Source organism: Natator depressus, chromosome 2 (genome assembly GCF_965152275.1).
Source record: "Natator depressus isolate rNatDep1 chromosome 2, rNatDep2.hap1, whole genome shotgun sequence".
NCBI lineage: Eukaryota > Metazoa > Chordata > Testudines > Cheloniidae > Natator > Natator depressus.
The window spans coordinates 135,142,267-135,286,445 of NC_134235.1; positions in this window are offsets into that span (position 1 = coordinate 135,142,267).

A 144,179-nucleotide genomic window follows, 5' to 3' on the forward strand; every position below is an offset into this window, starting at 1 on the left:
CATGTCTTACAGCTGGACAGTTTCATGTTTATTGATTCTTGGAGAAGTGGTCGCTGCCTGCCTTTGCTCTCACTTATTCCAGAATCATAGAGATTTCTAGGGGTCCCACTGCTGTGGCCCCAGGACTGTGGGAGCTCTCATGGGGGCTCATGGCAGGGACAGAGCTTCTCCAGACTTGGGACCACAATGGGGAGGGGGCAAAAGGGAGCAAACAGGTTGCTGGGCCGCAGTGGGGGGCAGAATGAGGGGGACCCTGGGTGGAACAGGGGCAGAGCCCAGGGAAGGGGCAGAAAGGGGTGGGGATGTGGGCAGGGCTGCAGGCGGAAGTGGAGGAATGGGGGCGGGACCACAGGTGGAAGGGGTGCGGGGAGGGGCCCCACACTTGCTCTGGCCTGCGGCCCCAGGAATCCTTCATCTGCCTCTGGGAAGAGAGTATCTTTAGGCCCAGCACTGAACAAAGCAATGGTACATAAACCTGCATCACCTCAAGAGTAAACCTGGAAGACATTGTGCACAATTTCCTCTCTGCTTTCCTCTTGCCCCAGTTGGCAAGATGTGGTGTGGGGAATGAGCCTCAGCTCTGCACAGTCTTTCCCATTTAGCTGCTCGAAGCGGTGGAGGAAAGATGCAGTGTGCCTGCTTTTTCCTGTACAACCATACCTAATGTCTGGGTAGCTTGTGGGTACAGGGGTGTTGTTCTTATTCCCCCATACTGGTCTGTAGTTCAAGTCACAATCTAAATGTTAGTATTTTGTAAAGATAGACCTGACCTACAAGATTTCAGAGTCTGAGGACGTTCACAGTTGAGGTTTTGGTAGATGATCTGCATATGACAATTGGTTAAGGCAGTGGTTTTCCACCTTTTTTCATTTGTGGACCCCTAAAAATTTTTAATGGAGGTATGAACCCCTTTGTGAATTTTAGACTTAGTCTGTGGATCCTAAGGGGTCCACGGACCACAGTTTGAAAACCACTGGGTTAGGGAGAGGTACTTAATGAACTTTACAGCACACAATTGCTGTGTTAAAACATATATCATAGAAAGCCAATGTGAATAAATGAACTCTAACATTACTTTTATTTAGTGCCATAGGAGTTGCTGTTAACTCTGAAGTCAACATTAATAATATTTAGCATTCCCATTAATGGGCTAAAAGAGGACACAAACCACACCTTAATTATAGAATCAGAAATTTAGGGCTGGAAGGGATCTCAAAAAGTCATCAAATCCAGCCACCTGCGCAGAGGTAGAATCATGGAGACCTAGACCATCCTTGATAGGTATTTGTCTAACCTGTTCTTAAAAGCCTCCAGGGACTCCCTCAAAGCCTATTCCAGAATTTAACCACCCTTGCAGTTGGAACGTTTGTCCTAGTATCGAATATAATTCTCCCTTGCTACAGATTAAGCCCATTACTTCTTGTCTACCTCCACTAGACATGGAGAACAATTGATCACCGTCCTTTTTATAACAGCCCTTAATATATTTGAAGACTTTTATCAGGTCGTCCCCCCCCCTCCAGACTTCTTTTCTCAAACCTAAACAGGCCCAGTATTTTCAACCTCGTCTCATAGGGTCAGGTTTCCTAAACCTTTTGGCATTTTTGTTGCTCCTAGTAGATGCTACTAAACTGGCAGTAATTGATAATGTCAGTGAGAAAAGATAAATTTTACAAAGAGAATTGAAGAAACTAGATATTTCAGCAGGAATTAAAGGATGAGATTCAACCTGGAAAATGCCCAGCTAGTACTGTGCATCGGAGGAAATATAATCCATGCCACACACACATAGTGGAAGGGAAAAAGCAAATGTTAATGGTCTACTGCAGTGGTGATAGTTAACAGTAAATTTGATATAGCTTGCAGTATGGCATAGCTGAAAAAAGTCTCTTCTTCTTCATGCTAAGGTCCCTAGATCCATCACCAGACCAGTCAGTTTCTGGCAGCAGTAATTACTGTGGTTTATCATGTCCACAATACCCTCCTTCTGCCAGTGGTGCGCGTCCTCAACAGGGCCACTTGCACTGACTTAAGTGGGGCAATGGGGGGAGGGGGCTGACAGCCTGAGCTGTCAGCTCTTTGTGGGGTTATAGTTGGAGCCTTGCTGCTGGGCGCTGACAGCCCAGGCTGTCCACTCCGCACAGAGCTCACATTGCCTGTCAGCACTGCACAGGGATTACAGTTGAGAGCTCCATGCAGAGCCAACAGCCCCGGCTGTCAACACCCAGCAGCTGGGCTCACTGCTGTGATTTCTGCGAGGTACTGACAGGCGATGTAACACAGGGTCTACACAGACATTATCTACATTGACCTAAGTGCTGTGCCTCTTGTGGAGATGGAGTTATTAGGTCGGTGTAGTGGGGGACTTAAATTGGTGGGAGCAATCCTGTAGCATAGACATATACAGAGTTAAGTTGACGTAAGCTGCCTTATGTCAACCTAACTCTGTAGTGTAGACCTGCCTGAGAATCACACTATTTTAAGGTCTCTTTGAGTCTCTATCCCTTCCCTAATTCCCTTGATGCTCCTGGGGTAAACACTGGGATAAATTTAAAGTTTATGAGTACCCCTGTAACAATGTATGGTGTGTATGATTTTTGGAAAAAAATCTTTAAGGTGATGTTGTAATGATGCTTCTCAGATATTACCAGAGAATAAACAAAGTTTGGCACAGCAGAAAAAACCATTACAAACCTGGTCTGTTTGTACAAGAGGGAAACTGAGGTACACCACCTCATAAATGAACAGTGGAATAATTCACTAGCCTGCCTATAGAACAAAACAAGGAAAGTATGGAGGTAATTCTTCTGTCTTTCCTGCAATCAGGAAGGAGATTTGTAAAAGGAAGGGGTATTTTAAGCAATAATCTATCCCCACCCGGGGGATAGGAAATGTTTCTTTTGTTTTTCATAGACTCTACAAGCAAACTGGTGCCAGTGGAATAACCCAGAGAACTGTGGGTCTACTGTCACAACAAAGATTGTGTTGTGTGTTTGTGTTGTTTGTCTTGTTGTACTGTTGTTTTGGTGGATATTGTACAAGGAGGGTTAACGCATATAGCTGCAAAGGTCATCACATGGTATGACCTGCCTGGAGAGCATGATCTACCCAAGGGGGGCAAATCAAGTGATGTACCGGATTCCAGAGGAATGCTATCTATTCCCAGCTCCTAAATGGGGGGCACTTACCTAGTCTTTGACCAATTGGGGCCCAGCCTGCTGCTATCGTGTACAAAGGATGGAGGGCAAGAGTGGGTTCATTGCACACAAATAAAAAGGTACAAAGAGGGAATTGGGAAAGGGGACACATAAATTCTGTCATGCGTGTATTACAGTTTAACCCACAAAGGCGAAAGGAAGGAAATTTCCTTGGCCCTGGATGGAACGAGCATTGCTGCTAATCACAATTGTTACAGTTATAAATTCTACTCAAATCCCACGATGTGAAGTGTCAAAAGGAGGAAACACATGGACTGCTACATCCACAACTTGTGGTAATGAAGCTAATGAGGACTATAAGAATTTCCCCTTAGAAAGATGTACCACTAACCCTCCAACAGGAATTTGGCAGTGCCAGTGTATGGTTTATGGATTTGATGGGGGAATCCCAACCCAGTGGAAAATATCAAATTTATCAGGAAATATTCCATGGTACACCCTGGGCACTGCCATGATTAATGATAGTGGGAGATACAGTTACCCAGCCATGCGCTTTGTCACAGAGGGTCCAAAGAATATAATCCTCTAGTCTCCTGGGGTGTATGAACCCTCTTGGGAAAATACAGCCCCACAGTTCGGGTGTGACATTACCATGTGTAACCATGTGTAATGGTACTTCCATGGAGGATGATCCCCGAAGGGGTGATGGTTATGTACATATTGCACTGGGCGTAAAAGCCCCTTTGGGAGATTGGGTGTATAATGAGTTAACCATTTTGCAGAATGTAACCCTACACGTAATATGGATACCAAGCTGAACAAATCCTTATCTAAACTGACCACAGCCTGGAGCCATAAATACTTCCAGACGGGCAAATGCATGGGAGCCACTGTGGGAGCGGGTGGAACCAGAGCTTTTCAGTGTGTCTTTCCAGTTCATAACATGGGTGGTACACCCGAAAAAAGGTGGGTGGACCGGGTACACCCCAACTGCAGTACCTACATAGAAGGGCTGAAGCAACAATTTAATTGGTGGGTGAGGGGACATACATGGAATCATCACTGGAAAAGGGATTTGTGGACAGCAGGTGTACGAAATCTGGGGGACCATTGATAACTAAGTAACTGATAAACCAGAATATAAAATTGCATCAGCAAATCAATAAGCTACTGGCACAGCAACTGTCTGCAATTGCAATGGGGTGGGAAAGGACAGCAAAAGTGAACCTGTGGCTAACAAAATGCTCAACCCTGGGCTCAAAATGCTCAACTAGCACCTGTGTAATAGTTACCATGATACGGTGGGAAGGGAATGCAACTAAGGTGGTCCCCATAAGTCCTTTGGGAATAATGAGAAAGGGAGGAGCTCGCTGGGAACCACTGGGAGATAGATGGGGAGGATGGAATGGTGTAAAATGGACAATAATTCAGTTAAGTAATTGTTTGTCCGTCCTCAATGGCCAAGCAGAGGCAGAATGAATGGCCTGTTGCAAATGGGGGACATTTGGGGTGATATGTTTTCTGGGAATGTACACAACACTTGGGGACACCATTGCACCAGCATCTGGCACAGTTACACACATCTACACACTACCATCAGGACTATGGTGCACACATGGATCTGTGGAACTCATTGCTGTGCACAATTGAACCAGTGCATACTACCCAATTCCATACCAAGTGGTGGAGCTGGTCTGGACAATACCCCATTTTTCTGTGACTATCCAGTGGACTCATGATATGGACAAAAGCTCACTGCAACTGCCACCAACTGGACATATTTAAAATATATTCTTCAAAATGGTGTTAAAATTTGTAACCCTGTCAAAGGAGGAGAAGCAGTGTTTTTGGTGGTAGCCAGGATTTTGGACTACACTGCAGTGATCAAGACTCTCAGTGTTGCTGTGGATTATCATGGCGGCTGGTGTATTGTTAATTATACTTGTGTTATGTTGCATATGGAAACAGTCAGGAGGGGCACAACCCTCTAAAGAATTTGTCCACTAATGATAACCCATAAGTAATGTAGTAATCCCTCCCACCCCTAATGTAGTAGACAACCTGGACCCAACCTTCTTGGGCCCACTATAATGGGAAATCGGGAACACTAATTGGAATAGGTGTAACATGCCCATAGGAGAGAAGATGCAGGGCATTGTACTGCATAAGGGGCAGTGGGACAGATGCCTGGCCCTATCAGGAGATGTGTCACCCTATGTCCTATGCTTTTCCAGGGATACCTGGGCAGGAGGATCCCAAAAGAAAAAGAAAAGGGTGGAGTGTTAGAATATAGATATTCAGGCCTGCCTGTAAATGCCTAGACTTTAAGAACTTAGGTGTATTTTTATCACTTAGTTAGTTATAGAGGTATAAAACAAAGAATCAAAATCACAAGTCCACCTGTGTATGGGCCTTCTCTCATCAGGATAGTCTGAGGCCTTGTTCTTAGGCTAAGGCCTTTGGCTAAACAGCAGGGACAGCCATAATCTGGGAAGCGTACAGTCACATCCTCACATCCCAAACCAGTCACATTGAAATAAGGTGGTATTGGGCTGTTAGGAAGATGATCCTGTCCTGATAGTGCCCATCACCACCAGATAAAGAAACAGATCTTAAGATGGTTAAAGAAAACTTAGTTTGATAGCATCCTGTCTGTCAAGAGATCACTTATCAATGGTTGTGGTTGTGAAACCCTCATTTCTGTATTATTTTATCTTTATGGCCCCCACTTTTTCTATTGTTAATCTGTCTGGTTCTCTAATTGTTTCTGTCTTCTGTGTAATTAATTTTGCTAGGTGTAAATTAATTAGGGTAGTGGGACATAATTGGTTAGAGAATTATGTTACAATATGTAAGGATTGGTTAGCTAAATTTCAGTAAAATGATTGGTTGAGTTATCACTGAGAATATTACTATATAAACAGGAAGTGGGGGGATTGAAATCATGTTTGCTAAGGGGGGGAATGGGAAAAGGAAATAGGAAATGGGAAACAGGGACACAGGCAAGGCTCTGCAGCATCAGAGCTGGGGAGGGGGACACGGGGTAAATGCTCTGTGGCATCAGAGCTGGGAATGGAACACTGGGGAACAGACTCTATTGGCGTATAGAGATAAGCCTGGCTGGTGTGAAGGGCTTTGGAATATGCTTGCTTGGAAACTAACTCCAATAAACCTTGCATTGTTTGCACTTTGGACTTCTGGTCGTCTGCTGCTTTCTGTCTACGTGAGAAGAACCAGGGGAGAGGGTGAAGGGAAAGCCCTCGAACAGAAAATAATATTCAACACTCACTTAAAAAGTGCAGTACACTCCCCATCACCACCCCTTGTGCTGGCTCAATTGAGCTAAGGATGTGACCACTCCTCATCCCTCTCCACTAATTTCTCACTCATGTGGGTTGGAGGGAATGTAGTGGCCCCATAAAGGCTACTGTTCCTCCTGTGTAAAGAGCACTGATTTGGTTAGGCAGTTGGAGGGAGTGGGTAGAAGGCTGTTTACGCCTCCACATCTCCATGAACAGCATCATAAGGTCCAGTTACAGTCTGCCCTAAAGAAAGGAAATGATGTCATAAGCAAGAACAGAATACAGTTCCAGGGTGATACATTTGAACACTTTTCTTACGGGTGAACTCAATCCCAGTGGAACTGAGGAAACAAATAGTACTGGCTAGAGCTAGGCATAGTGTGATCAAGAATTGTGAAAGCTGCCCATATGCCTCTGCCAATATGTCTCAATCTTGGTTTGTGAGATTTTTGTAATGGAAATGCTTGGACTATTCCTTATATTGTTTTGTGTTATGTGTACCCTTCTACAGTGAAATGAATTATCTCATTTTCTTGCATGACCCTGGCAAGATTTGAAGTTTGGTTTCCAAAGAGGAAACATTAGGGTACTAATGTGGGCCTCATCCTACTTCGGCCAGTGGGCCTTTTGCCATTCAGCACCCTGGGAGCAGGATGAGGCAGGACATCTACTCTTGCATTTTCCAATATACCTAGTAAGTGAAATAACTAAGTGGTTGTTTTGGGGAAATACGTCATCACCTGATAAAAATCCTGTTGCTGATTACTATGGATGTGGGCATTTATCTCCTGTTGACAGCTTTGGAGGAAAGGGAGATAAGTGAAGCTATTGAAATTGTAAAGAGACCTTTCAGCTTTAATGACTCTGACAGCTATCCTTTTACCTCCATACAGTATGTTTGCCATCATGATAATTAGATTTTTGCTAGCCTATTTTGATTCCTGTATTTATAATGTAGTCTTCCTGCAATATTTGTAGATTTCATCTGGCTTTCTCAAGATAACATTAACTATAAACCTGAGAAAATGTCAGTAAATTGTAGTCCACATTTTCTGACAAGGAGCCTCTCTTTCTTTCATGTTTACAACAAACAACCATGATTTGGCAGACTAGAACAAAACTGAGCTTGTTCTTTTCAGCTGAAAGAAACATTCTTCTTTCTGTATATCCCTTTGGGATTCACCCAGTTAAAACACTTGAGAATAGACCACTATGTCAATTACATAGATTCATATATATGACAGGAAGCCACAAAATGTCATTTTGAATTTGAAAAATGAACATGTATTTGTAGTCTAACTGGAATGAACCACTCACATACAGCAGACAAGCAAAGAATAGGAATTTGTAATTTGAGTGACAACTTCAAATAAAATGTAGCTGACTGCAAAATCATGTTTGGGGCTATTCTACATGGGTCACCTGGAAATGCCAAAGGGCTAGCGGTTTAGGACAAGACTGTGACATGGGTTGGACACTCATTCAAGTGAGTAAGAAGGAAACCCTCTTTATAATCTTATGTGCATTACCCGGACCTTGTGGTCTAGGTGCACGTGAGAAAACCTAATTCCCTGGAGCATGTAGGTGGGGAGGTAGTGGGAATGGGTAAATTCATGGCTCTACTCTCACTTCCATTTAAACACTAGTTGCCAATGTAGTTGAGTCAACACGAGGAATATCACAATCTCCTGCTGTAACCAGAAATTATCACACAGTCAGATCAAGGAGGACGTGGGAGAGAAATTGAGGATCAAAGGTATGTGCTCCCACCAGCAATACAGTTGGCCTTTGCTTCTGAGAAGACAGTGAAGCAGGAAAGTATCAAAGTCATAGAATCATAGAATCATAGAAGATTAGGGTTGGAGGAGAACTCAGGAGGTCATCTAGTCCAAACCCCTGGTCAAAGCAGGACCAATCCCAACTAAATCATCCCAGCCAGGGCTTTGTCAAGCCAGGCCTTAAAAATTTCTAAGGATGGGATTCCACCATCTCCCATTCCAGTGCGTCACACCTAGTGAAATAGTGTTTCCTAATAACCAATCTAGACCTCCCCCACTGCAACTAGAGTTCATAGCTCTTTGTTCTGTCATCTGCCATCACCGAGAACAACAAAGCTCCATCCTCTTTGGAACCCCCCTTCAGGTAGTTGAAGACTGCTATCAAATCCCCCATCACTCTTCTCTTCTACAGATTAAACAAGCCCAGTTCCCTCAGCCTCTCCTCCTAAATCATGTGCCCCAACCCCCTAATCATTTCTGTTTCCCTCTGCTGGTCTCTCTCCAATTTGTCAACATCCTTTCTGTAGCAGGGGGCCCAAAACTGGACACAATACTCCAGATGTGGCCTCACCAGTGCCGAATAAGAGGGGAATAATCACTTCCCCCAGTCTGCTGGCAATGCTCCTACTAATGCAGCCCACTATGCCATTAACCTTCTTGGCAACAAGGGCACACTGCTGACTCATATCTAGCTTCTCATCCACTGTAATTCCCAGGTCCTTTTCTGCAGAACTGCTGCTTAGCCACTCGGTCCCCAGCCTGTAGCAGTGCATGGGATTCTTCTGTCCTAAGTGCAGGACTCACATCAGAAGTACACACATCAGATTTCTTTTGTCCCAATTTGTCTAGGTCACTCTGGACCCTATCCCTACCCTCCAGCGTATCTACCTCTCCCCACAGCTTAGTGTCATCTGCGAACTTGCTGAGGGTGCAATCTATCCCATCATCCAGATCATTAATAAAGATCTTACATGAAGTTCCAAAAGATACATACAATTTGGTGGTAAACTGATCCTACACAATTTGCCTTGGAAGAAGCTGTGCTCTGTACATCAGAGTGGACACTGGGGAAAGAAAGAACCAGATAGAGAAACATTTGGAACTCCCCCTGAAGTTGGTGGGAGTTTTTAATGCAAATTAATTGCAAACTCAAGCCTGCAAAGTGGCAAGTGGTCAGTTGTACATCAGTTTCTGTGACAGCAATCAAGCATATAACCCACAGTTACCATAGTTAAATCTATACAGCATGCGTGTACATTCCTCAGATATTGTTTGCTTGTAATCAGATATAAATTAATCCCAGCATGGGGAAGAAGTGTATACAACACAACACATAAAATAAACTATGCACTTACCTGGACATATTGACAACCAGTCAAAATGATTTTATTTTTGTTCTTTCAAGTGTGGCAAAAAAAAAAAAGAAGCCAACCAAGAAGATGTGCTCATTTGTTCTGACAGAAACAGTCCTTACTGTGACAGGTATAGTGGGAACTAAAGATACACAAGATAGATAGATACATCATCTTCTTGGCAAAGGCTGTAATGTAATGTAAATTAGCCCCTTCAAGTACAATCATGATCATCCAGGGCTTTATTTTTCCTATTAGCACTGTACAAGCAAAAAAAAAAAATTCATTTATTCTATAATGTATTATAATCTGGAGAAATATTTCAGAGATATGGGGCACAGCCACAAAATTTAGATCTTGACTTAGATCTTCCTCAAAGACGGGGAAGTATATAGCTCTGGCAATTGGGTGAAGCCTCCATCTCTAATTTCAAAACTAATCTTAGGCTATGTCTACACTGTGTATCTCACAGTGGCAACAGCTGTACCACTGCAGCTGTGCCATTGTAAGGTCTCCCGTGTAGCTTTGTCTTCCGTGTAAGGTCTCCCGTGTAGCTTTTTTATTAGCTTTGTCTATGCAACAGTGTCTCTCTAATGCAGTGGTTCTCAAACTTTTGTACTGGTGACCCCTTTCACATAGCAAGTCTCTGAGTGTGACCCCCCCTCCCCAATAAGGAGAGAGCTCTCCTGCCAGCATAATTAAGCCACCCTTAATGAGTGGCAGTAGCTATGTTGGAGGAAGAGCATCTCCCAGCAACATAGCGCTGTGCATACTGGCACTTTTGTCAATGAAACTTATGTCCATCAAGGGCATGTATTTTTTTCACACTCCGACTGACAAAAGTTTTACCAACAAAGTGCTACTGTAGACATAGCCTTAGAGTATCTTCACTATTTGTCTTTTACCAAGACTAGCCATTGCTAAATTCACCCAGGATCAATTTGAGTTATCACTTCTAATCCCCAAAGATCTTATAAATAACATCCTATACATAACATATTTTAGGAGAAAGTTTCATGCACCTTTAGCTTTACTGTCATAAATAGTTTTTATTAGCTTTGTCTGTGCAACAGTGTCTATCTAATGCAGTGGTTCTCAAACTTTTGTACTGGTGACCCCTTTCGCATAGCAAGTCTCTGAGTGTGACCCCCCCCCATAAATTTTAAAAAAGTTTTTATATATTTAACACCATTATAAATGCTGGAGGCAAAGCAGGGTTTAGGGTGGAGGCTGACAGCTTGTGACCCCACCATGTAATAACCTTGCGACCCCCTGAGGCGTCCCAACCCCCATTTTGAGAACCCCTGCTCTAATGCTCTTAGCTGTCTATTATTTTCTGTAGTCCATACTCAGTCCTTACTCCAGCAAAACTGTCATTGAAGTTAGTGAATAAGGAATACGTAAACATAGAATTTGGGTTCATACCAGGTCTGATCCAACACTGAGGTCCATATTTCTGCACCTGCCAAGAAACAAATGTGGGATACAGTGAATGATGAGTACATACAAATTAACCATGCTGGAAACATAAAATGTTGTGATGAAAATCCATTGCTTTAGCACAAATAACTCCCCTCCCCCTCCCTCGTGATGTGTGAGGGGGTTCTTGGCTCCTTACTGAAAATTAGTGGGGGGTTTTGATTGGCCCTCTCCCAGTACTAAAAGAAAGGGTAAGGGCCAAAGAGAAATCAGGATCCTGAGACTGACAGTCCCCATGGACAATGGAGAGAGGCCAACCCTCCAGCTCAGCCCAACTGACAGGGCAGGCAGGCCGATAAGGGAGTCAAGAGCCTGGAGGCCTGTCTTCCAGGTGAACTGCAGCTGCCTGAGCCAGAGTAGGGCAGAGCTAAGGAGAGAGCAGCAGCAGCCAGCCCAGAGGGGCCACAGAAGCATCCCAGAGGAGCCAGAGCTGGGTTAGAGCCAGAGCAGCAGCATCGAGCGAGAGGAGCCAGAGTTGGAGAACTAAAGCTGGAGCAGCCCCAAGCCAGGAGTGGGAGCAGCACAGACCAGCTGCACTGACGGTGAGTCAGGGCTGAGGTACAGTGGGGAGCCGTGGGACCAAAGCCAGGATAGCAGACGCTGGCTGTGCCACAAGTAACTCTACAGCCAAGTGTGGTGAGCAGCAGAGGAAAGCGAGATGGGGACCCTGGACAGAGGTTCCGATGCAGGGAGATGTCTCCAGATAAGAGGGCCATGAAGACTGGACCTGTGGGGGGGGGGGGGAGGAAGGAGGGAACACAACCCTGATGGGAGGGCCAGTGCTGGGGAGAAGGGTCCCTGCCACCTAGAGCCTGAGGGTGTTTGGTCATCATCAGAGCAGGTGTTTTACCCATGGTATCACTGGAGCGCAGCCAAGGCCTGGGAGGGAGACCTGGGGCATGTGAGGAACAGACTGTGAACTTTTCTTATGTTCCAGATGACAGCTGTTTATGGTGTTGCCCGTGCCCATAGGGTGGGCCCCTTGTTCCTTTAACCCATGGGTGGCAGGTATCGAACGCCAGGGGAGGCTAAGCCTTCCCTAACCCAGGCCATGGCCATGCCCACCTTCCCCCCCAAGGCTTGGGCTGGTGGCTGGGGTGGAGCAGTCCGGGGCACCTCAGGTCAGCCCATGGGTTGGGCCAGCCAGAATGGCTTGTGTGGCTGGGGCCGGCAGGTGCGGCTGCGGTGAGCTGGCTGGGGCTCCTTTGGCCACGCAGGAGCCAACCCAGCTCTTCCAGCTGGGATGGGGAGGTGTGGGACTCCTCCAGCCATCGGGTAAGAACTCGGATCCTTTCACTATCCAGTTCCACCAGGGTAGTGCAGAAGCCAGGAAAGTTCCCCACAATTGCAGGACCATTCCCCTGCTTACAGATGTCAATAACTTTAAGCAATAAAAAGGAGCGGGGCAACAAATTGGTTTGGAAAGTAGGTTACACAGAGACCAAAATGGGTATGAAACGCTTTCATTACAACACAGACAGAACTTGGATATAGAAAAGAAGATAAAATGTTTCAAATAGTACTGAGAAGCAGCTGTCCTTAATGATTTTGAAAATAAAATAAAATGAAAATAATAGAATATTGCAACAATTATATTATGACATGTCAGTAGTAGCACATTTTATTACAGTTATTGAAATAATGTAAAATAATATAAAAATAAAAACATTTTCTAAAATTGACATTTTTGGAAATTCCATTTCATGGAAAATTTTGAACATAGTTGTTTTCATTCCAATTCAAAATGAAAACAAATTTTGAAATGTTGAAATGTCACACAAAATGGAAATTCCATGTTTTGAGCAGCTCTACTTTCCTTAGATCTTACTGGGAGCTGGATCAGTCCCATTGGGCCAGATATTGAAATCTTTACTCATGCTAAGTAGCACCTTATACCATGATCAGCCCTTTCGTTTCAGTAGAACTGCTTGCATAGCAAAGTATTACTCAGTGTGAGGACTCACTACTCTGGCTCATAGTTATTTCTTTATATAACAATACTAAAATGGACCATCTCCCACCAAAAAGTAGTCCCTCAAAATAAAAAAGTAAATATCATAATATTATTATATAAATAACATATTAATCATAAAGAGGCTTTACTTTTAACTGTAAACAGTTACATGCAGATACATTTTATTAAAGCTAATGTAAAAAATTATATAAATACAGGTTAAGCAAAGCGTGTCTGTACATCTGGGTATAGTGCTTAAATTATCCAAAAGAACAAAGGTTGGTTTAAAAGTCAAACTATACATATAGTACATAATCAGCAAAAACCCACATTTAGATTAATAAATCTAATGATACAGTTCAGATATTAGTATCCAAATATTCGGGTACATCACTCATGAAAAGTTATACAGACAGCTGGTTGTGGAAAGCAAATATAGCAATGAGTGAAGATTGTCCGTACTAGAGTTTGACCTAAACCAAATTACAGATCCAAACAACCCTGAATTTTGAGGATGTTCCACTCTAGAGACCCTCTCTGCTGTTCAGATCCAAATATCACAGAAGAGCAAATGTTTTGATTTGGGCCCAAGTCCTGCAAATTAAAATGCATGGACATTCGTTGCTCTTGCACCAAGACACATTTACTGCAGTGGGGTTCCACATGGGTGCAGGGATCTGTACATGCATTGTAACTTGGTTAGGATCCTTAATGACTAATTAAGCATTCCTCCCTAATGGCATTCTCTGTTAGTGCGCCCAGCCAGTCCACTCTCTCCCCGCCCTCCTACAAATTGCCCAAAGGGTGGGCGTGGAGCTTCTTCCACCCCGTGCTATTTCTGTGGTGCCAGGGAAGTGGGATGCAATGCCACGGAGCCACTATTCCATCATTCCACACCCATCCTGACCTCACACCTGCATCCCCTCTGGACACAGGAGTGAAAAGGGCAATCTTTGTCTTCCTTCAATGCAACAAGCTTTTCTTATTTTTGTTCTTGAGTGCTGTGTCTAGCCAGGTTATCTCCTCTGCTAACATAGCTAACATAATGTACCAGTGATATTAAAATGATCTTCACACCTCTGCCTCAGCAATCTGTTAATATATTAGTCGGTTAATCTAGGAGACCTATTGTCTTTTTTTTTCTCATCTTCTCCCTACCCCCTCAGGAGACCCTTTAACACTGGAGGTTCACGCTTCTGATGCTGTAAGAGGGTACAGAAGGTCAAGAAGAAAAAAGGGGAAGAATTTACAGGGATGGAAACCAATAAAGCTGGCCATAAATGTGCAGCCACTCTGTACGGAATGAAGACGAGTTCCTACTGTAATCTAGAGGGTAATTTCTTTTCTAAATGCATCTTCCATTTTATTTCTGTACCTTTGCCCTGCCTAAAACTTTCAGCTTTTCCCCCTGGCTCCATTATTTAATCTTGTCATTGCTTCATTGATCACTTGGCTCCCACAATGCAAAGAGTTTAAAACCTTCTTCTCTGCTATCTCTGATTCTTTGCCCTAGTGCCAGCTCTAAAATATAACTCTTTACACTCAAAATAAAGATGAGAAAGCTAATGGTGTTTAAAGAGTAGTATAATTTGAAGTTTGGGTTTTTTAATTCAGATTTCAACTAAAATCTCCCATCCCCACATCTTCTGCACCACTGTATCATTGGCCATTCCTTCTAATATCTAGCCTATATTTGTGAATACACAAACAACAAAAGTGATAGCAAGGACACAGTTATGATCACACTGGTGTGATCACACTGTCAATTTGACTTTAGATGAGGAGTGTATCTTAAGACCTGGATTGTGTCTTGAAGGCACAACGGGGTAGCACAGCAACAGTGATGCTTGGATGAATTCTGGCTGGCTCAGCCAAGTGGGACCCACTGTAGCTGCTGTTCCACCACCCTTAGGCAGGGTGCATCTTGTACTGCCCTCCACATCCATCCAAGTCTATTAGCCACTGCAGGGGGGTCTGAGGCCATCACCCCATCCTCAGACTACTGCCTTCTGCCTCTTTAAGGAAGCTAGCACCACTGATGATGCTAGCAGGGATGCTGATCATTGGTAAATCTGATCTTAAACATTTCTGAAAATCTGGCCTCTGTCTGCTGGTGTCTGTACGGGGATGTATGGATGGGTGTGGAGAGAGAGTGAGAAAGAAGGTTGCTTATCCCCCTTTTCCTCCTTCACACTGACACAAGCTCATCCACAGAGTAGCCTGAAGTATACATATTCCCAACCTGACCATTACACTGATTGCAATGACATATAGGCATGCAAAAGAGGAGAACCATTATGATAGCATTTGAAGAGATCAGACATGAGGGTACTAACAATTAACTTACTTATCCAACAGTATAAAATATTGCTGTTTTATTGTATAAATAACTCAATTTTTAGACGTTAGCTGCCAACATCACATTAAATAGAACCAGCAACTGTACTTGTACGAGAAAAAACATGCACTTTTTCAAGTACTGCCAAGTATATGTAAGCCCTATGGCCAGAAACTCCAGAAGACAAAGAGCTCTCTACTTCTTTTATTGGTTAGAAATAAAAAGGCTGCTGTACAGCACATCATTTGCATAAGTTACCTACCCACAATTCCTCTCGTGACACTAGGGGGAACACCATAAATGGTAGAACTATTCAGGAATCAGATTTTCATTGCATGGTGATTTCAATTATTTTACTTTCTCAAACAGAATGAAAACAAAAACAAAAAAAATAGAATTTCAGACAAAATGAAATTTAAAAAAAATGTTTTGGGTTGATCAGTTTAAAAAAAAAATTGTAATGGTTTGTCCTGGTTTTGATTTTTTAAATGCTTATATATATATATATATACACAATTTTAGGAAACATAACATTTAACATTGAAACAAAAAGACATTTTGAAATGGAAAATCTGAACATTCCTTCCAAACATATCTGAATACTCCAGTCTGATTTTTTTCTAAACAAAACTTAATCAAAATCAATCTATTTCTGCAAAATGTTTTGCTCTCAAAAATAAGCATTTTTCCAATGGAAAAACATTCCGTTTGAAAAATTCTGACCAGATCTAATAGCTATACATTAATTTATATGTTTGGTGGTAGTGAGCTCCAAAGAGGCTCAGAGGGGGGAATGAGCTCATACTTTGTGGTAAAGAATTCATTTTCAAGCAGCCAGAACGCTGCCCAAGCATTCCACATGCTCTTTGTTCCTCTCCCATGAAGACATTGCTGTGAGAGGATGACACAGAGGACTCCTCTGCGAAACATGACATTGACTGAGGACTTTTGCTGCAATAGATAGCATGGAGGACTTCACACAAGAGACAATGGAGAGGACAGCAACAAAACTAAGTGGACTATAGAGGGTACATCTACACAACAACAACAAAAATCCCAGAGTAGCAAGTCTCAGAGCCCATGTTAACTGATTTGGGCTTGTAGGGTTTGCACAGTGGGGCTAAAAATAACAGTCTTAGATGTTTGGGCTCAGGCTGGAGCCCGGGTTCTGGGACCCTCACCTCTTGTCGGGTTTCAGAGTCCTGTTGTGTGAGTCCCATGATCCTGAGTCAGTTGACCCAGGCTGAGACTTGCTGCCACACGTTGTTTTATGGAGGTGCGGTCAAGGACTGTTCCTTGTGGGACATTATCATCAGCAGATGGAAATGGAGTTACTCTGGCTAACATTCCTGTGGGTGAGGGGGGGAGGGGGGAATTACTCTTTCTTTGCATACATGTTCTATTGTTGTGTTTTCCCATATTTGAAACTTGTTCCTTCTCCCCCGTAAAGAGTTACTTGTTTGTACATTCTCCATGAGTGCTTGCAAGTGGGGATGCTCTGCCTGGTAAAGGCACCTAGGGAGGGTGCTTTTACTTTTCCCAGGTTTCTTGCGGGGAGGGGAGGAGGCTCTGGAATGGGCTTTTGTTATTTGTCAAGAGGGACCCTCCATATTTTGAATCAAGGCCTTTTTGCTGTGGAAGGGTTACATGTGGAAGGAGTGCAGCCTTCTCAAAAGAGACACCCCTCATGCAGGATGTGTGCTATGCCCAGATGTCCAACTTACAGACTCCACAATGAGGATGATGGACTGCTCCTGCAGTTCAAACATGATGAAAAAGCCCTAATAGAGGGTTATACTATTTACCCTATGGAGTGATTCTCCTTGCTTTATTCATCCACTCTTTGATGTGGCTGACTACCAGCACACCACACAATGTCGGAATGAAAACACTGAAAACTCTTTTTGATTGGTTGCACCTGAAATAGAGAAAAAACTAAAATGTCATTCAGAAAAGGTCAGAAACACCTCTTCCCTGGAGTGGATATAGATGGGGACACACACAGGGTGAGAAGCTTTTCCTTAAACGCTGTAAAAGAGGATGGATTTTGTCCATAATAGAGACTGTATGTGTGTAAGGACAGGGGGGCGAGAGAGTTTTGCCTTCAAGAATCAGCCAGGCAAGGCCCTCCTGCTTTGTTGTCAATCCTACCCACGCAGAACTGCTAAGCTTCAGTGGCTATGCTGACAGTACCACTTATGTCTGTCTAACTTATGTCACTCGGGGATGTGAATAAGCCACCCCCTGAATGATGAAAGTTAGACCAACCTAAGCACTGGTGTATATTAATTGGGATCTAACCGAAAGACAAGTAGGTGCCAGAGTGTGTCAATGAACTGCAACTGCGCCACTGTAAGCTCTCTAGTGTAGCCATACCCTTAGAAACATTCTCAAGAGCCCTCCACCTTACAATTGCTAGACAGCCACTTCCCTTACCAATAGAACTCAAGGGTTCACATTAGCCTTAACAAAAGGATGGTGTTTTCTCCTATTCTGCTGCTGAGGAGCAATGCTGCTGTTTGAATGGGAACTGCTTTTTTCACACCTGCAAATGACCTGGCTAAAGGTTTTTGTAAATGATGACGTAAATAATGTCATAATGGCCCAAATGCTCTTTTCTCACTCTGCTGAGTATAAGTGTATGAAATGAATTCCCTTTATAGAAACCAGAAGACATTACATGTGAAAGACAGAATAGGGAGAGAGAACTGAGAGAGAGCAATGGCCAGTGAATAGGGCACTGGACTTGCATTCAGGTGACCCAGATTGTATTTGCCCCTCTGCCACTGACCTGCTGTCACCACAGGCAAGTCACTTTGCCTCTGTTTCTCTCCAACTTTTGCCGTGTCTGTTTTGACTATTTAGATTTGAATCTCTTCAGGGCAGGGAATGTCTCTTACTCTGTGTTTCTATAGCACCTAGCATAGAGGGATCCAATGGGACTGGGGAACCTGTGCATTCTGTAACAGGATATGCTCAGTCAGAAACCACCTCAGCACCCTGCCTCTCCAATATCCCTCAGTATATAGTAATTGGGACCTAACTGGAAGATAGGTAGTTGACAGAGCGTGTCAATTAACTGCATAGAGCTACATCTGAAGGGCTAATTGAAGAGGAAGCAATCCCAGCAAGTGGGATTGTATAAATTGACAGGAAGGAAGGGCTGGAGGGCAGGGGAGTCTGACGCTGACAGGGCTAGACGATGCTAGTACTGGTCATTTTGGTAGAAATGAGTAGGGAAGCTAGCTAATAGCTGTAAATGTATGTAAATAATACTGCAAGCTGTGGCCTGCTAGAAGACAACAATAAAACATGGTGGGGGGGGGAAGGAGACCTGGAATTGTGATAAATTGCTGAGGCTGGAAGAGATCCTCTGGGGTCTACCCTGTGACACTTTCTTAATACAAATAATAATTCAGATGGTATCTGGTCATGTACGGGGAAATGTACTGTTGATAAATTTTGTAGTCAATTACTTGATCACACTTTGGTTTGTTATGCAATATACTCAAAAGACCAGTATCAGTCAGGTTTATTTCTAAAAAGCTATAATAGTATAGTACAGGGGAAAACGTTCAATTTGATAACAGTTTCTGGGAAGCTGTCTTATGCAGCATTGTTAAATTCATCTTATGCAGAAGTTGTGCTCCCAAAGTTACACATATCAGCTAGGAGTGTTTATAGAATGAGTTACAAGTTACAAAACTCTTCACATGCTACTAAAATCCAATCCACCAGTTAATCCTAGTGCCTTAACTTGGTGTTCTGTATCTTCCTTATCTCTGTTTGGGACACTACAATTCCTGGTACTGGTCTGCGAAGGTACTTCCCTAGCTTGTAGTGGGGCAGAAATTAACATTTTGCCTTTGAAAAGTTTCCTCTTTTGTAATGCCAAAGCTAAAATCAGCTTTGCAAAGTGTTATGGCATATTGAACATAAGTGAACAGGATTATAGACCGACATTGGCCAATTCAGGTCATGTAACTGCTAGAAGTATATATAAATATCAATATAACATTACATTGTGTGTGTGTGTGTGTGTGTGTGCATAATGTAATGTTATATCGCTACTGTATGCTTAGTGAAAATTAATACATTTAGTGTGACTAGTAATTATTGATAATGTGATGTATAGGCCTAGCATATATTAAAGTCAACAGTATTCAGTAGAAATGCGTCAATTTAGCTGGTTCGTAGCTGTTCAAAATGGAAGGTATCATGGGGGTGTAACACTGGGGATGGTGCCATCTTTCCATTATTGTTTTTCAAGCCCCTGACCATGGGGCTCAGGCTGGGAGGGGTTCTTGCACAATCAGCATCAAACTACAGATGAATAGTTTAGCTCTAATACTGACATTTCTTTGCCAGGTTCCAGGGTGCATAAAGCATCCACAATCCGTACACTGTGTGAAAAGATGAGGAAGAGCGAGAAATCAACAGGATAAAAGACAGAAAATGACAACCAGACACTGCAGACCATCAGGGAAACCTGGGAGACACCATGAAGCAGTTCAGAGTCTACCTCACACCCACACCTTGCAGAGATTGGGGTTCACTTCTCTTTTAGGGCCAGGTTGGGAATCCTTAACTCTCACTGCTGCACAGTTACTCACCCAAGTAGTACCCCTGACTCCAGTGGGACTACTTATGCTAGATAGATCTCACCACAGTGAGTAACTTCTCCACAGTCTGGCCCTTTGTCCCTCCCAAAATAGATATGGTTTGCCTACATGTTTGTGCATGTTTCCTCTGTTCTATAAAGGTCACCATGTGCCACCCTTACTCTGCCTGAGTGGTGCCTTATGCTAAAACAGGTGCTATTGATATGAATGGCACTTCATGTTGAATAAAGTACTACTCAAAGTGAGGAAGGGTGACACAATTCCTCACTTCCATGTCATAGAAAGAAAACATTAACACTTGTCTCTTTGTAGCTGAGATACTAACAACAATCAAATCACATGCCTCAGGATTTCAGCCAATCACTTACACAGGGACCAGGAAGAAACTTTTTGTCCCCAAACTGAGAATTGGCTAGCTGAATTTTGGTTTTTTTTTTCATCTTCCTCTAAAGCATCAGATACTAGCCACAGCTGGAAGCAGGTGCCAGGTGTAGATGGGATCCATGGTCTAATTCAATTCCATAAATCCTATGCTTCCGATGCTTAGCTATGTCACTCTTCTCTTGTGCTCAGTGTTAAATCAACCACCAGATTTGGGATGTCAAAGGAATTTTCCTCTTGATTGAATAGGTTGAGACCTTGGAGGTTTTTTGCCTTCCTCTGCAGCATCAAGCAGGAAATATCTGATGGAATCTCCTGGACCCATCTCACAAAAATTATCCCCTGCCATTTCAGGGGCCTCAGACGTTGGTGGCACCTGTGTCCTGCCTATTTTTCATCTGTGAAATGTGTAATAATTTAGTCTCCTCAATAATCCAACTTTAATGATATAACTGGCTCCTGATTGACTTCCTGGTGTGGATTTGTTTCAGTAAAATTAATCTGGAAAGAATATATAATGATGGGTGTTTGTGTCTATAGTTGGGCTCTGCCTGTGTTAAAAACACATTTTCAGTTTCCACAATCAAGACTTCTCAACCAGAGCTGAGATGTCATTTATCCTTTCAAGGGCTGTCTCCAAAGGGGGCTGGTGAAAGTTCCTCTCAAGTGGGGGAACAAATGGTGACTAGTCAGGGAAACAACTGGAGTGCGTGCAGGGTGAGACCATGGGGAAAGGGAAGAATGTATAACACTTAGAACTATCCAAGAGGGTGCAGCAAAGACCTATGTGTAAATCCAAGCAATAAGTCTCTGAGCTGTCAATGAGACCCTGAGGAATTTGAAAGGATGGAGGAAGCTGAATGCTGGCTTATCAGGACACAGGCAGGCACAAATATAATAAAATGGCAGTGTGGCCACAGTTTTCACTGTCTCCAGTCTGCCACTCCATAGGTCAAACAGAAGAAATGCTGACTATGTCACAAATGGGCTAATTCTGATAAAATTGCAGAATGCAGAAACCAAAGGGGCAAGCAGAGTCTAAAACATGGGTCCTTGCAGCTAATCCACATAATTGGGAGTCAGGTCCCAAGACTCTGGGGAATGGGTGCTGAGTGAACCATGGTGTCTATTAACAGGATCCCACAGAAATGAATGCTGCCCCTTATATTGAGCGGGGCTACTGGACCTCCACATAGTGTTTCCCTGAGTTCAAACATCATAGTTTTTGAAAAGCGGTGAAAAAGTATAAGGTGATCTTAGGAGACCTGCCTTTCAGAGAAATCTTAGCACATGATTGGGAGGATCAATCTGCTATCTGCCTCGCCTTGGTGCCATGGCAACACAGTCCAAAGTGGCCAAGCACAACAGTTTGTCCTGAGAGCTCCTCACATCTGGGCAGCTCACACAAGATGACTCTCAAGTCAGAGAGACTCAGATGCTCAAAGGTATTTAGATGCCTAACTCCCATTGAAATTCCAACCATGCCTTTGAAGATCTAAGCCAAAATGCTTTCTGTTCTTTAATTTTTTTTGCATGTGTAAGACTTATGGCTAGACTCACCAGAGTGGAATGAGTGGTCCTAGAGAGCTTTATTTGCATAGGCTACCCACCCACCATTCCTCTTGTGACATGTAGGTGATTATCATAACTAGACATGAAGTTGGATTCTGGGCGGTTGTGGGCTCTCAGCAAGAGAAAGAGCTCTGACTTTGTGACAAAGGAATTCTAAGCAACCAGGATTCTGGTCATGTGTCCTAAGTGCCTGTGGCTCTTCACCAATGGGGATTTTGCTGTGAAAGATGACATAGATTGAGGATTTTTTATGGCAAGTGATGACCATCAACTTTGTAGATCGAGACAACACGGAGAACAGCACGGAGCTAAAACCTTAATAAAGTTGAATCACTAAATCAACTTGTATATTGGCACTTCCAGTAAGTCCAGTCAAGAAGTTCCTTTCAAACAGGGAACAGACCTGTGGAGAGATACCTGGGCTACTGCTTCTCGCTGATCCCAAATATGAGTCGGGCTTGGTGAGTGGGGGAGGTGGTGCCACCAATGGGACAATCCCTGTGGGACAATCTCACAGGCTATACTGACTATTACAAAAGATACTGTGTGTGTGTCTAGGGGGGTATTCTTTGCATATATATTCTGTTGCTGGGTTTTCCCAAGTTTGTCATTATGTTCCCTTTCCCCAGAAATGTTTTCTGTGTGTGTACACTCTGCGGGGTCACCCACTGAACTTTCTCTAGCTTCTGGGTGGCACCTTGAGCCACATTATTTATTTGTAAAGAGGGACTCTAGACATACTGAATCCAGCCCTTTTTGCTGCTATTGCCCCCATGGCAGAAATATTACATATATTATAGAGCCCCCTCCTAGGATTCATGTGCCCTCAGCAGGGAAGTCGGGACCCTCTGGAAAGCAGTCATATTTTTGGCTGTGTGTATATTCCCTTAAGGTACCATATTGAAGTGTGAGCTTAAATAAAGAGTCAGGGTCCCGATTTCCTTCCAATCAACAAGCAAGCAACATAGTCAGAACTCCCTGTGTTTTTTGCTTAATCAGCATCATTTAAGGTACTTTAAAATAGCTTATAAATGGTTATGTACTAATTAACATGTTTAATGTTTACAATGCAAAGCTAGTTGTTAGTTAAGTCTGTGCTATCACAGAGGCCTGTTCATCAGTTTTATTGGCCTCCATTTTGATCTGTTCTTTTGTTCCATCAGCCACAGTTGTATTTATTCAAGGATGGAATATTCAAACAGTGCCCATCTTGCAAAATCAAAAAATCATTAGCTGACCTGCATACCCAGTGCCTTAAGTGCCTGGGTGAGGGGCATTTGCCAGGGAGATCACAGACTTTGATGTCTTAACCCCCTACTGCCAGTTAGAGATGTGAGGCTGGGCTCTGAACCTTTCTGATGAAAAGTCTTTGTCAGACTCTGGCAGTGTGGCCACGTCAACTCCAGGACTTCATTCAAAGTCCTAGTCCCAAGGCAAGTTGAAGTCTGGATCTGATAAGAGATTGGATATATTTAGAATTGATGAGATGGGATACATTTAAAACTGCTCTCTGGTCTTCAGCAGGGAGAGGCAGTGTGGTCTATGGATAAAATACATGGACTGGCAGTCAAGATATTTGTTTTCACTTCCTATTTCTGCCACTGTCTCTGTGTGGCCTTCAACAAAGCATTTAATATCTCCACTCCTCAGTTTTCCCACCTGTAAAATTGAGAAGATACTTACTACAGATTCTTAGATGAAAAGTACTTGATGAAAACTGAAAGTTATTATCTACCTCTTCCTTCATTAGTCATTTCCAGAGGGATTGATCCTCACCTACTGAAGGTGATTATGATCGCAGAGTTATCCAGGCTGCCATTTAAGATAGTTAAGATGACACACTGCTAATCTGAACCACTGCGGTCATGGGAGGAATAGGACAAGAGTACATATATCACATCAGTTTTGCAAAAATGAAAAATTAATTACTAGTAATTCTATTTGTTAGATTTGCCTCTGCTCCCTGGAGTGGGACATGCAGACATGCTGAGTCTCCCAGAAACTGTTTTCCTGTCCCCAGAAAACACCCAGATCCTGAGTCAGCGTCCAACCTAACCCCCTATCCCTTGGGGACTGACATTATTTGTAGCAGTCTAAAATAGCTAAAAAAAAATGGCACCAGAGCTAAACAACAGTGTAAGAGAGATGGTTAGAAGCAAAAAGACATCCTTTAAAAATTAGAGATCAAATCCTACTGAGGAAAATAGGAGCATAAACTCTGACAAACCACGTGTAAAAGTGTAATTAGGCAGGTCAAAAAAGAATTTGAGACGCAACTAGCAAAAGACAAAAAAACTAACAGCAAAAACATTTTAAAGTACATCAGAAGCAGGATGCCTGAGAGGGACCACTGGATGATTGAGGCACTAAAGGAGCACTGAAGAAAGACAAGACTGTTGCAGAGAGGCTAAATGAATTCTTTGCACCGCTCTTCACTGCAGAGGTTGTAACGGTTTCCCACACCTGCACCAATCTTTTCAAGTGACAAATCTGAGGAAATGTCCCAGATTGAGATATTGATAGGTATTGATTTAGGATGTTTAGGATGAATTAAACAGTAATAAGTCACAAGGACCATATGGTATTCACCCAGGAATTCTGAAGGAACTCAGATATGAAAATGCAGAACCTACTGACAGTGGTATGTAACCTATCAGTTAAGTCAGCCTCTGCACCAGATGACTAGAGGACAGCTAATGCTCATTTTAAAAAAAAAGGCTCCAGAGGCAATCCTGACAATTTCAGGCCAGTAAGCCTAACTTTAGTACCAAGAAAATTGATTGAAACTACAGTAAAGAACAGAATTATCAGACATATAAATGAACATGATTTGTTGGGTAAGAGTCAACATGGTTTTTTTAAAGGGAAATCATGCCTTACCCATCAAGAATTCTTTGAGGGGGCCAACAAGCATGTGGACAAAGATGATCCAGTTGATACAGTGTACTTGAACTTTCAGAAAGCCTTTGACAAGATCCTGTACAAATTAAGCAGTCTTGGGATAAGAGGAAAGGTTCTCTCATGGATCCATAACTGGTTAAAAGATAGGAAACAAAGAATAAATGGTCAGTGTTCACAATGGAGCCAAGTAAATAGTGGGGTCTCCCAAGGATCTGTCCTGGGACTTGCGCTGTTCAACATCTTCACAAATGATCCAGAAAAAGAAATAAATGATGAGGTGGCAAAGTTTTCAGAAGATGCAAAATTATTCAAGAAAGACTGCAAACAGTTACAAAAAGATCTCACAAAACTGGGTGACGGGGCAACAAAATCGCAGATGAAATTCAACATTGATAAATGCAAAGTAATGCACATTGGAAAACATAATCCCAACTGTACATACAAAATGATGGGGTCTAAACTGGCTGATACCATTCAAGAGATCTTGGTGTCATTGTGGATAGTTTTCTGAAAACATCTGTTCTATGTGCGGCGGTGACCAAAAAAGCTAACAGATTACTAGGAATCATTGGGAAAGGAATAGATACTAAGAAAGTAAATATCATAATGCCACCATCTAAATCCATTGTATGCCCACACCTTGAATACTGTGTGTAGTTCTGGTTGCCCCATCACAAAAAAAGATATTTTAGAATTTGAAAAGGTACAGAGAAGGGCAGCAAAAATTATTAGGGTATGGAACAGCTACAATATGAGAAGAGAGTAAAAAGACTGAACTGTTAATCTTGGAAAAGAGATGACTAAGAGGGGATACAGTAGAAGTCTATACAGTCATGAATCGTGTGGAGAAAGTGAATAGCCCTTCATATAACACAAGAACCAGGGTTCACCCAATGAAATTAATAGGGAGCAGGCTTAAAACAAGAAATGGAAGTGTTTCATCACACAATGCACCGTCAATCTGTGGAACTCATTTCCAGTTAGGCATGCACACAAGTGACATCCTAATTGCAGTGACTGTATGCTGATGTAACTTGGGTTAACATAAGTTTGTAGTGTAGATATGTCCTTATGTCTGTGAATTGTTTGGGAGAGGTAACAGCAAAAGTCTGAGGTGAGGCCAAGATTGACTCAGGACTTTAGGCTCCTACTTTTGTGGAGCTGGGTGTCTTACATTAAAAGCTCAGGAACAAAAAGGCACATAAAAAACCCCAATATCATTTGTTTCTTTTTTTATATTTCATGACTTGGGGATACATAACTCATGATTTTTTAATTCTTGTGCTTGTCAAGCAATCTTGGGGTTGTAGATTTGTGTTTATTGTGTTGTGAAGGTCAAAACTATAAGTAGGTCCAAAAAAGAATTAGATAAGTTCCTGGAGGATAGATCCATCAATAGCTATCAGCAAAGATGGTCAGGGATGGAACACCATGCTCTAGGTGTCTATATTCCTAGCCTCTGACTGCCAGAAGTTGGGAGTGGATGACAGGATAAATCCCGCCTGTTCTTTTTATTCCCTCTGGAGCACCTGGCACTGGCCACTGACTGAAGACAGGATACTGGTCTAGATGGACCATTGGTCTGACTCAGTATGGCCATTCTTATCGTTAGTAAAAATTACAGTAGATTTTTGCCTTTGAGAAAGATTTAATATGAGGTAGTATACTGTCCTTAGTGAATATCTGGGAACCGAGTTCTGCACACAAGCAGTGACATGCGAAAAAGCATTAAGGGCTGGATTGAGCAGCAAACTAACAGGTGAGAAAAACAATCCCCACTGGTGGATCAAATGAAAATGAAGAAGTTTTGACATCAGGCTAGGAAATCAGTCCGACTGGAAGTCACGTGATGCAACAGAATAATTTGGTTGCTATAAAAATAAAAATAAATTTAGAATTAAAAATCCCAAGTTAAAAATCACAATAAAAACGTAGGAAGTGCTATACTAAAAACACAGAGCCATTGTTAAAACTACTAACAACTAGTTACTTTAAATATTTTTAATGATTATTTGTTATTAAAATATAAATGAAATAGCACAATGACATCCATCTGCACAATGTTGACAGAGGTAAATGATGAAGTGCTCAGAGTAATAAATAAATAACATTTAGAAAATAAACAATTAGAAGGAGCAAAACTATATTTGAAATGGGTTACAAGGAAGGGAGTGCAATTCAGCAAATCACAGCAGCAGATAAGACAAATGTGGGAACTGCTAGGAGACTTTATGCAGACATATAAACTGATAAGGGAATCTTTTAAATACTCAAAATGTGTGACACACAGTTTTTAGGGGTGCATGTAAAATATTTCACGCCATCAAGTCCCCTGTAGCACCTCGGTAGGTTATATCAACTAGAGGGGCACTGCCATGTCTTGGTACTGGGTTGCCTGTGCCTTTAAGAATCAGGCCCTGGGAAGTGGGTGCTCTGACATGCTGTCCTGAGGAAGGGGAAATAAAAATCCCCCTCTGCCCCCAACCCTATTTTGGTAAAGACAGTAGGTGGCTCATCCCATCAGGGTAACTGTTACCCCCACCCTGTGCTGGGGCTTTGCCCTCTGCCACTGTCTGGTAGCGCCTCGTCCCTGGGCTTAACTCCAGCTCTTCCCTGATTTTTTCCCTCAGCCCCACTCCTTCCTCTGACTCCAGCTGGTTGACCCTCCACCGCGTGCAATTTCCATCTCCTGCTCAGACCCTGTCTATTCCCTACCCAATTTGCCTCCTTTGTCCCCCTTTAACCTTTTAAATCCCCAGCAAGGGCAGCAGCTTCAGCAGAGGTTACTGAGCATGCTCAGTATGAGCCAAGCTGTACTCCGTGCCCTGCCCACCTGCTGCCCTGCCATGGTCCTAGCATGAGGGAGAGCCTGCTGCGGCTAGGGACTCTGCGCCTGTGATCCTGGGGGTGGGGCACTGAGTAACTTGGGCTCGGGCCAACACCACTGGGCTCGAACCTGCTGGTCACGGGCGGAGCTTGATGCCACCAGGCATGATCCTGGGGGGTGGGGGGGGCAGGGCTGATGCCACTAGCCCCGATCCTGCATGGCCCCATTTTTGCACCCCCACAAGCTCTGAACCGTGAGCAGCTGCCCCTCTCGCCCTGCCCCAGTTACAGCCCTGGCTATTTGCCAAGATGGTCAAAGAGGCAACCCCATGCTCAGGGTGTCCCTAAGCTTTTCACTGCCAGAAGCTGGGACTGAATGACAGGGGATGGATCACTCATTAATTGCCCTGTTCTGTTTATTTCCTCTGAAGCATCTCCGCCACTGTAGGAAGACAGGATACTGGGCTAGGCAGACCATTGGTCTGACCCAGTATAGCCGTTCTTAAGTTCTTTTTATATTCAGTAAGTTTTGATGTTCCTAGTATTTACCTGCAGGACTTCTACTGCCCCAGTTCTCTCTTCCTTGAGGTCCATTTCCCCCCACCGCCATTTTAGTCAAGTTTCCATCAGTGAGTCACACTTGCTCCAGTGAGTCAATATGAATCAATCAGCATCTCCTATTGCTAACAGGTTGGATGAACAGCAGAGTCCTGCCCTCCAGTTACAGTGAGGAAATTGTTGATGCTGTTATAGAATCTTATCTATAAAGATTTATCTATAAATTTATAGATTATAAATTATTTATCTATAAATCTTATCTAGAAGAGGACTGAGGCACACAGGATCATTGGTAAAGACGTAGAAGGATGGCCTTACCATTTGAAGGCCTGTCCAAGAATCAATCTGTCTCCCTTCTGCTGCTCCCCTGACACCCTTTGAACAATTTTTAAAATTCCATAGGGAAAGATTGCACCCAGTGTAGTGCAGGTCAACCTGGGGGAGACAGTTCAACTAACATGGTCCATGTGATCCTGTAAATTAAAAGGACTATTCCAGGCAAACACTGCTGCTGGCACTAGCCTCTAAAGGAGACAGGGAAGAGTGGTGAGAATGGGGATGTGCCCCCTCACATGGGGAAGCACAGATGGCCAAAAACAGAGGGAAGCAGATGCTGAGTTCAAGGGTGGTGCAGCAGCTGCACTCCCCAGGTACATCCTCAAGCTGTGGAGGCATATTTTTCTTGAGACACAACTCCACGCACCAGCTTGGGCCTGGGTTCTAATCTAAAGGAACAAGAGTCCTTAATGTGTAAGGATCTATATAGTTTTCCAGTGGCTCTTGCAATTGACAAAAAGCATTGTTTTCTCACGCCAGAATTTAATTCCTGAGTGTAAATCAGAGTTTCCTTATTCCTGACCACAAACTGCTGTGAAAATGATATGCTTCCCTCTGTGAAGTCCACGTGGGAGCCACAGTCTGTTGTGAAATTCATGTTTTGAAATGACCTAAGATATTTACACAATGCTGTTGTTTATGAAAAAAGGGAAATACACAAACTTGTTTTTCCATTTCTTAGACCAGATGAGTTGTTTAAAGGAGTCTGCTTTCTGGATTTATACCACCTTCAGTCAAGGACACCATGTTCACATGGTTATATCAGTTTTATGCAGTACTTTTGTCAGTCTCTCTCAAGCAATCCATTACTACCAACACTAAAATCCATCTGGATTGATAAGAAACATTATGAAAGTATGTTCAGCAACTGAACACTGTCCAGGAACCAACAATGTAATTATACCTACTTTCCCCTGTACGTCATGGTGATAGACTGTTTCATCCGTGAGAAGATGAATAGGGAAAATGTGGGACATACTTTTTATTTATATGACAAAGATACATTTCCCTGACAGCATCACTTTCATTCTAAAGGCTTATTTTCTCCTTGCAAAAAGAATGATAGCATACACTCCCTGGCTTCACTGTACAGTTTATAGCTATATTCTTGGCCTTGGCTTCTGTCTTATTTTGAAAGACAACTATAGGCTTTAATAGGACAATGAATGTGCAACTTCTTTTTCATTTTTAGATAACTTCCACAAGAGTGACAAAGATGGAACTGAAATATTTTAAAATGCTCACATTTTACTGTTCTGTTTTATGAACGTTTCTAAACCTCAGGAGCTGTATAACACAAAAAGCAGGTATCTTATGTCTTCATTCAGTGACCCATGTTTAAGTATGAAGGAGTCACACAACCTAAGGCAAGATTCTATGCAAAGGGAGCATTGTGCCTTAAGACGCTACAGCTCTGCTCAGAGTCCTAGAGAAAAATGAGCAACCCCAGAGGAAATCTTGGAAAATCAATTCTGCAAAGGCAAAGATACCTCTCAGGATTTTGACACACAGACATGCTATTGTAGTGGTGAGCTGATGTGTGTTGATAGCCCGCCCATTCCAGATGTGGAGATGTGATGTTTCCAAGGGTACATACAGGGGAACCCCTATTCTAAAAGGATTTCTGGGTCTGCTTGCAAACTGACTGCTCACCAAAAAAAGCATCACCATGGTGCTCTAAAACAATTGACCCAACATAAGAAAAGATTTAAATGACTAGTGTATATAACATAGGATACTTTGTACTCACTCTGGTTCAAGGATAAATTTTAGCCTACCATCTTCAGAGCCAGAAGACGAACATTTCAAGACCATTGCTGATACACAGCTGTTTCAAAATATCATGTCCAGATAGTACTCTACTTTCATCATGTTTAGAAGCCTTCTAATAATAATAATGATTAATAAAAAGCAGATTATCATTGTCTTTTTTTTAAAAGATAGTTGTGCTATCTCACTGGAGTCTTGGTTTCTGCTCCTGATGTTGTTGAAGGAGTAGATTGCAGTCAAGCCTATATTCAAGATTGCATTTCTGTGGTGATCTCCTTGTTTGTAGAAATAACACCCAATTATACAATGAAATGACAGATCAATGTATAGCTTTTAGGGTTATTGTGATTCCAGACCACTTGATCATGCAAGGCAGTTAGATCATCTCCTTAAATTTCCAAAAGGGGGTGACTACCTGGACCTTGGCTCCAGGTGCCCAGGAGTAAGTGGGTTACTTGTCCTCTTACTCCCTCCCTGAAGCAGATGAGCAGAGAGGGCAGGGAATAGGTGGAACTTTGGCTCCCCCATCTACTTGCTGCCTAGAATAGCTGAACAGAAGTCATATAGGTGATTAGAAGTGTCTACCTGCTGGAGCAAGGATGAAGCAGAGTAGGAATTGTGACTTAGGGGGTGTCTCTGAATCACAAGGCCTCTCAGGCATACCCCTGGGATAGAGCTGCTTTTGCACCACCCTTTACTCAGAGCTTTGCCCAAAGTCACAGTCTGGCCCTTAGAACTTAGTTCAGACCAGCTCAACCACAGCAGGATAGAACAAGAGTATTGACAGCTGCTGTATTGGATCCAAATTTAAATTATATCCATTTGCTTCAAATTCATTCCATGCTGCTTCAAGAACTGCTGTCTTGGAGCTGATTGAAGAAAACATACACAGAAGAGGCAGAGCAGGAGAGCACAGAAACAAGGTGGAGAAGAGAAATAATTATTCAGCAACCTTTTAAAGAAAGCCAGAGTTGATAGTGCAAATGTGTAAAGCTGCTGGAAGAAGATAATGGCCAACTCTCAATCTCCACATAATTACAATGCATTGAAGAGGGAACTCTCTCTGTATCTGTCACAGCCCACTATTCTGTGGACAGCTGACCACATAGACTGGTGAAAACAAATTTCAATCAGACTTCATTTTTTTTTCTCCTATGGTGATATCGTTCCATTGAATTCTGCCTAGGAAGTATGCCCTCTGAGAAGCAAAGTAAAGAAAAGTGCCATTCATATATAAAGGCTAGTCCCAGATAGTGCAAAAATCATAGAATTGTAGAATCATAGAAGAATAGGGTTGGAAGCACTTAGAGGAGAGGAAAGTGAGCAGGAACAGTCAGTATGGATTCAGCAAGGGCAAGTCATGCCTGACTAATCTAACTGCCTTATCTCAAGTTATCTCAAGTGCTTATATACAAATGCACAAAGCCTTGGAAACAAGCAGGGAGAACTGGAGGTCCTGGTGATGTCAAGGAACTATGACGTGATTGGAATAACAGAGACTTGGTGGGATAACTCACATGACTGGAGTACAGTCATGGATGGTTATAAACTGTTCAGGAAGGACAGGCAGGGCAGAAAAGGTGGGGGAGTAGCACTGTATGTAAGGGAGCAGTATGACTGCTCAGAGCTCCGGTACGAAACTGTGGAAAAACCTGAGTGTCTCTGGATTAAGTTTAGAAGTGTGTGCAACAAGAGTGATGTAGTGGTGGGAGTCTGCTATAGACCACCGGACCAGGGGGATGAGGTGGATGAGGCTTTCTTCCGGCAACTCACGGAAGCTACTAGATCGCATGCCCTGATTCTCATGGGTGACTTTAATTTTCCTGATATCTGCTGGGAGAGCAATACAGCGGTGCATAGACAATCCAGGAAGTTTTTGGAAAGCGTAGGGGACAATTTTCTGGCGCAAGTGCTAGAGGAGCCAACTAGGGGGGGAGCTTTTCTTGACCTGCTGCTCACAAACCGGGTAGAATTAGTGGGGGAAGCAAAAGTGGATGGGAATCTGGGAGGCAGTGACCATGAGTTGGTTGAGTTCAGGATCCTGACACAGGGAAGAAAGGTAAGCAGCAGGATACGGACCCTGGACTTCAGGAAAGCAGACTTCGACTCCCTCAGGGAACGGATGGGTAGGATCCCCTGGGGGACTATCATGAAGGGGAAGGGAGTCCAGGAGAGCTGGCTGTATTTCAAGGAATCCCTGTTGAGGTTACAGGGACAAACCATCCCGATGAGTCGAAAGAATAGTAAACATGGCAAGCGACCAGCTTGGCTTAATGGTGAAATCCTAGCGGATCTTAAACATAAAAAAGAAGCTTACAAGAAGTGGAAGGTTGGACATATGACCAGGGAAGAGTATAAAAATATTGCTCGGGCATGTAGGAAAGATATAAGGAGGGCCAAATCGCACCTGGAGCTGCAGCTAGCAAGAGATGTCAAGAGTAACAAGAAGGGTTTCTTCAGGTATGTTGGCAACAAGAAGAAAGCCAAGGAAAGTGTGGGCCCCTTACTGAATGAGGGAGGCAACCTAGTGACAGAGGATGTGGAAAAAGCTAATGTACTCAATGCTTTTTTTGCCTCTGTTTTCACTAACAAGCTCAGCTCCCAGACTGCTGCGCTGGGCATCACAGAATGGGGAAGAGATGGCCAGCCCTCTGTGGAGATAGAGGTGGTTAGGGACTATTTAGAAAAGCTGGACGTGCACAAGTCCATGGGGCCGGACGAGTTACATCCGAGAGTGCTGAAGGAATTGGCGGCTGTGATTGCAGAGCCCTTGGCCATTATCTTTGAAAACTCGTGGCGAACGGGGGAAGTCCCGGATGACTGGAAAAAGGCTAATGTAGTGCCAATCTTTAAAAAAGGGAAGAAGGAGGATCCTGGGAACTACAGGCCAGTCAGCCTCACCTCAGTCCCTGGAAAAATCATGGAGCAGGTCCTCAAAGAATCAATCCTGAAGCACTTACATGAGAGGAAAGTGATCAGGAACAGTCAGCATGGATTCACCAAGGGAAGGTCATGCCTGACTAATCTAATCGCCTTTTATGATGAGATTACTGGTTCTGTGGATGAAGGGAAAGCAGTGGATGTATTGTTTCTTGACTTTAGCAAAGCTTTTGACACGGTCTCCCACAGTATTCTTGTCAGCAAGTTAAAGAAGTATGGGCTAGATGAATGCACTATAAGGTGGGTAGAAAGCTGGCTAGATTGTCGGGCTCAACGGGTAGTGATAAATGGCTCCATGTCTAGTTGGCAGCCGGTGTCAAGTGGAGTGCCCCAAGGGTCCGTCCTGGGGCTGGTTTTGTTCAATACTTTCATTAATGATCTGGAGGATGGAGTGGATTGCACCCTCAGCAAGTTTGCAGATGACACTAAACTGGGAGGAGAGGTAGATACGCTGGAGGGTAGGGATAGGATACAGAGGGACCTAAACAAATTAGAGGATTGGGCCAAAAGAAATCTGATGAGGTTCAACAAGGACAAGTGCAGAGTCCTGCACTTAGGACGGAAGAATCCCATGCACAGCTACAGACTAGGGACCGAATGGCAAGGCAGCAGTTCTGCAGAAAAGGACCTAGGGGTTACAGTGGACAAGAAGCTGGATATGAGTCAACAGTGTGCCCTTGTTGCCAAGAAGGCCAATGGCATTTTATTAGATTTATTAGATCAGATTTATTTTGGCCCAATCCTCCAATATGTCTACATCACTCTGGACCCTGTCCCTACCCATATGCTTATCTACCTCTCGTCCCAGTTTAGTGTCATCTGCAAACTTGCTGAGGGTGCAATCCACGCCATCCTCCAGATCATTAGTGAAAGTATTGAACCACTGCTCTCTTCTTCCATACCACCTATTCCCAGGAGCAGGGGGGGTGAGGTATGGGGAACTGTAAGCAGGCATTGAACGCAGACTCCAGGCAAGGAGCTCTTACTCCCACTTGCTCGCTTGTGCAAGTGCCCAGTCTAAATCACAAGCTAATCCTCATCTATGTATGCATGTGTTCTCCATGTACACACTTTCAGTCCCATTGCCAACACAGCTGAGTCTCTTGAGCACTTTATAGTTTTTAATTACAGCTGTTAAACCACTTTCATAATGGCTGACTTGTTGTTTAAAAAAATGTCATAAGTAACATTGTGTAACTTCACAGCACAAAGGACATTTTACATGTCACAAAAGTGTTTCCAACTGAGTAATTGTTTATGACCCTGTACTGAGAGGCATATAAAAACTCAGGTTTCTTTAATATCCTCTTTGCAAATAAAGTCGCTGTCATTCAGTACTACCCTTTTCTGCTTGGCTACATTTGCTTATGTTCTTGGGTTTAAGGCGCAAAAGCAATGTTATTTTAAAATTCATATTATGTTTCCACAGAGACAGAAGGGGAAGGGAGAGGGGAACCAGCTATATATATATCATGAATTTCTAACTTCAGCAATGATTATACGGTAAGTTCATTTAAAACTTTTCATATGTAAACATATATTTTAGCCAAAGCAATTGAAAAAATATAAAAGACCAGTTTTGCTTTCTATTACACTGGTGTAAATTCATTTTAACTGTTCTGAAGTCAGTGATGTTAATCTGGATTTACAGAAATAAGCAGAAATTGGCCCATTGTCCAGACCGTAATCTTTCTTTAAAAGACAATCTAAGTGATTGCTGTGTTGGGATATCATTCCTTACTGCACCAACTCTAAAAGGCAGTATACCTCGGATTGATGTTGCAGTGCTGGCAAATCAATATTCCCAGGGTTGTGATTTCTTTCTGGTTTTAAGTATAATCTGTTAGAGGTAGTACTTCTGGGATTCACATCTGAAAACATGTCTGTGCCGCCAAAGACGTGGGAAAGACGTTAATACTATCAAGAAACAGTACCTGTGAGTTTGTGGCCTGTATTCTAATACTGGGGGGATATTTTGGATTTTAATAGTAGTATTTGCAACATCTAAAAATACCTATAGTGTTAAGAATTAAAGCTACTCTCCCTTTTGCCTTCACACAATGTACAACCCCAATATGGGAATTTTTCTTCCTTTTTGTTTTTGTTTTCCTTCCGACTATTCTTTTTCTTTTTGTTGCTTGTCTTTGTCTATACTGTTGACTTTTCTGCTTGTTGTTTTGTCCTTGCTTTTGCCATTCTTCCTTACTTTTCAATGAGTTCATGTCGCATATTTTTTCTTTCCTGCTTCATATCCTCCATATCTTTCCTTAGTACAGTTTTATATCTCCTTGTAGGTCTTTGATTGTGTTTATATTCTATTTTTAATTTATTTTGTTTTTCCTGGCTTCTTTGTGTGTTTTGCTTTTTGTCTTTTGGTGCTTTGTTTGCACTATATTGATTTTTCCTCTCTTCTGTGTTCTTTGTTAGACGACACTGACGCTAATTCTGCCTTCAGATATATGAATGTAACCTCTGTTGACTTCATTGAGATTTGTACCCAAAGATGTCAGGGCACTATTGGGCCTATTCTCTGAATTTTTTAGTCTGCTTATTTTTTCCCTCCAATTCTTTCTTTCTTTATCTTTGTTTAATGTATTGACTCTCTGTCTTTATTGTTTTGCTGTTTATCCTTGTGAGAATTTTTTTTAAACTGTGGACTTATCTGTACACCGGAGTCCTGAGCAGGGGGCATGGCCTCAACCAGAAGAGGCAGAGCCTTTAATACCTGGGCCCTTTAAATCACCCCCGGAGCTACCAGCTGCAGAGGTGGCTGGGAGCCCTGGGGCTCAGGGGCGATTTAAAGAACCCGGGGCGCCGGCCGCCGCTACCGCAGCAGAGCTCCAGGCCCTTTAAATCACCGACTGAGTCCCAGGGGCTCCTGGCTGCCACTGCTACCCCAGGGCTTGGGTGGAGATTTAAAGGGCCTGGGGCTCCACTGCAGCAGCAGCAGTTGGGAGGTCCGGGCCCTTTAAATCACCACTGGTGCCCTGCTGCCACTACCCCGGGGCTCCAGCAGCGGGGCTCGGGTGGCGCTTTGAAGGGCCTGGGGCTCTGGCCACTGCAGGGAGCCCTGGGCACTTTAAATTGCCAGCCTGGGGAAGCCAGTCTGTCTGGCAGAGCCGTACCGGCTCTTGCCGGTACATTGTACCATACCGGACCTGCTTACTTTCACCTCTGGGTCTAGCTAGAAGTTTTACAGTGAAGTGGAGTAAAAGAGAGAGAATGAGTGAGTCTCTTTGGGGATAATACTGTTTCCTTATTCTAATAAAGTTCCTTGTTCAGTGTTGGAAGAAAGCATTTGTTTCTGTGTTAACTTATCATTGTCCCATGACAAACTTCTGTAGTTTCATTCTTATATTTTCACTGGGCTTTAAAGTGAGTTGCTGAGACATGGATCTGTGAAATATGATCAGGAGTGCACTGATAACTCCCTGCTCATTCATGACACTCATTCATCAGTGAAGTGCTGGGCACTGATTCACAAGTGGTGCCTAGTTACTTCCCACAAAGCCTCTACATCTGCTATTTCAGACAGAGCAAATGGAAGAGCATAATGACTTCCTGTGGACAAGGAATAGGTGACTAATTCTAGAAGTGTTGAGCCATCACACATTTCCTGGATTCAAAAAACCAAAATAGAAATGCATTGGGAAAGGGTGAAGCAGAACAGTGAGAAATGTCAGCAGTAGGTTCTTCTCTTTTCTTTCCCTCTTTCCTGCCAGCAATAAGACAAGCAAAGGTGGAGGAAAGTAGCAGACAGCTGTGCATATAAAGGAACTGATTATCGGATACTCCTCTCTGACACTTGTAACGAGGATGGGATAAAAAAAGGCTTAAAGACACATTTTTGCTCCCTATATTTGGGGACCCAGTATGGGCCTGCCTGGATTGTTCCCATGTAAATTAGAGCAGGGACTTGAACTCGGGTTTCCAAAATTACAAATGAGAGACTGAACCATTAGGTCCAAAGTCAATCTCTCTCACTGCTGCAATGAATATTTACATGTTTTATACAAAGTGGAACCACTTCAACAGGAGAGAGCCCCAGAACATCCCATAACCCAGTAATTAGGGCACTCATCTAGGAGTGGGGGACCTGGGTATGGAGTGTCCCTTGTCCACATTAAGCTGAGGGCAGGATTTGAACCTGGTTGAGTGCTGTAACTACTGGGCTTTTGGTAGAAGACCACCACCATCACTGCTGGTACAGTAATTCCTCACTTAACGTTGTAGTTATGTTCCTGAAAAATGCGACTTTGTGCATAACAATGTTCAGCGAATCCAATTTCCCCATAACAATGAATGTAAATGGGGGGGGGTTAGGTTCAAGGGACATTTTTTTCACCAGACAAAAGACATTATATACATATACAGTATAAGTTTTAAACAATTTTAAACAAACAGTTTAATATTGTCCACAGAAATGAATGATTGTGAAGCTTGGTTGAGGTGGTGGAGTCAGAGGGTGGGATATTTCCCAGGGGATGCCTTAATGCTAAATGATTAACTAGCACACGGCTGAGCCCTCAAGGGTTAATACACTGTTGTTAATGTAGTCTCACACTCTACAAGGCAGCATGGAATGAGGCAGGAGGGAGGAAACACAATAGACGCAGGGCAGTAGCTGCAAACACTTCCCTGCAAAAACTGAACATGATGATGAACCCACGCTATCCAGCTAGAGTGCACCACTCCCTCCTCCTGACAGCAATGCACAGCTGCACAGGTGCTGACTTTCCAAAGTGCTGCGGGGTGTGTGCATGAGAGAGAGAGAGAGAGAGAGAGAGAGAGAGAGAGACGTGCATTGCCCCTTTAAGTATGCTGAACTCACTTCAAGTACATTGCCCTTTTAAGTAGATTAGCCAGTTCAGACAGGAAGCAACAGCTTCCTGCAAGCTCCCCCCACCCACATTCTGTCCCCAGCCCTGTGACTGTCTCCTCCTCTGCTTTGTGGAGAGGGGGTATGGAGTGGGGGCGGGACAGTAACGGGGGACATCCTGATACCAGCACCCCTCTCCTCCCCTCCCCCAGCAAGCAGGAAGCTCCTGGAAGCAGCTCCAAGGCAGAGAGCAGGGCAGGAGCAGCAGGGCAGTGGGGGGAGGGCCACCTGAACTGCTGCTGGTACGCTGCAGAGCCACATACCTTATAGGGAATTTAGGGGAGCTGATTGGGGTGGGCTGCCAGCCTCCCCTGATTCTAATCCCCACGAGGAGGGGCTGCCTTTCCAGAGAATCCGGCAAGCAGTGGACAAAGCAGGCAGCTGCCAAACGACGTTATAAGGGAGCATTGCGCAACTTTAAACGAGCATGTTCTCTAATAGATCAGTGATGTGACAACCTTAACCGGGACAACGTTACGTGAGGAGTTACTGTATTCTGTGCAGGGCCTGATCTGATAGATCTATTCTAAAGTGGCCTCTGAGCACCTTTACCAGATTGGGTCGTATAGGCAAAATGGGCAGGGAATGCCTAGTTTGTGAATCCCATGGAGGCTTAGATGTGAATTAGGCACAAAGCTACTTAGTGGTGTCCAGATGGAAGCAGCTGTGTGCTTGCCTGGCAGCAGAAATTTAGGCATCATGGGGACTTTACCTTTGGAAACATAGGTACCTAAGGAATTTAGGTGCCTACAAAGTTAGGCAGCAACTGAGTCAGGTTTTAGAAGATCTCAATTTTGGATTTAGGCTTCTAAATCCCCCTTGCGACTCCGACCCACAGTAACTTTCTCAAGTCCACAGTGAGTCAGTGAGACAACAAAGGCTAGACCCCAGGTTTTATGATAGTTTGGTGCTTTAGCCTCCAGATCCCACTGCCTCCCTACAGGATTTGCCTTCTGCCCCATATGAAGGCCTAGCATATAAATTGCTAAATTCTGAACATCAAGAAACTGTTAGTGTATGGAGGAAAATTATTATCTCGAGCTGTCACAAATACAGGGTTTTAACAATCCGTGAAGCATAACCTCTAAAGCAGCACCACTACTACAAACAGAGGGATGGTCCTCTAGAGAATACGTGAAATTGGAAAAAGAGAATAGTTCTCTAGAGAATCACACACTACAACATTCAGCCGGTGTGCATGGCAAAAAGATATGAGTAAAGGTCCATTAGGTACGGATTTCATTCTATTTCTGCCATTACCTTAACAAAACTGTTTTGGCTTTTATTTGTTTCTTTATTTTTTTACATCTAGCCTGCTTTAAAAGGTTATGGATGCGCTGAATAACATTGCTGTCTAAATTTTTTCTGGAGTTGCTGGAGCACCACAGTGATGACCAGCAATAAAGGCCATTTAAATTATAGCCTAAACCCACAGAGGCAAAGTTCACATTAGTGTCAAATTGTATCCTGTGTCCTGTTAAAGAAATTGACAAGATGTCACTTGTAGGGACCCAAAACAAGGTTCTAGTGTGTACTTTATGAGAACAGTGGGAATATTAGTGGTCAGGAGTCTCTAGGACAGAGGTGGGCAAACTATGACCCGCGGACCACATCCAGCCTGCAGGACTGTCCTTCCCGGCCCTTGAGCTCCTCGCTGGGGAGGCTAGCCCCCGGCCCCTCCCCCGCTGTCCCCCCTCCCCTGCAGCCATGCCGCCGCACAGGCAGCGTGGCTGGCTCCGGCCGGACAGCGGGGCTGCGAGCTCCTGCTACTCTGAGTGGCATGGGAAGGGGGGGCAACAGCAGCGGCACAGGGGGTGTTGGATAAGGGGTAGGGGTCCCTGGGGGCAGTCAGGGGACAGGGAGCAGGGGGTGGTTGGATGGGGCGGAGGTTCTGGGTGGGCGGTCAGGGGATGGGGAATGGGGGGTTGGATGGGGCGTGGGAGTCTCGGGGGCCTGTCAGGGGGCAGGGGTGTGGATAGGCGTCGGGGGGGGGCAGTCAGGGGACAGCGAGCAGGGGGGGTTGAATAGGGGGTGGGGTCCCGGGGGGGTGGTTTGGGACAGGGGGTCCTGGGAGGGGGCTGTCAGGGGACAAGGAGAATGGGGGGTTGGAGGGTCAGAGGTTCTGACGGGGGCAGTCAGGGGGCAGGAAGTGGGAAGGGGAAGATAGGGGGCAGGGGCCAGGCTGTTTGTGGGGCACAGCCTTCCCTACCCGGTCCTCCATACAGTTTCTCACCCCAATGTGGCCCTCGGGCCAAAAAGTTTGCCCATCCCTTCTCTAGGAGATAATGGGGGATTAGTGACATGGCCTTTTTGAAGTGTGTTGGTATAATCATGTTAAAAGTGCCCATTGGAACACAACCTACTGCTGAATTGGCATCTAAACGTTGTCTTTCTTTCCTTTGAGCCATCCCACTCTACTCCCTTCATTTGCCTCTTCCTCTCTGTCTACTCCCATTCACTCTCACATCCTCCCTTTCCTTGGCCCTGATGTTTAAACATTTAATTTTACCTAAGAAACTTGTCAGTCCTGAATCAGCTGCAGCCATGGTTCCCATAAAATGACAGCATTTGTCATCAGCTAGCACATTTCATTATATTTAGGACCTACCAATGCAATTGTTATAGAACCTGGTTACAACATTACTGTGTCCTGAGCTGTTACATTGTGATTCCAATTTGTAGTGCAGGGTCATGGTCTTCTGTTATCTTTTCTTCCCATTAATCTTCCCCAATCTACTAAGATAAGGGACTTATCTTTTTGAGGTAGCGTGACCAGAACTAAATACATTAGTCCAGGTAAAAGTGTACCACTGCTTCATATAATGACATTACAATATTATTTTCTATCCCCTTCTGCAGCCATGCTAACATTATGTGATCTCAGGCTGTCCCTCCTCCAGTTCAACTGTAATTTCTGCCATGTCTTAGCCGAGTACATTTTATTGGATATTTTGTTTTTTACATCAGTCCACCTGCATTCCATGCCTAGTGGCTTTTTTCCTTGTTAGCCTCAGGCGAAAACAGAGAGAACAACAGATATCAGGAAAATAGGAAAAGACGTTTATAATGCAAAAAGTGCAAGAGTTATGCAACTCAAAGCCAGAAAGCCAAAGAGCATTACCCTATCTTCATTGTAAAGCACTGGGCCACATCCTGGGAAGCCCCCGGCATGTGTTTGCACAAGGAAGGGAGGTAATATTTAAAGTGAATCAGAATTGGGTGGAGGGGGAAACTCACTAATCTTGGTGGCTGTCTTCACAGTTCTCAGCGGTGTGTAGTGATGCAGTTTTGCCTCAATTCATAGTGACAGGGCACAGCAAAAAGAAGAGGAATGGTGTATGTGAGGGGGAAATGTAGATAAATATTTAAAGAATATATTGAATGAAAGGAAATATGGAAAGATTATGAATAAAGCTGTGTAGAAAAATCATGGAGAAGGAGCATCTGAAACATGGAATGTAAATCACAGATTCATAGACTATAAGGGGCCAATGTGATCATCTGGTCTCACCTACTGTATAACACAGGTCACAGGACTTTCATGAATTAATTCCTGTATGAACCAGAGCATATCTCAGAAAAACAGCCAATCTTGATTTATAAATTGCCAGTGCTAGAAAATCCACTGCAACCGCTGAAAAAAATGTTTCTGTGGTTAATTACTCTCACTATTTAAGAAAAGCATGCGTCGTTTCTATTCTGAATTAGTTTAAGTTCAGCTTCCAGGGACTGAATCTTGTTACTCTTTTATCTGCCAGACTGAAAACTCCTATGTTATCAAATTCTCTTCCTTATGCAGATACTTATGTATTGTAATCAAGTTACCCCTTGACCCTCTCTTGGTTAAATTAAACAGATTGAGCTCCTTGAGTCTTTCATTATAAGGTATATTTTCTAGTTCTTTAATTATTATTGTGGGTCTTCAATGAATCTTCTCCAATTTATCAACATTCTTCTTCTGAACTGTAGATACCAGAACTGGAAACAGTATTACCATACCAGTTGCACCAGTGCTGAATACAGAGGTCATATCACCTCCTTACTCATACTCGAGATTCTTCTATTTATTCATCCATTAGCGCTTTTGGCCATAATGTCACACTGAGAGTTCATGTTCAGGGGATTATCCACCATGACCCCCAGGTCCCTTTCAGAGTCATTGCTTGCCAGGGTAGAGAATTGTTTTGCAAAATTGCTTTTTTAAAAAGTGTTCTGACGCTGAGATATTGTCTGACAGGGTTCAGCCTGAAGCAAATGCTAATGCCTGAGGGTAAACCCCCCCTAAAATAGGAGTCTGTGGTAGAGGAAGACCCTTAATTTGACTCTGTTATATATGACCTAAAAAAATACTACCCCCAGCAGTAAAGGATATTCACAGTATTATTTGTTTTCTTTTCATATAACAAACTGGAGTCAAGATAGAGTGATTCCCTGTTCAAAAAATAACATTACATCCATTACACACATACAAACAAGGCCCCAAAAGCATAGCAGAAGGGCAAACACTAAATGAAGAAATAGCAAGGAAGTCTCACATGCATAGGATTATTAAAATTGAATTCCATATCACAAAGCATTTTTACTTCAGGAACCATACACTCTATAAACTACTCCTCCTGGCAGATTCAAGACGTTTCACATATCTCTGATAGAAGTAATAATTTGTTTATTAAAGTCATATTCAGAGAATGTGACAAATTGAGAAATATTTATTTCACAGATATGAGCTAAGTAATGAGAAGAAGAGAAATATGTTTGTTCATTAACTTGTAGCCTAGTTGCACATTAGAAAATAGAGTTCATTATGCTGTACATCTAGCTGAGGGTCCTAAAAAAACAAAATATAATGTAGTAGGAAATCACTGAATACAACTCCATCAGCTTTGACCATGTAGACAGTTACAAATGTTGGCAATATACAAATCTGGCAATAATCAGCATGTATTTATAGAAAAAAAGATTAATCTGTTACACACCCCAGTGGTCTGAGAATATAGGACATTCTGGAGAAGTCCACACGTATAGGGCTGGTCTACACTATCGTTTAAGTTGATGTAACTTATGTCACTCAGGAGTGTGAAAAAGACATCCCTTGAGCAACATAAGATACATTGACCAAAGTGCTGTCCACACCAGTACTATGTCGGCAGGAGACACTCTCCCATTGGAGTGATTATGCCGACAGGAGAGAGCTCTCCCATCGGCATAGTGCGTCTTCACCAGATGCACTACAGCGGCATAGCTGCATCAGTAGGCTTGTCCATAGTGTGTTGTCTAATGCATCTCTTGTAAGGAAGAAGGAAAGATGGTCTTCAGGTTGAAGAACAGGTCTGAGTGCTAATTCTACTACTGTCTCTGGACCAAATTCTTCCGTCTGCAACATGGACTTCAGTGGAGTTGTAACAAAGTGGAGAATCTGACCTCTTATTTGTGATCTTGGGTAAGTCTGTTGACTTCTCTGGGTAAAAACTTGGCTCTACTGAAGTCACACTCCCATTGAGTTTAACGGGGCCAGGATTTTCACCCTGTATTCAATTTCTGCATCTCTATAATAGAGATAATGATAATCCCCTACATCAAATGGATGGTATAATGCTTAGTTCATTAATTAGTCTTAACTGCTCTGAGGTCCTCAGGTGTTGTGGAATTATTATTATTTTATTATTTTAGTTGATAAATGTCATTGATACGAATCTATCCTAGGCATAGCGTGACATTACAAAAAATCTGCTTTCGCAGTAAACATATATAATTAACTGCTCTTCCCACTCTAAAGATATATATTCACAGCCACCAGAAAACTAATAATAAAAGAATACCCATTCCATAGAAGACATAATAAACATTAATATGAACCCTCCAGCCCTCAATCCACCTTCTTTCCAAAAGCCCAGGAACTATAGGCTTTTCACCATGTCCAGAATGTTATCAAATCTGAGAACTGAAGGGTTTCAAGGGGAACAGATTCCAAAGCTGAAGGGTCATTACAGAGAATGTCCTGTCACCAACCCCTTTTCTTTTCACTTGAAATACAGAGCAAATACAAATGTTTGGATAGAGAAAAAAGGAAAAGATTAAATATACTTTTCTTGCAATTAAATTTACAAATCCAATTCGACATGAAGTTACAACAATATAGAGTGCATTGGAACAATTCCCACCAGGATTCACATTTCCACTACTGTGAGATCTGCACATGTCTGTTATAACCATTTCTTTCCATTTGCTTTCTATTTGTCAGGAAAGTACATTATAATTATTACTGGTGCTCATAACATTTAATTTAAAGTCCCCAATGTCCCCTTAAAAGCATCTTTTGGTTGACAGCGGTTAAGTACATATCCTACTTCTGAAGATCTTCAGCTCCTGAATCAGTCTCATTAGTTACTTTTGTGCACTGGGACCTATGATGTCTTCTCAGATCCCTGTAAAGATGACTAAAGCTGGAATACTTTCAGGTGATAAGAGAAATCTAATCTGCTGCCTCTTCAGTTTTCGAACTAAAATCAGGTATTTCAACCTTTCCTTTTCTTGCAGATTTCCACTTTAAACAAAATCTCTCAATTTAAAAGTTAACACTTATACTCACTCAATACAAATGTTCAAAAGTACTTTATCAACAGTAACTAATCAATCCTTGCACTACCCCTGTGAGGTAGTTAAGTGTTATTATCCACATTGTACAGAGGAAAAAGACAAGGCTGAGGTATTATAAATAACTCGCCTAAGGCCACATGTTGAATAACTGACAGAGACAGGGTTCGTATGCAGATCTTTGGACTCTCAATTTCTGTTCTAGATTCCTTGCTTTTATAAATATATAAGTACTAATTACATTAAATGGCCATGTTTTCAGATTCAAGACTGGCCAATTATGTGGCAGATTTATTTAGGGTCATGAACTACTCATATAAAAGAAACAAGTATACTTCCTTTGTTATGTTTTTAAAATATGTATATGTGTTGATTCTGCTACTCAACAGCAATGTGTCCATGTTTCTCAGAGTGAAAGATTTTTTTCCCATACACCTCATCCCCGAGGGACCATAGTAGGGATTTATTACTGGCTAGACTTGGTCATAGACATTTCAGACTCACATTGGAATACAGTTGCCTGGCACATGATGACTAGGCTTGGCCTTGACAAATTGTTGGCTTAAAACACATGCTCACTACATGATGAGAATGAAACAGGTGTATACAAAGCATTTTAGATTGGGATAGGGATCTGCCTTGAACAAGCACTTTGCACTTATTTTCATTTTATATAAATGTTTTTATTGATGAACATTCCAGGCATCTTGAAAGACATTTCAGACACATTGGGCCATCTTAGGTGAAACAGAAACTCTCCTTGTAAAACTGGGATATGTGGTTCATTTATAACTATCATTAACTTAATTTTGATGAACTCTTGGACTCACTGAATAAAATGTTATTAAAAAATCAGAGCTTAGCCCTGCAAGGTGCTAAGCATCTCCTGGGAGGCCTAGGCACTCTCTACTTGCAATCACTTCAATGGGAGGTGAGGATACTCTTACCTCCTTGGATGTGTTTGCCACCTAATGGGATTGAGCCCAGTGCTTGGGGGAAGAGGGGGCAAGTCTGCAAGGCGTTGCAGAAATGACAAAAAATAAAATAAAACACAAGCTAGGTCACTGAGGGGTGCACGTTAAGCACTGGCTTACCAAAGCTGCTGCTTTCATATTCCTGATAGACACCCCACTTCTTTCACACCACTTTAAGCAGTGATCGAGTCCTCAGTTTGTTCATTGTGCTTTGAACACTAGTTAGTCTAGCTCTGTACTGTCTGTCAAATTCAAAGAGGAATCTGTTTCTTTTTTTGCTGTGCTACAACAAGACTGAACTTTTTATTGGTTTTTGCAGCAGGATTTTTACCTGCAGGTCCAGTTGTACTCTTCTCTTTCAAGACAACCCAGTCTCACCATCTTTCCAAATCACATAAAAATATTACACCCCAGTCTTTGGATTAGCAATTTGGTGCACAGCACATCTTGAGGGTGGAGATGGGACACAAAGGTGGATGTAAATCACCTCAGCAGCTGCTCCCAGATTCCTGGACTGCCAACTAGAGTTGTTCTAAATTGTGCCAACTGCAATCGGGTCAATTTGGCAGCTGGGGATTGATGGAGAGTAAAGATAATGCTGCCATCTACTGAGCTGACTGTCAGGGCTGCTCAAGTTCGTGCACTGAAGTGGCCATCTAGAGGTTGAACTAGAGACAATATATACTTATATTAGCCTAGGAAATGTGGCTTTTAGGGGGAATTATTGGGTTTAATTGCAGCAACATTAACAATAAAATCAAGGATGCAAAACTAGGCAAACATCTCTTCTCTCAGGCCAGTGTGAAGGGGACGCCATTTGGGGGAGACAGGGGTGAGGGTGGAGAGCAAGCCTCCCCTCACTCACCATGTATGGGCAGTTCCTGTCCTGTGGGGCTGGTCCCAGCTTCCCAATCTAGGTGTTGCAACCTGGCTCACGGGGTCATAGCACCAGTCAGGTATGGCCCAGTTGGCACTCTATTTTGATGGGGAGGTGGTGGATGAGCCTTTAGTGGGGTTGCAACCCCGTGAGCCAGATCACATGGTCTGGAGCAGGTTTCCAGGACCAGCTGTGTGGGACAGGACCCCCAACTGCAGGGTGAAAGTGGGGTGGGCTTGCTCTTCAGACCCTTCTCCCTATACACACACACACACACACTGGGCTAGGATTAGGGTTGTGGTGTTAGGGCAGAGGGTGCTGCTGTGGATGATCAGTGCCCCCTTGGCAGTTTAATACAGTGCACCCATTGAATTGGGAGGCTACATTTGCCCCTGCTTCTCCTTAAGTTCAAATGGAAGAGGCCTGTGATTTTGGAGTAGAACTTGCAGAGCAATAGCCTCACTGCCACAAATATTTAGTTTTGCCAGTGACAGTGACTTCTGTATGTACCAAGCTCTGCAGTCATGCAGACATATTGCTGGGACAGCAAAGTTTTTGACTTGGACAAGTAATGAGAAAATATTCCAGCAAAAAGTCATATATTTCACAATTTGTTAGTAAAGATAGAAAAAATGTCTGCCAGTTTCACATACTGTGTGAGAGATTTCATGATGCTCTGAAAGTTACTATTTTTCATTTGAAAACTAAAATAATGGTGTTACGAAGGGTGTTTATTTTTGTTTTGGTTCACTTTTGTTGGTTTACAGAAATTCAGTTTAATACTGCAAAATCTTCAAAATGGCACACCATGATGGAAGAAGAAATATTCCAATTAAACAATTATCAGTGGTTCGCAGGGCACATTGTGCTGGCACATGTGCTAAACAGGCATGAGATGAAAATGAACATGATTAAGGCTGAGGTTGTGTGGGTCTGTAGAGGTGCCACAGAGAAATTGGACACAGAGATTAATGGAGTAAGAATAAACCGGACTGACTAGTTCAAGTACCTTGGTGGTTGGATTACAGAAGATGGTGAGCTTGAACATGAAATGCAGTCCAGACTTGGGGAGTTCTGGAAGAGTGGTGAATAATATTTCAGGGGTTGTGTGTGACAAGTTTATGCCATGGAGACTGAAAGCCCAACTGTACAGAACAATGGTGCATCCCACAACACTGTATGGTACAGAAGTACGGGCAGTAAAGAAACAGCAAGATCAACACCTAGAGATGTTTGAGATGAGATATCTTCACACAATAAAAAGAGTTACCTGAAGGGACAGACTTAGAAATGAAAGCATTAGGATGAAAGTCAAAATCTGCGATGTGGCTGACTAAATCCAGGCAGTGTGACTTTGCAGGTTTGGACACATACAAAGGGTCAATGAAGAAGATCTGGCAGGAGAGGGTGGTAGGAAAATGACTCAGAGGAAAGCCGAGGAAGTGATGCATGGATTGCATTGAAGAAGATGGTAAGCAGGTGGACACTAGTGCCACCTTGGACAGAGGAAGATGGCATATGCTTGCTCAGTGATCCCACATAATGGGATGAGGCAAAAAAGACAGAGAAATTGTGCTGGTGCTCATTTTTATTACATGATTTTTTAGAAAAATACCATTAAGTATTATACAAAGCAGAACATTAAAATAATGATACTATATTAAGGTAAGTTTGACTTCTTTAGCAGCTATAACAGAAGAGAAGAGCAGCTTGGAGACAATAAAAGGCCACAAGAAGGAATATTTATAGTAGTAAAGACCAATTCACCCTCTGCTGAGTTTAGATTTGGCAGACATCAGCTGTGCCATTTCCATAGAAAGAGAGCCTGATTCTCACATACAAGGAGGTTCCTTTATACTACTTTGGTACACAATGTGGGTGTAATTAAACATGAAAGCAGCAAAAAGGGTCATTGGTGTAAATGAGAATCAGACTCTTGTTCATTTTAGCTACTGTGATGGGATCCCTCAGGTGCAACCTGGAACTAGGGTACTGCTGTGCCCCCTAAACTCTCCAGCCTGGGCTGTCTCTCATAATGCTTTGCTAGTGACAAGGAGCATACCCCTCCAGGTGCTGTTATCGCTCAGCACAGCAACATGTGGAGCCCCACATCCAACTAGACTGCATGAATGCTCCCAGAGTGACTCACAAATCACACAGAGAGGGGAGATTTTCTGGTGCCTTAGCCCCCAGCCTTGTATCCCAGAGCTGTACCGTCTTGCCCTGGTCAGAAGCCTGACTAGTGTGAGTTTATTACCAAGTCCACCCCTCCCTCAGTGTGGAGAGGACATACACAAGCTTTGTAAACCAAACTGAGATTTCCCAAGCACTTTGACCAAAACACACTCTTTTAGGTACAATATAAAACAGATCTATTAACTACAGAAAGATAGATTGTAAGTGATTATAAGTGATAGGCATAAAAAGTCAGAGATAGTTACCAAAGAAAATAAAAGGCAAGTGAACTGTCTAAATCTTAGACTTTATTAGACTAGGCAGTATTTGGATCAAGCAGCTTTCTCACCCCACTGGATGTTACAGTTCTTAATACACAGGCTTCTCCCTTAAGCCTGGGACCAGACTCCTCAGTTGAAGTCTTTGTCTTCCCAGTATTCTTGTTGCTGGCAGAGTAGGTGGGGTAGGAGAAAGGCCAGGACATGGTGCCACTGTCCCTGCTTTTATACCCTCAGTCCATGTGCCCGGAAAATACTAGCCCAGACATGTCCTGGTGGTCTTTGCTGAGTCACAGAATTGAGCAATCTCCCTGATGCGGTCTTGTGGAACTGTCATTGAATTGTAAATCCCTTGATTACAACTCCCCTGCTGATTAATGGTCACTTGACACCCTCCTGGGAGTCGTTCATCACCTAGCAGTAGACACTCAAACTTACAACATATTTCAGTAACAACCCATACAGCAAAATCTCATAACTTCATACACACTAACAATATACATATTTTGACAGAACAATGGGCTTCAGTAGATCATGACCTTTCATAGGATATCTTACATGTTATACTTTGTATGAAATATATCATAATGACATGACAATGGTGAATATGGGGGTTCCAAAGTGCCTCTCTGAGGTACAGAGTGCCGTAGTCACTGATCCAAAATTTGTATGTTTTTTACCAAACAGTCAACATAGCTGTTTAAACCATATAGTCACATCACACCTCTGCACATATAAAATTGGCAATTGCCCAAAGATGAAATTTGTGTACACAGTTGAGTTTTGAAAATTTCTCCCTGTTCAGAATCATTAATGGGCATTTCACCAAATGTCCTACTTGCTATCTCAGTTATTTGAGTGTGGTAAGTGTCAGAGTGCATGTTTTATGGGTATCTCTAGTAATATACCCTGTACAGCACTGACAAGATGTATGGAATGCTTACTATACTTTGCAAAAAGTCATTATACTGTAAGTGAAATACATGACTTAAAGAGTTTTACAAACACAGTAGAATTTCATGTAGTTTGAAACTGTCACAACAAATTTCTATAACAGGTTGTATTTTTAGATATGCATTGGGAGCTTTATTATGAGCTGACTGATGGGTACATGAAAGTGCATATATACCAGTCTATAGTTCCTTTCAATGTCTAACTAAACTAAAAGGAAATGAGATGCTCTAGGGTGGGAAAAAACCCTTGAAGAATTAATATACTCTCTAGTTGTTTTTGTAAGTAACATCTTTTGCAATGTTTTGTACACTAACATAGTCAGACCATTGTAAGTTTATCAACCAAGAATATACAATACCCACATCTGAGGCAATAGTTTTATATGAGTTGATCTCTTGTCAACCCTTAAAGCAAAAGTCATCCAGCATATTGGCTGTATTTTGTTTACCTTCAGATCATGGAAAATTTTGGATCCAAATCTCAATCCAAATGTGAATTTTGCCACTTGAGTCCATCTCTAGTTCTTGATGATTAGACTTTCTGAATTTGACTTTGAGTTTTGGGTTCAGACTTGAAACTCAGTGACAGGCAGCTGACAGAAGCTTTTTTATCTATTTTGGGTCAAAGCTATGCATAACCAGTGAGTTTCACATGGTTTCTACTCTAACCAAAATTCTATCTTAAGTTCGCCAAAAATGTTCATAAACATCAGTAAGCCTGGCTGACATATAAGGCTTAAACAAAATTTCCACCCAGGTAATGTTTCATTGGGTTTCAAAATGTGGGATTTTTAAGGAGCATTTTGCTTCAGCAGACATATCCCACTGGTCATCCTGCTCTGGAGGAGGGCAAATGCATAATCTTAGGGAGAAATGAAGGGTCATCTTCCCCCACAACTTTCAGCTTTTAGGGTGCAAAAATGTCTTTCTCCCATCATATTTTTGCCTGGCTGAAGAGGGGCAGGAAGGTAGCAGAAAGGGACATGGAGTATCTGAGCCTGCTGCTTTGAGCCAGTTCCCTTTCCCCTCTCCTTGCTACCTCACCACAGCTTCCTGACAGCAGAGGCTGCACTGTACTCCTTGCTGGGCTGGCAGGAGTATGCAGTGACACTTTCTGCAGTCAGTTCTGCTATTTTTTGGCCCTGGCCAGGGGTCTGGCCAAGCATAGAGGGAGCTGAGCTGGCTGGGAAGGAGTCACAGCCAGTAGCCTCCCAACCAACATTTGCTGTTGCTTTTCCTCCCATCCTCATTATCAGGGGCAGGCTATAGGAAGTTGTTACCTTCCCAATGATAAGTCTGACAGATCAGTGTCAGTGCTGACACACAGAGAAATCCTCCAAACACAGGGGAAAACAACAATAACAAAATTTAACAGTTTTGTACATATTGACATTTTACATAGATCTAGATTTGTTGTGCTTTGTAGGATCACTGTATTGAAACCCAGAATCAGGTCCTTCTTTGTTTGTGCCCTCCTCTTCTACACATAGCAGGCCCCTGTTGACAAACTGGCCGTCCCATTAACACATACACACTTTCCAGTCAAGGGAGCAAAAATGAAGATTTTCTGTGTTGTCCAAGGTCTTCTAGCAGAAGAAAAATATTGTAATTTAGAATTTGTACTGTTAAATTTTCCATCTGCCCCCACCCCCATCTCCTCATCCTTCCCTCATTTAAACTGGGACCAGCTGTCCCACTCACTGTACACTGCTGGGTTCCTTGGCTAACCATCACCTTATTTCCTTCAACACTGCTCACCTGTCCCTTTTCCTACCGACTCTGAGTCCGTCTCTCTCCTCCATTCTTTCAGTCATTGATGCTCGCCTCTCCACCTCCCTTAACTCTTATGAGCCTCTCTCCCTCCGTATGTTCCACCCAACCAAGCCCCAGCTTAGGCACGTTTGAATAAATATCATCATTTGACTGTTAGCTTGTCCTCCTCTCCCTATTTGTTGGCTGTTGTCTTTGTTGTCTTGCACCATACGCTAAGATGTAAGCTCTTTGGGACAGAGACTGTCTTTTTTAAATTAGGTGTGTACAGCACTTACAGTACAATGGCGCAATACTGTAATATAAATCATTATGCCAATTTGGGGGGCTTGTGACAAGCAATTCCCATATCAGACAGTACTACAGAGGTAGCAGTTGGGAAAATGAAATTGAAACCACCAGCCTAAACTCTGTGCCTGAGCCCTAGGGGATGCTAGTGAGGAGCAGGACAGAAAAGAGAAGGAGCTGTGAGTGGGCCAGGAGCCTGACTGACATGCCTGGAGAAGCAACCAATGCTATGATAAGTGGAACTGAAGGAAGAGGGTGGGAGTTTCAGCAGGGACCTACTTGGGAGGCTTAGAAGTGCAAGCCAGGCAAGGGTTCTGCTAATCAAACACAGGCCTCTCCATATGTAGTGCTGTCCTGTTTGCATGCTCAATGCATACTTCTTTTCTACAACACTGTCTTCTTGCTGCATCACTCCTGTAACAAAACACACCCACACACGCCCCTCAGTCTTGCGTCTCAGCATGGAGGAGCCAGTAGCACTCAAAAGACAATGTCCGTGCTTGTGCAAATGAGGCCTTCCCCTCCTCCCCCCTTCTTGGTGGTGTCTGTTTTACACAGAACTGGATAGAATGGCAGGGCTACGGTTTCCAGTGTCCTGTCTCTTTAAGGTTTGGTGCTCTGACAAAGGGCAAGAAGATGAGAGGTTTGGGGAGGAGGGTATGGTTGCAGCAGAGTTGGGGAGCACCTGGAAAGCCCTTGAGCTGTGTGCTGTTGTGACCAAGGTGTTGCTTGTTTGATTCTTGGGGAAAAAATGTTAATGATGTGTTCCAATGTAACTGCTCCCTGGTCTGGGGGGAGTCACAAGAGCAGTCGCCCTGGGGTACTCAGGTTATTAAGTGTCCCTCCTCAGCTAGCAGCTCTGCAAAAACCTTAGCTACCTCTGGCATCAAGTCTGAACCAAGGGAGAAGGAGCCTCCAGATTCCACTATCCAGGGCAGGAGGCCAGACCGCCAGCCTTACCTGTTCAGGCCTTCTTTGCACCAGAAATTCAGGGTTTGAGCAAACCAGGGAGCTGCTCTACTTTAAAGAGCGATTTGTCTGCCTTGCAGTGGAATATCACAACTGTGAGTAGAGTTAGATATGGTCTGTGTGTCCACAGATAGCTGAAGGGTCATCTTTAGTTGAAGGGGTGCATCAACACCACCATGTGCTCAATGGATGCTTTCCAATATTTATTTCATTGATCATTGTGAATTTACTTTTTTTCATAAAAAGAAAAAAGAAAAGGAGTACTTGTGGCACCTTAAAGACTAACCAGTTTATTTGAGCATGAGCTTTCGTGAGCTACAGCTCACTTCATCGGATGCATAGCATATCGTGGAAACTGCAGAAGACATTATATACACACAGAGACCATGAAAAAAAACTTCCTCCCACCCCACTCTCCTGCTGGTAACAGCTTATCTAAAGTGATCATCAAGGAGGGCCATTTCCAGCACAAATCCAGGTTTTCTCACCCTTCCCCCCCCCCCCCACAGACACACATACAAACTCACTCTCCTGCTGGTAATAGCCCATCCCTCTTTGAAACCTCTCTTTATAATGCGCATGATAATCAAGGTGGGTCATTTCCAGCACTAATCCAGGTTTTCTCACCCCCCCCCCCCCACACACACACCCCTCCAAAAACCACACACAAAAACTCACTCTCCTGCTGGCAATAGCTCATCTTACAATGTGCACAGCAATAATCCAAGTTTAACCAGAACGTCTTGGGGGGGGGGGGGTTTGTAGGAAAAAAACAAGGGGAGATAGGCTACCTTGCATAATGACTTAGCCACTCCCAGTCTCTATTCAAGCCCAAATTAATAGTATCCAATTTGCAAATGAATTCCAATTCAGCAGTTTCTCACTGGAGTCTGGATTTGAAGTTTTTTTGCTTTAAGACTTCCTGAGGAAACTACAATCCATTGGTGATCTTCCTGATAACACCATCCTGGCCACTATGGATGTAGAAGCCCTCTACACCAACATTCCACACAAAGATGGACTACAACCCATCAAGAACACTATCCCCGATAATGTCACGGCTAACCTGGTGGCTGAACTTTGTGACTTTGTCCTTACCCATAACTATTTTACATTTGGGGACAATGTATACCTTCAGATCAGCGGCACTGCTATGGGTACCCGCATGGCCCCACAGTATACCAACATTTTTATGGCTGATTTAGAACAACGCTTCCTCAGCTCTCGTCCCCTAACGCCCCTACTTTACTTGCGCTATATTGATGACATCTTCATCATCTGGACCCATGGAAAAGAAGCCCTTGAGGAATTCCACCATGATTTCAACAATTTCCATCCCACCATCAACCTCAGCCTGGTCCAGTCCACACAAGAGATCCACTTCCTGGACACTACAGTGCTAATAAACGATGGTCACATCAACACCACCCTATACCGGAAACCTACTGACCGCTATTCCTACCTACATGCCTCCAGCTTTCACCCTGACCACACCACACGATCCATCGTCTACAGCCAAGCTCTGCGATACAACCGCATTTGCTCCAACCCCTCAGACAGAGACAAACACCTACAAGATCTCTATCAAGCATTCTTACAACTACAATACCCACCTGCGGAAGTGAAGAAACAGATTGATAGAGCCAGAAGAGTTCCCAGAAGTCACCTACTACAGGACAGGCCTAACAAAAAAAATAACAGAACGCCACTAGCCGTCACCTTCAGCCCCCAACTAAAACCCCTCCAACGCATTATTAAGGATCTACAACCTATCCTGAAGGATGACCCAACACTCTCACAAATCTTGGGAGAAAGGCCAGTCCTTGCCTACAGACAGCCCCCCAACCTGAAGCGAATACTCACCAACAACCACATACCACACAACAGAACCACTAACCCAGGAACCTATCCTTGCAACAAAGCCCGTTGCCAACTGTGCCCACATATCTATTCAGGGAACACCATCACAGGGCCTAATAACATCAGCCACACTATCAGAGGCTCGTTCACCTGCACATCCACCAATGTGATATATGCCATCATGTGCCAGCAATGCCCCTCTGCCATGTACATTGGTCAAACTGGACAGTCTCTACGTAAAAGACTAAATGGACACAAATCAGATGTTAAGAATTATAACATTCATAAACCAGTCGGAGAACACTTCAATCTCTCTGGTCACGCAATCACAGACATGAGGGTCGCTATCTTAAAGCAAAAAAACTTCAAATCCAGACTCCAGCGAGAAACTGCTGAATTGGAATTCATTTGCAAATTGGATACTATTAATTTGGGCTTGAATAGAGACTGGGAGTGGCTAAGTCATTATGCAAGGTAGCCTATCTCCCCTTGTTTTTTTCCTACAAACCCCCCCCCCCAAGACGTTCTGGTTAAACTTGGATTATTGCTGTGCACATTGTAAGATGAGCTATTGCCAGCAGGAGAGTGAGTTTGTGTGTGTGGTTTTTGGAGGGGGGTGTGTGTGGGGGGGTGAGAAAACCTGGATTAGTGCTGGAAATGACCCACCTCGATTATCATGCGCATTATAAAGAGAGGTTTCAAAGAGGGATGGGCTATTACCAGCAGGAGAGTGAGTTTGTATGTGTGTCTGTGGGGGGGGGGGGGGAAGGGTGAGAAAACCTGGATTTGTGCTGGAAATGGCCCTCCTTGATGATCACTTTAGATAAGCTGTTACCAGCAGGAGAGTGGGGTGGGAGAAAGTTTTGTTTCATGGTCTCTGTGTGTATATAATGTCTTCTGCAGTTTCCACGATATGCTATGCATCCGATGAAGTGAGCTGTAGCTCACGAAAGCTCATGCTCAAATAAACTGGTTAGTCTCTAAGGTGCCACAAGTACTCCTTTTCTTTTTTCTTTTTACGAATACAGACTAACACGGCTGTTACTCTGAAACCTACTTTTTTTCAGTCGCTCTATCGAGCTACAACACAAAGTACTGTGTGCACATGCCCAGCAATCCCAATGGCATGTTTATCAATCAACACGTAAGCTTACTATAACGTGTTGTCTGAAAGGTGAGCTTTTGGGGATGGGGGGTTGGTTTGGTGCTTTTTTGGCAAGAAATGCTTTATTTCCCTGACAATGAGTTAGGGTACAAGAAGTTGAGTAAAAGCTGAGTTATGCCAGATCCAGTTTTTGGCCCTAGCCCTCAAGTTCCATTGCATAAATGGAGTACACAACCAGCTACTGCAATTAATTTCACTAAAGATCCCAAGACCCACCAAGATCTCAACCCACCCTGGTGCAAAAATCTGGATCTGGCAGTGGGATTTTGCTGGCGATTTGAGTATGGTGATTTACAATTAAAAAACTGCTTGAGTATGGATGAAATGAATTGAAAAAGTTTAGTGACTATTTTTGCTGTCTTTATGGAGGGGGCAAATATAGTTTTATACTGTAGATAGGGAAGCATTCTTTTTGCTTCTGATTTCCTTCCTCTCTGATGATGTGCTTGAAGGTAAAAGGGAGCAGCTCTCTCACATGTCTTGCAAAATTATTAACTCACAGCACACTCACCTCCTCCCCCATTTTTTTGGTATCAACAACACCCCTGACCTCTAGGAAGCAAGTACAGAATAGGAACTTGGGGAAGGGGGTGTGGAATCTAGATTGGGGTGGGTTCAGCACGCAGCTTGAGGAGAGGAAAATTTATGATGAGTTGAGGTGGATTGGATGGGGGTCATTGGGGAAGGAAAACAGGTACAGCCAGGAAAGGAAACAAGGAACTGTGGAGGGTGGGAGAGGGACCACCTTGTGTACAGATCCAGAGGAGCACAGGGTAGGGGGACTAATAGGGGGGCTCCTTGGGGTGGAAGAAGTGGGAGCTGGGAACAAACACAAGATGGGACCCTATGCATTCGTACACTGTGGGGAAAAGGAGCCAGAGACTTGTGTTGGGAGAGAGCAGGAGAGGGAGACGCAGAGCTGTAGGGAGGTGTCAAGGATTTTTACCAAACCTTCCCCAGGAAGTGGGGTGCAAGGGTTGGGAGGATATTGGGGGGAAAGACGTGTCCAAACTACGTTTCCCAGTAAACCCAGTTAAAGTTTGGTGGTGGCAGTGGAAATTTCAAGTGCAAAGGGTAAAATTAAAAAACCTTGTATTGCGGTACAAATCGTCTGTAATAACCGGCCAAACCTAAGAAGGATTGAACCTGTTTCTTTGACTTTGGGACAGACCACTTTTGGATAGCATCCACTTTGGCCTGTAGGGGGCTGATAGTTCCTTGACCCACCTGGTGTCCAAGATAAGTCACTCTGGTTAGGACTATTTGACACTTCTTAGCCTTAACAGTTAGTCCTGCCTCCCTCATGCGCTCAAGGACTTTTTGTAGATGTTCCAGATGGTCTGCCCAGGAATCTGAAAATATGGCCACATTGTCAAGGTAGGTGACTGCATATTCTCCTAATCCCACTAGGAGACCATCTACAAGTCTTTGGAAGGTGGCGGGTGCATTTCGCAGCCCGAAAGGGAGTACATTAAATTCATACAGCCTGAGATGTGTGGTGAAGGCTGACCTTTCCTTGGCAGACTCATCTAGCGGTACCTGCCTGTACCCCTTGGTTAAGTCCAAGGTAGAGATGAACTGGGCCCGTCCCAGTTTCTCTAATAGTTCATCTGTGCATGGCATTGGATAGTTGTCTGGGCGAGTTACAGCAGTTAGCTTACGGTAGTCCACGCAAAAACGTATTTCCCCATCTGGTTTGGGAACTAGAACCACTGGAGATGCCCATGCACTTTCAGAGGGGCGGATTACACCCATCTGTAACATATCGTGGATCTCCCATTCTATAGCAGTTTTAGCTTGAGGAGACACCCAGTAAGGTTGGACTTTAATTGGGTGAGCATTACCTGTGTCAATGGAGTGGTATGCCCGTTCAGTCATCCCTCGGGTGGCTGAGAACGTTGGCGCATAGCCAGTGCACAGTTCCTTGATCTGCTGTCGCTGGATACAGCCAAGGGTCATGGAGAGGTTCACCTCTTCCACACCACCAGCACTTTTCCCTTCATAGTAGACACCTTCAGGCCACTCAGCGTCATCTCCTCCCTGTGTGGCGGTTCAATGATGAGACAGAACACACCTTTATCCAAGCAAGCAGGCTGGTCAGCTGAAATGGGCTGCTGCCCCCTCAGCTTTCAACCTTCTCCTTTTATTATATTTCTCCCCCCTATGCATTACATACTCCTTCAGCAAAAAGATACAACAAAGGAATGCATGACGTTGATTAATATTCTTATTTACCAACTTTTATCTACTACAATCCTGGTTCTCAGGCCTTGAGCCCAGGCTAAGAAAGCTTCCCACGGTCACCATCTCATAATCAACTTTTCACGGTTCATATCTAGTCCTTGTCCTTGGATAGAAGCAATGTGTGCATTGCCTCTACAAAACAGCCAGAGTGTGCTCTGACTGTTTCCAGGTGGAATAACTAAACATGAACCCTTCATCCCTGGGCTGTAAACTGACAAACCTTTAATTCTCTGGAATAAAAGGGCTTTAGAGAATTAATATGGTACACCTTAGGCTTTCGGTTGGAGGTGGGGAATGCTATGAGATAATTAACAGCTCCCAGGCGCTCCTGGACCATGAATGGCCCTTCCCACGATGCTTCCATTTTATGGGCCTGGAGTGCCTTTAAGACCATGACCTGGTCCCCTACTTTGAAGGAACGCTCTCTGGCATGTTTATCATACCAGGCTTTTTGCTCTTTTTGAGCATCCTGTAAGTTTTCTTTAGCAAGGGCTAAAGAGGTTCAGAGGGTGTTTTGTAGGTTGGTGACAAAGTCCAGAATGTTAGTTCCTGGAGAAGGTGTAAATCCCTCCCATTGCTGCTTCCCCAACTGTAATGGCCCCTTAACCTCACGGCCATATACAAGTTCAAATGGGGAAAACCCTAAACTGGGATGTGGTACAGCTCTGCAGGCAAAGAGCAACTGCTGCAACACTAGTTCCCAATCATTGGAGTGCTCATTTACGAATTTACGTATCATGGCCCCCAAAGTTCCATTAAACTTCTCCACCATGCCATTTGTTTGATGGTGGTAAGGAGTGGCAACCAAATGATTTACCCCATGAGCTTCCCAGAGGTTTTCCATAGTTCCTGCCAGGAAATTAGTCCCTGCATCTGTGAGGATGTCGGAGGGCCAACCTACCCTGGCAAAAATGTCTGCTAGTGCCTGGCACACACTTTTAGCCCTGGTGTTGCTTAGAGCTACTGCTTCTGGCCATCGGGTGGCAAAATCCATGAAATTCAGTATGTACTGCTTTCCTCTGGGTGTCTTTTTCGGAAAAGGACCCAGAATATCCACAGCTACTCACTGAAATGGAACTTCAATGATGGGGAGTGGCTGGAGAGGGGCTTTGACCTGGTCTTGGGGTTTTCCCACTCCTTGGCATACTTCACAAGACCGGACATAGGTAGAAACATCCTTGCCCATTCCCTCCCAGTGGAATGACCCCCCCAACCGTCTTTGGTCCTGTTCACCCCAGCATGGCCACTAGGATGATTGTGGGCTAAGCTCAAGAGCTTGGCCCGGTATTTAGTTGGAACTACTAACTGTCTCTGAGGATGCCAGTCTTCCTGGTGTCCACCAGAAAGAGTTTCCTTGTATAAAAGTCTGTTTTCTACAACAAACCTGGATCGATTAGAAGAGCTGAGAGGCGGTGGGTTGCTCCTTGCCGCTGTCCAAGCTCTCTGGAGGCTTTCATCTGCTTCCTGTTTGATCTGAAACTGTTCCCTTGATGCTGGAGACATCAGTTCCTCACTGGATTGTGGACCTATGCTTGGTCCCTCTGGAAGCCATGTAGTGGATGGGGCTGTTTCTGTTGACTGTGAACCGCTCTCTGCTGGGACACTATGTTGGGGTTCAGGCTCCGGCTGAGTCTCTTGTGTAGGGTTATGGGCTGCTGCCGGTTCAGGTTCGGTGGGGCCCTCTGGGGTTGAGGTTGCAAGTACTGGATTTAGTGCTGGCAATGGGTCTGGTGCTGGTTGTTCCTCTGGTTCTGGGACTGGTTCCGTCTGGGTCTCTGACACTGGATCCACTACTGCTGTTGCAGACATTGGCCTGGGGTCCGGGTCCGTCACCTCTGACCGGGTCCTGATAGAAGTTTCCGGAACAGAGCTAGGCGTCACGGCTTGTTTAGCTTGGCTGCGGGTGACCATTCCCACCCTCTTGGCCCGCTTCACATGATTGGCCAAGTCTTTCCCCAACAGCATGGGAATGGGATAATCATCATAGACTGCAAAAGTCCACGTTCCTGACCAGCCCTGGTACTGGACAGGCAACTTGACTGTAGGCAAATCGAAAGAGTTGGACCTGAAAGGTTGAATCGTCACTTGGATCTCTGGATTGATTAAATTGGGGTCCACTAAGGAAGCATGGATAGCTGACACTTGTGCTCCGGTGTCCCTCCACGCGGTGACCTTCTTCCCGCCCACACTCACAGTTTCCCTCCGCTCCAAGGGTATCTGGGAGGTATCTGGGCCTGCGGACCTCTAGTGTGATCCCGGTGCAATGAACCGTAATCTGTTGGGGTTCTTGGGGCAGTTGGCCTTTACATGCCCCAGCTCGTTACATTTAAAACATCGTCCAGCTGACGGGTCACTGGGGTGAGGTGGGTTGCTGGAGAACGGGGTGGCAGGACGATAAGGTGTCTGGAGGGTTCTTTGGGAGGTAGGTGGGGCCTTGGGCGGCCCCCGGTAATAGGGTGTGGTCTGGGGTTGTCCCTTCTGGTCTCCGCTCCAACTGCGACCAGTTTTCTTCTTCTCTGCCACCTTCACCCATCTGGCTCCAATCTCTCCTGCCTCAGTTACAGTTTTGGGCTTCCCATCTAGGATGTATCTTTCTATTTCCTCAGGAACACCCTCTAAGAATTGTTCCATTTGCATTAGGAAGGGCAAATTTACTGGAGATTCAACACTTGCTCCTGATATCCAGGCATCCCAATGTTTCACAATGTGGTAGGCATGTCGGGTAAATGACACGTCTGGTTTCCATCTTAAGGCTCTGAACCTCCGACGAGAATGCTCGGGTGTTATCCCCATTCTGACTCTCGCCTTGGATATAAACAGTTCATACTTGTTCATGTGTTCTTTAGGCATTTCAGCCGCCACCTCAGCTAAGGGTCCACTGAGCTGCGGCGTCAGCTCTACCATGTATTGGTCGGTAGAGATGCTGTACCCAAGGCAGGCCTTTTCGAAGTTTTCTAAGAAGGCCTCCGTATCATCGCCTGCCTTGTAGGTGGGGAACTTTCTGGGATGGGAAGTGGTACCTGGAGAAGGATTGCTAGGGTTTGTTGGTATATTCTGCTGAGCCTTTATCTTCTCCATCTCCTCCACATGCTTCCTCTTTTTCCTTCTCCTCCAGTTCTTTGGCCCTTGCCTCCATTTCTCTCCCGTGGGCAGCCTCCTGTACCTCCTTCTCCAGCCGCATGAGTTCTATCTGTCTTTCATGTTCCTTTCGTTTTTCCTCAGCCTGAAATCTGGCTAATTCCAGCTTTTGTTGAGCCGTGGATTTTGTCATCCTAACCTCTCTGTTTTTAACTAACTTTACACCTGAGGTTTAGAAATAAACAAACAAAACTTGGCTGTAAAATTTTGCTGTGCTGGAATAGGATACCTATTCTCTGATAGTGATTGTCAACCTACAGAAAAAGACAATTCCCTTTGTCTCTGCTCTGGCCCCAAATCAAAGCAAAAAACCTCCAACTACTTGGAAACCTGCTTACCAGCAGCCCAAAGGAAAAAAAAAATTCCTTTTCAAACCTGTGCTCCTTGTAAAAAAAAAAATCAAAATCCTAAAAAAAAAAAAACCCTGCCACTTTTGTCTCCAGGCAAATGGGTAGAACACCCCCCTATTTACTTTTAGGGGGAAAAAAAACTTCTGGTTTGCAAAGACTGTGAATTTTCCCACAGGTGGTTAAGTACCCTGCCTCCAGGCAAAGAAAACCTGCAATCACAAAGATAATCCCCTTTTGTCTCTGCTCTGGCCCCAAAGCAGAGAAAAAACTAGCTGCTTTCAGTTGGACCTCCTTTCCAGCAGCCCCAAAGGAAAAACAATCCTTTTTAAAATCTGTATTTCTGGTTCAAAAAAATCTCAAATTGATCTCAAAATGATTTCAGGTTAATCCCACCACTCTGCCACCATGTCAAGGTTCCTCCCCCACTCTGAACTCTAGGGTACAGATGTGGGGACCTGCATGAAAACCTCCTAAGCTTACTTTTACCAGTTTAGGTTAAAACTTCCCAAAGGTACAAATTAATTTTACCCTTTGCCCTTGGAATTTCCACTGCCACCACCAAACTCTAACTGGGTTTACTGGGAAACGTCGTTTGGACACATCTTTCCCCCCAAAATCCTCCCAACCCTTGCACCCCACTTCCTGGGGAAGGTTTGGTAAAAATCCTCACCAATTTGCATAGGTGACCACAGACCCAAACCCTTGGATCTTAGAACAATGAAAAAGCATTCAGTTTTCTTACAAGAAGACTTTTAATAGAAGTAAAGGAATCACCTCTATAAAATCAGAAGGGTAGATACCTTACAGGGTAATTAGATTCAAAACATAGAGAATCCCTCTAGGCAAAACCTTAAGTTACAAAAGACACACAGACAGGAATAGTCATTCTATTCAGCACAACTCTTTTCTCAGCCATTTAAAGAAATCATAATCTAACACATACCTAGCTAGATTACTTACTAAAAGTTCTAAGACTCCATTCCTGGTCTATCCCCGGCAAAAGCAGCATACAGACAGACACAGACCCTTTGTTTCTCTCCCTCCTCCCAGCTTTTGAAAGTATCTTGTCTCCTCATTGGTCATTTTGGTCAGGTGCCAGCGAGGTTACCTTTAGCTTCTTAACCCTTTACAGGTGAGAGGATTTTTCCTCTGGCCAGGAGGGATTTTAAAGGGGTTTACCCTTCCCTTTATATTTATGACAGGAGGACTTGATGAATTGAGAACGAGGAGAGGCAGGGAGGATGTGGGACCTTGAGGGGAAAAGAGGGCTCCTGTGTAAGAGAAGAGGTAACTTGCAGGGTGCCAGGAGGGGGCACTGTTAATGAGTGTAAATTCATGGGGGGAACTTAGGCGCAGTGGGATATTCAGAGAGGCAGAGAGGAACAGAGCAAATATCTGTGTGATCTGGAAGGGGGATTGCTGGAGGTTTCTGGGGAATGAAGGAGGAGAAACTAGATTTGGGGGAGGAAATAGGGATGGGGAAGTGGAGGGAAGAAGATGTCTGGAGAATTATGACTCCACCGGGAGATCCTGCTTTAGTGTATATTACATTAAATTGTTATGGATTTAAACATAGTGGTCTGGATTCTGCTCTCAGTTGACAAATAAACTGGGTTATTCTGGATTTATGCTGGTGTAACTAAAAGCAGAATTTGGGCCATTATATGTTAACCTGAAGTCAATTTCAATTCCATTCAATTCCATTCAATAGTACCTTTCAAAAGTAGTTACAGTCTGCCCAGGACTGGGTTACACGCTGTTTGGGGTTTGATCTCCTGTGCCCATCTGTCAGCAGTATCCATTCCTGATACAACAGGAATATGACATTGTTAAATAGCACAATGCAATCTCTGCTGTCTCTTTATCCTTTCTTCCAGCGTTAGGATTATTGTAATACACATTTTACAGTATTATGTATGCATGCAGCATTCAGCCAAAGAATATTCAAGAAGGATACAGCTCAGTATTGATTATCCTTAAATGTTTCCCATGAACAAATATTTGTTATAATTAATACAGTAAATGGAAGGGAAAAATAATGTACTTTTAAAACAGATTTACATATAAAAGTCCTGCTAGCATTTATGGAGGTTATGTGCATGAAATCCCCTATAGGTTGATGCCAATATAGATCTCAGTGTGCATGGAGGGGGGAGAGGAGCTTATCATCTGATGTTTTATTTGGCAAGAATCCTAGCAGCCATTTCCACAATCCCCTAAAATCTAAACCATTTAAGTACCACCATATGCACAGAGAGACATTTCTGAAAAACTTTCACATAGTTACTGTTGCTAAGTAAATTACTCCCTTGGCATCCATCTATTTAGTTGTTCATCTCACTTTGTGTCTCCGAATTGACACAGTGACTTGACTGAGTTAAAAAGGAAGAGCTATGCAGCCAAAGCAACTGCTAAACACTGGGAAAGGAATGAAGAACTCCTAGGAATAAGAAATATTAGGTATCTTTTTAATTATGTTATTGTTTGTATCACAGTGTGTATTTGGGTAAAACTCCCTCCCACAGGTCACCCCATACATGGACTGGATACTTATTAAAGTTCAGTAGGAAGGAAGAGGGGAACAATCATGCTAAAAAACTTAAACCTGAGCAACGTCATATTGTAAAATCCAACATTTCTTACTCAAGCAAAACCACACCCAATTCAAAGTTTTCTTGGAGTAAGAACTGCAACTTTAGAATTTTAAAATAATGTACTAAATTCATCTTGACACTCTCTCTAGCTTTTGCTTGTGTGTACTAGCTGATTTAAAGGCATAATAAAGCAAAAAACTAGAGCAATTTTTGTTTTCCGCATTCAAGTATATGTAAAGTCCCAGCTGCAAAATTCAAACTTGAGGATTTGGGTTTGGCAACATACTGTGGTCAGTGGGATGTGGCCTAGGAAAAAAGGAAGAGTTAGTGGGAAACAGTTAACAAACAAAAATAGAGTAAAGGGGAAATTTAGCCCATTTCTTGCAGAGGAAATAATATGTAGGTTTAGTTGACTGATCTGACCTTTGTATTGCAGAATGTTACAGCCTTGGGGTCCAGTGGGACTTCAGTTATGCATAGACCTTATTCTGCCTCTGTGCACAGGAGTGAATTTCAGCCTTTGTGAATATGCTGTCCACTTTTAATGGTGACAATGAATATTTTAACAACAAACTACCAAGGAAGGAAGGAAGACTGTGCTCCTCTGGTGTGCCCAGCTAACTTACCTGCATAGTACATCTATACTACATCTCCTGTTTAAGACCAAATAAAGACCTAGAATTTGGCTCTTGGAGGACAACTGTAAACCTTATTATAAATATGTGCAATGCAATAAATTAGTGGAATAGATTTCATCTGGAACTAGTGAATAAAATTAATGTGAATTTTATAGACTTAGCCATTGTTAAGATAAAACTTTGTGAAAAGCATTAGAGCATGTTTCATAAAGTGTAAACACCTTGTTGTTCCAAATTTGATATCTCCCTTGTCTTATTATCCTGAAATATTTTCCCAAGTGCTTCCTTTTCTATAGACTACAAACACACATTAGGTGGCAAGGAGCTGTTTTAAGGAAGTTGGGGGTGGGTTCAAGATTGGGTTTATAATGGTAAGAATAACAATTAAAATAATAAAAATAACACTTAGTGGTTTTATAGCTTTTTTCATCTTTATTCCCTACCTTTCATGTGTTTTGAGGTTTCAGTATTGATATTACATTTTCTGAATTTTGAGTGCTGGATAACTTGGCCTTAAGACGATATGAATGAAAATTGTAAATGCCTTAATCTGCTGTTATTTGGCATGATGCTTTCTGCGGGTTGCCATTCTTACCAAAAGCCATCAGAAACCAGCTGTCAGAGCTTAGAATTTCTCTCCTATTTAACAACTGCTACAATCAAATTCTTACATATTGCAATGAACCAGGCAAATCCTCGATAGGTTTGCCCTGACCATTATCTTTAAGATTCATATCTCAGATGCCAGAAGTTTTTTTTTTCTTTTCTTAGTTTTGGAAAATACATTTTTTGAACCTTACAAATTAAGGATAGTTTTTCAGGTCTGCAATATCTTTACCTAAATCTCTTAATTCTGTTTTAAAAGATTGGGGGCCTGATTTACTATTGTGTTTCCTGCTAATCTAATTCCAGTGAAATCAGTGTGTAAAACCAGAGTAGTACAATGGTGAATCAGACCCCAGAAAGAATTTTGAAGCACATTTGCATAATCCAAGACATCATTAAAGACATGGACATTTCTTTGCCAATTAAAAATTCTTTATTTCCCATACAGTAGCTATGACGTTATTTGTATCCTCTACCCATACAAGTGTTACAATTACAGTGTGAAAAAATGTGTTGTTACAATACCCCTGAGTAATTTAAATGTCCATGAACTTCAGAGGGATGCAAAATGCCTTAACTTGTATAGGAGGCAAGTGGTTTTTAATCCAATATGTATTCCAAAAGGAAAGGGAGAAAGTCTCTCTAGAGGATTAACCCTGTAGCTTCCTTGGCAAGTCAAAGTATCAAATTACACATTAGAAATATTTTCAAGTGTTTCCATCTTTCTTGGCCAAATTTCTTTAATTAAAGACCCAGTTGAAGCTCTGGAGTTTTATAGATCTCTTCAGATACCTATGAGATAATTGATGGAGGGATAGGCCACAAACATATTTAAAAGATCCTTGAATGTTATCCTTTCCTTAAAAAGAGAATATTTGGGGAGTTGAGCTTCTCATTTGAATGCTTCCAGACCCATGTAGAAATGATGAATCTGAGGGGAAATGTTTCCATTGCTCCTGTTGTCCGTTGAAATTTTTGCAGGCACTTTGCAGACATAATTAAAAGACAATTTACAGCAAAAGTAATCTCTAAAAAATACTGAATTACAGCTCCCAGCAATACAGCAACTCCCTCACCCCCCAAAAAAGTTAACAGCCAGCCCACAAGCTACTGTTCAAATGACACCTGCCACATTGACAAGAGGAAAAAGCAGTCTGTTTCTAGGCAGTGTTGTAGCTCTAAGTCTCCACAGTACTCTGCATTTCTATAGCATCTTTCATCACAAAGTACTTTACAATGTATTTACTGTACACCCAGTGCCACTGACTTGCAGCGGCCTCTGGAGTACCAGCAGCAGCCATGCGCTGCACAGGCCACGGCACAGCAGAGGGGGAGTGGAATATGACCCCAAACCAAAACTCCCACTCCTGCAAAATGTATCATGGGCTCTTTAACATCCACACGAACCAGACAGGCCTTCAGTTTTTTAAGGTCTTACCTGAAAAATCCAGACAAAGTGCATGGAACTCAATGTATCCGTCTTGAGGATATGAACTAAATCAGTTCTGCCTAGATTTGAATATTTGGCTCCAAGGACATTATTTAGGGTGTTTGTGGGCCCCAATCTAGAATCAGGGCCCCATTGTGCTAGGCATAGTGGCAAACACAAACAACAAAAGGATGGTCCCTGCCCCAGAGAGATTACAATGTAAGTATAAGATGAGAGTCACCTGGTGGATATAGACAGACCTAGGAAACACAAAGTAACAGTAAGACGACTATGAACAGCATGGGACGGAGCAGTCACAGCACGCCAGCTGCCTACCCATTGTGGAATTTTTTGTAGGCATTATGGTAGAAGTGAGTTTTAAGGAGGGATTTGAATAAGGACACTGAGGTAGCATTACAGATGTTCATATGCACTCCTCCCATGCATAAGAGCTGACATGACAAAAAAAGCAATGGTGCTTGTTGGAAAATTTGTCAAATGGGCAATGGAGTCTGGCATCATTGGTGGAGTGGAGGCAGGAGTTGATGTCTTGTGTGTGTACAAGAGTTGACAGGTAGGATAGGAGTACTTCATGAAAGGCCTTAAAAGTAGTTTCCTTGATATAATGGAGTGCTGCAAAGAGGGGATGACAATGTCAAAGCAACAAGCTAAGAAAATGAGCCCTGCAGTAGCACTTTGAGCGTATATAAAATAGCATTTGTCAAGTTCAGGAAGGAATAGGTTGCGGTAGTTAAAGTGTGAGAGGATGAAGGCCTGGAGGAGAGTATTACCTGTGTGAACAGAGAGGAAAGGTCAGATCTTAGATGTGTTGTACAAGAAGAAGCAGAAAATACTATGTGGTCTCCCATCAGGAACCTCAGAACTCATGGAATCTGTGGGAGTTTTTCCATTGACTTCAGTGGACTTTGGATTGAGTCCCAGAAGAGCTTAAAAATTCCATTGCAACTGTGTGCACCTTCTGTTTTCTTTTCTCTTTAAAACACCTCCTCTACGGAGAAAATGCTTTTTTCCCCAATATTTCTCCCCCCCTCCCAATTCTTTCCATTCTGTCCCAGTTTATGTATTCTGAAAATCCCTTTCTAGTTTGGTAGGAAGGCAGTAAAACTAGGATACAGGGAAGAATGTTTACTTTCTCCATGCAAAGCAGCTTCCACATAGCAGTCATATACAGAAGTAGATGCATAATATTGGTTAACTGAACTGTTCAACAAATTTCACATTTTCAATTAAATATTTATTAATTATAATAAATTCTGTCATTATTCACCCAATGTAACAGTGTACACATAATTCATAAATGGGTTAGTGAAATCATTTATTTGATTAATTTTAGATATTTTCAAATGAAATAAGTGACTAATTCTTTCTTTGTTACTCATCCAGCTATGTTTATATAGTGCTTCACATTTTCAAAGCACTGTAAAAACATTACTAATTCTCTGAGCCTTGTAGCAGGTGGATAAGCCACTATTATCCCAGTTCTACAGAAGGGGAAAAAAGGGGCACTGAGGGTCAAAATCCAAGTTGCATAATTGGGTAGAACACCATTGACTTCTTTTTGTGTTGCACCTAATTATAGAGCAGTGATTTTTGCCCAACAGAGTTTAAAGTGCAGGCCTGCTGAAAAAGTAAACATAAAGATGTCATTGATCTGATTTTCCTCAATTTACTTCAGTGGGCTTTAGATCTGGCTATTCATAGAATTTCCTGTTAATTGCATCTCTTAATGACATTTAGATCACCCTTTCTCGTTGTGTAAGTGAAAAGTCTATCTGAGAGCCTTATACACTCCACCTGGGATCTGAAAGAAAAGTCTTTTTTCTTCCCAGCTTCTGCATAATTATCAGACCAAATTCTGTCGTCAGTTACACGTCTTTAAGCCCATTATTCAGAATGAGGTGAAATGGGGTGCATCTGTATAACTAATAAATCATTAGTTAAAAGTTTGACCTGAAATTAGAAATGAGTTAACATTTGTAGAGATGACATGTGAACCAGAATAGAATTCACTGTGCTCTCCCATAGCTGTATTAGTTCCACATTGCTAATGGGAGTAAGAAGTAGGATAATTAGCACACATTTATTTTTGTTACTAAAATATCATTCTCAGGTGTGCAGAGGTTGGAAAAAATGTTCAGAACTCGTTCCTCACATAAAAGTAGTGTTGAATATGTTCTTCCTGTAAATTAAGCTAACTTGTTATAATGTATTAATATAGTTGTAATTAACTATCAAAGTGCTTCCCTTCCTTTTCTCTTCTTTGTCAGTGTATTTGACAGTAAAAAACATTTAATAATTGGCATTGCTTTGTGATAAATAGATCTCCTCTCTTGCCACATTGGTGCTTTCTGAGTTGAAATTCCCCAATGACTATTAATCCTTTCAATATTTAATGAGAATAAGAATACGGCAAATGTGGTCTCCTTTCACTAATTACTTATGATGGCTCAGGAAAGAAAAAGATGTAACAGGTATCTTCCAAACTATTCTGCAGATCATATTTGTTCCTGCTTATTTTCATAAGATTGCATATCTTGGGAAAATATAGAACACAGGGTTGCCAAACTCAAATGCCTAATTAAAATCAATGGGGACCTTTGAAGTGTGATTAAAAATGGAGGAACCATAAACAACACAACATATCACATTGCAGCCCCATCCTCCCACTAAAATTAGTGGGAGTTCTGGGTGACCAAGGACTGCAGGATCAGGCCTATAGCGTAAAGTAATCCAAAAGAAAGCAGACCGAATGCAAGAATGTGAGAGATTCATGACAGAAACAGTCATGTGAAGAATTTGTTAATACTTGATGTCTCAACAAAATTTCAAGTTATTCTTTAGTACTTGAAATCCTTAGTGTTTGACATGTTTTTATTCAATGCAAAATATTATGGCTGAGAATATGGATGGGCCTTGCACTGATGCACAAGAGCTGGATAAGGCACAAAGAACCTCCTCTTCCTTGCAATCTCTCATGAAGATGTTGGCCACAATCAGGGTGTCTGTGCTGTCCTGAGACCTCACCTTGGTAGTGTCTGCGGGGGCTCATCACTCAAAAGCAGGAAAGGCATTGAGGAGCAGAGTCATAAACTTATCCCCCCCCCCTCTTTTCCAGAAGAGCTGGCCAGCCCTGATAGCTTTACTCTCCTGAGAGGTACAAAAGTGGGCGTGCTAGTTATGCCTCTTGAGGGGAGCTCCTGGAGGGATTGTGTATTATGGATACTGCATTGATTGCATAGGTAGATGATTTCTTACTGGTGGTAGATGAAAAATCAGGTGTCTAGGCTAACTTTATTAGATCTGTCAGCTGGCATTGATACTTTTGATCAAATAGGGCTGCTTAAGAGAGAGGCCCCATTTCTTCTTTTCAGAGCATTGTGACTAGGTGTGAAATGGGAAATGGTGGGAAACTGCTCCTCTTTGAGAGATCTCTTGCTTGTATTCCAAAGGGTTTCATCTTGGTGTCTGTCTTGTTCACTGTTTATATGGAGTCATTGGGAGGGTAAGTAAGGAGCCGTGAGCCATGATGTTTTTAATATACTGAGGCCACACAGCTTTTCATCTCCATTTCATCAATCCAGCCAGTGGTCAATGAGTGTCTGGGTGAGATTGGGGCATAGGTAAAAGCTATCTTATTCCAGACAAACCTGAAATGCTGCTAGTTGGGGGAAGCAGTCATCAAACAAACACATTGTCTTAATGAACACTTATTGATCATGCAACACAGAAAGATGATATTCCAGTTTCTGAGGAATCAGTTCTAGCAAGAAACTGAACTGGAGATCTTTGTTTCTAAAGGCAGTGGGGCTACCTAACAAGGTAAATGCCCTTTCCTAAGTCCTATTTGATTCTAATAAGCAACAGGCCAGTGCCCCCAAATTGAACATGTTCCACAGAATGTTTTCCTTTGAAAACTCCCATCTATCAGCCTGTCAACATTAAAAAGCAGTTGACTCAGGAGACCTAATTACAATACAATGAAAATATGTAATGTGGATGTGATTTAGCCATGTGGTTCAGGTCACTGGCTAAAGCCTAGATCATGACCAAAGTTGATCTTGTTTCTGGAAAACAGTTATGGTTCTGCCTACATTAGATGCGTTGACCATGTCCTCTGACATGTTGTATTGTGGTGTTGACAGGCCCTATGTATTGATTATAGCCAATCCTGCTCATTCATGTGACCAGGCTTAACCCTGTTCAGTGTTTAAACTAGAAGAGATAAAGCATGCACATAATAGACAGCCCTCCTATTAACCTATCTAATAAGCTGCTGCTGTTAGCAGCAGAGGTATTGGCATTCCTCTCTGTAACCTAAGTTTCATGATGTTACAGAAGCACAGATATTTGTAAGAGCAGTTCAGAGTGGCCAGTTTTCTCTTTTTATTTCATTCAATTTCCCAGTGGTTTGAAGTTCAAATTTCAGTGTTTTCTTTAGTCTCACTCTTCATGACAATCTTAATTGATGCAGCTTTCTACTCTGTGCATTTTTAAAGACCTTCTCAATTAAGTTGCCTAGCAGGAAAAACAATTAATTGAAGCTCTACTAAAAATACTGAAAAAGGTGTGGTTGATAAATGGGAAAAACAAAGGAGCAAAGTCTCAAAAAACCCAACAGACTTATTGGATTCTTCTAAACCTTTTTACTGAAAACTTCAAGAGGGTGTCTCTAGCTTCTTAGCAAGAGAAAAACTAAAATCAAAATTAAAATATGTTTTAATCTTATTTGTCTTCTCTTGCTGCACTAGAGTTCTTAAATATAGTGATATTGATTCAGGTATTCATAAGGTGAGATTCTTTTAAATTTTTATTTTGTTCTATACATTTTCAAGTTACTTTGGAAGTGATTTCAGAAGGGTGTTTAATGTTGAGATTTAATTATTGTCTCTTCATTCTTTTTTACAAAGTCCTTTGACTGGAATATCAAAGGAAAGCTGTCTGTCACTCTGTCCAGCTTTTTTTTAGAATAAATCACAAGTGATGACATTGTATTCCATAAATGGCAATGCAGCGTGCTAATTATAAGAATATGTTATGCCTGCACTACATTTTGAGTATGTTCAACATCATCCCATGATTTTCCTACAGATTTCCCTTTTACACAGACTCTACTTTTATAAAAAATATTGGAAATCCTGTATTGCGATACTATTCCTAAACTGAATGGGCAAAATACAGCTTTTCCAGACATCACAGTATCTCATATTTCATGGATGAAAGGAGCTGCTGCTTTTGTTTTTCAGTCATCCACCTCTACAACTTTTGTGCTGCTGACCCTCTGAAACAATGCAACATTGATTGAAAAGTAGCCATCTACACTCTCACTGTGACTGCTACTTGTATACCAGCATTGGGGGCAATAACAATAGTAGAAATTTTACAGAAAATATATTATACAAAAGCCTTAAAATAATGAAATTTCTGTTTTAGCTCCTGCACTCTTGGCTGCTTCTCCTACCAAAATGGTACGTAAGAGTGGGCATGGTAGTATTTGCCAAATTGGGAAGGTCTTTCAAAATCTGATTACTTGGCACTCCTACAGAGTCTTCTTATTATGCATTATGTATGTATAATAGTGTGCACTCTGTTGTTATAAAGTGGAAGGTGTTTAAAGGCAAAAGCCTGAAACAAAAGGTATATTTCCTGAGAACTTTTCCATTTCAGCTATATTTTCCTTTTGGACTAAAACACACTAGCTTCTCTGTGCTAGATTGACACATCAATGAACAAAGAATTTGGAACAAAAATTACTGTTTGATGTTTTAAAAATTCTGTTTTGTGTATTGTTATCTGGATTTTAACTTTTTTTCAGATCTCAGTTTGGAAGAACTCTTATTTGCATGGGAAGGGCAAGGTCAGAAACTCAGTTCTGTAAATTTTAATTAAACAGAAACAGGTGACTCAGTCCCATTGCAAATCAGTGGAGCCAAACTCTTTCTAGTCACAGTAAGTTTTCACTGACAAAGGCAAACATAACTGAGTTAGGAAACATACCTATAAAACATTACAAGGGGCATTACAAAAGACTGGAAAAGGGCAAAAAAGACTGGAAAGGAGCAAATATAGTGCCCATCTATAAAAGGGGCATTAAAAAGGGAACCTCAGAAATTACAGATCAGTCAGCTTAACTTCAGTACCCAGAAAGATAATGGAGAAAATAATTAAGCAATCAATTTGCAAACACCTACAAGATAATAAGGTGATAAGTCACAGTCAGCACGGATTTGTCAGGAACAAACTGGAGAAATGGTCAGAAGTAAATCAGATGAAATTCAATAATGACAAACGCAAAGTACTCCACTTAGGAAGGAACAATCAGTTGTACACATAGAAAATGGGAAATGACTGCATCGGAAGGAGCACTGCAGAAAGGAATCTGGGAGCCCTTGTAGTTCACAAACTAAATATGACTCAACAGTATAACACTGTTGCAAAAAAATCAAACATCATTCTGAGATGTATAAGCAGGAGTGAGTAAGCAAGACACGAGAAGTAATTCTTCTGCTGTACTCTGATGATTAGGCCTCAGCTGGAGTATTGTGTCCAGTTCTGGGCGCCCACATTTCAGAAAAGATGTGGACAAATTGGAGAAAGTCCAGAAAAGAGCAATAAAAACTATTCAAAAACATGACCTATGATGAAAGATTGAAAACTTTGGGTTTGTTTAGTCTGGACAAGAGAAGACTGAGAGTGGACATGATAATATTTTTCAAGTTCATAAATGGTTGTTACAAGAAAGAAGGAGAAAAATTGTTCTCCTTAGCCTCTGAAGATAGGACAAGAAGCAATGGGCTTAAATTGCAACAAGGGAGGTTTAGGTTGGACATTAGGAAAAACTTCCTAACTGTCAGGGTAGTTAAGCACTGGAATAAATTGTCTAGGGAGTTTTGTAGAATCTTCAGAGATTTTTAAGAGCAGGTTAGACAAACACCTGTCAGGAATGGTCTAGATAATACTTAGTCCTGCCATGAGTGCAGGGGACTGGATGACCTCTTGAGGTCCCTTCCAGTCCTATGATTCTAAACCTTCAGTATCTCTTAAAATTTCAGGGGAAACTTTTAAGGAAATAGCTGCTGTACACTAGAGTTTTATCTAAAGAAACACCATCAAGGAAATCTGCCCGTGGTCACATACACTTTCTCTTTTACAGTTGCTCAAAATTTAAGTGTATAGAGGGCATACTTCAGGTAGGGTCAAGTCCTAAAGTCCTTACTCAGTTTTAATTCAGTCCTTGAAGTTTCCTTCAGAAAAGACAGAGTAAAAACTTAGAGGATCAGAGTAGCTTTGAAATTGTAGTTCTAACCTGTTTAGGTAGTTGTAATAGAAATTTGAGCAGTTTTTTTTAAAAGGATAACTGAATTGGCAATATTATGAGTCTCACATACACTCTATAAATCTGAACTGAGTTAATGAATCCATTACATTAAAAGTAATCAAAAGTATTAGTATTGCAACACATACTCCCCACCTGACAATATGGATATCTCTGAGCTAGTTGCAGCATCCTCCTACATTTAATGTTGTTGCCAGTTCTCATGATATTTGCAGTATTACTGTCCCAGCTCCTGGAGTCTTGTGGCTACTCAGCTTCCATTTTTTTTAAAAAGTCAGTTTCTAGCCCATATGGTTACAAATAAGAGCATAAAAATGGAACCCAGGTGCAGACCCTACAAATTGGAAAACCAGAAGGCAAACACAAATAATTCAGTGTTTATTATTTATATTTTAAAATATCTCATGAGAGGTGCGGGGCAGACTCGGGATGTTTTAACATTTGGGGTTGGTCTTTAGCCATCCCTCTCATGGTCCTGATTGGTGAGAGTCTCAGCACTCAGCCGATTCCAGTAACATTGCACATACTGACATGTAGTAACAGAAATCCTATGTATTTTACATGCTAACTCCCTCACATTTTGAACTAAATTAACCAATAACAGTAAACTTTTCTTATTACTATTTATATTACTATAGTGACTAAGAACCCTAGTCATGGACCATTGGTCCCACTGTGCCAGGTTCAGTACAAACAAAGAAGAAAAAGATGGTCCCTGCCCCAAGTAGCTTAGCTTAATCAGACAAACTGCATCTTCCCCCTCCCCCCGCAACACCACACTTCTTGTAGGGGGTTCATCCCAGGGCCCATTTTATGGGCAGTTCTAAATGTTTAATTTAAAAGGATGAAGGACTTCGGAATTTGCCCAAAATGTTCTTCATGTGCTCAGGGCCTATGTACCACTTAAGCCTTTGCTGCACAGAGGTGAATTTCACCCCGTCTGCACAATGTGTTCTATTCCCCTCAGCCCAGAATGAAAGGTCCGGAGCCAGCCTTAGCAAATAGATGAAGCTTAATGAGTCCATTTGTTGTATCTCCCAACTAAAACTTTATGCTGAGATCACATCTATTGTTACAACTAACTTTCTTTGAAGTAAAGGAGTACTTGTGGCACCTTAGAGACTAACCAATCTAAGGTGCCACAAGTCCTCCTTTTCTTTTTGCGAATACAGACTAACACGGCTGCTACTCTGAAACCTTTCTTTAAAGTCAAATCAGAATCTCTCTTCAATATTTATGTAACTCACTATTGGTTGGAGCTAATCCATTGCTCTGTGGTTAACACTTGTGATATGGATGTGCATCAAGTTACCTTCATTCAAATTGTTATCTCCTGAATCAGATCTACAGCTGCAATAATCTCCTGTCACCTCTTTCATTCAGTGTCCCTCCCGCTCCATCCTGCTGTAATCCAGTTAATGCAGTCCATCGGGTTTCTGTTGTGTTGCCAGGGCACTGAGGTACAAGAGTCCTGTCCCAAGATGCTTTTTCTTCTTTATACTATGGCTTAAAGGACCCAATTTTTGAAAAAAATAAAACATGTACATTTCTTATAAAGTTTAAATAAATTATCTCACTTAATTTTATATAAGGAGAACCCGCTAACCTAGGTTGTGTTGTTCTGTAGGTTTCTGATTTATGGTTCTGGTCACAGCACTTTGTCTAGGAATAAGAGTAACAACAAAGCCCATTTGTTACTGTTAGGAAAACCCACACACCCTTAAGACCCTGCTTCTGTTGATTACTCTCCTGTAGCCATGCACAGGCTGGGCAGAAGCCACAAGCTGATGCTATTAGGATTAGCTCCTGGGCATATTTTGAGTTGGAAATTTACTAGCACCAAGGATAGCATGTTGCATAGAATGGCTGCTCCACAGCTCCATCCACTATAGTCCCTTGTCCCCCTCCACCTCCAAATCTATAGAGCTTTGACTGCAGAGTTAATAAAGATGGGCTTTTACAGGATACTAGACGGGGGAGAGCAACACCTCTGTACCACCTGCCCAAGTAGCATGTCAATTACCATTCCTTCCACAGTGTAAGAGGAGGGAAGTAAACGAACCTAAAGCAGGCACAGGTATTTCTAGTCTTTCATTTTCAAATGATGCCAAATGATACCATCATCTTTAGCAGAGAACAAACTTAAATACAAAACATTATTCTGAATGTATTGCCATTTATTTATTCAGAAAAGAGGCTCAGTGGTAGAGCAATGTTACTGCAGTTGCGTCTTAGATCCTCGTTGCTCAGCAATATTAGATTTCTCTTCTAGCTGCAGGCCAAATTATCTTCTTTCATTTTATCTAACAGGCATGTTGTAAAATCTCTTGGCAAGGTACTGTAGTGTGTGGGGTTTTTTTTTAATCATGTACATCGCTCACAGTAGTTCAGCAGAGAAATATAAGGATACCTTTATTCCTGCCCCTATAAAACTATTTCCTCCTAACCTGCATAATAGTGCTGATATCTGAGACAAAAACATCTTCTGATATCAGTTCTTTCTTATGCCAGGTTGCCCCCATAACCCAGTCCTAAATAGCAACATTTGTAATAGTTTTACAAATCCAAGTACTTACTGTTCTAGAATTGCAACACACGCAGCAGTTATTGGCTATGACAAATGAGTACTGTTTGACATAAATGACATATTTGCCTCTCTGTTTGCCTTACATAATCATATTAGATACTTAAATGTCTATTGCAAGAGAAATGTTAGAGATTGCCTTTCAGTTATAGCAACATTTTTATTGACAGTATTAAGTCACAATCAAGAATGGTGACATAAATATGACATTATTGAAAGGGAGAAGTTAATTTCTTCCCATTTATTTCTAATGTTACAATAAAGTGAAAACTTTTATTTAGATCTGGTGAAATTGCCCAATGCACAGATACTTTATGCTTTAGTGCACTGCCCATCTGCTCTCTGGTGATAAGGTTATGAATCATACCATGGGATACTCATTTAGAGGTATGCTCTCAACTCAATACATGGAGATTTATGTTCATACTCCCCAAAACATTAATTGAAATTATACACATAAATTGTCCCTCACCGAGATGAGAATATTCTGCTGGATAGGGACAGTAGTGATTAATTTAAGTGTTCATCTCAGTTAAATAGTATGGTAGACTCAAGGAGAGAGAAAACTGACACTCTCTCCATCAGTATATTGTAAGAAAGCTCTGTATTTCCAACTCCTCTATCCTTATGGATCCCATCATTCAGCCAGAGTATGTATGCATTTTTTATAAATGTCTGCATACATTTCACAATTATGATTTTAGTACCTAATAAGAAATGCACAAGTATATCTATAACACTGTTGTGATGCCTGCCTCCCTGTTTGCTGACACTCTGTAGCAACTTAAGAACTTATTACCTTTTATTTACATAGCACATTTGATCCAAAGTGCTGGGTCAGAGTAGGAGAAGAATACAGCAATAAAACAAATACAGTTCAACAAGTAAAAACAAGATCTTGGACTTAAAAGAAGAATACAGGCAGCAGATCATTAGGATTTGTTCTTCTGCTAGTTCTCCTACCATCTTGAAATCTAAAATGATAGTCTGAAAGAAAAACTTGAGAGGTAGGGAGTTTGAAAGTGTTGGGCCTAGACCAAAAAAAAAAAAATAAGCATGATGGAAATGACGATAGAATAATGAATTGCAGTAATAAAACAGAATAAATGAGAGAAATTCTGGCAATTGCATGAAATGTAAGTGTGGAAATTTTAAGGCTACACCTTAGAAGGATATAAAGCTATTGGTGTGAATTTTGAAAAGAATATAAATCAAATGCTGCATGGCTCTGAAACAACTGTAGTGCCGAAGAGAAGATTTTGAAAGACCAATGTAAACAATGTTATAGAAATTAAAAAAATTAATATCACAGATACAAGGAGTTTTGGTCTGTTAAAAGTAAGAAATGTGGATATGCCAAAAGATTAAGGCCAGGTCTACAGTGGGAAATCAGGTTAGTATAACTACATTGGTCAGAAGAAAGAAAAAAGAAAAGGAGTACTTGTGGCACCTTAGAGACTAACCAGTTTATTTGAGCATGAGCTTTCGTGAGCTACAGCTCACTTCATCGGATGCATCCGATGAAGTGAGCTGTAGCTCACGAAAGCTCATGCTCAAATAAACTGGTTAGTCTCAAAGGTGCCACAAGTACTCCTTTTCTTTTTTCTTTTTACGAATACAGACTAACACGGCTGTTACTCTGAAACCTACATTGGTCAGAGGTGTTAAAAATCTACACGCCTGAGTGATACAGTGAAACCGACCTAACCCAGTGTAGATAGGGCTCAGGAAGGTGCAATACCTATACTGACAGGAGAAGCCTTCCCATCAGCGTACGTATGTCTTCACTGAAGTGCTACAGCAGCGCGACTGCACCGGTGCAGCTGTGCCACTGCAGTGTTCTCAGTGTAGACAAGCCCTAATAGTCCAGGCCAGGCTCTTGGAATGAGCAAAAAATAGCCACAGAATTAGTTATAAGTTGCTCTGGGAGGAACTCTCTGGTGCAGAAGGACCTTCTGATGGCACAGTGGTGACATTCTGTAGCAGGTCTTTCAGCAGCCTTCATCCCTGATGCCAGAGTAAGGGGTGGGACTGGAGCTTCCCTAAACTACACAGATCCCTAACCACTGTTTTGGGCCCTTGATACTGTTTGAACCTGGTATAACTTAGTAGCCTTTAGGCTGCTTCAACTTACAGTGGGGAAGTGCTGCACCCCCAGGACTGGAGTCGTGCAAAGGTCAGCTTTAAACCATTTCTAAATCCCAACTCCCCACCTTGCACTGTGCACATCTCAACCAGAATTAAGGATCTGGTTTGGTTTCGGCAAAATTTAAGAACGTAAGTATAGGATGAGCAAAAAACTTTCTGGTCACATATAATAGAGCACAAATTTGAAAAGGTTTGCTTCCATGGCAAAATTTTCAACTAATGATGTTCATGTGGGTTAGGAATATCATAAAATTTTTTTTTCCTAAATTTACTTTATAATAATTATCAGTACAGTTCACCTTGATTTGCATTTTTTTTTCTTTCTTTCTTTCTTTTTTTTTTTTAGGTTTTAATGTCTTAGTACTCATTTTAACTAAGTATCTAGAACTTTAGGAAGTTTTCTGTTCATTTTTTTTATTTCAACTATTTCTAATGAACAATTCCACCAATTGTTTACCATATATGCCTGGGGGACAAAGATTGCTATTGCCTTTCATTTCTCGCTGAGCTATCTGTTACCCGATTGCATTCAGCAATGAGGGTTTTGTTTGCACTGGGATAATTTCACTCATATGCATAGCTATGAACCTGCCCTCAATTAGTGCTCTCTTTCCGCCATTATCTGATTATTTCATGGTTCTGTTTTGGGCCCAGAACTATTAGGCTTTATATGACTGGTTTTTTTGGCCTCAGTCATTTGGAAATGTGGGCTAAATTCCTGTTATACTGATGACTTTATGGCTCAGACTGGGATTTCTCATGCTGTCATCCTCTCTGGCAGAAGTTCAGCACTTAATGTCAAATAATTTCTTAAACTCAACACTTCAAAAGAATGAAATTGTGATAATTGAGGCATAAAGGTCCAGAGGTGCTATTCCATCCTCCATTGTAACATCCAACATCAAAGATGACCTTATCAGCTCTGCTAATATTGCTGTCATAAATGTGAGACAAATAGAAATGTGGCTGTCACATTGTGACCTAGCTTTGTTATTCAAATGCTATACATGATCCATGGTCATATGATCATTTTACATTCTAATAAATAGCATATTTTGGTTTATTGTCTCTCTCTCTCTCTCATGCTTAAAAGTGGTAATTTATACCCCGGTGACCTATACGTTTCATTGTTACAGCACCCTAATCTTTCGACATCTGGACAGAATTCTGCATGAATTAATCATGCAACTTGCGCAGAAATGTGTCACCATTGTTTTCATTGACACCCTTTTTTTAACATACCAGTCAGATTCAAGGTATTCAAGGAACCAAGTCTGACATGATATTCAAGATCCTGCTCCTAATCTGAAAGATAACCCGGGATCTTCCCCTGGTGTAAAGTGGTGTAGCTCCATTACAGTCAATGGAGCTATGCTGCTTTACACGAGCTGAGGATCTGGCATCTTCCACTGCAATTGCAACATACATTTTTTTTTACCTCCCCCTCATTAAAATAAATCCATTACATAACAACATGTATATTAAAAATAACCAACTAAAAGAAGACACTCCACTGCACACATTTCTTCTGAGGAGGAGGAGGAGGAGAGAATGAGAGAACAAATGTAACACATGTTAGATATGCTTCTTAACACATTATTGGAAAGAGCTCAGATGTGGTAGAAGAACCTATATAGAAGAGAATATGCCAAATCACATATAAATTGGAGTCTGAAATTAAGACAATTATTTGGAGTCTTATTCTGAAAGGGCAAAATCCAACATCCTATTGAAAGCATTGGTGTGAAGTCAGGGAATTTTAGACACGAAGTGAAGATGGTTCCAAAGATCTTACATTCAGGGTTGATGGTGATTTTAAAGAAGTGACAATCTTGCATTTAACTGGAGACAAAATTACATTAGCTGGCCTTTAATTTCTTATCTAGCAGCTTAAATTTGGCCTCCAGACCTCCTGGACATTCTCTGAAATCCTTCCAGTTCCATGTGCAAGACCAATTACACAGGCAGAACTGTAGGGTCTCAATGCGTGGATAAGATGATGGTGTTGGGAGGAGGGATTTTAAGCTTATTAGGAACTGGGGAACCGCTTGGGAAAGGAGGATCCTATACAGGAAGGATGGGTTCCATCTAAACAAAATGGAACCTGATTGCCGGCATGTAAAATTAAAAAGGTTGTAGAGTTTAAAAAAAAAAAAACAGGGGAAAAGCCGACAGGTGTGGAGAAGCACATGGTTCAGACAGAGACATCCCTTAGGGGACAATTTATTAAAGAAGATACTCTATATCCAAGGAGAGGCGAGGATGGAAGTTGATAAAGTACCAGTCAGAACTGAAGAGAAACAGTCAAAGAAAAAAGAGTCCCATTCAATTACATCACATGAAGGCAGACAACTTAATATTGACAAATTATATAAGTGCTTGTATACAAGTGCTAGAAGACTAAATACTAATATGAGTGAACTTGAGTGTCTGGTATTAAATGAGACTATTGATATAAAAAGCATCATAAAAACTTGGTGGAACAGTGATAATAAATAGTACCGGAATACAAATTATATAGGAATGACTGAGCAGGTCATTGGGATGAGGGAGTGGCAATATATGTGAAAGAAAGTAGAGTCAAACATAATAAAAATCTTACATGAATCAAACTACAACATGCAATCTGTATGGCTAGAAATTCCATGCTTGAATAATAAAAAATATAGCAGTAGAATTGTACTGCTGACTAGGATGGTGATTAGGAAATGCTCAGGGAGACAGAAAACCCAGTTGAAATGCCCCATTATGATTATACTCATAGGGACTGAGTATATATCACTTTAGGATGGGATGCTGAGATGAAATTTCTAGAGACCATTAATGACCGCTTTTTGGAGTAGCTAATCCTGCAACCCACAAGGGGAGAGGCAATTTTTCAATTAGACCTAAATGAAGCACAGGATCTTGTTCAAGAGGTGAATGTAGCTGAACCACTTCATAATAATGACCATAATCAAATCAAATGTAACATCTTTGTGGGGGGGGGAGAAATACCAAAGAAACTCACCACAGTAGCATTTAACTTCAAAATGGGGACCTATACAAAAATAAGAAAGCTAAGTGAACAAAAATTAAAAGGAATAGTCTCAAGAGTGAAATGCCTGCAGACTGCATGGAGACTATTTAATAACATGTCAAGGTTCAAAATAAATGTATACCCCAAATTAAAAAAAGGCAGTAAGAGGAGCAAAAAATGCCACCATGGCTAAACAACAGAGTAAAAGAGGTGGTTAGAGGCAAAAAGGCAGCCTTTAAAAATTGGAAGTCTGATCCTACTGAGGAAAATAGAAAGGAGTATAAACTTTGGCACAGCAAGTGTAAAACTATACTTAGGCAGGCCAAAAAAGAATTTGAAGAGCAACTGGCAAATGACAGAAAAACTAAGAGCCACATTTTTTGTAACTATGCCTGAAGCAGGAAGCCTGCCATCTGTGGGGCCCTGGATGATCAAGGTGTAAAAGAAGCACTCAAGGAAAACAAGGCCATTGCAGAGAAGTGAAACTCAGAGAAGCTAATTTGCATGGTCTTCTCTTCAGAGGATGTGAGGGAGATTCCCCCATCCAAGCTATTCCTTTTAGGTGACAAATCTGAGGAACTGCCCCAGATTGAGGGGTTAATGGAGGAGGTTTTGGAACAAATTGGTAATCAGTATAAGGCACCAGGACCAGATGGTGTTCACCCAAATATGAAATTGCAGAACTACTGTAATGTAACCTATCATTTAAATCAGACTTTGTACAAGATGATTGGAGGATAGCTAATGTAATGCTTATTTTTAAAAAAGGCTCCAGAGGCATTCCTGGCAATTATAGGTCGGTAAGTCTAACTTCAGTTCCAGCCAAATTGGTTGAAACTATCATAAAGAACAGAATTATCAGTCACACAGATGAACACAATATGTTGGAGAAGAGTCAACACAGCTTTCGTAAATGGAAAACATGCCTCACCAATCTACTAGATTTTGAGGGAGTCAACAAACATGTGGACAAGAGTGATCCCAGTGGAAATAGTGTACTTGGACTTTCAGAAAGCCTTTGACAAGTCCCTCACAAATGCCCTTAAGCAAAGTAAGCGGTCATGGAATAAGAGGGAAGGTCCTCTCATAGATGAGTAACTGATTAAAATATAGGATACAAATGGTAGGAATGAATATCGTGTTCACAAATGACAGAGGTAAACAGACTGAACTGACCAATTGTGGATGTGTAACTTGAAACAAAGGGGAATGCACCATGGCTGTGAACTCTTCAAAGTGCTTTCCTCTGCCCACTAGCATCACCTGTGGCTTGCTCAGGGTTAGCCTGAACCATCACTTCTTCATCCATTAGCAGATCTTGTCCAAGCACTTGGCCAACTTGGTCATACATGGTGAAGCATAGGTAGAACTGTGTATTATCTGCATCTTTCTGGCTTACTTACTTACTCTTTCTCTATTGTATAAGGCACATTTTTAAACACTGAGGGTAGTTAACCATTGGAAAAAATTACCTAGGGTTATGGTGGATTCTCGATCTGTTGAAGTCTTTAAATCAGGATTGGATATCTTTCTAAAAAAGATGCTCTAGCTCAGCCAGAAATCTTGGGCTTGATGCAGGAGTTATTTGGTGAACTTCTCTGGTCTGTGTTATGCAGGAGGAGATCAGACTAGGTGATCATAATGGCTCTTCTGGCCTTAAAGTCTGTGAGTGCACATTTTTTTAGTTTTGTCATTTAAAAATGCTAGCAGTCACCATTCAGATAGAGGGGAGAAGGCTTTGGTTATGTCCCCAGGTTCACTGGAAGCAGTGGCAGAGCTAATATCCCGCCTCCTCCCTTGGCAGCCACTAGGTGTATGTGTGGTACCTTTTCAAGCATATTATGCAATTTGACCAAAGAAGGTGTGTGACATGAATTTTCACACTGGTATGGAGAGCAAGCCCACCCCACACTCACTTGACAGGCTGAGTTTGGTTCCCCATTCCAGGCACTGTGACATGCTTCACCAGGTTACATAGTGCTGTCACTCTGTGTGCCCGATTGCAACACCACTGACTCAAATTTGGGCTGTCTGCCCCTCAGTCATGATGGAGGGGCAGTCGGGCCAACCCTGAATGGCATGCGACCCCGTATGCTCGATTGCAATGCATGGAGTAGGGAGATGGGCCCAGCCCTGCAGAACAAGAGCTGCTACTGCAAGGTGATTTTGGAGCAGACTCGCTCTCCAGCCAATCACCAGTGACCGATCAACCCGCTGGTTACAAAACTTAACTCCACCACTGACTTGCAGTGCACCCTTGCAGACTTGCCAGCACCATCAGTCATACTAGCCGGACACCCAAGTTAGTGCTGAAAGGAATGCAAGCTCTGTATTTTGACCTACATCAGTGTGGGGTGTGGGCAGTGGAAATGGTTCCTTGTGTCATGTTTTGCTTGAATGCACTGACACAGAAGCAACCAAACTTTGGCCCTTAATGTAAATATATTTGCAGTGGTTTATTATCTGAGGAAGTTATATTTTTAATTGTTAAATCATCAGAGTTTGTGCTTTTTTCTTCTTCTCTGTGCCTTGTTCTACTGCCTGTTTGCTACAGCAAGGGAACTGGCAGAACTATAGTTCCTCAACTGGATCAGAGGTCTAGGCCATACTCTAAAATAAAGCAGCTTTGGAGTATGTGTAAATAATATCATAACACACAATTCTTGGGCTAGAGTCAGAAGGCTAGAAGGAAAGACAAGACTGCAACAGGATCCCCTGGGAATGATTGTCTGACTCAGTCAGAATTCCTCTTCGGGTTTTCAGAGAGGGCATGCCAGAGGTGCAGCTCTATGAGTGAAGTGTGTCCTCCCCACAATTAATTTCAGTGGGCGTTAGGCACATAAATGCTTTTGAAAACTAGATACCTATCTATATTTTTAGGTGCCTAAATGCTTCTGAAAAATTGGCTCTTCATTCATAAAAGTGTTATTGCTTATTCCTCCACTCTTGGTAAACTTTTATTTGTACATCAAAATTCCACCGATGATATAAAAATCATTTTGAAAAATGCTTCCTCTCTGCTTAAATGTCATTGACAGTACGAGTCTGGATTTTTAGTGCCCAGAAATCAATTAAAGCCAGGAGCTTGATTTCTGTAAGCAAAAGTACTGGTCTACTAGTTCTAGATCCTGGTCTAAGTCCAAAATGGCAGATTGGGCCTCATCCTGCTCCAGCAGAAGTCAATGCATAAATTCCCATTGACTTCAACTGGAGCAGGATTGGACACAGTGGATCAGAAGCATCTTTTGACAATTCTAATGTTAAAGAGCCGGGAACTGTGTCAATATAGTTTGAAGATGTGAAAAGATTAAAATAATTTGTTTTGTGGTCATTTGTTCCAGAAGGTTGTTTTATTCAAAAAACACCTTCTCACTGGAACACAGTTTATCAATTTTTGCTCAGAAGAGAGATATTTGTATTCAGGCTGGGCCTTATCTTCCCTGTTTGTGAGCTTAATTTGCAGACACAAAATATCTTTACTCACAATGAATTGCAACCACAAATCTGAGTGATTGCACCATTAGCTAACTGATTTGCCCCCCTAATTAAGTTATTAGAAATGGAACGACTGATCTGTGCCTATAATTGAATTATAAGTACAAAAATTTAGATTCATATTGTACTCATTTGAAAATTTATCCCATTGGTAAAGTTTACCACTCAAAAAGTTCAGCCACTGCTCCTGAGACCTAATTCAATGCCACTGAAATCAAGTCAATGGAAAAACTCCCATTAATAGGCTTTGAGGTCCCCTAATGAGGTCATTTGGATTTTTGCCACTGAGTGAGAGCAGGAATAGACTGGAAGCAATGAGGAGATGAAATTCACTTCAGGCCCTGCCCCAATCCTCTTGAAGCCCACCCTCATTTTGTCCTTAAACACAACCTTAGTCACTTACTGTTTTGTTGGGGCAGGTAAATGCAGTATGATGCTCCCAGTTCCACTTGGCACGTCTCCTGGATTGCTCCCCACAAGATTACAAGATTCTGTAGAACCATGTTTCCTAGATGAAGACTGTGTGACTGCTGCCGGGATGCTGCTGTCCTTGGTTAGAAAGAAATGCCCCATGAGGGCACTGTTACATATAAATATATAATTACAAAAAATAAGTCAATATAGGATCATAGAAATGTAGGGCTGGAAGGAACCTCAAGAGGTCATCTAGTCCATCCCACTGTGCTGCAGCAGAACCAAGTATACTTAGACCATTCTGTCTAAGTATTTAAGAATTGTCTAACCTATTCTTAAATACCTCTGACTAGGATTCCACAACCTCCCTTGGCAACTTGTTCCACTACTTAACTGTCCCAATAGTTAGAAAGATTTATCTAATACCAAACCTAAATCTCCCTTGGTTCAGATTACACCAATTACTTCTTGTCCTACTGTCAGTGGACATGAAGAATAATTGATCACCAACCTCTTTATAACAGCCCTTAAAATTATGAAGACTGTTTATCATGTTCCCCTCAATCTTCTTTTTTCAAGACTAAACATGCCCAGTTTTTTAACCTTTCCTCGTAGGTCATGTTTTTGAAAATCTCTTACCATTTTTGCTGCACTCCTCTGGACTCTCTCCAGTTTGTCCACATCTTTCTTAAAGTGTAGCTCCCCAAACTGGACACTATGCTCCAGCTGGGGCTCATCAGTGCCGAGTAGAGCAGAACAGTTACCTCCCAAGTCTTGCATATGACACTACTTTTTGACACTACCCCAGAATATTTGCCTTTTTCACAGCTGAATCATAATGTTGGCTCATATTCAATTTCTAATGTGCTATAATTTCTGTATCCTTCTCCTTAGTATTACTGCTGACCCAGTTATTCCTCATTTTGTAGTAGTGCATTTTGCCTTCCTAAATATAGTTCTGATTACTATTGTGCAAAATATGAATTCTGATTACTATTGTGCAGTTTTATTACAAATAACTGGGGTACCCTCTGTGCCTACACGTATTTGGATCCACCATTGCTGACACGCCCTGTAGCAGATACAGACCAGACAGGGATAATAAGAAATACTTAATGTTAGCAATGGTACTTAGAGCTCATAAAGGTTATTCTTAATGTTAACAATGGTACTTAGAGCTCATAAAGGTTATTCTAACCCCAACCCCACCCCCAATCCAGCTGCATCCTTAGAAATCTGAGTTATCTGGTTTCTCTGAAGGGAGGGGGAAAGTAGGAGCAGTGGAAATTTACCAGTAATAGAAGAAAAAAGACCAGGTGACTAGGAGAAGTTTAAATAAAGAAATACACAGCAATGGGTGAGATGGAAAATGTGGGGCAGGGCGAGAAAGGTCATAGAACCTGGGTAAGGGTCTTCAGAAGGGAGAGAGTCCATCCATCATATAACTGTCTGCATAAGACAGAGACCACCCTGCCTTCCAGCCTGGACCCAGATGGTTCCCCAAGGACTCCCAAGGGAAGGATGAGTTAGAAACTGAGGGACATCACAATTTCAGATGTTTTTAGTTTTGTACGATCTGTATTCTCCTGTGCTTTACATGATCAGAAGAGCCTTAATATGTCAGACTCTGAGAAAAGTGTCTGTATTTGATAACCACTATGTGCCCCTGAGAAGGTTAAAGTGTAAACCAGAAGCTTCACACCTTTGGGGTAGAGGTCTGAGAAAGTGATATGTTTAAGTAACTAGAGTATCTTGAGTGCCAGCAGCCTTGGACAAGTGGGCTGGAGAGCACCACCTCTGAGAAGTGAAAGCAGACAGAGTTAGTGCCTGAGACATGTGCCAGAGAGGCCAAGGGAGGAACCAGGGCTGCAGCCTGCTGAGGCTTCAGAAGTTTAATACACTCCAGGGGATCCAGAGCACAGATGCTTGAAGTTGGATTTCCCTCACAGCAGTCTTAGTGAGTGGTCTGGAGGGTGTGCTCCATAGGATCTGTGACACTTTGCACTTGTCTTTATTGATTTCAGTCAAATTCTCCAGTATATCTTTCATTTTGAATTCTAATTCTCACTGCAAAGTGGTTGCAACCCCTCTCAGCTTTGTCATCTGCAAATTTTACAAGCATACTCTCCACTCCATTATCCAAATCATTAACAAAATATTTAATAGTCCCAGACCCAGGAGAGACCATTATGGGATCCAACTAAATATATCCTTCCAGTTTGACAGCAAACTACTGATAATTACTCTTTGAGTACTGTTTTTCCACTAGTTGTGCAGCTACCTTATAATAATTTAATCCAGACCACATTTCCTTAGGTTGTTTATAAAATCATAGAATATTAGGGCTGGAAGAGACCTCAGGAGGTCATCTAGTCAAAGCAGGACCAACACCAACTAAATCATCCCGCCCAAGACTTTGTCAACCCGGGCCTTAAAAACCTCTAAGGACGGAGATTCCACCACCTCCCTACGTAACCCATTCCAGTGCTTCACCACCCTTCTAGTGAAATAGTGTTTCCTAATATCCAACCTAGACCTCCCGCACTGCAACTTGAGACCATTACTCCTTGTTCTGTCATCTGCCACCACTGAGAACATCCTAGCTCCATCCTCTTTGGAACCACCCCCCTTCAGGTAGTTGAAGGCTGCTATCAAATCCCCCCTCACTCTTCTCTTCTGCAGACTAAAGAAGCCCAGTTCCCTCAGCCTCTCCTCCTAAGTCATGTCCCCAGCCTGCTAATCATTTCCGTTGCCCTCCCCCAGACTCTCTCCAATTTGTCCACATCCTTTCTGGACGCAGTACTCCAGATGTGGCCTCACCAGTGCCGAATAGAGGGGAATAATCACTTCGTTCGATCTGCTGGCAACGCTCCTACTAATGCTACCCAATATGCCTTTAGCCTTCTTGGCAACAAGGGCACACTGTTGACTCATATCCAGCTTCTTGTCCTCTGTAATCCCCAGGCCCTTTTCTGCAGAACTGCCGCTTAGCCAGTCGGTCCCCAGCCTGTAGCAGTGCATGGGATTCTTCTGTCCTAAGTGCAGGACTCTGCACTTGTCCTTGTTGAACTTCATCAGATTTCTTTTGGCCCAATCCTCCAATTTGTCTAGGTCACTATGGACCCTATCCCTACCCTCCAGCTTAGTGTCATCTGCGAACTTGCTGAGGGTGCAATTCATCCCATCATCCAGATCATTAATAAAGATGTTGAACAAAATCGGCCCCCAGGACCGACACCTGGGGCACTCCGCTTAATACTGGCTGCCAACTAGACATTGAGCAGTTGATCACTACCGGTTGAGCCCGACAATCTAGCCAGCTTTCTACGCACCTTGTAGTTCATTCATCCAATCCATACTTTTTTTATTTGTTGGCAAGAATACTGTGGGAGACCATATCAAAAGCTTTGCTAAAGTCAAGGTATATCACGTCCACCGCTTTCCCCATATCCACAGAGCCATGTCATCATAGAAGGCAATCAGGTTGGTCAGGCATAACTTGCCCTTGGTGAATCCATGTTGACTGTTCCTGATCACTTTCCTCTCCTAGAAGTGCTTCAGAATGGATTCCTTGAGGACCTGCTCCATGATTTTGCCGAGAATTGAAGTGAGCACATCCCTCGGCTGGCGCCACTTCCCGCAGCCCCCATTGGCCTGGAACGGTGAACTGCAGCCAGTGGGAGCTGTGATTGACCAAACCTGTGTACGCTGCAGGTAAACAAACCATCCCGGCCCGCCAGCGGATTTCTCTGATGGGCCGCGTGCCAAAGGTTGCCGATCAAATGATTAAACTGGAAAAATTCAAATGATTAAACTGGAAAAATCACTATCTAATCTATGAATTCCCTTTGCCCTCATTTGAAGCAGTATCTGAGCTTTTTGTGGAGCTAGGAAAACTTCACCACTGGAGTAAATTTTCAGATGGGTAGCTATCCTTTCTCGGCACAATCTTGTTTTACATTTTTATTCCACACATTACACACACTCTCTCTTGCAATGTCATTGATATTTTCTTTGCTATCCTTCAACTATTTAACTTGATTTCTTACTATAGCACATTAGAGAATAATGTGTTAAATTACTGTCTTATAATTATGTCTCTGTGTTGATTCAATATGTTTGGTTTTGTATTTGAGCTAGTTTAAGTATACATACTAATTATTCTAGAAAGGGCTTTCCAAGTTAATTATTTACTATTTTTAAACATTAAAATAATTAGAAATTTACATGTAAAATTAATGAATTAATTGTTCTTTTTGTGTTTGCCATCATCCTCATTTATTTCACAATTATCACTTAAATATTTAACTATTTTCATTTGTAATTATTTTTTAAATTCACACATTCGTGCTCCTTGATATTCTTGTATCTTCAGTAATTATTTACGATGATTTTACATTTGTTTTGCTTGGAATTAAGTAGATGAATCTGTATTTTTGTTGATTTATATTGTTATTGTACTATGGGCCAGGTTTTGCTTGACCCTATGGCTAGTGCTCAGGAGAAGAGGAAGGCAAAGCTATCGTTGTCCAGTTTTCACCATCCATGCCGGGGCTGGATATGGAAGCATTTCCTCTGTTCAAGGGAGAAATCATCCCAAAAAGAATAAGAAGGGGGAGAGAAGGAGCAAGGCCATGGCCTAATCTCCCTTCTACATCACACCTGTATACTGGCCAGCTCTGAAGTGGTGAATACTCTCATGTGAATATTATTTTTAAAAAATTTCAGTTGCTACTTTTTAACACTGAAGGAGCTGTATTAGAACAAGAAAAATAGAACTGTCCCTAAAGTTTCACATTAGGGCTTCTGCCTAGGACTTTCCCACACACCCCTTTTGGCTTCCTTCCTGCTACGCTTTTAAATAAACAACACACATATCCTCTTCACGCTGCACCATCCACAAAGAAAGTGTAGCATGTGCACTCCCCCCTGCACAGAGAGGAGTTTGGGGAGGGTCCTGGGCCCAGATCCTCAAAGATATTTAGGCACCTAACTCCTTTTGAAATCAAATGGCTAAATACCTTTGAGGATCTGGGGCTTGGCTGTTTCAGTCACATGCCCTGCAGGGCTCTAACTGGGAAGGGACATCGCTGCAGCAGCCCAAAAGCAGGCTGGACTATAAATCACACATGTAGCCCTAATACTTCTTTAAAATACGTTTTGCAAAAATGTTTTTTGTTTGTTTTTGGATTGTTTCTCTAGAAATCCTCAGTAATATTGTAGAAATGTACCTCTTGAGGGCTTTAAAAACTTGTGTTTCTGAGAAATAGCAATTTGTTCCATCTCTCCTCCTTTTGCCTGAGATTGAGATGTACTCATTCAGGCATCTCCAGGAGCCTTGACGATGACTCACAGTCTGAAGCTATGTCTGACTGCTGTTTGTTATGTTGTTTGTAATGTGTATCTTTGTAGTCTGTGCATTCCCTAGCTTTGTGTGTCTTTTTTGTCCTTTGAGCTTATGTATCTCACATTAGTGGATAGAACTTCAACCAATAGGGACAGTCAAGGAACTCCTAGTTACTCTTTAAGAAGAAAAGAGAAAACACATGAAGAATATACTGCACTTAATTAAACCGAGCATACTCATGGCTTATTCTGAAGCACGGCTTCAAGATATCAGAAACTGAATTGTATCATGACATGTGAAAAGAATCAAATCAACTTTTAGGGAAAAGATACTTTCATACTGTACCTACATTCTGTCAGATTCTATGGAACATACAGCTCTTTGATAAGGAAAGAAAAATCACCAACAGATGGATTAGCAGCACATAGATGATGTTCCCTTTTACAGAGAAATCTGTGTGGGTTTCCATATGTTGTTGTAAGAGAGACAGATGAGAGAATATGGGCTTTACTTAAAATTCAATTTATATGACAAGGAAGTCTTACTTATTAATATATAAGTACAGATTAAAGGTGATTCAATCTTCTACTAGTTGATAACTGAGAAAATACAGAAATGTGAAGTTGACAATTAAATATTGGACAATGGCTCTGATTAGGCATTTGTTCACCTCCTCGCTAGTTCTTCAAATCCGATTCTAAATCAGTGTCCTAAAGACTCTTAAAGGCCAAGCTACCTTTCCTACCTCAACATAGTAGACATTTTTAAGCATTCTTAATTTTTTATTCTTCCACACAACTGAGTATATTTTCTACCTGGAAAATCTCAACACTTCATTCACACTCAACACAAACATAATCATTAATATAACTGAGCATGAGTCAATATGATTAGAGTATGCTTCCAACAGAATGTGGGATACATTCATCCATAAGTTGATGCATCACAGAGTACAAGCAAACAATGATGCATCAGATATACTTTTGAGCAGAACAAATATCTTCTCTCTCAAGGAATGTTTCAATCTCTGTCTGCCAGGAGCAGGTCTTTCAGCAGACAAGTGTATATTTCTTAATAGCTCAGAAAACACAGGAGCTTAGAATTTTGATAAATGGATGCACCTGGTCACTAACCAGTATTTCTAACTGAAATGTTTGCCTTGTGAAATAAAGAATCACCCTTGCAACTTCCTATGGCAATTTTTCTCTAGTATGGTGTCCTATGTACTTAGTGTTGCTTTGTATGTGCATACTCTATCATTAGCCATTTTGACTCATCAGCAATATATATATTGTGTTCACTTGTCTGGTATCTCTAGTGTTGGAGCTATTCTTCACTCTTCAAAAATGAGCCAGGAGAGCTGGCTGTATTTTAAAGAATCCTTACTGAGGTTGCAGGAACATACCATCCAGATGTGCAGAAAGAATAGTAAACATGACAGGTGACCAGCTTGGCTTAACAGTGAAATCCTTGCTGATCTTAAACCCAAAAAAGAAGGTAAAAAAAAATGGAAGCTTGGACAAATGACCAGGGAGGAGTATAAAACTATTGCTCAGGCATGCAGGAGTGAAATCAGGAAGGCCAAATCACAATTGGAGTTGCAACTAGCAAGGGATGTTAAGAGTAACAAGAAGGGTTTTTACAGGTATGTTAGCAACAAGAAGAAGGTTAGGGAAAGTATGGGCACCTTACTGAATAGGGGAGGCAACCTAGTGACAGAGGATGTGGAAAAAGCTAAGTTACTCAATGTTTTTTTTGCCTCAGTCTTCACAAACAAGGTCAGTTCCCAGACTATAACACTGGGCAGCACAGTATTGGGAAGGAGGTGACTAGCCATCTGTGGAGAAAGAAGAGGTTCAGGACTATTTAGAAAAGCTGGACTAGCACAAGTCCATGAGGCCGGATGCACCACATCCGAGGGTGTTAAAGGAGTTGGCAGATGTGATTGCAGAGCCATTGGCCATTATCTTTGAAAACACATGGTGATCGGGGGAGGTCCTCAATGACTGGAAAAAGGCTAATGTAGTGTCCATCTTTAAAAAAGGGAAGAAGGAGGATCTGGGGAACTACAGGCCAGTCAGCCTCACCTCAGTCCCTGGAAAAAATGTGGAGCAGGTCCTCAAGGAATCAATTTTGAAGCACTTCTAGGAGAGGAAAGTGATCAGGAACAGTCAGCAGGATTCACCAAGGGCAAGACATGTCTGACTAACCTAATTGCCTCTATGATGAGATAACTGGCTCTGTGGATGAGAGGAAAGCAGTGGACATGTTATTCCTTGACTTTAGCAAAGCTTTTGATATGGTCTCCCACAGTATTCTTGTCAGCAAGTTAAAGAAGTATGGGCTGGATGAATGGACTATAAGATGGATAGAAAGCTGGCTAGATCATCGGGCTCAATGGGTAGTGATCAATGGCTCCATGTCTAGTTGGCAGCCGGTATCAAACGGAGTGCCCCAAGGATTGGTCCTGGGGCCGGTTTTGTTCAATATCTTCATTAATGATCTGGAGGATGGCATGGATTGCACCCTCAGCAAGTTTGCAGATGACACTAAACTGGGAGGAGTGGTAGATACACTGGAGGGTAGGGATAGGATACAGAGGGACCTAGACAAATTAGAGGATTGGGCCAAAAGAAATCTGATGAGGTTCAACAAGGGCAAGTGCTTGACAAAGCCCTGGCTGGGATGATTTAGTTGGGGATTGGTCCTGCTATGAGTAGGGGGTTGTACTAGATGACCTCCTGAGGTCCCTTCCAACCCTGATATTCTATGATTCTATGGTTCTCAGTACAGAGTCCTGCACTTAGGACAGAAGAATCCCATGAACTGCTAAAGACTAGGGATTTAATGGTGAGGCAGCAGTTATACAGAAAAGGACCTAGGGTTACAGTGGACAAGAAGCTGGATATGAGTCAACAGTGTGCCCTTGTTGCCAAGAAGGCAAACAGCATTTTGGGCTAAATAAGTAGGAGCATTGCCAGCAGATCGAGTATCGCGAGCAGATCATTCCCCTCTATTTGTCATTGGTGAGGCCCCATCTGGAGTACTGTGTCCAGTTTTGGGCCCCACACTACAAGAAGGATGTGGAAAAATTGGAAAGAGTCCAGCGGAGGGCAACAAAAATGATTAGGGGGATGGAGCACATGACTTATGAGGAGACGCTGAGGGAACTGGGATTATTTAGTCTGCAGAAGAGAAGAATGAGGGGGGATTTGATAGCTGCTTTCAACTACCTGAAGGGGGGCGGTTCCAAAGAGGATGGTTCTAGACTGTTCTCAGTGGTAGGAGATGACAGAACAAGGAGTAATGATCTCAAGTTGCAGTGGGGTAGGTTTAGGTTGGATATTAGGAAAATATTTTTCACTAGGAGGGTGGTGAAGCACTGGAATGGGTTACCTAGGGAAGTGGTGGAATCTCCTTCCTTAGAGGTTTTTAAGGTCAGGCTTGACAAAGCCTTGATTGGTACGATTTAGTTGGGGATTGATCCTGTTTTAAAAAGGGGGTTGGACTAGGTGACCTCCTGAGGTCCCTTCCAACACTGATATTTTATGATTCTGTGATTGATTCTATGATTCTATGATATATTTACATTGTTCAAACAAGGACAATCTGTAAAGTTTTTGTTTATTATTAAATTTAATTTAATTTGTATTGTGGTAGCATCCACGGCACCAGTCAAGGCCCAATTTTTTTAAGCCCTATAAAAACATAGGGACCCTAATCCACAAAGGCACTTAGGTGCCTAAATTCCACACTTAAGCATCTAAGTCCCTGTTTTTAGGCTATCTGTAAATCTCCCACTCAGCTGCCATCTAATCCCCCAGTCAGTGCCTAAAATCATTCAACACCTAAGTTTTTTGCAGTAAAAGTTCACTAGGCCCCTATGTTTCTGCCACAGGGCATGCACACTGCTGCCTCCCTCTAGGTGTTCAGATGCCTCTCTGCTACCAAAGTGCAAGTATAATCCATGAAGCTGGGGAAGATAGGTGTTCATCTTCTTAGCTCATGTGAAGGCTCAATTCAGCTGGAGTGCTCAGAGGCCACCTAACAACACAAAGCAGTTGGCGGTGGGGCGAGGGGGGGGGGGAATGTAGGAGGACTACCTCCCTTTTAATCTTTAGCCCATAAATTAGGGTACTCTCCTGAGACCTACAGTTCAAGTCTCCCCCTTCACCTGATGAGAAGGGGTTTGAACAGGGATCTGCCATCTCTAAGGTGAGTGCTCTAACCACTGAGCTATGGGATATTCTGATGTGGGGTTCCCATAGGCTCCACTATTGAAGTCATTCCACTTTAATTATATCATTGAGTAAATAAATACTAATTGGGTCAGAGAGTTAAAATGCTTCTAACCCAGTGATTAGTGCACACATGAAAGGTGGCAGATCCCTGTTCAAATCCCTTATCCTCATCAGGCAGAAGGGGGACTTTAACCAATTGTCTCCTACATCCAGGTGAGAATCCTAACCACTGGGCTAAAGGTTATCAGGGTGCTCCCCCTCCTCCCTCTCCCACTTCCAGCTCTTTTGTATGGAGTTATGGCAATCGTCAGCCTACACATGACTTAGGTGCAGGAAAGCCTATCTTCCTCCAATTTGTAGATAACTTTCAGATAGGCATCTCCCTGCACTCTGGACTTAGGTGCCTACCTCTGTGATGGGGTGGGGCTTAGCACACATCCCTGTCATCAGCATCTCACATCTGCTCGTTTAAATGGCTCCTCACTTAGAATGATGGCATTTGTGGATTGTATTATAAAGCACTATCTCTCCACATTCATTTTATAGGGAGCCAAGGTTCCTAACTCAGACCTTATGAATCACAATGTTGTTCCTGTGTTTTTCTAGGCATCTAAAAGCTAAGCATTGCAATGGTGAGTGTTGTAATGCCTAAGTCCATTTGTGGATCCAGGCCAGGATAAAAAGATTGTCTCTGCCCCAGTCTAGGTAATGACAAAACATAACAAGGGATAGGGAGGATGAGGTAAGTCAGTTATTATGCAATGAATGAGAGGTCTTGGCACTCTTTCTGCCTAGCCATCATCAGCTGGTAGTGCTCTTTGGACATGCTGTATTACACTTCTCACACAAGTACCCCATAGACACATGTGAGCCTACTGTAGTTAACTGGACTATACATACAATTGAGGACTGCTGTCATGAGTAAGGGTTTGCACTACTGAGTTCATAATGTACATATAGTGTGTGTTTAGTGGAAGTTATGTGTTTAGCTTTTGTGGTATTGGTTGTTATAGGGTTGGGGTTTTTTTAATTTTAAGAATTCTACTTTTTAAAATTTGAATGGAAAAGAAATACTGGAATCTGGTTCAGCTTCCCGATTTATCTTTTTTGAAATAATCTGAAAGTTAAAAACACCCAGGTCACCAGGGAAGCCCTGTAAGAACAGCTCTTAGGCTTGTGCATGTTCTTCAAAAGGAATTAAAAACACTTTTAAAACTCCCTTTGCAGCCCATTTACTGCTCCTACAGAAGATCCTCATGGGCAGCTTGTCAGCTTTTCAGTATGTTTTCCTGTTATAAAGATGAAAAATGTCAGGGATTGATAATGGGATAAACAGCTTTCATAGTGCTCTTGGTGGCTATGATCCATCCAAAGTCACTTTGTTACCATCTGGTGGGTGTTCGGTAGCCAATGTATGATGTGTCTGTAGTCTCAGTTCACTCTCTGGTGGACATCTCAAAACCCACCACTACAGTTGTCATTAACTTGCACCTTTTTTGACAATTTCAGCAGAGCAGTTAAGGACAGAAAAAATAGTCATTTCAAGATGGAAATAAATGTAAAAACAGAATCTTCTTCTTCAAGGAGATGCAGATGTGTATTCCACTTAGGTGTGTACATGCCCAGCATGCTGGAGCCGGAGGCATTTTCCTAGCAGTATCCAGAGAGTGGCGGCTCTCGTGCTTTGAAGCCGTGGCCCCCTCTCCTGGCTATGTGAGGCAGTGCTGCCCCAACTCCCCTTAGTTCCTTCTCACCGCCTGTGACTGGAGTCTGAGCTCTGTGTGGTTTTAGTCTCACAAACTGGCATTTAATCTTAGCCTAGTTTATTGAATATTGTTAGTTAGTATTCATTAGTAGCCAGTAGTTAATGCTAGTTGATAGATAGTGTTCTTGGTAATGCCCTTACCGGGATTTGAACACTGTCTTTCATGTGGAGGGGCAATCCCCAGCAGCAACCCCACACACACAGGGCTTGCTTTGTCTCAGTGAGGCCAACCTTCAAAGAAAGTTGTTCGATTTTTCAATCATTTAAAAAGAGGACTCGGGTGGCCCTGGACCTTCGCCTTAAGCAGCAAAGGCCATGTACAGCCTTGAACAGGCCATGTAGCCTGATTCGGTACCAAGGCCTTTCTCAGGTTGAAAATCGGTCTTGGGCTCAGAGAGCGCTGCTGCCTCTTCTTCTGGGGCAGTCACCTTGCTGAAGGTGGAGGAGCCATTTTCCATCATTGATGCTGAGAAAGAGTTCTCATAAGACCAACTGGGACTACTCCAGGTCGTGGGGTGACTCCTCTGCCTTCCCCAGGAAAAGCGTGGACCAGACCAGGACCGGTCCCAGCATGCAGGATGGCACAGGTACATTTGACCCTTCCCTGGTATCAAGTGGGAAGGGCAGAAACCCTGAACTGTTGACTCTGGTTCGAGCCTCCAGGAGTACATTTGACTCCAGTACCAATAAGGAAGATGCTGTTATTGACTGTGTCCACGTCAGCATACCAGGCAGCCACAGACCACCTCTGCCTTCCAGTTATGACCTCTCTGTTGGTTCAGGACTTTCCCAGGGCTGTGCTACCTATGGCCCCCCCAAAGTAACAAGCTGCTGAACCTTCACTTCTGTCAGTGCTGCATCCAGATTCTCCCCTTCCCATGGTGGGGATGGAGCCAGTACCAAAAATGAAGCGGGGGACCTCAGCACCGGGACCCTCTTCAGCCCTGCCACATTTGACGCTGCAAGTGCCCCCATGGTGGCTCTCACCACCTCCAACTTTAAAACACTCAGGAGTTACAGTACTGCTGTTTGTGCTGGGACTGACATTGCCTATGGCAGGGGTTCTCAAACTGGGGGTCAGGAACCCTCAGGGGGTTGTGAGGTTATTACATGGGGTGGGGTCACAAGCTGTCAGCCTCCACCCCAAACTTGACTTTGCCTCCAGCATTTATAGTGTTGTTAAATATGTAAAGAAGTGTTTTTAATTTAAAAGGGGAGTCGCACATAGAGGCTTGCTATGTAAAAGGGGTCACCAGTACAAAAGTTTAAGAACTACTGGCCTATGGCACTGGCATGCTCAGTACTGACTGTATTGCCTTCATCAGAGGCACCGATTCCCACCTCGTTCTGGGTGACGGATGAATCAGACTTCCTATTGGCTCCCTTGCGTGTCGCTCCGCCCTTATCACCAAGATGTCGGGGCTCTGATTCCGTGTCAGAGTCGTCATCCTCCCGCTCCACATCACCTGAGGAATTCCAGGGGCTGCCAATGGGCTCCCAGGGTTAGTGTGTGCATTGTAGCTGGAACGGAGATCCCTGACCTCTCCCCTACTGGCTACCAATACCATACCCATATCAGCTGCCTTGGACTCAGTGAGACATTCCTTGTTCACAGAGATCCCTCTCTTCATCCAGTTAGAAGCTGAAATCAGGTTGACAATGATGGCCTTGGCTCAACTGCAAGCTCAGGCATCGGTGGTCTTTGTGGAGCCACTGGAGTCCTCCCTCCTGGATACATCTTCCCAGGAGTGAGAGCCGGTTTGGGTTCAGCCAAGACCTTTGTCCTCATCACCGGATGGTACTGTGCTGCCTGGGTTTGCCCTCCCCTTCTATTCCAGAGGACTTTAAGTACCCGGACCTTTTACGTCACGTAGAAGCATTCTTGGGCATCCAGGTTGAGTTCCTCCAAGAGAACAGCCCTCCATTCCTCTGAGAGTGTCCCTCCTGATCAATTATGTGCTCTTTGAGCAAATGAGAGCCCTGTGGAGCACACCAGCCTCCCATGGAAAAGCACTGCATGCAGAGTTTTGAGGGGTTCTATTCCCACCCATCCTTGAATTCCTTGGTCATAATGGTGGTAAATGACAGGCTGGCCCACTTTTACAATGCTTGGGACTCGATTCCCTCTGCCATCTGGGTCCTAGACACTGTCAGATTGGGCTACACAATCCAGTTAGTCTCCACACTCCCTGCCAACTCCCTTTCCAGGTCAATCTTCAGGGACCACTCTCACAAGACACTGATCAGGTCAGTTCTCTGTTGAAGTTGGGAGCAGTGGAAGAAGATCTGCTGAAGCCCCTAGGATTATTTTGCTAGCTATTATATCCTATGAATCCAGCCAGCCATATCAAATAATATGTTTCTCTTTCTGAATTAATCCATTTCATTTTTATATTTTATCAGTATTAATTCCTGTGAAATTAGGATGTGTTGAGGCTTATGATATGTGTTTCCTAATAATTATACATAGAATAAGTTTTGCTGAAATGCAGAACACCCGTGCCATGGCTTTTACTCACTGTACTTCCTGATACTGAAATTCAAGGGTGGGATGAGACCGATTCTCCACCTTCATGGCCTCAACAATTTCATCAAGTACACGAGACTCCTCATGGTCACTCTATCCTCCCTGCACTGTCTCAGAATGAGCAGTTCTCTGCTCTGGTTGCTCTTCAGGACCCGTACTTTTATGTGACAATTCTACCAAGCCCCAGGAAGTTTCTGAGTTATGTGTTAGGAGAACGTTGCTTTCAGGATCTCCCATTCGGTCTCTCTTCTGCTCACCGAGTCTTCACCAAATGCATATGTATGCACAGTATGCATCCGATGAAGTGAGCTGTAGCTCACGAAAGCTTATGCTCAAATAAATTGGTTAGTCTCTAAGGTGCCACAAGTACTCCTTTTCTTTTTTCCAGTTAAGGTGAGCTATTACCAGCAGGAGAGAAAAAACAACAACCTTTTGTAGTGATAATCAAGATGGGCCATTTCCAGAAGTTGGCAAGAACATCTGAGGAACAGTAGGGGCAGGGGAATAAACATGAGGAGATAGTTTTACTATTTAAATCCTATCAGGGATTTCACACTTAGAGGAAGCACTTTTTAGTATCACCTAACAAAGTGAATGCACTTTATGTAGCATCTGGTGCATTTATGGGAGCTTTTATTTGTGTGGGGGGAATTATAAAGACAGGGACCTTGAGATGTGTTGCTTAGAATTTACTTGGTTTAATTTTTCACTTTCTACATACAGATATGCTGAACTTTTGTTTAATGTTGCTGGCAGTATACTTCCATACTGGGCCATTTCCTGAACTAAAAAATAGTAAAGTAGAACTAACACTGGAGAACAGCAGATAATGTTGCCAACTCACAATATTTACAGTTTTTCATAAAGCTCTAACTGTAGGATTTAAGAGATTACATGAGAATCTCAGCTTTTATTTTTATTTTTAAAGTAAGTTTCTAGCCCTTGTGGTTGCAGAGAAAAACTTGAAACCATGGAGTGTGACCTAAAGACTCAGAACAGTCAAAACACAGGGGGACAAATCCTGAAGTCTTCCTTAATTTTTACTTAGTCTTTATGCAAACAAGCACTGAAGCCAAAGTGAATTAGGACTGTCTACATATTGAGTGCCCCAAACTGAAAGGCACTGAACACCCTTGTTTTGAATTTATTTCAATGGGAGTTGAAAACGCTCAGCATTTTGTGAGGAGGAATCAGGACTGGGCTCTGAATAAGGATTTCATAATGTGACCAAATAGGAGTTTCACCTGACTGAGGAACTGGGATTTATACCAATGGACTCAATCCTGCAGAGTGCAAAGTGCTTAAGCATGTGAGTAGTCACACTGAACTCAATGGGATTACTATGTTCCTTCAAGTTAAGTATGTGCATATTTAATCTAAAACTTCAATAGAAATAGTCCAACAACTATTGAAAACCTAGCTAAAAACTAGCACTAAATTGTCTATTTCTATCTAAGAGATAGTGAATTACATATTTGCACATTGCCAGGCATATTAGGATTGTTTGTAATGGTTTCTTGGAGTTGCTTGTATTATGCTTGGTGACAAGGGCATGCAGCCAGGCACTATCACAAAGATGCATCAGCAAAGTATTTTATACTGGAGTACTGTATTAAAGACAATCAAAAAGAGTAACAAATAAAGCAAATGATTGCATTCACTCACTGATATGACAATGGTATAATCTAAGATTCGCTGTTTTTTCATTGCTGAAAACATCACACTGAAGGCTGTTGTTTGCGCCTTTATGTTACAGGCTGATATGACAAAAGGTATTTGGCATGATTCTACAACACCATTGTTAATGCTTTTCACCCATAGCTGTTGTTGACTTTCTTTGTTGTTACTTTGTTCTTTCACATTCTTAATTTTTAAGCTTTTTTTTTTTTAAAGCAAGTAAACATTTTAAAGCTTGGCACCATCGTCGTCCAACATAATAAATTTTCATTAACTGAAGATTACTGATAAAATAACTATTTTAAAATGTAACTACCATTTCTTTTTTAAATTTGCTTTTTCAGAACAGCAGATTGAATTAATCCATTTCTGATGTTAGCTTAATCTCCCTCCAAAATAGGATTTAGTGAAAATGCCATCCTGACTTGAATTTCAAACTCAAACTGCAGTTTATTTGAAAAACGTATGATCACTTCATCTATTTGTGAAAAGCTGTAAATCACTGTCCCAAAACCAACAGTTCAAGCCTATTGCAAATCCACTGTCTGCACAGCACCACTCTCCCTCTCTTTGGGCCCAATTCTGAAGCCTCTATTCATATGAGTAATCCTATTTATTTAAGCATATGTGCTGCAGAATACGGTGTTTAGGACCCAATTATAGAAGTGTTGTGTTCCCTAAGTAGGGGTGAGTATTCTCAATTCCTGTTAACTCTAGGGTTGCCAACTTTCTAATTGCACAAAACCGAACACCCTAGCCCCGCATCTTCCCCAAAGCCCCACCCCCCACTCACTATATTCCCCCGTTCTCGGTGGCTCTCTCTCCCCCACCCTCACTCACACACACTGGGCTGGGGCAGGGAGTTGGGGTGTGGGAGGGGGTATGGGCTCTGGGCTGGGGCCAAGGGATTCAAAATGTGGGAGGGGGCTGTGGATTAAGGCACGGGGTTGGGGTGCAGGGGGGAGCTCTGGGTCTGGGGGGGCTCAGGGCTGGAGCAGAGCGTTGGGGTTTGGGGCAGGGGCTTGGCTCCGTGGCTCCTGGTCAGCAGTTCAGTGGGAGTAAGGCAGGCTACCTGTCTCTCCTGGCACTGCACTTCACCCCAGAAGCAGCCAACAGGTCTGGCTCCTAGGCGGAGGTGCAGCAGGTGGCTCTGCATGCTGCTATCGCTCGCAGGCCAATGGGAGTGCAGAGCTGGTGCTCGGGCAGGGGGCAGCGCATGGAGTCCTCTGCCCTCCCCCTCACCTAGGAGCCAGACCTGTTGGTTGCTTCTGGGGTGCATCATGGTGCCAGGACAGGTAGGGAATAGCCTGCCTCAGCCCCACAGCACCGCTGACCGGACTTTTAACGGCCACCCGGAGCCGCCAGGGTCCCTTTTCGACAGGTGTTCCAGTCGAAAACCAGATACCTAGTCACCCTAGTTAACTCCAGTGCAAGACAAAGGCACTCAGCATGCTAGTCCCATAGTTCTGGTCTCATTGCTCCGAGACCTGCCTGGTTTCTGTGACTTTACACAAGTACACATCACTGAGTAATGGACAGCAGTGAAGCTTCAATTTAGATCATATGGCTCAAACCAGAAATTACAGACAAATTTATCAAACCTGAGCTCTTGCAATTAGACTTCTAAATTCTTATTTTAGCTCCTTTAACAAATGGCCCAATTTTCACTTTTTAAAGTCTTTTTCTAAAAAATCTATTGCTATTATAACTTTGGCTAGTCCTGTTATCCATATAAATATTGAATCCTGTTAAGTTCACAAACTTAGTAAGATTTTGTGGCAATGAGTTCCAATACTTCTGTGTGAAAAAGTATTTTCGTTTTATCTGTTTTACAACTGCCATCTTTTAATTTCGTTGCATAACTCTTTGCTTTTGTATTATGGGAAAGGATTAACAGAAGTTCCTGATCTACCTTAATTATACCCCTCAGAATTTTGTATATCTGTATCCTCTACCTTCTTATTCCTGACTAGATTAATGATGCTTGAGGCTCAAAAGGGAAGATTTGATGAAAACTCTGCAACGCAGTTCTTACAAAGTAAGTCTCCATTGTTACTTATCATCCTCTTGTAGGTGTAAATGTGGGAGGACATGATTTGACTCTTAATCATATGAACACATTTCCCACAAAATTAACACAGGTCACACTGTGGCAAACAACATTTTAAAAAAATATATATAAGCACTTAGAATTACTGAAAGAACAGGAAGTTGCCCTGTTGTCCCATAAAGTTGTTTGTTACAAAGGAATTTATGTGGTGAGGGGAGGTGAAAATAAGAGATTCCCTTGAATATAAACCTTCAGGAGCAATGATATATTTTAGACCAATGACAGAGAAGAAATGCAGTGTACTGCCACTGGGAGAGCTGGGTTTTATATCAGCTTTGTGAGTTCTGCTCTTTGGGCATCTCACAGGCAACACTATCCTACTTTAGGGAAGGTACAACTCGTTTAACTTTTAGTGCTGGATCCAAAGCACACTGAAGGCAGTCATTGACTTCAGTGGACTTGGAGAGAGTGTGCAAGTCATTTGGACCTTAGAGGACCCCTCGTGCCGGGTGATCCTTGGATGATCTTTTTTATCACTATCTGGCTTATTTTTTCCAGGATATTTTTTCCTCTAGTAGCATGAGATCCTGTTTCCAAGTTCAAAAGCAGAACACACAAAACCATTTGTCCTCCAATAGTTCTCCTTTGGAGCTTCTTCTTTACTCGCTGCTAGTCTGAAACAAATGTAAACATCCCCCTTCATTCAGAATCCTATTGTAAACCCATAGAAAGCCTCTATTCACCCTCTATTCAACTATCCAGGATAGCTCACTATCCTAGTTGTTCTATCCAAAAAGTATTGAGTAAGACCAGTGAAAAAGACTAAAGATGTCAAATGCAAGGCAATTCAATTTCAGCATTAAAACCACAAGATTAAAACCAGGGATGTCTGTTGACTCCTGGGGGTTCTTCTGCATACATTCCCCTTCTCCCTTTTCCACTGTCCCTAACCATTTCCCTCATATCATTGTGAACACCGATATCTAGATTTCTTTTGCTTTTATTAATGTGTTTCCCTGTTCCTAAAATTCTTCAGTATCTGTTCATATAACTGAACTGTTACCCTCAAAACTTATCCCTTCTTACCTTTCAGTGATGTAGAAAGCAGTGTCTGTTGCTATGGCAATGAGCAGCATACAGCATCAGCTACTGTGATTACAGGTCTACTGCTAGACTGTTTTTTCCAGTCAGTTCACAAAGATATCTTTTGTTCCTGGGTTTATTCCAAGTTCTGTTGTTAACACGTTTAACCAATTAAGTGTCGACATAAGTGCCTATCAATGCAGAAGCTACATTTCCCAAGAGGCCCCCTAAATCACCTTTTATATGTATGCGAGTGCACCACTCTATACAATATTCATGCCTGTTGAAAGGCATGGCCTTATAGGTGTTTGAGTGTGGCATGCAGAAGGGTTAACCTGTGATTTGAAATTGTATTTGGGTCTCTTCTTCCCAGGCCCACAAGCAGCCAAGTGCAGGTAGGGAGGTTGTGACAAGCTGTGAGAAGTTATTAAAAAGTGGGTAGCCCAAGGTGTTCCCTTGACAAATGTTAAAATGCCAGGTACAGTCTCCTGCATTTTAGTCTGCAGCTTAAAGTCAATGCCTGTGCAGGGGTGGGAGGAGGGAGGCTGCTGAGGAACCCCCCAGGAGGAGTTCTGAGTCAGTTCCTGGGGAGCACATGGGGAGCAGTGGGTCAGCTGCCCTGGGAGATGGTTCACAGCATATTCCTTTCCAAGCCCCTTTAGCCAAGCACTGCAGAAGTTGGGGTGGGGAAGAAGGCTCACTGCACTCATTTTCAGGGGGGAAACACTCTGAAAGTGCTGCTACAGCACCTGCACTCTCAAGCCACATTGCGGCCACACCCTTTACCAAAATCTAGCCCCCAAAAGCTTAAGCAAAAAATGAAATAAGACCAGTTGGAATTTATCTGAAATTCTGCGCTTGTGTGATACATTAATTGGTCAGACTACGAGAAAGCACTTGCCAATTCCAATAAACCGGACCTCTCTCCACAGCAAGCACCTTCATATATCTCCCCTCAGAGGCACTTGGAAACATATTCTATGTGACCACAGTCAGAAAACCAGAAACCAAAACAGGATATTCCCTCCCTGTCCCTCCACATGTGGAACAACAGCCCTCCCCTGCACACCTCCCACTCACAGCTGTACAACTCAGACTCTATCGAAAAGCACTCAGAGCAAAGAAATGAGGCTACCAGTGGTGGAAGAGACTCCTGCTGTTATGATATTGGGGTTCATTAAATAACAAACCAATAAATAAGAAAGGAATAAAATTTTAATAAAAACAAACCGGAGAGTGTCTCCAGTGACCTGTTGCACACAGCCATGTGGTGTTCCCAATCCCCACCTCCAGGGCACATTACAAATTCCTATAATACTGTCCCTTATGTGGAAGCAGCTCTAAATTATAATCTTCTAAAAATGTATTTCTACATCCCATCTTCAAGAAAAACAAATTAATTCTTATATACATATATAAAACAGCTAACAACTTTTGAATAACTCATGCATTAAATTCTCAACCCAATGTGTCACTTATAGATCCCTTTGATTACGTCAAAATGTTTCCCCACGATCTGTCTGGACTGCATAAGACCTTAGCTGTAGCTGTACTTTCATGGTTCTCTTTTGGTCCCAAGTATTAGAGGTGTGATTCCTCAGGCACACTCTATCACTTGGGTGAAGAGATGGGAGATTGTAACATGGTGTAACAGGGCGTAACAGAGCCCCCTTTGGTCCTACCTCTGCTCTGCTCCAAAAACCACTCAGAGACCTTCTGGTTTAGCAATCACCAGAGCAGTTTATTTACAGCATGCAATCCCACCACTTTCTCACGACATACAGTTTGGCTAATTAGGCTGGCAGCTGTTTCCCCTTTGCCAATCAGACACAGGTTTCTCTAGCCAGCTCCAATTTACTTCCCTTAATTCCAGCTGGTGTGACAGAGGGCTGGCTCAGAAGCTCCAGCACAGCACCCTGTCACAGAGATCATGAGCCCTTTTGTCAAAATAGTATTTCTGCTTCCATGTCTGATTTTCTTTCATCTTGTGTACGGTTTCATGGTTATGAGATTTCAGGAGGTTATCAGTAATTGGTAAATTAGATCTGATCCTTTGTCACATTAACAGCTGAGCTGGAGAAAAGCCATTCTCCAGGGGTATACTTCAGTAAACCAGTAATGCTTTAGATAAATCACCCCTCCATGTCAACTGTCTTATTCACAAGGTTCTTTACTGTCTGTTTTGACCTTTCCACAAGTCCATTTGATTGGGGGTAACTTGGATTTGTTTTGTGATGAAAATCCCAATCTATTGCAAATTGCCTAAATTCTGCACTGGAAAATTGCGGCCCATTATCACTAAAACTTCTGTTAGGGGGCTTATTCCTTCACCTGCTCACTTCCCTGTTCCTTCTCGCATGAACAGAAAGCAACAATACACGAAGTCCAAAGGTGCAAACAATTCAGTGTTTATTGGGGTGGACTTCCAGCAAGCAATGATTCCAATTTCCTTCCTTAGTGTCCCCCTTCCCAGCTCTGACACCACAGAACCTGGCCGGTGTCCCTGTTCCCATTCCCCCATTTAGCAGAACATGATTCCAATTCCCCCACCCCCATTCCCCATTCCCATTCACCCCTTTTCTTCCTGATTGACTGCAGACTATATAATAAAACTTGAGTTCTGCTTATCCATACCTTAACCAATCATTTTACTGAAATTTAACTGACCAATCCTAACATATTGTAACATGATTATTTAACCAATTATATCCCACCACCTTAATTAGTTTACACCCAGCAAAATTAATTATACAGCAGACAGAAACAATCACAGAACCAGACAGAGATTATACAGACAAACAATAGGGAAATGGGGACTACGGTGATAGAACAACAAAGAAATGAGGATTTCACATCCCAGCTATTGATAAGTGAGTTCTTGCCAGACAGAATGCTGTCAAACTAAGCCCTGGTCTACACTAGGAGTTGAGGTTGAATTTAGCGGCATTAAATTGATTTAACCCTGCACCCGTCCACACAACAAATCCCTTTTTTTCGACTTAAAGGGCTCTTAAAATCAATTTCTTTACTCCACCCCCAACAAGGGGATTAGCACTGAAATCGGCCTTGCCGGGTCGAATTTGGGGTAGTGTGGACGCAATTCGACGGTATTGGCCTCCGGGAGCTATCCCAGAGTGCTCCATTGTGACCGCTCTGGACAGCACTCTCAACTCAGATGCACTGGCCAGGTAGACAGGAAAAGGCCCGTGAACTTTTGAATCTCATTTCCTGTTTGGCCAGCGTGGCAAGCTGCAGGTGAGTGCAGAGCTCATCAGCAGAGGTGACCATAATGGAGTCCCAGAATCTCAAAAGAGCTCCAGCATGGACTGAACAGGAGATACAGGATCTGATCGCTGTATGGGGAGAGGAATCCGTGCTATCAGAACTCCGTTCCAGTTTTCGAAATGCCAAAACCTTTGTCAAATCTCCCAGAGCATGAAGGACAGAGGCCATAACAGGGACCCAAAGCAGTGCCACGTGAAACTTAAGGAGCTGAGGCAAGCCTACTAGAAAACCAGAGAGGCAAACAGCTGCTCTAAGTGCCGCTTCTATGGTGAGCTGCATGCCATTTTAGGGGGTTCAGCCACCACTACCCGAACCATGTGCTTTGACTCCGTCAATGGAGAGGGAGGCAACACAGAAACAGGTTTTGGGGACGAGAAAGATGATGATGATGAGGTTGTAGATAGCTCACAGCAAGCAAGCGGAGAAACCAGTTTTCCTGACAGCCAGGAACTGTTTCTCACACTGGACCTGGAGCCAGTACCCCCTGAACCCACCCAAGGCTGCCTCCCAGACTCGCCAGGTGGAGAAGAGACTTCTGGTGAGTGTACCTTTTTAAATAGTATACATGGTTTAAAATCAAGCGTGTTTAATGATTAATTTGCCCTGGCATTCGCGGCCAGTACAGCTACTGGAAAAGTCTGTTAATGTGTCTGGGGATGGAGCGGAAATCCTCCAGGGACATCTCCATAAAGCTCTCCTGTATGTACTCCCAAAGCCTTTGCAAAAGGTTTCTGGGGAGGGCAGCCTTATTTCGTCCACCATGGTAGGACACTTTACCACGCCAGGCCAGTAGCACATAGTTGGGAATCATAGAATCATAGAATATTAGGGTTGGAAGGGACCTCAGGAGGTCATCTAGTCCAACCCCATGCTCAAAGCAGGACCAATCCCCAACTAAATCATCCCAGCCACGGCTTTCTCAAGCCTGACTTTAAAAAACTTCTAAGGAAGGAGATTCCACCACCTCCCTAGGTAACACATTCCAGTGCTTCACCACCCTCCTAGTGAAAAAGTTTTTCCTAATATCCAACCTAAACCTCCCCCACTGCAACTTGAGACCGTTACTCCTCATTCTGTCTTCTGCTACCACTGAGAACCGTCTAGATCCATCCTTTTTGGAACCCCCTTTCAGGTAGTTGAAAGCAGCTATCAAATCCCCCCTCATTCTTCTCTTCCGCAGACTAAACAATCCCAGTTCCCTCAGCCTCTCCTCAAAAGCCATGTGATCCAGTCCCCTAATCATTTGTGTTGCCCTCCGCTGGACTCTTTCCAATCCTTCTTGTAGTGTGGGGCCCAAAACTGGACACAGTACTCCAGATGAGGCCTCACCAATGTCGAATAGAGGGGAATGATCACATCCCTCAATCTGCTGGCAATGCCCTTACTTATATATCCCAAAATGCCATTGGCCTTCTTGGCAACAAGGGCACACTGGTGACTCATATCCAGCTTCTCGTTCACTGTAACCCCTAAGTCCTTTTCTGCAGAACTGCTGCCTAGCCATTCGGTCCCTAGTCTGTAGCTGTGCATGGCATTCTTCCGTCCTAAGTGCAGGACTCTGCACTTGTCCTTGTTGAACCTCATCAGATTTCTTTTGGCCCAATCCTCTAATTTGTCTAGGGCCCTCTGTATCCTCCCTACCCTTCAGCATATCTACCTCTCCTCCCAGTTTAGTGTCATCTGCAAACTTCCTGAGGGTGCATTCCGCACCATCCTCCAGATCATTAATGAAGATATTGAACAAAACCGGCCGCAGGACCAACCCTTGGGGCACTCCACTTGATACCGGCTGCCAACTAGACATGGAGCCATTGATCACTCCCATTGAGCCCGACAATCTAGCCAGCTTTCTATCCACCTTATAGTCCATTCATCCAGCCCATAATTCTTCAACTTGTTGGCAAGAATACTGTGGGAGACCGTGTCAAAAGCTTTGCTAAAGTCAAGGAACAACATGTCCACTGCTTTCCCCTCATCCACAGAGCCAGTTGTCTCGCCATAGAAGGCCATTAGATTAGTCAGGCATGACTTGCCCTTGGTGAATCCATGCTGACTGTTCCTGATCACTTTCCTCTCCTCTAAGTGCTTCAGAATTGATTCCTTGAGGACCTGCTCCATGATTTTTCCAGGGACTGAGGTGAGGCTGACTGGCCTGTAGTTCCCCTGATCCTCCTCCCTCCCTTTTTTAAAGATGGGCACTACATTAGCCTTTTTCCAGTCATCGAGGACCTCCCCCGATCACCATGTGTTTTCAAAGATAATGGCCAATGGCTCTGCAATCACATCTGCCAACTCCTTTAGCACTCTAGGATGCAGCACATCCGGCTCCATGGACTTGTGCTCATCCAGCTTTTCTAAATAGTCCCGAACCACTTCTTTCTCCACAGGGGGCTGGTCACCTCCTCCCCATCCTGTGCTGCCCAGTGCAGTAGTCTGGGAGCTGACCTTGTTCGTGAAGACAGAGGCAAAAAAGCATTGAGTACATTAGCTTTTTCCACATCCTCTGTCACTAGGTTGCCTCCCTCATTCAGTAAGAGGCCAACACTTTCCTTGATTTTCTTCTTGTTGCTAACATACCTGAAGAAACTCTTCTTGTTATTCTTAACATCTCTTGCTAGCTTCACCTCCAGGTGTGATTTGGCCTTCCTGATTTCACTCCTGCATGCCTGAGCAATATTTTTATAATCTTCCCTGTTCATTTGTCCAATCTTCCACTTCTGGTAAGCTTCTTTTTTGTGTTTAAGATCAGCAAGCATTTCACTGTTAAGCCAAGCTGGTTGCCTGCCAAATTTACTGTTCTTTCTACGCATCGGGATGGTTTGTCCCTGTAACCTCAATAAGGATTCTTTAAAATTCTGGACTCCTTTCTCCCTCATGTTATTCTCCCAGGGGATCCTGCCCATCAGTTCCCTGAGGTTGTCAAAGTCTGCTTTTCTGAAGTCCAGGGCCCGTATTCTGCTGCTAGATTGTCTGTGCACTGCTGTATTGCTCTCCCAGCAGATATCAGGGTGATTGAAGTCTCCCATGAGAACCAGGGCCTGCGGTCTAGTAACTTCTGTTAGTTGCCTGAAGAAAGCCTCCTCCACCTCATCCCCCTGGTCCGGTGGTCTATAGCAGACTCCCACCACGACATCACCCTTGTTGCTCACACTTCTAAACTTAATCCAGAGACTCTCAAGTTTTTCTGCAGTTTCATACCAGAGCTCTGAGCAGTCATACTGCTCTCTTACATACAATGCTACTCCCCCACCTTTTCTGCCCTGCCTGTCCTTCCTGAACAGTTTATATCCATCCATGACAGTACTCCAGTCATGTGAGTTATCCCACCAAGTCTCTGTTATTCCAATCACATCATAATTCCTTGACCGTGCCAGGACTTCCAGTTCGCCCTGCTTGTTTCCCAGGCTTCTTGCATTTGTGTATAGGCACTTTAGATAACTTTCTGTTTGTCCTGCTTTCTTAGTATGAGGCAGGAGCCCTCCCCTCTCGCGCTCTCCTGCTTGTGCTTCCTCCCGGTATCCCACGTCCCCACTTACCTCAGGGCTTTGGTCTCCTTCCCCCAGTGAACCTAGTTTAAAGCCCTCCTCACTAGGTTAGCCAGCCTGCTTGTGAAGATGCTCTTCCCTCTCTTCATTAGGTGGAGCCCATCTCTGCCTAGCACTCCTCCTTCTTGGAACACCATCCCATGGTCAAAGAATCCAAAGTCTTCTCTCCGACACCACCTGCATTGCCATTTGTTGACTTCCATGATTTGACTATTCAAATCTTTGCAGAACAAAGAATTGCTGGCGTTCTTTGCTGGCATTCAAACAACATCCATTCTTTATCTCTCTGGGTTATCCTCAGGAGAGTGATATCATTCATGATCACCCGGTTGAAATAGGGTGCTTTTCTTAAGAGGACATTCAGAGGTGTCCGTTCCTGCTGGGCTGTTTGCCTGCGGCTGAACAGAAAAGTTCCCCGCTGTTAGCCAAGGGGAGGGGTGAGAGGCTAGCCACGCAGTGGGGGGAGGCAAAATGCGAACTTGGAATGAAAGCACATGTACTATGTATGTAATGTTAACATCAAGGTTTACCATGAAAGAGTGTACCCATTGTTCTATAAAATGTGTCTTTTTAAATACCACTGTCCCTTTTTTTTCTCCACCAGCTGCATGTTTCAAGGATCACAGGATCTTTTCCTTCCCAGAGGCTAGCGAAGATTAGAAGGCGAAAAAAACGCACTCACGATGAAATGTTCTCTGACCTCATGCTGTCCTCCCACACTGATGGAGCACAGACGAATGCGTGGAGACAGACAATGACAGAGTGCAGGAAAGCACAAAATGACCAGGAGGAGAGGTGGCGGGCTGAAGAGAGTAAGTGGTGGGCTGAAGAGAGGGCTGAAGCTGATAGGTGGCGGCAGCGTGATGAGAGGAGGCAGGATTCAATGCTGAGGCAGCTGGAGGATCAAACTAATATGTTCCAGCGTATGGTTGAGCTTCAGGAAAGGCAGCAGGAGCACAGACTGCCGCTACAGCCCCTGTGTAACCAACCGCCCTCCTCCCCAAGTTCCATATCCTCCTCACTCAGACGCCAAAGAATGTGGTGGGGGGTACAATACAATTGCCGGCAGGACTAAAGAGAATGACCTGGTCAAGTCACTCCTATTTTAGTCCCTGCGCCCATGTCTTCCCAGGCGCTCCTGACTGACCTTACTGAGGTGGCCAAGAGCACCTCAGACATGATAATGATGACTATCAGGCCTATTGCACCTTCTGTTGCCACAAGGCAATGAGCTGCTGCTGTGTAGCAATGCAGTACCGCGTCTGCCAGCACCCAGGAGATGTAGGGTGACAGTGAGCTGAGCAGGCTCCATGCTTGCCATGGTATGGCATCTGCACAGGTAACTCTGGAAAAAAGGTGCAGAACGATTGTCTGCCGTTGCTTGCACGGAGGGAGGGAGGGCTTGATGACATGTACCCGAACCACCTGCAACAATGTTTTTGCCTCATTAGACATTGGGATCTCAACCCAGAATTCCAATGGGTGGAGGAGACTGCGGAAACTGTGGGATAGCTACCCACAGTGCAACACTCTGGAAGTTGACGCTAGCCTTGGTACTGTGGAAGCACTCCGCCGAATTAATGCACTTAATGAACTTAGAGCATTTTGTGTGGGGACACACAGTTGACTATATAAAAATGATTTCTAAAAAACCGACTTCTATAAATTCGACCTAATTTTGTAGTGTAGACATACCCTAAGTTTCCTTTTACATCTTCTAGGCATTCCCCTTTCTCTGGAGGTGATAGGCATTATCAGGACAGGATTGTATTCCTAACAGCCCAATAGCACCTTCTTTCAATGTGACTAGGTTGGAATGTGAGGATGTGACCGGTCGCTTCCCAGCTTATGGCTGCCTCTGCTGCTTAGCCAGAGGCCTTAGCCTAAGAACAGGGCCTCAGACTGTCACAGTGAGAAAAGGCCTTATATAGGCAGACAGTGATTTTGATTCTTTCTTTCTTTTATACCTCTTTAACTAGCTAAATGATAAACATATACCTAAATTCTTAATAGGCCTGAATATCTATATCCTAACAACTTCATCTGGAATTCCATGTCTGGAGAAGATTCCCTTCATCTTGGCTATCATTGACTTACTATTAGTATTGTGCAATGTGCAAATTTCTGGGTACAGAGAATAATAACCTGTGACTATTAAATAATCCTTTGATTGCAAGGTAAATAAGTAAATTGATACCTTCTCATAGAATTATAGGACTGGAAGGGACCTCGAGAGGTCACCTAGTCCAGTCCCCTGCACTCGTAGCAGGACTAAGGATTATCTAGATCATTCCTGACAGGTATTTGTCTCATCTGCTCTTAAAAATCTCCAATGATGAAGATTCCACAACCTCCCTAGGCAATTTATTCCAGTGCTTAACCACTGTGACAGGAAGTTTTTCCTAATGTCCAACCTAAACCTCCCTTTCTGCAATTTAAGCCCATTGCTTCTTGTCCTATCCTCAGATGTTAAGAAGAACAATTTTTCTCCCTCCTCCTTGTAACAACCTCCTATGTACTAGAAAACTCAGTCTTCTCTTTTCCAAACTAAACAAACCCAATTTTTTCAATCTTCCATCATAGGTCATGTTTTCTAGACCTTTAATGATTTTTGTTGCTCTTCTCTGGACTTTCCTGAAATGAGGCACCCAGAACTGGATACAATATTGCAGTTGAGGCCTAATCAGCACAGAGTAGAGCTCATATATAGCTTGTGGTCCACCATGATCCCGAGATCCCTTTCCGCAGTACTCCTTTCTAGGCAGTCATTTTCCATTTTGTGTGTGTGCAACTGATTGTTGCCTTTATGGAACTGGATGAAATCTCAGTGGCTCTGCTTGTTGGAATGGCTTGTATTTCAAGCATGAAAAGCAGTTTCCTACCACATTAGTGATGTTGTGATTGATCCACGGCCAATACAACACCTTTCATGCTCATTGTTTGCACTTCTCAGTTCCTAAATGACCCTTGTGGATCTTATGTAGCATGTCTTTTCAGAGACTCATTGGAATTACAATCTTACTGTTTTAGAAAATCACTCCATCTAGCACAGTAAGTTCATGTCTACAGTTCCAATAGTCTCTCATACTTGGACAGCAGCTGCTTACTTCTTCAGGCCACCCTTTAATTGTCACTTCTTTAAGGATTCCCAATGATTAATCTTTCTCCGTTTCCTCTCTTATTTGCTGTGGGAATTGACTATACAGTCAAATCTACATAGACTTGCATCTATATCTCTAAAGTCTTCTCTGGTTTCATGGGAGCCACAGCTCTGGAAAGTGTATCTGCAGTAAACATGAATTTGCCAGGCATGTAGATCACAACCAAATCATATTTTTGCAGCTTTATCTTCATTCTTTGAATCCTTAAGATACAGCTATTTATCGGTTTGCTAAATAATGCTATTCGGGGCTTATGTTCTGTTTCGACTTCAACTGTCTGCCACTTTAACAAGCAAACAATATTTCTAAAAGCTCCTTTTTGATCTGTGCATATCTGTTTTCTCCCTCAGTCAGTGATTTGGATGCATATGCCATTGGTTGCCAACAATCCTCATGCTTTTCTAAAATCACTACACCTAACCCAGATTGTGAAGCATCTGCTGAAATTTTAAGAGGTCTTCTGGGTGCATAGAACTTCAACACTTGCTCGTGTATCAATTGTTGTTTTAAACCTTTGCATGATTCCTCCTGTTCTGCACCCCAATACCATTCATTTTTTATTCTCTAAGAGTTTTCTCTAAGATGCTGCTTTGGTAGATAGATTAGGTATGAATTTTCCAAGATAATTAACCATTCCCAGAAACCATTGGGCATCTTTTTTTGACTGGGAAAAATGGCTTAAAATCTTCCTCTTATCAGGTTTTACGCCTCAATTGGAAGTAAAAGTAAAAGTCAGTTCTGTAACCCTTAGAACACATTTCTCCCTATTTAGTTTGAGGCTTGCAGCTCTAGATGCATCCAGGCCTTCCCAAAGTCTATGATCATGCTCCTCTTTCATTGAGCCCTAGACGATAATGTCATCCAGTCAGGTGTCAATGCCACTAATATGTCATAGATAATATGCATGGTTGGCTTTGTGGTACACTTCTGGTGCTGAAGCTATGCCAAAGGGTAAGCGTCAAAATCTGTATCTTCCAAATGTGGTGTTAAATGTGCATAACTTTGAGCTTTCTTCAGTTAATTTTAGCTGCCAAAACCCTGAGAATGCATCCAATTTATTGAAATATTGAGCATTTGCAAACTGAGCCATAATCTCGTCTCTGGTTGATAGTTTGAAATGTTCTCTTTTTACAGTCTTATTGAGGTCTTTGGGATCTAAGCATATGCCTAGCTGGCTGTTACTTTTCTCCATAATGACTAGGGAGCTCACCCATTCTGTTGGCTTCTCATTTTTTTCTATTAATTGCATTGCTTCCATCTTCAAAAGCTCAGCCTTGAGTTTATCACATAGTGCAAATGGCACTTTTCCACATGGATAGATAACTGGAGGGACCTGCTTGTTTCTCTGGATTGTATGCTCTCCCTGCAAGCAACCCAACCCTTGAAACATGTCATATTCCTGAAAGCGTGCAGCATAGCCAGGTTCAGTATGATCTTGTAGTGAGAGCACCTGTTTTATCAGATTGAGTTTCTCACATGCAGCCAGGCCTAAAATTTTTGTCACCTCCTTTGGCACTACAATGAAAGGGAGCCTGTACATGGTGTTTTTTGGTTCATGCTAGCAATGCACCTCCCCTTCACTGGTATATTTGTTCCAGAATAACCAGTTACTTTTATTTTTGTTGGTCCCACTTTTGATCTTATTTTCAGCCTCTCATAATCTTGTTCAGACAGAATATTAGCCTGAGCTCCTGTGTCTACTTTCAGTGGAATAATTGTTCCATTCACTGTCGTGGGCAGTATCCAGTTGCTCTCGTCAGGCTTACTAGATCCCAATACGTCTATGAAAAATTCCTCAACCAGATTGTCTTTAAATTAATGCAGTTGACTTTTCTACATTTGGGATCTGCAGGATTTTTCAAAATGGTTATTTTCCCCACATTTATGACATAGTTTACCAAAGGCAACACACTGTTTGGAGCCAGGCTGTGATCCACGTCTTCCAGATGACTGACTGTACCCAGTCTTCCTTCTATCAGCGGTTTTCATAGGAAGTGGTTCCACTCTTTCATTTGACCTATTCTGCCTATATTCTTTTCTAATTGGTACATGGTTAACCCCTTCTGATGAATTTAGGTCTTTGGCTTGTGCTTTCACAGTTTCTGCTGCCCTGAATATTTGAAGAGGTTTTCCTAAAATTAAGTCTTCTTCATGGAGCAGTCTCTCTCTTAACGCATTATCTTTAATGCCACAAATGATTCTATCTCTGACCAGAGACTCTGTCAGCTCACCAAAGTCATGTTTTACTGAGTTTCCTTAATTCTGTGACATATTGCTCCATGGTGTCATCAGTTTTTTGCATGTAAAAATAATTGTGTCTCTCAAAAGTTTCATTCCTCTTTGGCATGCAGTGTTCCTCAAATTTAGTGGGTATTTTACTTAAATTCATGCTTTCGCCTTCTTCAAAATTAAAGTTGTTAAAAATATCCAATGCTTCCTCCCCAACAACATGCAAAATAATTGATGATTGCATTTTATCATTTTTTCCTCTGCCCCTATGGATGCTAAATACAATTTAAATCTCTGCATGTTTTCCAGTTCTCAGCAACATTGAGGAGGCTAGGAGGAGGCTGCAACACAGCCATTTTTGGCTTCTTCCCCTTCTTAAGGTAGTCAATTTACTATTGTGCTCGCCAAATACACGCAAAGCCTGATGCTCCATGTGCTTCTCTGGTGCCTCCCTTTGTCTCTCCTTTCAGTTGCAAACACAGGTGTTAACTTGAAAATCATTGCAGTTTCTTTCTCATTCAGCACTTCCAACACCATGTAACCATCTTGGGGTTCATTAAACAACAAACCAGTGAATGAGAAAGGAATAAAACAAACAGGAGAGCTGCTCTGGTGAAGTACTGCATGCAGCCATGCTAAATTCCCAATCCCTGCCTCCAAGTCACTTCTCCAAATTCCTATGTTCATAATACTGTCCCTTATGAGCGAGTGTATCTAAATTATAATATTAAACAAACATATCTCTGCACCTGCTGCTTGATTCACCAAGTCCACTTATTCACCCCTGCAGCTGGGAAGCCAGCAATGATAAGTTGTTTATACAAACCCTGCTCAATGCTGGGAGCTCTGGTTAGGGAGATTATGAGAATGATTTGGGGATGTGGCACCCCTTAGTGACAGGCATTCTTCTTCCAAGTTCATGTCTTTTCTTTAAAGAGAGCCTTTTTTTAGGTTTTATGGATCCCCAGGTTCTTTGACAAGAAATGACCTTGTAACCAATTAAAAAACAATTGTATAGCACAGTGCTTCCCAGCTGTGAGCCATGGCTCATGGGGAGAGCTATGACTGTTTGGGGGAAAAAAGTTTTTAATCGTTAGACCCGGTTTTCCTTTTCTTTTTTTTATGAACAAGAAGACTGTTACGCTAGACTTAAAATCATCTGCATTTTATATATGGGCCTGTGTCTTATGCTGCTGCTGCTGCCAGGCCTCAGAGCCTCTTAGTGTTATCTGCTCCTGCAGGGGGCCCTCAGCCAAGAGACTCCCTGCTCGGGGCAGCACTCAGTAGGATCTCTCTTGGCTGAAAGCCCCTCTGGAGCAGAGGGCACAGAGAGGCTCCCGGTGCTGGAAGCAGCTACAACACTAGCAGATAGGGGAAGGGGACTGAGGGAGAAACTGATGTGTCTTATCTTTATAATAGAATGATTTTTAACAAGTGCCAGATCTACACATAGCAAATGTTCAGCTGACGAAGATGATGATTTTAATAAAGCTAAACAGAAAAGGAAGAAGTGGAGACAATATGATAATAGTTACATTATGTTGGGATTTCCATGTCTCAATATTACTGCGGAAAGTGCACAGTGACAAAGTGTCACTTTTTCCAGGTGTTAGTAAATTAAGGTATGAGACCAGGGAAACTACATAGATATTTAGAAATAAAACACCCAGAATTTGTAAACAAGAGCCTCAATTTCAACTTCATAAATCAGAATTAAACCAGCAAAACACACAAAAAAGCCATGGTTAAAGAAGCAGCTGTTCCTTGAAAAGGCTGAGAAAGACCGTAGGTTGTACCCATACAAACTGCAAAATGCAACAAGCACGTCCGTGGTGAGACCCGTTTACTTCCAGCAGCAATAGACATGTAGAACTGTAATTGGGAAGAAGCAGCCTTGGCACTTAAACCATTCCTATGTCGTATAATGCAAGCCATCAACACACTGATGACCTTACAGAAAACATCCAGGAGCAGTTGGTAGAACATGATGCAAGTCAGTATTTTGCACTGCAATTTGATGAATCCACAAACATAGCCAACATGGCTCAGCTTCTGTGTTAAGTGAGATTTCTCAAAGCAGGTACAGTAGTTGAAGAACTTTTATTTAACAGGCCCATTCTTCTCACTAAAATGGTAGTCTGTGTCCAAACACCAACAATTCATATTTTCAAATTATAGTTTAAAACACCATGGATTAAAATGGATTTTATATTTTAAACAAACTGTACGTAGTTGAATAAAGCCTCACAACTGTCCAAATTATAGTGTCTCTCTTGAATCTAGTGTGCTAGGTCAGTAAAATAAAATTGTATTTGGTCGTGGGGAGCCACTAAGTTTTAAAATATTTTTAGAGGAGCAGCAGTAACTAAAAAGATTGGGAACTATGGGTTTAGCATGTCTTTCCTTCCACACTTTAGTTTAGAAGATATCTGAGGAATCTCTGTTTTTCAAGGGATTCTCAGTAGAGCCGGTGGAAATTTTAAAATATACTTATTGAAAAATGTATTTGAAAATCTGAAATTTGTTAAATAAATAATTCATAAATGTTTGGCATTATCAGCCGAGCTCTACATATGTAAATGTTTTTAAAAATTATTCCTAAAATAATTTATTCAAAAATATCAGGACATTCATTTAAGAGATTATTTGGCCATTATTATTAATCCAGCTCTAGTTCCCAACATGGGGGGCTGCCACGAGAGACAAACTGTAGAAGAGAATGCTGCAAAGACTGGCCACAAATTATTCCAGAAACTTGGTCTGAATTCTGCTAGTTTGCATTCTTGTTCAGAAGATCAATGACAAGAGCAGGAATTGATTGAAATTGTCTACTTTATATAGCTCCTCTTCCAGCAGCAGTGAAGTTTCTTTGCCAGCAGTGATCCCTCTGTCTCCTTAAGAAACAGCATGCACTGATATTATTGTATGCTTTAAACTAGATTGTGGATTACATCAATACTAATTATTCCTAGTTTAATTGCTGGCTTTCATCCTCCCTCCCAGCATGCTGTGCAGTAACAGTATTCAGATGAACATCATCTCTAGAACATGGAAGTTTAGGGATTATTACAGCATACAAAAGGTCATTGATATTTCTAGCACACTGATTTCAATCCTGTTTTGTAGTGAAGTTAAACTGCTAGCATTCATTTTGACTGGCCTCTGACACTCTTAGTCACAATCAAATTCCCGCTGCTACCTGCACTGCACTACAAAGCTCTTTTCTTCTGTTCTGTATTTAGTGCTGCTTTTTAAGGCCAATCCATGGAAGAGGAAGCACCGAGAATTATAAAATGTGAGCCCTACCTAGAACTGCTCAAAACAGCTACTTTAAAACATTTATGGGTTTGGGGTTTTTTTTTGTACTTTTGTCATTTTTGGGTGTCAACAACATACTCAGCATGATATGTATGTGTGCACAGGAAGATAATATATAAACGAGGATAATCTGCAAGTGGAAAAGTGCATCAGTACAAGTGTTAGAATGTAATTACATTTTTAGATTTAAAATGACAAAATGTCCAAGGCTCTAGGCCCCATAACAACACATTAATTATACAATATAATGAAACCCCAGGAGCTTCCTTTCTTATTCTCCTGATTAAACAGCTATTGCCCAATCTGGGAGCAGAAATGACACAAGGGTCCATTGGTGTCACTCCACTAAAGCTATGATTGCTGTTCTGGCCCTCTTCTTTGATGGCTGCACATCTCCAGCAGGAGTCATACTGCCATCGCAGAGTCAACCTGCATCTGTTAAAGTCCCCCTTTAGAAACATAGGCTATGGCTACACTAGAGAGCTTACAGTGGCACTGCTGTAAACTCTCTAGTGTAGCCGCTCTAAGCCAACAAGAGAGCGCTCTACAATCGACTTAATTAATCCACCCTGAATGAGTGGCGGTAGCTATGCCGGTGGGAGAAGCTGTCCACACTGGCGCTTAGATAAGTATAATTTATGTTGCTGGGGCTGGGGGTGGCTTCTTCAGACCCCTGAATGACATAAGTTATACTGACAAAAATGGTAGTGTAGACAAAGCCATAGGTACAGCTAGGCAATTGGCTACCTGCCATCAGTGGAGGTGCTAATACTCTGGACAGTGGCTCTTTCCTTCCACCTGTGCTTGCCCTTCACAATGCTGCACAAGGGCTATGAAAAACTTCAGCCTCTCCTGCATCCAAAGGGGCAGAAATATTCCCAAAGGAGGTAGGGAAGGGGTGAGACATTAGTTAGTGTGTTATCTTCATTAAAATTAACAGAGATTTTTTTTTATTTCAATATTTTATTTTGTCTAATACAGGGTTTCCCAAACTTGGTTCGTGGCTTGTTCAGGGTAAGCTTTAGTTACCTGAGCATCCACAGATACGGCCACTAGCAGCTTCCAGTGGCCGCAGTTTGCCGTTCCCGGCCAATGGGAGCTGCGGGAAGCGGTGGCCCTGCCTGCACCGCTTCCTGCAGCTTCTGTTGGCTGGGAATCATGAACTGTGGCCGCTGGGAGCTGTGAGCGGCCATACCTGTGGATGCTCACATAAACAAAGCATCTTGCAGCCCTCCCGGGGCTTACCCTGAGCAAGCCGCGAACCAAGTTTGGGAACCCCTGGCCTAATAGGACACTACTATGTACCCCTGATAAAACATTGGGTACTCCAATGATAGAAGCGGGCCCAGCTAGCTATTCTGTCTGAATGCAATTTGGGTGGTTCAGAGAGAAAGAGGCTAGCCATTCTGTGGGTGGTGCCACATGTAATGTAAATACTCCATCACATCTCTCCCCATTAAATTTCATTGGGGGTTTGCTAGAGGTCTGCTGGCTGTTTTGGCATAAATGGAAATATCTGTTGATTATCAGTCTATCAGATATTTGTTAGTGGGGGAGGAAAATAGAGCTGTTGTTCTGAGGATTTCCCTTTCCAAACTACAGCTAGCTGAACCCTCTGGAGAGAAATAAGAGCAATGTTTTAAAAAGCACTAATTTATCTAATGATGATGCTTTATCACTTCAAGATGAAAAAATGTGTAATGCAAATGGCTTTCTGCAGGGAGGCATGGTTACATGGAACACATATGAGGGCCTCAGAGACAAGCATGCTCCAAATGGGTGCCTCAGGCACTCTTAACTTCTTTGACTAAAAATAGAACATCAGAAAAATTACCCCCGCACAAATATTATACATTGTTTCAACATGTTTGGTATGTTTGGCTGTTTTCTCGTTATTTAATTTAGCAGGCTCATCTCCACAGCCCGATGCTGTAGGCTTGTTTTTCCATCTGCAACCCCTGGCCCCGCTTTCTCTCACATATAACTCAAGTGCCTGACGTAAGATAATGATAATTCTCCTTAAAAAATAAAACAAAATCACCGGCAATCTGGGGCTACGACAGATGAAAAAATAAGCAAAAGTTATTATAAAACCCTGCAGTTTTCTTGACATCTTGCCACTTAATTTTACAATGTACGATTTCATCAGGTGGCATTTTATGTCTACAATCACTGAGGCAGTATATCCTGAGAGTACACAGCATACACAGCTCTTAGTATGAGCTACTGTATTGCCAGACCCACAATACAGAGTAAATAAGTCTGATTGCTAAAGCAGGACCTCCTACCTCTACAAAATTTTTAACATCCTGTTCAACTCATTGGCTGCTCCTTGCACTGCACGAGGAACTTCCTACTAATCTGTCTTGTAGCTAATGCAAGCAAGAAGAGTGACCAAACTACACAATAAGTTAAATGGATGATCAAATAATAGCCAGCTCCTGCTGGTTGATTTCATTTTGAGATCTGTTCAGTTATTTTGTTCTCTACTCTAAAAATACCGAAGGATGTCCTTTCTGATAGCTACATAAAGCGCTCAACTAGGAAAAGAACCCAGAGTTCTTTACAGAGTGCACAAAAGCATGTTCTGATTCCTAATCAGTTTGGATGGGATTTTCCATGGGCAGGTGCTGAGCAACATAATATCACATCACCAACAGAAACAATTAGGATTGGGGTTAAGAGAAGCCTCTTTCCTTAGATGAAGGCAGTGGACAATGACCGGTACCACTAACAGAAGTGGGGTGATATATCTAGATAACTGGGAGATTTGTGCCAATTGGAATGGGCATTCTTGGCAAAGGAATGCAATTACTTTTCTCTAGAATAGTGCTAGAAAAACCGAAACAAACCTACTTACCTCTAGAGAAGGTCAGGAATTTTCCATCAGCATGATTTTCCAGTGGAAAATGCAGTTTCCATAAAATCAATATTTTCTGTGGGAAAATCTCAATTTTTCTGAAAAGCTTTTGATTTTCCATCATGAAATCAGAATGAAATATTATGCTTTGGGTTGGTTTTCCTGAATCAGAATATTTCATTTGTCAAATTGACCTGAAATATTTAATTCTGAATCATTTCAATATTACAGCACATATCAGCACGCTGTCTTCTGGAAGTTCTAGTATGAGCACCCATTCTCTCCTCTGGACTGAACTCCTTGGAAAAGTATATCTTCTGTAATGTATAGCAGATTTCCTTCTGACCAGGCTCTGAGTGGTTCATCATGGGAGCTGAGTGACTGGTGCATCATGAGAGGTGTAGTCTGGCCAGGGATCTTAGCCGTAAGGGACAGTGTGGGAGTCAGGCTCCCAAACGACCATTCCCATGAGGCAATGTGCCACAATGAGAAAAAACAGTTTCATGGTGGGTCAGTTTGATAAATTGAAATGAAACATTTTGATTTTTTGAATGTCAAAATGTTTAGTTTGGATGAAAAACGTAGAAAAAAATATTTCAACTTCTTTCTTTTAATTTTTGCTCCAGGCAAAAATTCTAAATTTCAACTTTTCATCCCAATTTGGGATGAAAACAAAAATTGAAATGTCAGAATTTTCAACAGAACAGAAATTCCAGATTTCACCCTGCTCTAGTTATATCCAAATCCAGATTCTATCAATCTGCCATAACAACAGTTTAGAAAAATTGAAGCCCAGAGTGCAACCCACCTGAATCAAATTATTCTACTGGGAGAATCCCAGCTATGCGTTAGGATGTAGTCTTTTGAGCTTCTCAGTCTTTACACTACAATAGTAAGAGTGACTTTTTAAAAAAGAATGTAAGTGCAGAACAAGCTGGCCAAAATGTAGAAGGACCAATCCTATTAAAGATAACTATGCCAAAAAAAAAAAAAGAAGAACCTGACCCCACTGGCTTGCACTGAACCTCTGATATGGAGGGGAAACTATTCTTTGAGTCACAACACAAATGGATGCAGAATTTTCCAATTTGAACTGCATTTTGCAGGTGATCTGAGGGGCAGTTATGGCTTCCCTTTGTGCAGAAATTAATATAACTTTAAAAATACCTGTAATAATTTTCAGAAGAATCCTGTGAGAGGAGAGACCTGAATATAATGATCTGGAAGACAGACAGAATGGTTGGTCATACCAGGGAAATATCACCACTGAACTAAAGATAGAAACAATAAGAGATCTGACAATTATGTCTAGGAATTCTCCTACCCCTGAAGTGTGGGAAGGTGATAATATGGTATGCTTTTTTAATAATACTCTTCAAAATATTAAACAATACCAGACCTTGAGCTACAAACAACCCATTGCTTATTATGTTCAAAGACTTTTAACAATTACATTCCCAAACAATGGGCCTAATTGAATTCAGTGAGTTTTAGATGAGACATAGTGTCTGTTTTCTTCATTATGACTTTGATTTTCAATTGAGCATAAGGAAGTTAAGCAACCTAATTCCACTGAATTTCAAACTTGCTTAGGCTTCTTTTGAAAATTCCAGTCTACATGGACAAAGGACGCCTTTTATAAATGACCCAAAGGAGAGGCAGTTAGGACTCCTTGGTCCATATCTTTGAAGAGGACTCCACTTATCTTCTAAATTTGCATTTGCAGTTTTGCATGCACATGCACATGCAACACAACTACATAAATTGTGTAGGTAGAAGCATGTGGCTTCCTAAGTCAGTAAATATTGCCATGCACATAATTGCATAGCAAATGTAAAGATCACCTTTGAAACTTGAGTATTTAGTCATTTGATTTTCTGTTTTGCCCTCCTGCAAACCCCAGTTTGATTGGAAAGACTGTTAAAAAGGATGACGTAGGCTGGGTCCCAGATTTGCTGAATGTGTGTGGACTGAAAACAATTGTTTGTTGTTTTGCTCCCATTTACACAAGCAGAGTGGTGAATAATCAGATGCATAAACTGGGTGGATTTCTGGCCTGAGAAGGATCATCTAAAGCATAAGATTGTTCCAGACAAGCTGACTACAGAGCCAAGACCCAAAAAATCATAGTGCAGTCAATGTTTGAGAAACATTTGTCTGTGAAATATTTTGAATGTGTTCTATTTGTTTTCACATTTCTTCCTGAAGGCAGACTTATATCGTGAGGTGTTTATTTTGGTGCATCATTTTAATCTTTCAGAAATAGGATGTCCCAGTTTAATTTTGGTCACTTTCCAAATGATATGTTCCTTTAGTATCATCTTGTTCCTGTGTATTTAAAATTTCTAGAGCTTTCTGTATTCCTCTCCAAGTATAATCTTAATCTTAATGACGAATGAAGAGAATATATTGTGAGGAGCAGTGGCTGCAAATTATGGTTACTTAAATAATTGGAAAAGTTTCATTACTTATTATATGTGATGGGCACCTCAGGTTGTAATTTCAGGTTTTAGGGTCTGAAAAATTCCCATTGACTTCAGTAGGCTTTCAATCAGGCCAGTAATATACCTTTATGGGTAGAATGTTCATTTGTGCTGCTATTTGTTTTCTTTGCCACCTGATCCAAGTTGTTTGCTTGTAGGAAAAGAGATCTTACATTCTTTAGAGAGCAGTTTCATGTGATATGAGCTTACACCATTGTGATAATGGTTCATGTTAATTATTTTAATGTACCAAGGGTGAAGTAGTTTGATAGAGAGCTGGTTAGCTATTTAAAAAGTTGTATTCTCACATTTTTGCTATTACAGTAGAGTGAATACATTTAACCAAACTTAAACATAATTTAGTTACATGTATCCATACCTTTTTGTATTTCTTTTCCAATATTTCTTGTCTTTATCAATAATTTGCATCCCTAAGTACCCTATCTTTTCTGTCTTTTATTATTATTATTTTTGTTCTATTTTAAATAAAATAAAATTATATACCATAAATATAAATACAAGACTTAAAGGCCCAGTTCTCCTACCCTTTTCATGTGAAACAGAATCTTACTCTGTGAATAGTGGATTGAAATCCAGGGCCAGCCTCATAGCTGATGTAAATTGGCATACCTGTTTGCCGCAGCTGAGAAGCTGGCACTAGAGAAATGAGTACAATAAGGTGCTACTTAACTCAGAAAGGGTGGCAGAATTGGGTTCTAAATAAAGGCATTTGAGCATTACATGGAGTTAGAGGAATGTCATGAAGTATGTTCTTATTGCACAGTGGAAAATAGTGGGAGTTGCCATTTTGTTCAGCAGCTGAGCTTCTTATAGTTTATGCAAATAGTTTCTGGGAAAATCTGGAGGGAATTATCATTTCGTGAGTAAATTGAGGGAACAGGTGGTTATAATTGCAAATGTCTATGTTCCAGTTTTTTTTTTCACAGTTCCACTAAAGAAACACAGCTCCTTTTCACTATTGGTTTGCATGAGCAAAAGGGAGTTTTCTTTGGGTATGGGGAAAGAACATTATTCTTTTCCTAGATGGTAAATCACATCTTTTATGGAAATTCTCTCCTAAGACAGTGGAGATAAAAACAAATACTTATTGATCTAAATTATTGATCTAAATTACAAATATGGAGGGACAAAAATAATGGTGGTAGATGTACTTTGTTTTTAGTCTAAATATGAATGAATGGTCATATGCTGACCTCTTTTATGTTACACTCAGATTGACATAAAGCAGTGGTGGGCAACCTGCGTTCCCTGGGCAGCACGCAGCTCATCAGAGTAATCCGCTGGCAGGCGGCCAGACAGTTTGTTTACATTTGCACGGTTGTCTGCAGCTCCCAGTGGCCGTGGTTCGCCGTTCCCAGCCAATGGGAGCTGCAGGCGGCCATGAACATGTAAACAAACTGTCTGGGCCACCAGCAGATTACCCTGATCAGCCGCATGCAGCCCGCGGGCCGCAGGTTGACCACCACTGACATAAAGTAATGACATTTACTATTAATAGCTCCACCTTGTGACCCTAGATTTCAATTGGCGCTTTGTTGTGTGTTAATTTCTTATTATCTTTCAGAGTATTTAAACTGGTCACTAGGTAGGGTGAGGAAAAATGTCTGTGTGGTGGATTATTGCACCATTGGCCTGTTTTATGTGAGTTTTTATATTTCCTTAATAGAGACCACCAACACAGATTAAATACAGAAAAGATGGCCTCATCTGTTCCAATTTCTGTTCCTACAATGTCTGTTGATTTTTGCTATCAGACCTAGCAGCTGTAGATGAATCAGTGGAATGGTGGAATGTGGGAGGTATATTTGAGATTTAATGACAATCATGAGACTAATATTCTGAAAAAGGACTTTGGGGTGCCACTAAAGCAGGACTGAAGGACAAGTGAATTTAGAAAGCACCCCATAGGAAATGCACTAGAAAAAAGAAAGAAATCTTAAGTTGGAAGAGAAAATGAGTTGTTATAAATGCAGCATAAAATGTAGAACATCAGTATTGAAGAAAATTGTGATGAACTAATGGAGGCTCAGGATAAATTAAAATCTTTGTAACTGAAAAGATGGACCTCACCACACCTTTAAGTGGGTGGGAGGTTGTCCAGCTGGCTGAGGGAAAAGGAACAGTGGTCTATGGGTGGGAGAGAAAGGTCAGAAGCTGCTGCAAAAGGGGGGAATGGGTCAGTGTGTTGATGCTAACTCATCCCTGGGGACCAGAAGGGCAGAAGGGTTGAAAAGGGGAAAGCCCAGGTGGGAGAAGCCCTTGTCCACGGAGCAGGCAAAATAGCAGCAGGGAATGGAGGACTCCGGCACACCAGGCGACATGGCTCCATGTGGATGCAGGACAGTGAGAGCCAGGAGAAGGGGGCAATCTCCCCCTTCCCCCACTCTGGGCAGGGTCAGGCAGAGTCAGGAGAATGGTAACAGAAGTGGAAGGGGAGTTAGTTAGTGAAATAGCTCAGTGTCAGATACAATCACCAGAGAGGAGAAGGGGCAGAGGGAAAGGGAGGGGGAGAGGGAGGCGAGGGAGTGTAGCCGCTCACCGTCACAACCAGGCTATGAGTAGAGGCCTAGTGGACTGCCCTAATTTGTATATATATCCAGGACAAAGAAGTTGGAAATGTGAGTGTAATTTTGTGTGTTGAATTGTTTTATTTAGTATACAGTGTCTGTTCTCTTGTATTGTTCAGGACTATATATTGTGTATAAATGTTTAGCTTTATTCGTTAGGGGGTTTAATGATCTTTTCTAAACAATAATAAATCATATTAAAATGAGAAGTTTTCTGTGTTATATGACCTATCAGTGGAATATTACAGTGATAAATATTAGTTCATCATTCCCTCAGGGTGTTAGGACTTATTCTAGCACACTCAGGGCCTTACATCTTTTGTAATCACTTATATCTGTGCAAAATGGGTGGAATCAATAGCAAATCAGAATATAGCATTTTACAATCACTTGGCACAGTCCACTGCCTCATGCACATGACTACATGTGACATGAGGCAGTGAAGAATCATGTCCTTAATATGCTTGTAACGATTATGAAGCATACCAACCCTGGTTCCTGAAAAGCAGGCTCCTGGGAACAGTGTTCCGTACAAGAGGATTTATCCCCTTTCAATATTACAAAATGTTTTGCCAAGATTTTGGTATAAAGTCTGGAAGATTCCAATAAGATGAACTGACCAGACTTACTATACCGTATATTGAAAATTGTGTATAGTTATATGTGACTCCACAAAGTGGCGCGTTCTAGGGCACAGAACTGGGCATCAGCAGAGCTGAGTTCTATTCCCAGCTCTACTACTAACCTTTTCTGTGACTTTACACAAGTCACTACAACCTCTGTACCTCTGTTTCACCTCCCATCCTTTGTGTGTCTTGTCTTTTTAGACTGTTCAGCATCTAGCACAATGCGGGGCCCTGACCTTGGTTTGGATCCCTAGGTGGTATTGTAATACAAATAATAATAATAAAAACTTAATCATGTAGATGTTGGAGATGGTGTCAGGAGGATTGTTCCTTTTTTTCTTTTTTTTAACATGGTTATGGTCTAGTTTGCACCTAGTTCTGAGTGGCTGGTGGAGACTGCATAATTTAGCAATGGACTCTAGCTCCTCAATTTGGGGTACAATTAATGGCCATTGGTGCTTTGGCTGAAACTATTTGGTATACAGAGATGTCAGCCTGCTTAGTACCAAGGAAAACATACCATTAAAACATATAAACCTTTCTAAAGATACAGAAAAGAAAGGAAAACAATTAAAGCATTTGAAATATAAAGTATTAAATGACTTTGCTCCTTCCCCTTCTCTCGTCTTTCAGTCAGCCAGCGTTGCAGTAGCCAGCTTTCCCCCCAGTTGACGCTCAGACAGAGCAGTGTTATGTTTCTAGGTGACAAATCATTTCAAAGTGACCAATCAATCATAGCCCCAGCTGCTTTTCGCATGGGCCAATCAGCGACCAGGGAATGCACATTTAAACACCCTTCCCGAGAGGAAGCCATGCTGGCTTGGATGTCTCAAGTGCAATAGGGGGAATCATAGAATCATAGAATATCAGGGTTGGAAGGGACCTCAGGAGGTCATCTAGTCCAACCCCCTGCTCAAAGCAGGACCAATCCCCAATTAAATCATCCCAGCCAGGGCTTTGTCAAGCCTGAACTTAAAAACTTCTAAGGAAGGAGATTCTATCACCTCCCTAGGTAATGCATTCCAGTGTTTCACCACCCTCCTAGTGAAAAAGTTTTTCCGAATATCCAACCTAAACCTCCCCCACTGCAACTTGAGACCATTACTCCTTGTCCTGTCCTCTTCTACCACTGAGAATAGTCTAGAACCATCCTCTCTGGAACCACCTCTCAGGTAGTTGAAAGCAGCTATCAAATCCCCCCTCATTCTTCTCTTCTGCAGACTAAACAATCCCAGTTCCCTCAGCCTCTCCTCATAAGTCATGTGTTCCAGACCCCTAATCATTTTTGCTGCCCTTCGCTGGACTCTCTCCAATTTATCCACATCCTTCTTGTAGTGTGGGGCCCAAAACTGGACACAGTACTCCAGATGAGGCCTCACCAATGTCGAATAGAGGGGAACGATCATGTCCCTCGATCTGCTCTCTATGCCCCTACTTATACATCCCAAAATGCCATTGGCCTTCTTGGCAACAAGGGCACACTGCTGACTCATATCCAGCTTCTCGTCCACTGTAACCCCTAGGTCCTTTTCCGCAGAACTGCTGCCTAGCCATTCGTTCCCTAGTCTGTAGTGGTGCATTGGGTTCTTCCGTCCTAAGTGCAGGACCCTGCACTTATCCTTATTGAACCTCATCAGGTTTCTTTTGGCCCAATCCTCCAATTTGTCTAGGTCCCTCTGTATCCTATCCCTGCCCTCCAGCGTATCTACCACTCCTCCCAGTTTAGTATCATCTGCAAATTTGCTGAGAGTGCAATCCACACCATCCTCCAGATCGTTTATGAAGATATTAAACAAAACCGGCCCCAGAACCGACCCCTGGGGCACTCCACTTGACACCGGCTGCCAACTAGACATGGAGCCATTGATCACTACCTGTTGAGCCCGACAATCTAGCCAGCTTTCTACCCACCTTATAGTGCATTCATCCATCCCATACTTTAACTTGCTGACAAGAATACTGTGGGAGACCGTGTCAAAAGCTTTGCTAAAGTCAAGAAACAATACATCCACTGCTTTCCCTTCATCCACAGAACCAGTAATCTCATCATAGAAGGTGATTAGATTAGTCAGGCATGACCTACCCTTGGTGAATCCATGCTGACTGTTCCTGATCACTTTCCTCTCATGTAAGTGCTTCAGAATTGATTCCTTGAGGACCTGCTCCATGATTTTTCCGGGGACTGAGGTGAGGCTGACTGGCCTGTAGTTCGCAGGATCCTCCTTCTTCCCTTTTTTAAAGATTGGCACTACATTAGCCTTTTTCCAGTCATCTGGGACTTCCCCCATTCGCCATGAGTTTTCAAAGATAATGGCCAATGGCTCTGCAATCACATCCGCCAATTTCTTTAGCACTCTCAGATGCAACTCGTCCGGCCCCATGGACTTGTGCACGTCCAGCTTTTCTAAATAGTCCCTAACCACCTCTTTCTCCACAGAGGGCTGGCCATCTACTCCCCATGTTGTGATGCCCAGCGCAGCAGTCTGGGAGCTGTCCTTGTTAGTGAAAACAGAGGCAAAAAAAGCATTGAGCACATTAGCAGGAGGCAGGATGTTCTGTTGCACACCAATCGGAGACCAGGGAGGTGTGATAAGCAAGTGGGAGAGAGTTTCAGTGTGTCTCTTTGGAGCAGTTGGCTACACTGTGTCTCTGATAAGGTTGTTGGAGGGGTTCCCCTCCTCCTACCAGGACATCATTGAGCCAGGTTTGGCTCCAATGTCACAGACATGGCTAAAGATAGCTGCCTTGACAGGTGCTGGAGGGAGGGTAAGTTATAGAGGGTCCTAGGCGGTGTAGAAGCCAGGGGTGGGAGTCTGGATATGGGCAGGGTGTGTGTGTGGGTTCTGTAGGCTGGCTGCCTATGAGGTGCTAGGGTTCTGAACTGTATGATGAGCTGAGGATGTGTGTCTAGGATGTACAGGGTTCTTTTAGGGGGCGGAGGGGAGGGGACAGAGAGTGGATGGGTTGGCGGAGGCACATGGATTGTGAGGGGCACTGGAGTTCTGAGGAGTGCTCAGGGGTGGGTGGGTGTGAATGGGGTTCTTGTGGGGATGAGGGCTGCATTGAGGGTGGGTGTGACTTGGGGTCTGGGGATGGTAATGGGGATATACAGAGGTCTGGGTTCTGGTGGTTGTGACTCTGGTGGGGGTGTATGGGGTGTAGGTGGGTGTAACTTGGGGGTGTATGGAGGACTGGGTCCTGGTAGGTGGTAATAGGGGTGTGGAGATGGATATTTTAGGGTAGGGGTGGTGTGACTGGTTGGCTTGGGGTCATATTTTGGGGATCCGTGGGGTGTGTTTTGCGATATGGGGCATAAGACACTTGCTGCCTAAGTCCAGGCTGACTGGTCCCCTCTGCTGCTGCCCTGTTCTCCCCTGGGGGAAGCATGTCCTTGGAATCAGGGAGCATGGTGCTCCTCCCCCATATGGGGTGCACGCTGAGATGGGCCCTCAAGGGGCTGGGCTTCACTGAGCCCTTTAAACAGGGTGCAGGTGGCAGCAGCTCTGGTTGCTGCTGGGGACTGAAGCGGGTGGCTGCCCCAGGCATGGCTCTGTTACCCCCATCCCCTGCTCTCCCCTAGACAAGAACATGTCTTGAGGAGCTAAGGTGAGTGCTGCATTAGGGGGCTGTATTGTGAGCTGGTGCGGTGAATATTCGAGTGTCTGTCTGCTGAGACCATTTGCTTGACTGTGTGCTTGTTTGTTTGAATAGTGTGACTGTTTGACCGTGTGGGTGTTTGATTGAAAAGTGTGAATTGGAAGTGCTTTTTTCCGGGTGGGCCTTGAGTGGTTGATTGGAGGGAAGGCTTTGAGCCAGGCCACCTGCTTCAAACCAGCAGCCTTATAAAAAGGCAGCCAGTTGTGAACTGAGTGAACAGAGAACAGAGGACAGGCAAACAGAGGGAGGGTGCCTGGGAACCCTCCTATGGAGAGTTCACACAGAGTGTAGTTTGTCTTTCAGGCTCCTGTGAGCAGCATCTGAGGAGCCTCTTAGAAGGAAGACATGGATAGTGAGTGATCAGCTATTGTGACCTGCTCAGAATGTGCCATGTTTGTCTTTCTCCCAGAGGACAGACGCGACTTCATCTGTATGAAGTGCAAGCTGGTCTGCATATTGGAAAAGATGGTTAGAGGACTAGAGTACCACATATCAACCCTGTGTTGCGTCAGAGAAAACGAAGATTTTCTGGATAGAAGTCAGTGTTTGGTTCTGGAAACAGAGAGTGCAGAGCAGAGTGGGGAAGAATATTGGCAGCATGTGACCTCCAGAGGAAGACAGAGGAGAACCTATGTACCCCCAATGCAGATAGAGGTGCATAGCTGTTTTCAGGCTCTCTGCACAGGTACTACCATGGAGAAGGATTTGGAAGAGCCCCCTGAGGGAAGAAGAAAAGGACTACTTGTGGCACCTTAGAGACTAACCAATTTATTTGAGCATAAGCTTCCGTGAGCTACAGCTCACTTCATCGGATGCATACTGTGGAAAGTGTAGAAGATCTTATTATATACACACAAAGCATGAAAAAATACCTCCTCCCACCCCACTCTCCTGCTGGTAATAGCTTATCTAAAGTGATCACTCTCCTTACAATGTGTATGATAATCAAGTTGGGCCATTTCCAGCACAAATCCAGGTTTTCTCACCCCCCCTCCCCACACAAACTCACTCTCCTGCTGATAATAGCTTATCTAAAGTGACCACTCTCCTTACAATGTGTATGATAATCAAGGTGGGTCATTTCCAACACAAATCCAGGTTTTCTCACACCCCCCCCCACACACACACAAACTCACTCTCCTGCTGGTAATAGCTTATCAAAAGTGACCACTGTCCTTACATTGTGTATGATAATCAAGGTGGGCCATTTCCAGCACAAATCCAGGGTTCAACAAGAACGTCTGGGGGGTGGGGGGCGGGGTAGGAAAAAACAAGGGGAAATAGGCTACCTTGCATAATGACTAAGCCACTCCCAGTCTCTATTCAAGCCTAAGTTAATTGTATCCAATTTGCACATGAATTCCAATTCAGCAATTTCTCGCTGGAGTCTGGATTTGAAGTTTTTTTGTTGTAAAATAGCGACTTTCATGTCTGTAATCGCAAACTACCCTGAGGGAAGGTATCAGAAGGAGACCCCATCGGCCGGAAGGCATGGGATGCATTGTCCTAGGGATGGGGGTTCCATGACTACCACTCCCAAGAGGAGGAGATGGGTGGTGGTGGTCGGGGACTCCCTCCTAAGGCAGACGGAGTCATCCATCTGCTGATCAGACCGGGAGACTCGAGAAGTGTGCTATTTGCCTGGAGCTAGAATCCAGGTTGTGGGGGAGTGTTTGCTCAAGACCTCAGACTGCTCACCTTCCTACTCCACGTGGGAACCAATGATACTGCCAGGAATGACCTTGAATGGATCACTGCAGACTATGTGGCTCTGGGAAGAAGGATAAAGGAGTTTGAGGCGCAAGTCGTGTTCTCGTCCATCTTCCCTGTTGAAGGAAAAGGCCCAGGTAGGGACCGTTGAATCGTGGAGGTGAATGCGTGGTTATGAGGTGATGTCGGAGAGAGGGTTTTGGATTTTTTGACCATGGGATTTTGTTCCTGGAAGAAGAATTTCTAGGAAGAAATGGGATAGACCTAATGAAGAGAGGGAAGAGCATCTTCGCAGGCAGTCTTGCTAACCTAGTGAGGAGAGCTTTAAACTAGGTTTGCCGGGGGATGGTGACCTAAACCCAGAGGTAAGTGGGTGAGTGGGATACCAGGAGGAAACACAAAGAAGAGGGAAGCCTCCTGATTCATTCTGAGAAAGCAGGGCAATCAGCTAGTTATCTTAGGTGCATGTACACGAACGCAAGAAGCCTGGGAAACAAGCAGGAAGAATTGGAAGTCCTGGAACAATCAAGGAATTATGATGTGACTGGAAAAACAGAAACTTGGTGGGGCAGTTCACATGACTGACGCACTGTCATGGATGGGTATAAACTGTTCAGGAAGGACAGATACGGGAGGAAAGGTGGAAGAGTTGCATTGTATGTAAGAGAGTGGTATGATTGCTCAGAGCTCCAGTTTGAAACTGGAGAAAAGCCTGACAGTCTTTGGGTTAAGTTTAGAGGTGAGACTAACAAGGGTGATGTCATGGTGGGCGTGTGCTATAGACCACTGGATCAGAAGGATGCGGTAGATGAGGCTTTCTTCAGACAACTAACTGAAGTCTCCAGATCACAGGCCCTGGTTCTAATGGGAGACTTCAATCACCCTGACACCTGCTGGGAGAGCAATACAGCAATGCACAGACAATCCAGGAAGTTTTTGGAAAGTGATGGGGACAACTTCCTGGTACAAGTTCTGGAGCAACTGACTAGGGACCATGCTCCTCTTGAACTGCTGCTTACAAACAGGGAAGAATTGGTAGGGGAAGTGGAAGTGGGTGGCAACCTAGGCAGCCGTGACCATGAGATGGTTGAGTTCAGCATCCTCCCAAAAGGAAGTAGAGTAACAAAATACAGATTTCAGAAAAGCAGACTTAGTCTCCCTTAGGGAACTGATGGGCAGGATCCCCTAGGAAGCTAATATGATGGGGAAAGGAGTTCAGGAGAGGTGGCTGTATTTTAAAGAAGCCTTACTGAGGGTGCAGGAACAAACCATTGGGAAGTGCAGAAAGAACAGCAAATATGGCAGGTGACCAGTTTGGCTTAACAGTGAAATCTTCAATGAGCTTAAACTAAAAAAGGAAGCTTACAAGAAGTGGAAATTTGGACAGATGACTAGGAAGGAGTATAAAAATAGAGCATGCTAGAGCATGCAGGGGTGTAATCAGGAAGGCCAAGGCACAATTGGAGTTGCAGCTAGCAAGGGATGTGAAGCGTAACAAGAAGGGTTTCTACAGGTATGTTAGCAACAAGAAGAAGGTGAGGGAAAGTGTGGGACCCTTACTGAATGGGGGAGGCAACATAGTGACAGATGATTTGGAAAAATCTGAAGTACTCAATGCTTTTTTTGCCTCGGTCTTCTTAGACAAAGTCAGTTCCCAGACTGCTGCACTGGGCAACACAGTATGGGGAGGAGGTGAGCAGCCCTCAGTGGTGAAAGAACAGGTTAAGGACTATTTAGAAAAGATGGCTGTGCAGAAGTCCATGGGTCCAAATCTAATGCATCCAAGGGAGCTGAGGGAGTTGGCTGTTGTGATTGCAGAGCCATTGGCCATTATATTTGAAAATTCCTGGCGACTGGGGGAGGTCCCGGACAATTGGAAAAAGGCAAATATAGTGCCCATATTTTAAAAAGTGAAGAAAGAGAACCCAGAGAACTACAGACTGATCAGCCTCACTTCAGTCCCTGGAAAAATCATGGAGCAGGTCCTCAAGGAATCCATATTGAAGTACTTGGAGGAGAGGAAGGTGATCAGGAACAGTCAAAATGGATTCACCAAGGGCAAGTCATGCCAGACCAACCTGATTGATTTTTATGGTGAGATAACTGGCTCTGTGGATATGGGGAAAGCAGTGGATTTGATATATCTTGACTTTAGCAAAGCTTTTGATACGATCTCCCACAGTATTCTTGCCAACAAATAAAAAAGTATGGATTGGATGAATGGACTATAAGGTGGATAGAAAGCTAGCTAGATTGTCAGGCTCAACAGGTAGTGATCAACGACTCGATGTCTAGTTGGCAGCCGGTATCAAGCTAAGTGCTGCAGGGGTCAGTCCTATGGCCAGTTTTGTTCAACATCTTTATTGATGATCTGGATGATGGGATTAATTGCACTCTCAGCAAGTTTGCAGATGACACTAAGCTGCGGGGAGAGGTAGATATGCTGGAGGGTAGGGATAGGGTCCAGAGTGACGTAGACAAATTGGAGGATTGGGCCAAAGAAATCTGATGTGGTTCAACAAGGACAAGTGCAGAGTCTTACTCTTACAAAGGAAGAATCCCATGCAGCACTACAGGCTGGGGACCGACTGCCTAAGCAGAAGTTCTTCAGAAAAGGACCTAGGGATTACAGTGGATGAGAAGCTTGATATGAGTCAGCAGTGTGCCTCGTCTCCAAGAAGGCCAACGGCATATTGGGTTGTATTAGTAGGAGCATTGCCAGCAGTTCGAGGGAAGTAATTATTCACCTCTATTCGGCCCTGGTGAGGCCACACCTGGAGTATTGCGTCCAGTTTTGGGTCCCCCCACTACAGAAGGGATGTGGACAAATTGGAGAGAGTCCAGCGGCTGGCAACAAAAATGATAAGGAGATGGGGTGTCCAGAGCTGGGTGCCCAGCCAGCAGCTGCAGCCTCCTGCTTTCCGGCTGCCCAGCTCTGAATGCAGAGCAGAGAGTGGCAGCTGCTGGCCTGACACCTGGCTCTGAAGGGAGTAAGAAAATATGGTTGCTCGTCAAAGTTGATGGCTCTTCACAGTTTCTTCACAGTTAAATTATATGGGAAAAAGTCCCGTGGCCTCTGCAAGCAGTTGCTCATGACAGGTGGTCATTCTTCAGAGGTGGTCGCTAAGGCAGGTTTTACTGCACGTGTATTTACATCTTGATTTTTGCTTCCAGTCAAATGCTGGTTTTGTGCTTTATCATCAGTTCTTTATTTTTGGTGTTTTTGTATTAATTGGCAGTTGGTTTAGTTAAGAGCCAAGTTGCTTTTATTACTCTAACAAAGACTGTGGCTCATGTGGGTGCACAACAGTCACATGAAGAGTAACTCCCCCCCCCCCGAAAGAAACAGCTTTAAAAATGTTTTGAATTTTCAGATTATATGTATTTGAGTGGGTTTTGATTTGCCTGGAAGGGAAATATAGGCTTGATTGGCTAGGGGGAAAAGGTGTACTTAGTTTTGATCTGCACTTGTTTATTTTGCTTTAAATAGTAGTCTGTGAGAGTTGTTTTGTTTTCTCTGAGTGTGCAGAGGGCTAATTTTAAAATATATTACAGTAAATTCTCTGAGTTAAAGTAAGTAGCTATTAGTATTATTTAACCAGAATTTTTTTCCACCAGTTTGCATTTATTTATTGTTAATATTATTAGTATTTTATTTATTGGCTTAGTTTTTTTTCCCTATTGATTTTCTGTGAATAAATGTTGCACCAAAGCTGCCACAGATGAAGTTTAAAATAACATAAAATCCATATCATATCACTTGGTTTGGATTTTAATCAGGCCACAACTTTATTATATAGATGCCTAGGACTACCCAGAAGATAATATAGCCTCTCCTTCATTCTTCTATCAACATTGCTAATACCTAGATCAAAATGCCATTTTTTAGTGCCAGTGTAGTACTGCATGACAGAGCTCATCTGTAGAACAAGGCAGCATTCTACAGTGCTTAGGACTGAAACTTTTAGTTGTTTGTGCAAAGGGCAGCAGCCAGAATGGGACAAGTAGGAGTTTGATAGAATTATTCTATTTCACATTTATCTAACTCATACCTAAAAAGAGATCTTGTCTGGGGAGGAGAGATGCAGAATAAGAAAGGCTGATGAGAAAATGTATTTCCCTTTAATAAAAAGGACAGAAGTAATGGGATACAGAGGCATTAAGAGCCTAAATCCCATCAGTATTCCATGGGATTAAGCTCCTAAATGCTGAAGCCCTTTTGAAAATGAGATTTAGGCTCCCAAATCAGTAAGCTTTTGCAACGCTGAGCACCATGTACATTATTTATAGTATATGGAGAAATCAAAATAAAAAGGCTCACTTCTTCAGTTTATTGAGGGATTATATCCATGCATATAACAGCAAAAGAAATGATAATTTCTACAGCAGCCATCGGGATTCCACCACAGGAACTGTCATGGCAGATAATTACTTGGCACCTGTTGAAAAGTCACATGACCTCCAGAGCATGCCTCAATGGACCACAGTTTTAAAGGTATTGAGGCGTTATGGTGCTCAGCATTGCAAAACCTTACTGATTTGGGAGCCTAAATCTCATTTTCAAAAGGGCTTTAGCATTTAGGAGCTTAATCCCATGGGATACTGATGGGATTTAGGCTCTTAAGTGCCTAAATCCCTTTTGAAAATGAGATGTAGGCTCCTAAATCAGTGAGATGCTGCAACACTGAGCACCATAACGCCTCAATACCTTTTAAAAATCTGGGCGTGTACATATAGTTCTCAACATGTCTCCACAAGGTGAACTCTTCATGCAGTCAGAAGAGAGTGCCCATCAGTTAGCTGTACAGTCAGTGCTATTAAAATCTCAGAACCCTTTTCCTTCAAAGGATGCTAATAAATTCTGTTGATTTCAATGGGAGTTATACTCCAAGAAGCAAATAAGTCCCATGTGATTACTACACCACAGTATTTACCATCACAGCATTTTTTCTAGTACTGCCATACTTACAATTGAAATTCTGCAGTAATTTACCAACTGCAAAGAGATTTTAATGCCAGACTTTCATACCACCCACAGTACCTATCTTTCAACAAGGAATAATTGAAATTGTAGCATTATTTCTGTTTAGCTGAAAAAAGTTCCCCTTATAATTTTAAAATGCTAAGATGCAATCAGTTTAAAAATAAAAAAAATAAATTGTTAAAGAAATTACAGGTGGACTGACCTTATTTTAGAAGGCAATAATCAATGTGTGGTTGAGGAAAGCATGGCATCATTGAATTTGCTCTACAATACTATTGGTGATATCCTTTCTTCGGAAAAAAATGTTCTCTAGAAGAAATATAGCCTCTCCTTCATTCTTCTATCAACATTGCTAATTCCTAGCTCAGAATACCATTTTTAGTGCCAGTGTAGTACTGCATAACAGAGCTCATCTGTAGAACAAGGAAGCATTCTACAGTGCTTAGGACTGAAACTTTTAGTTGTTTGTGCAAAGGGCAGCAGCCAGAATGGGACAAGTAGGAGATTGATAGAATTATTCTATTTCACATTTATCTAACTCATATCTAAAAAAAGAGACCTTGTCTGGGGAGGAGAGATGCAGAATAAGAAAGGCTGATGAGAAAATGTATTTCCCTTTAATAGAAAGGACAGAAGTAATGGGATACAGAGGCTTTCACTTTTGATATAGGTTACTAGTTCAAATCCAGCGCAGGTTGATAGTTATCAGAGTTTACTAGTTGATGATTGTTCCACATTCTATTGTGAAATTAGGTTGGTGTTTTGTGATATGAGTTTGATTATCTCAGAAAAGTGCTCACATTGCTAAAAACATTGCCAACAATGTTTGCAGATTCTGCAAAGGAGCAGAGACTGAATGGACCATGGAAAGAGGGACACTTGATTTTATTTATCTAAAACAGAACAAGATCTTCTAAGAATGGGTATCAGCAGAAGACAGAACTCTGTGAAGGGAGCCAAAAAATGTCATCCCTGGTTATCTAACTGCAACCTTTTAATCAGTATAGCTATCCTTTTATTAGAGAATGGGAAAGAAGTTCTGAATTTTGTCTGATGCAGCGCATTCAGTCAATTGTAATCTAATTCTAAAAAAAAAAAATACATTTTAACTGCCACTGCAAAACAGAAGACATGATTCAAAAGGCAGAGCCAGATCCTCAGCTGGTGTAAATCAGCATAGCTCTGATTTTGGTTTATATCAGAGGTGGATCTGGCCTGTGGTGTTCATTTTACGAAGCAGAGGGGACTATTATGCAGTTTCCGCTGGCCTCTTATATAGTTAAAAACTGTTTTAACGTATTAGTCTGTTTAGTCTGAAAAAACTAAAAATATTTTTAAAGATGTTTAATTTACAGAAATATGAATGGCAACTATACTTATAGTGGTGGTAGATGCAGGAAACAGACCTTTTCAGTACAAGGTAAATGTTTAAAATCTGTTACTTTTTTTGTTCACATTAAATATTTTTCACTATTTCCTGGATTCCATTTTTCTCCAGCAAGTAGGAATTTCTAAAGATTTTCTTTATATGTTTTGAGTGAATTTAGTGATGGTCCAAAGCGCTGCATTAAAAGCATGGGAAGTGGAAGTTCTTTATGTATTGGCTGAAGAGGCACATCACATAGTTCATCCTCATAAAATCCGATTTACTTTTGGTAACAATTCTGTTTCCTTATGCATCCTTGCTGTGCTGTCAAACAAATAAGACCTTGAGGGCTTAATGTCACCCTCAGCTAGATATGCATACACATATTGCATATATTGCAAGTGCAGGTGCTGAGTTTACAAGTTACATATACAGCCTCTGATTCTGAGAGCAGGGTCAAACTATTCTGCCATCACTTGCATGAAATAAGGAATCAAGTTACTTTAAAGGTAAGTAGTTATGCTTTTTCAGCTTCTTCATGCTCACCATGAGGCACATCTACCTTTGACATTGACAGCAGATAAATGAAAAGTAGAAGAGTAAAAAGAATCAGAAAAGGACTATACTGAGAAATGAATTCATACTTGGTAATAGGGCAAATAGGAAAACTTGCAGAGTGTACAGTATGTCAGATCTAATAATCAACTAGTTTATTAAACTAGATAAAATGGCCAGCAACTGCAGAATAATTTCCTCAAAGTTTTACACAATTTGCTACTACATTTTAACACAAACATGGGACAACAAAATTCCTTTCTCAGAAATTTAGGCTAAATGACACAGTATTTGCTGGTGTCTCTGCTGATAACCCAGCTTCTGCAATATTGAGACATAGGGATGTTGGCATTTACTGCAACATTTTTAACTTCGTGCCAGATTAGCACTGATTTATGGACTCATGCAAATTACAAATATAAAAGAACTAGATTGAAATCCTGGCCATTAGAGTTATGCCATTGACTCCAATATAAGTAGGATTTCACTCCAGTAGGTCAATATAGTTCATCCTCTTCCTAGTGCAATATAATTTCTAATTCTTTGTCTGGTCTTATTTGAAAGGCTCTGAGTAATGGGCCCTCCATCATCAGGAAGATTTCTAAAATATTGTGGATAAATAATACTTTTCATACAACTGTTGCCAGTGACCATCAATATTTACCATATTTCCCTTTACTGGAGTATTAATGATGTCCTATATTTAGAACATGTAAAATCATTAGTATTTTTAATTTTAAGAAGGGTTGTCAATTAATTGCAGTTAACTCATGTGATTTACTGAAAAAATTAATTGCAATTTAAAAAATTAATCGTGATTAATCACAGTTTTAATTGCATAGTTAAACAATAATAGAATACCAGTTAAAATGTATTATAAATGTTTGTGGATGTTTTTCTACGTTTTCAAATATATTGATTTCAATTACAACACAGAATACAAAGTGTATAGTGCTCACTTTAGATTATTATTTTTGATTAAAATATTTGCATTGTAAAAAAGATAAGAACTAGTGGTTTTCAATTGCACTATAGTATTCATGTGAGGTGAATCTCTTTATCGTGAAAGTGCAATTTCCAATCTAGATTTGTTTTTTTACATAACAGCACTCAAAACCAAAACAATGTAAAGCTTTAGAATCTACAAGTCCACTCAGTCCTACTTCTTGTTCAGTCAATCGCTCATACAAACAAGTTTCTTTATATGTATGGGAAATAATGCTGCCTGTTTCTTATTTACAATGTCACATGAAAGTGAGAACAGACATTTGCACGGCACTTTTATAGCCAGCGTTGCAAGGTATTTACATGCCAGATATGCTAAACATTCATATGCCCTTTCATGCTTTGGCCAGCATTCCAGAGGACATGCTTCCATGTTGATGATGCTCATTAAAAAAATGTGTTAAATTTGTGACTGAACTCCTTGGGGAAAAATTGTATGTCTCCTGCTCTGTGTTTTACACACATTCTGCCATATATTTCATCTTATAACAGTCTCGGATGATGACCCAGTACATGTTGTTCGTTTTAAGAACACTTTCACTGCAGATCTGAGAAAACACAAAGAAGGTACCAATATGAGATTTCTAAAGATAGCTACAGCACTCGACCCAAGGTTTAAGAATCTGAAGTGCCTTCCAAAATCTGAGAGGGACGAGGTGTGGAACATGCTGTCAGAAGTCTTAAAAGAGCAACACTACAATTCAGAAACTACAGAACCTGAACCACCGAAAAAGAAAATCAACCTTCTGACTCAGATGATGAAAATGAATGTGCATCCGTCCGCACTGTTTTGGTTTTTTATCGAGCAGAATCCATCATCAGCATGGAAGCATGTCCTCTGGAATAGTGACCGGTTTCAGAGTAGCAACCGTGTTAGTCTGTATTTGCAAAAAGAACAGGAGTACTTGTGGCACCTTAGAGACTAACAAATTTATTTGAAGCATAAGCTTTCGTGAGCTACAGCTCACTTCATCGGATGCATTCAGTGGAAAATACAGTGGGGAGATTTAAACCCCACTGTATTTTCCACTGAATGCATCCGATGAAGTGAGCTGAAATCTCCCCACTGTATTTTCCACTGAATGCATCCGATGAAGTGAGCTGTAGCTCACGAAAGCTTATGCTCAAATAAATTGGTTAGTCTCTAAGGTGCCACAAGTATTCCTGTTTTTTTTTCTCTCTGGAATAGTGACATTGTAAATATGAAGTGGGCAGCATTAACTCCCATAAATGTAAAAAAACTTGTTTGTCGTAGCAATTGGCGGCACAAGTAGTAGCACTGAGTGTCCTTGTAGGCTCTAAAGTTTTACATTGTTTTGTTTCTCAGTGCAGTTATGTAACAAAAAAATCCACATTTGTAAATTGCACTTTCATGATAATGAGATCGCACTACAGGACTCGTGTGAGCTGAATTGAAAAATACTATTTCTTTTGTTTATATTTTTACAGTGCAAATATTTGTAATAAAAAATAATAATAGAAAGTGAGCACTGTCCACTTTTTATTCTGTGTTGTAATTGAAATCAATGTATTTGAAAATGAAGAAAAATATCCAAAATATTTACAATACATTTCAATTGGTATTTCTATTATTGTTTAACAGTGTGATTAAAACTGAGATTAACCATGCCTAATTTTTTTATCTCACAATTAATCACAATTAATATTTTAATCATTTGACAACCTTAATTTAACATTTATTACTAATAATAACTTATATATGACATAATTTACACAGCACTTTATAAACACACAATGAGAAAAGTTTGCAATCTTGAATTGCTTTCAGTCTAAGAACCCAGTTCTGCAATCTCTTCTCATGTGTGCTGTGAGGTCAGGTGTTGTGATTCTCCCTTGCGGGGACCTGCAGATCAGATCCATTCAGCATCAATGGAACTGCTCAAGTGAATAATATTTGCTCACCTGGATAAAGGTTGCATGATCAGGCATTAACTTTGGCAAGATGAACAAATGCCAGATATGGACAACAGTTAAGGTGAAAGATGTTGTAAACATTCCTGATAACAATAAGATCCTAATTCTGCACTATCAAAT